General features: G+C 41.0%; 8 protein-coding genes and 1 pseudogene across 15 annotated transcripts; 5 read left to right on the top strand and 4 right to left on the bottom strand.

The window, feature by feature from the left end:
• Positions 1 to 3,445: 3,445 nt before the first annotated feature.
• Positions 3,446 to 3,854, bottom strand: LOC143522379 (pterin-4-alpha-carbinolamine dehydratase-like; annotated as a pseudogene).
• An 18,667-nt stretch (positions 3,855 to 22,521) lies between these two features.
• On the top strand, positions 22,522 to 39,129 carry LOC143522380 (uncharacterized). Its single transcript, XM_077016113.1, has 33 exons — positions 22,522 to 22,711; positions 23,484 to 23,579; positions 23,758 to 23,853; positions 24,037 to 24,132; positions 24,335 to 24,430; positions 25,473 to 25,568; positions 25,752 to 25,847; positions 26,050 to 26,145; positions 27,188 to 27,283; positions 27,467 to 27,562; positions 27,765 to 27,860; positions 28,903 to 28,998; positions 29,182 to 29,277; positions 29,480 to 29,575; positions 30,618 to 30,713; positions 30,897 to 30,992; positions 31,195 to 31,290; positions 32,333 to 32,428; positions 32,612 to 32,707; positions 32,910 to 33,005; positions 34,048 to 34,143; positions 34,327 to 34,422; positions 34,625 to 34,720; positions 35,763 to 35,858; positions 36,475 to 36,605; positions 36,913 to 37,095; positions 37,339 to 37,430; positions 37,545 to 37,607; positions 37,716 to 37,854; positions 37,965 to 38,153; positions 38,313 to 38,441; positions 38,610 to 38,811; positions 38,893 to 39,129. The coding sequence occupies exons 1-32, from the start codon at positions 22,522 to 22,524 to the stop codon at positions 38,766 to 38,768; spliced, it is 3,483 nt and encodes a 1,160-aa protein (XP_076872228.1). The 3' UTR covers positions 38,769 to 38,811; positions 38,893 to 39,129.
• A 7,832-nt stretch (positions 39,130 to 46,961) lies between these two features.
• Positions 46,962 to 50,437, top strand: LOC143523452 (activator of 90 kDa heat shock protein ATPase homolog 1-like). Its single transcript, XM_077017915.1, has 9 exons — positions 46,962 to 47,350; positions 48,049 to 48,239; positions 48,380 to 48,462; positions 48,555 to 48,672; positions 48,754 to 48,842; positions 49,018 to 49,143; positions 49,532 to 49,633; positions 49,719 to 49,770; positions 50,228 to 50,437. The coding sequence occupies exons 1-9, from the start codon at positions 47,271 to 47,273 to the stop codon at positions 50,395 to 50,397; spliced, it is 1,011 nt and encodes a 336-aa protein (XP_076874030.1). The 5' UTR covers positions 46,962 to 47,270; the 3' UTR covers positions 50,398 to 50,437.
• A 15,788-nt stretch (positions 50,438 to 66,225) lies between these two features.
• znf512 (zinc finger protein 512) lies at positions 66,226 to 78,740 on the top strand. Of its 4 annotated transcripts, XM_077017918.1 has the most exons (17): positions 66,237 to 66,684; positions 67,042 to 67,085; positions 67,285 to 67,340; positions 67,782 to 67,831; positions 68,101 to 68,285; positions 68,551 to 68,634; positions 68,985 to 69,056; positions 69,234 to 69,347; positions 69,611 to 69,735; positions 70,045 to 70,131; positions 70,300 to 70,395; positions 71,191 to 71,358; positions 72,050 to 72,244; positions 72,446 to 72,547; positions 72,653 to 72,715; positions 73,757 to 73,855; positions 74,029 to 78,740. In XM_077017918.1, exons 3-17 carry the CDS (start codon positions 67,299 to 67,301, stop codon positions 74,452 to 74,454), a joined length of 1,908 nt encoding a protein of 635 aa, XP_076874033.1. In that variant the 5' UTR covers positions 66,237 to 66,684; positions 67,042 to 67,085; positions 67,285 to 67,298; the 3' UTR covers positions 74,455 to 78,740. The 4 variants fall into 4 exon arrangements, with proteins under 4 accessions (XP_076874034.1, XP_076874033.1, XP_076874031.1 ...); XM_077017916.1 differs by having other exon boundaries at positions 66,237 to 67,085; XM_077017919.1 differs by lacking the exons at positions 73,757 to 73,855; positions 74,029 to 78,740 and adding an exon at positions 73,004 to 73,179 and having other exon boundaries at positions 66,226 to 67,085; positions 72,653 to 72,716.
• On the bottom strand, positions 76,920 to 78,838 carry LOC143523454 (zona pellucida sperm-binding protein 3-like). The gene is made up of 8 exons (XM_077017920.1): positions 78,244 to 78,838; positions 78,053 to 78,171; positions 77,859 to 77,962; positions 77,603 to 77,780; positions 77,410 to 77,518; positions 77,255 to 77,340; positions 77,093 to 77,181; positions 76,920 to 77,019 (listed from the first exon to the last, which is right to left on the bottom strand). The coding sequence occupies exons 1-8, from the start codon at positions 78,808 to 78,810 to the stop codon at positions 76,964 to 76,966; spliced, it is 1,308 nt and encodes a 435-aa protein (XP_076874035.1). The 5' UTR covers positions 78,811 to 78,838; the 3' UTR covers positions 76,920 to 76,963.
• A 760-nt stretch (positions 78,839 to 79,598) lies between these two features.
• actr10 (actin related protein 10) lies at positions 79,599 to 85,762 on the bottom strand. Its single transcript, XM_077017921.1, has 13 exons — positions 85,571 to 85,762; positions 85,145 to 85,217; positions 84,962 to 85,044; positions 84,714 to 84,822; positions 84,413 to 84,520; positions 82,088 to 82,155; positions 81,888 to 81,967; positions 81,601 to 81,636; positions 81,426 to 81,505; positions 81,132 to 81,205; positions 80,777 to 80,858; positions 80,356 to 80,557; positions 79,599 to 80,270 (listed from the first exon to the last, which is right to left on the bottom strand). Exons 1-13 carry the CDS (start codon positions 85,645 to 85,647, stop codon positions 80,089 to 80,091), a joined length of 1,254 nt encoding a protein of 417 aa, XP_076874036.1. The 5' UTR covers positions 85,648 to 85,762; the 3' UTR covers positions 79,599 to 80,088.
• A 586-nt stretch (positions 85,763 to 86,348) lies between these two features.
• On the top strand, positions 86,349 to 95,162 carry armh4 (armadillo like helical domain containing 4). 5 transcript variants are annotated; one of them, XM_077017922.1, is made up of 8 exons: positions 86,349 to 86,500; positions 87,198 to 88,353; positions 89,105 to 89,482; positions 89,891 to 90,025; positions 90,109 to 90,267; positions 93,790 to 93,821; positions 93,897 to 94,031; positions 94,140 to 95,162. In XM_077017922.1, exons 2-8 carry the CDS (start codon positions 87,285 to 87,287, stop codon positions 94,209 to 94,211), a joined length of 1,980 nt encoding a protein of 659 aa, XP_076874037.1. In that variant the 5' UTR covers positions 86,349 to 86,500; positions 87,198 to 87,284; the 3' UTR covers positions 94,212 to 95,162. The 5 variants fall into 5 exon arrangements, with proteins under 5 accessions (XP_076874037.1, XP_076874038.1, XP_076874039.1 ...); XM_077017923.1 differs by having other exon boundaries at positions 94,143 to 95,162; XM_077017924.1 differs by having other exon boundaries at positions 90,109 to 90,180.
• A 68-nt stretch (positions 95,163 to 95,230) lies between these two features.
• On the bottom strand, positions 95,231 to 101,242 carry LOC143523457 (N-alpha-acetyltransferase 30-like). Its single transcript, XM_077017927.1, has 4 exons — positions 100,477 to 101,242; positions 99,268 to 99,391; positions 99,015 to 99,070; positions 95,231 to 98,550 (listed from the first exon to the last, which is right to left on the bottom strand). Exons 1-4 carry the CDS (start codon positions 101,035 to 101,037, stop codon positions 98,413 to 98,415), a joined length of 879 nt encoding a protein of 292 aa, XP_076874042.1. The 5' UTR covers positions 101,038 to 101,242; the 3' UTR covers positions 95,231 to 98,412.
• Positions 101,243 to 118,303: 17,061 nt separating this feature from the next.
• On the top strand, positions 118,304 to 121,120 carry LOC143522551 (homeobox protein OTX2-like). The gene is made up of 3 exons (XM_077016251.1): positions 118,304 to 118,979; positions 119,430 to 119,581; positions 119,922 to 121,120. Exons 1-3 carry the CDS (start codon positions 118,883 to 118,885, stop codon positions 120,540 to 120,542), a joined length of 870 nt encoding a protein of 289 aa, XP_076872366.1. The 5' UTR covers positions 118,304 to 118,882; the 3' UTR covers positions 120,543 to 121,120.
• The last annotated feature ends 5,180 nt before the right edge of the window (positions 121,121 to 126,300 follow it).

Genomic DNA, 126,300 nt, shown 5'->3' on the forward strand with positions numbered 1-126,300 from the left:
ACCGGTGCATGGTCACTGATAGTGATAGGGTGAATACAAGTGTCTGTGACATCTGTCATAATGGAATTGCTAACTAAGAAGTTGTCTAAACGAGAATGTGAGTGGTGTACTGCCGAAAAGAAAGAGTAGTCCCGGAGAGTGGGGTGTTGTGAACAGTGTTGCCATAGTTACTTTGAAACAGTAATCCGACTACTGACTACTGACTACTTCTTTAAAAAGTAACTCAGTTAAGTTACTGACTACTTGCTTTTAAAAGTAACTAAGTTAGATTACTTTTAGTTACTTTCAGCAGAGGCTGATCCCCCGCCCCTATAACATGAAAATGACTACCAGTTCTGCCAATACTCACTTTATTGACATGTATTTTAACCGGAACATCAAAAATGACACTGGCATTTGTAAACTTTTTCTTGAAATAGGCTTACATGTTTTTTAAATAAATAAATAAGACAGTCTTTCTGTTCAACTCCGCCCACTTACAGGGTTGCCAACTGTCACGCATTGAGACACACGCATTTGACTGTCTTCACACGCTTACGCCACACTTCCGATATCTCACGCCGAAAAAAAAATCCAGTTTATTTACCTCTGATCCACATCTATGATTCAATGAGTTACTAGTTCGATCTGGCGCCAACCACCGGCGATCGATCGATCGCGATATAATACTGAATTTAGTCAATTTTACACCCCGCCCGGTAACAATTTACGTTCGCCGCCAAGCCCCGGTTTTTTTTTTTTTTTTTTCAGTTTTGACGTTGTGTTTTTGAAAGTAGACAGCACTCTGTCGCCAGGACAGAGTGTACAACGGACCTTAATGTTGTCTTCCTTAGCCGAAATAAAATCAAAATAATGCCTGTATTTCCAGCTGCTAAAGGCGAACCTCTCCTTCCATCTGACTTTGGCGCCGCAGAGCAGAGATGACGTAACCGCGTAAGAAACGTGTAGCCAAAAAATAAGAATGAATAAATATAACCTACGTTCCCCCGAAATGCAGAAATAGTAACGCACGATGTTTTAGATAAGTAACTTTAATCTGACTACTAGTTTTTAAATAGTAGTTGCGTTAGACTACTCGTTACTGAAAAAAGTAGTCCGACTACAGGCATCACTGGTTGTGAACGCCACGCATCAGAGAACCCAAAATCGTTCATATATTGTTTTAGGGTGTCTATAGACTGCCAGTTCCTTTGACTCACTGCTGTACTGAGCTTGTCGATATCTGGATCAAGTACCAAGTTGAAGTCTCCTCCTGTTATTAGTTTGGTGTCAGAGTGATCAGAGAGTGCAGTGAAAATATTGTGGAAAAAGGAGGGGTCGTCAACATTCGGCCCATATATGTTAGCAAAACATAAACGCATATTTAGAATGGATGGGTTGAGTATTATGTATCTACCATCTGGATCAGTTATATTGTTGCTAATGGAAAAGCTTATCCTTTTATTAATTAATATGGCCACCCCCCTTTGTTTTGAGTTGTAACAGGCTGAGTACAAGTGTGGGAACTGAGGAGAGGTCAGTGTGTATGTAGGTGTTTTAGACATATGTGTTTCCTGTAGAAAGACAATATCTGCTTGTAAGTCGTTTAGCCGATTAAAAATTTTCAATCTCTTTTCCCTCGAACCAGTTCCACGTACATTCCATGTGACGAACTTCAGTGAACTAATGTTAAAACTACTTGTTTGAGTGTTGGATGGTTGCTAAAGGTGTGTGTGTTGCACTTCTGTGTAGTATGCCTGTGTTGAATGTTTCGTGTATGTGTCTGCGTCTGCGCTACATGCCTATGTGTCTGTGCCTGCATGAATCGGTCATGTGTGTGTATCTCCTGTGTGTTAGTGTGAGAATGTGCTATATGTCTACGTGTGTGTCTGTTTTGCCTACCTGCCTGCATGTGCGTGTGTGTGTGCATACAATACATTGCAGTCTTGAAAGTGGGTGAACAAATCGCTGGGTGAGTGTAGAAAGAGAAAAAGAGAGGGGAAGGGAAAAGGAGACGTACACTGAAAGTGCATATACAACAAAAAAACAACTAGGACTAATGACGGAAAACATACAGTACGGTGCTAATTAGACCGGCATTAGTTATTTAAATTAAACATGTCTTGTTGTTCTAGGCGAAAAGTAATGTGTAGTAAGGAGTTGGTGTCGGTGTTGATACATTTCACCTGTTTAGAACAGCCATGGTGTTGTGTTGGTGTCGCGGTAGAGTTGACCGTTTACGTAGAGTTTATCCACTGATATTACAGCCCGGGATCCTGCCTGGATGAAACTCTTGCGGATGGGAAACAAGACCTTGCGTCGCTCCAGGATTTCTTTGGGGAACTGATCGTTAATACTGAAGTTGGTTCCCTTCAGCTCCCGGCCGCGGCTCTTCAGCAGTTCCTTTTGTTTGAAATGTTCAAATTTTGCCACGATCGGTCTGGGTCTCCGCACATCTGGCCGTTTCCCCCCCAGGCGGTGAACGCGGTGAAAGCTGATGGTTTTGACGGTTGCCTCTGAGACTTTTAGGTGAGTCTGTATGAATGTTTTCACCGTAGTCTCGGGGTCTTCGTCCGCCTTCTCCGGGATACCTGCAAATATAAGATTGTCTCTCATACTGCGGGACTGAAGATCAATGACAGTTTCCTTTATTTTTTTGTTTTCTTCAGAGAGTCGGGTCATTCCCTCGGTGAGCGATTTCACCGACTCTCTGAGAACCGTATTTTCATCCGCGAGTGCTTCCACTTGCTGCTGGCTAAATTCCACCGACTCACGCAACGCCTGAAACTCTTGGTGGAGAATTTCCACCAGCGCCAGGCGCGCGTCAAACCTGGACAGTTTGGTGTTGATGGACTCCAGGATGTCCGCCGTGTTGCAGGTGTGTGGGGAAGCCGCTCCCGGGGAAGCTTCGGCACGGCTCCTCTTGGTCGATGGCGTCTTGTCTGGTTTGCTCATGATAATTCTATCGTAGCAGTTGTCAATATACGTAAATATATTGTCCAAATCTTTGCGGTGCTCCAGAGTTGTTGCGTCCGTTGATACCTATGTAAAAGAGAAACAAAGAAAAACCAACAAAAAACAAACACAGAGATTATTATGCTATATTTTTAGGTTGTCTTAAATTATGTTAGCGGGTAATAAAAAATATTGTTAATTTTGTTTAGCAGCGGCCTGCCGCCATGTTCCAAAGCTTCCGCCTTCTGCCGGTTTGCTGCCTGACGTGTCACTCCGTCATTTCCTCCTCACTGGGTTCAATATTGGTGCATTTAAAGCAGAATGTTTTCCTGACACTGTCCATGACAGAAATTATGGTTATAGACATTATTCAATTTTCAATGTATTACAAATATGGACTCTGCATCTCAAGAAAAGTCTGATTGTTTGTCTGTGAAGTTTGGTCCACTTCCAGTCAAGGCAATTTATTGGCAGGTCGATTTATCACAAGAGGGAAACAGAAGAGTTTCCTTCAGAAAATGGAGTCCTGGTCAATGAAAGTAGCAATTGTGATATCACGCTGGGAAAGGCCTCCACAATCATGTGTGCTTGGAGTGATCTGAACCTGGTGGAAAGAAAGACCATAACAGAATATATACTATTCAACTACTCAACTGTTGATACGCTATTCAACTACTCTCTCCATTACATATCAGATGCCAAAAATAAACACCGACATGCAAAATTTTGTTTCCAAGGACTCATGTACCTTATTGTGAACATTGAATCACTCAGGATGATGGTCCATCTTCTCTGCCTGTAGTGCCACTCTTGACATGAACCCGAAGGCCTAAGACACAATATGATGCATCATTTCCTATAGACATTCATGGGAGACGTTTCACAAGAACAATGCATGCAGTGATCCTCACCTGGTTAAAGTCTTTAAGATCTAAGATGTGCAGTATGAGACTTAGCTTTTATTGTATGGGATTTGGATGTTACATCATGGGGTATATATTTATAAAGTTTACTGTAGGCTCAGTCATTGTGAATATTGTGAATATCAATACATTCTGTGAACAGATACAAAGCACTTTGTAAGTTGCTCTGGATAAGAGCATCTACTAAATTCCCCAAATATAAATGTAAATGTCTTGATTCTAGATAATGCAGTGTATATAATACATGAACAGCATTGTGGTGCCATATAAGCTTTTATTTATGATTTTATGAATTCTGTTATGTTCTGATAAATGTAACTAAAACAGATCTGTCAGATATTTAGCAGCCTTGACTGAATCTACCATTCATGCTTCCCCCACCTTGTCCCTGTTCTCCAGTCTTAAGAAACCAATGGAGCATCAAATAAATGATTTAATGGAAACTGACAAGTACAGAATATACAAACTCAGCCAGCTCAACTTGTAATGAATGATTTTACTATGAAACTAAAGCACAGTTACTCTGCATGAACTATATATCAAATATCATTCTGTCCTTGAAGTTATCAGTGATGTGTTATGAAGACAATGAATCAATAAATCAGTTTTCTTTTATTGATGCACCAATTTTAGAACTCGCTGCAGCAGTGACATGGTGTGCATCCATTTACTCCGTCTATTAATCATACATCTTTATGGAATATATTGGGTTTAGATGTATAGCAGATTAAATAAAAATGCAATTTAAAATACATTTTTCTCCAAGATGAGACATTCCTAGGCAAAGCACAATTATATGTGTCACGTATGGCCTCGCCCCCTCCCTTGGCTGTCACTCCGGGTTCCCTTGTGTCTGTGTCCCGTGCCTGTTGATCCCGCCCCACTCGTTTATCTCGTGATTCCCTTGTTTATTGCCACGCCCCCGTGTCATTGTTATCACCTGTTCCTTGTTTCAGTTCTATGTATTTAAGTCCCGTCATTCCCCAGTCTAGTCATCCGTGGTTTTGTTTGTCTAATCGGTCGGTTTGTGTTGTTAGCCTGTTGAAGTCCTGTTCGTTGTTATCCCCGTTTAAAGCTCTGTGTTTTTCGTCTTCCGTTGTTCCTGCCCAGTTCGTGAGTCCTCCTGGTTTCTGTTTGTCATGCCTGTTGTTCGTTCCTGTTCGGACTGCTTGCACGTTATGAGCCCTGCCTGCTTATTCAACTCTGGTTTTGGTATTCCCTGTATTAAATCTCACTCATCTCAGCATTTGTGTCCGTCTCCTCGCTCCGTGGCGCGAGCCACGTTACAATATGCCAGAAATGTTCACCACACACATAAACTTTGGTCCGAGTAAGCTCTTAGCAAACAATCTGAAAATGTCATTCTGCAAAGTCTATGTGACGCGCGGCGGAGCAGGGAAGGATGAGACACGAATCCTCCTTTTCATTGACGTCACTTTTAATCGTAACAAAGATTCCGCAATATAGCGCATGAGTAACATATACTTTAACACAGAACGTGTAAACATTAGACAACAACGAGCACAGGACACTGCGCGAGCGCACAATAGACAAACCACATTAGCCCCACGTGAATACGAGATGATTCACAGGTGAGACAGATTATCACACGACATAGCCATAACCACGGAGATCCACAGACGCAGACAAAGCACGTGGACAACATATACACACGCCCAAAAGGGAGGGGCCAGGGTCCTCAACGTGACAGACGCCCCCTCCAAGGGCACTACCCGTCCCTGGGTGCCAACAGGACCGAGTGCCCCGAACCCACGACGATGGGCGGATCCGACGCGCTCAGTCCTGCGACTGGGAGGTGACTGCCCTTGGCGAAGCGTCCGTCACGAATCGCCTAGCACACCCTCCCTGGGAAGACCGGGGAAAAAACGTTAGACACATTAAACGGAATGGACATGAATACACACACGGGTACATTAACACATAGAGGAACGAGAGGGAAAAGGGGGTTTGGTAAACAAACGGGAAGACTTACAAACACTGGCACACACAAACATGAAACAGGGGCCCAGCTACGCACCAGGAGGAGAGCTAGGAGGGGAGAGAGACCAGGAGCTGCAGGCGCTCCAGGGGACGTTCCTCCTCCAGCCTTCGCTGCGGACCCTCCGCTGGGTGCAGCACGACTGGCGGACATGCCAGGTGCAGCGCGGCTGGTGTGCGCGCCTTGTGGGCCGCAAGGGAGCTCTTCCTCTGTGTCCATCTCCTCCTCTGCCCCCTGGCCCCACTCCATAGACTGCTCCGGGCTGCCACCCCGGGAGCAGTCCATTGCGCTTTCGCCGAAGTGGTCGGAGGGTGGACACCTCACCGAACCCCCTGGGAGAGGGTGGGAGAGGGACCTACGGGCGGAGGGAGGTAGTCCTCTTCCTCCAACTCCTCCTCCTCTTCTTCACCGTAGTTGTCGGTGGACGCGTAGCTCACCGATGGGAGGAAGACCTCCCCCTCCTCGCCACCGTAGTTGTCGGTGGAGGCGTCACATACCGAGGGGGGGTAGGCTTCCTCCACCTCACCACTGTAGTTAACGAATTTTAATTTCGCTCACCCTGCCCGTCACAGGTAGTTTGTAGCACATGCTGGGGTAAGTTGTAACAATTTAAGAAGGCCTCTCAGGAGGCCTCCCAGGTGCTTGTCCAGTCTCTTGTCATTTCAAGGGTCGACTACTGCAACTCTCTCCTGGCTGGTCTTCCTCTGCAGGCCATCAGGCGCTTGCAACTGATCCAGAATGCAGCAGCAAGGCTTGTCTTCAATCCACCCAAGTTCACTCATGTCACTCCACTGCTGCGCTCCCTTCACTGGCTTCCCGTGGCTGCTCGCATACAGTTTAAAATTCTGATGCTTGCCTACAAAGCAAAAAATGGACCAGCTCCTTCATACCTTATGGCAATGGTCAAGAGTCGATCCGCACCTCGAGCCCTTCGCGCTTCAAGTACGGCTCGGCTTGACCCGCCATCCCTCAAGATTCATGGAAGACACGCGACAAGATGCTTCTCTGTCCTGGCTCCCAGATGGTGGAACGAACTTCCACTGGCTATCCGAACAGCGAACTCTCTCACGGTTTTCAAACGCAGACTGAAGACCCATCTCTTTGTAAAGCACTCTGTATAAGCACTAATCTACTGAAGTATTGGTATAAATCGTAATTGCACTTTATCTCTGGGAACACTTGCTAATGTAGTCTTGTAGGTATTTCTGTCTTGCTAGGTATTGCTCTGTGTCTAATCTTATATTTTGTTGTCCTCTTTCTAGGTATCAGCACTGGCAACTGTTTATGGCAGTGCTTGAGCTTGAGTAGTTTGGACTTAAACCTGTTTATACTAGATAGAGATGCATATTCTGACTAAACACTTAGCACTTTTGTAAGTCGCTCTGGATAAGAGCATCTGCTAAATGCCGTAAATGTAAATGTATTTTCTTTTAATAAAATACCATCCCATTCATGTTTCAGTAGGCTAGATGAATCAGGCATCTGGATGAATTTGATAATACATTAAAAGCAAAACTACTTGGGTTTGAGAGAATAGCACTGAATAAAACAAGTAAATCCTGACATAATTGTGTCTGTCAACAAGAAATGTCTAATAAAATTACACCAGTAAGGCTAAACATGCGTTTTACCCCAATGCGGTCAGCCGTTTCAGTGTGAATACAGTGTACGGAGCTGCCAGATTAAATTCCTGGTCCAAGGAAGATGATCCAAAAGAAACTCTAAAAGGATTCCCACAGGCATTCAGAAGGACTTAGCACAGTTTCATACTCTTACAAATACTTTCAATCATTAAAAAAAAATTCTGAATTTGCTATTTACACACATTATATAATTATTACTCAGAAGGTAAAGCAGAAATCCTGCTACAGAACAAAATCACCCTCCATAACAAAACATTTTCATTTTTTTACAATTATTCACTGTAACGCTCGGGGCGCGGCGAAGGATGAGGCACGGAATCCTTTGCTTCTCGAACGTCACTTTTATTTACACACTGTCACGGTGAGGCGGCCCCTTACCGGTCGCCTCCGTCCACAGCGGCTGTTGTTGTTGTTGTTTTGTGAGGTCGTGTGCGTCCCTCAGGTGGGCGGAGCCCGTGATCCGTCTCACCTGAGGGTCGTTTGTTTGACTATATATGTCTTGTCTTTGTACCAGTTGACCGCTGGTCATTATATCCTTAATTTGGATCTATTGCACGGGTTTTGGTTTACACACTTTCTATTAAACCATCCTTTTTCCCTGAGACTTGGCGTGATCACTTCCTTTTTAGTTGCTCACCCCACCCGTCACACACACACAAAAGTGCAGGTAGAACACGTATACATATAAACATGTACACTTAAACAAAGACCAGCACGGGACATTGCGCAAATACACATTAAATAGACGAACCACATAAGCCCCAAGTGTTGACGAGACGAGCCACAGGTGAGACCAATATACACTTGGACACAACCGCACCCACAGAGATCCACAGACGCAGACGACTTGACGCGCCCAAAAGGGAGGAGTCAGGGGCTGTAACGTGACATTCACTCTTAAATAAATGCAATAAATTATTAAATTTTTGGTCAACAGACCGAAGGGGAAAAAAAAGCAGACAAAAAATAAATATACAAATATATATTTATATAGTCACAACAAACAAAAGATCAAGCTTACACAGCTTAAAAGCTATACACTTTGATACACAGCTCTCAGCACTTCAAAAATAGACCACTTGGAAATTGCTGATGGGTGATTTATATAAGTCTCTGGTTTATTGTTGTTTACCACCTCTTATCTCAAAGCATGTTCTCAAAAACTGAGTGTAAACTTCATTATGGGTCAGATTTCTCTGTAGGTCTGCCTGTCTGGTGGGGGAGGATGTTTGTGAGCCTGAGTTACAGGGACATGGGAGAGTCAGTTTGACGTTTATGTTGAACATTTTAAAAGACGGGCGCTAAATAATGCCACTTCACCACCACTGCCTTCCACCAACCCACCTCTGACTTCAGTTAATTTTAAATTTCAAGATGTCTCGACAGCACAGCCCAGGTTGCAGTCCTGAGCAGGGAAGACGTTCCGCTCTGGGCAGCTTGAGATTCTTACGCAAACTAACACTGATTGGTTTAAGAAGAGAATGAAGCCCTTGGGGGGGGGGCTTGTGGGGGGAGGGGCTCGATACTGACACACACAAATGAGCACGCACACACAGACACATGCCAGCTGTTGTGAAACCATTAATGTTGCCTTTTCCACATGCAAGAGTCACCACGTGACAGGAGCTTCAGGCTTTGACCCCTACCCCCCCCTTCCTCTCCCTTCTGCACATTATCCCTCCCCCCACACCAGCCCAGCGCCCCTTTAGGCCCAACATCATATACTACAGGACGCCTTCTTAGACGTACTCAAACAATATAGAACAAACAAACAAAAACAATTCAACCCCGACCAAGGTATTTTTGTGCAAGCCCAACCAACACCATACCTCAACATGATATACATATTTTAGTTTGCTTAAATACGAAAGACGGCGGTCTCAGCTGGACCACCTGAAAGGTCAGAATAATGTGCATTCATCTTACAGTGTGTGTGTGTCATGCTAGTCGTTTTTCTTTTAAAAATTAGTTTTACTGTATAAAAATAAATTTAAAAATTGTGTTAAAAAAAGGGAAATATTTTAATATCCCCTTGAAAACATTGGGATGGCTATCTGAGAGAAAAAGGTGGAGAGTGGTTTAAGAGTGCACGAGGATCTCCATGATGTGGTCCAGGTCGTTGAGGTCAGAGAGGCAGAGCTGCAGGGGACCGCTGGGCATGCAGCTGGAGCAGTTCTTCAGGCCGTCGTCTCCCAGCCCAGATGCTGCACTACCGCCTCTCGGCGCAGGCACTGCCAGAGCAGTGATGTCAGTCAGTAGGTAGCCCATTGTTCAGGGAACTTTGGAGGATGGGCCCGTTTGTTGTTTTTTGGGGTAGGTAGCCCCTTGTTCAAGAGAACTTTGGAGGACGTTTGTTGTTTTTCTTGGGGTAGGTAGTCTACTGTTCTGGGAACTGTAGAGGACGCCCCCGTGTGTTTTGTTAAATTACTGTGTGTGGTTGGTGAAATTACAGCTGTGTGTGTGTGAATCTGCAGTGTTGGGCTGATTTCCATGGATTATATGGTTTTATATTGAATAAAGGCCTATATAAATTGGTGGTTGAGCATATGTGGCATAATAAACATTATGAGCCTTACTTTGGGGCACTTTTTGATCTGGTAAAATATATGAGCTCCAGAGAAGGAGGACTTAGAACCTGTTAAATCATATGAGCCTTAGGAAAGAGGTGATTTATAAATTAGGGCAACACTCATGACCCTCGGTTTGAGGACTTAGAATAACAAATAAATAAATATAAGCCTCTTTCCAGGGACTTCGATAAAAGCTATGAGCCTCCAATGAGAAGATATGTTTGAACACCTGAGTAAATTATATGAGCCCCCAAGAAGGACGTTCATTATTTGAAAGACAGAGCAGGGAGGATCATTTGTGTACACAAGCATAAGAGAAACATTTTATAAGAGGTTATAGAGTGAAATTAAATAAAGATTCTCCATGCATGAAATTACAACTTAATTTAAGACATTCTGTGGACATGATATAAGTGTTGGAAGAAAAACTCGCTCAGGCTGCTTGGAGTGTTGAGATATTAACTTTGGGTCTATTTGTTCTTGGAGTGTGTGCGCTGGTGTATTAAAGGACTTGCAAGTACGACGATAAAGTAATAAGGTTTACTGAATTAAATTTAAGCAAAAAGTGAATTGGAAGTGAATTTGAAAAATTGGAGTTGTATTATGGATAATATTAAGGGTCTAGAGGATTATTTGGTTGGTATTATGAAGAAGCGGGCTGTGCCGAAAGTGAGACCGAAGACGGTGGTGTATGTAAAAAGGTGTTTTGAGAGAATGCGTTCCGAAGGGTTGTGGCCAGACCCAGACGATCGCGGCATGTGCCAAGTTGATTGGGAGCATATCGAGAAGCATTGGGTCACACAAGTCAATAAAGAAAAAAGAAAATTAGAGGCTGGAGTTCTAACAAAGCAAAAGAGCAAAAACCAGCTGGAGGAAGCGGAAACTTATTTGTCATACATGATAAAATTTAGAAAGATTTGTCAAAAGATTAATGATAAAGAACAAGTTGAAATCAAAAAGGCAGACACCCCTGTGCCCCCTCACTATGTAGAAAAAGTGTGCAATCCCAGTGCTCCTCGGTATCCACGTGTAGCGCGTAGCGTCCAGAATCAGTGAGAGAGCGTGAATGTGAAGTAGACAAGTAGACAAGGGAGACAAGTAATAATGGAGGTTGTTAAAGATGTGGCTATGGATAAAATGATGGGAAGACTGGCGAGGCTTGAAGAATGTGTGCACAAGGGAGCTAGAGAAACTGAGTTAAATAATGCATTGCAAAGAATTGAACGGCAAATGGCTGAGAGTATGGGTCTGAGTGGCCCCACACGGCTAGAACAGATGTTGGATCCTGAGAAAGTGGTCTGTGACATGGAGAAAGCAAGGCAAGAAGGCAAGAAGAAGCTAAGTTGAAGAAGGATAGAGAAAGCCATATAGAAAAGCATGCTGTAAGAGATGAGAGGGAGAATAGAGGTGTGTCCGAGTACAGACAAGCAAAAATTCCTCCAGATGAGAAGGAGGTGGGTGATGAATATCAAACCCTGTCCGACTCGGAGCAATGGGTAAGAGAGCCCGCCCACAACGACAGGCAAGGTATGGTCACGCAGTCCAAAGCTAAGGGTAGGTTGACCATTGGAGGTCATTAACCTCCGGTAGCAGTACCAGAGAGTAGCCAGGCAAACACATACGCACCGTGGACACACAGAGATTTGCATACTATGATAGATAAATTACCCAATCCCAAGAAAGGCATTCAGTATTTCCTGTCTAAATTTGAACAGTACACAGCTGGGGATATGTTGGGTTTGGGAGATATAAAGACATTGTTTAAAGCTATGGGAGTTTTGAATATACTGTCTACAGCCAAAAAGGCGACTGGGACAGAGCATATGGCCGATGAGACCCCGTTTGACTTGATGAGACTCCAAATTGTGCGTAAGTTAAAGCGAAACTTAATGTTTTCCTGAAAGACTGTGGGAGAGCAGAAGTGAAGAGACCACAGTGGCCTTGAAAAGAACAGCACATGAGCTCCCTCAGTGCAAGATGGAAGGTAAGCAGTTTTTAGATAAACAGGCAGGCAATTAGAGAGGAGCAGGTGGGTTTCGATGGAGAGCAGCGAAGGTGGGGGAGTCACCAAAACCTAGAGAGAAAGAGCATGAAAGGGAGGACATCGCCCAGCACGGGGACTTTTTGCTCAGACACTGATGGATTCCACTTGGGTCAGGTAGACTTCTAGGCAACTAGCACCAGTGCACTGGAGAGTTTGTACCACGTATACTTTGGCTATTTTGTACTCGCTTTCATTTTATATAAATTGATCTGAATATTACTTTTGGTGTCAAACTTTGCTTGGGTCACTCAGTCAAAACCAATCGGTTAATCGGGGCAGTGTTGGGGCCCATCTGGGTCAGGAGAAAAAAATCCCAACAGTATGCAAGTCCAATCTCTGCCATGTTACTCTAAATCACTACTAAAAACTGCTATCGAACATACGCAACACACGACAAGCACACAGCGGGAATCGCTACTCACACAATACACCTGCTCCTCCCCCTACATCAGAGTGAACAGTGGAAGTGCACAGTAAAAAGTGAATTGTTGGAACAACTTTAAAAAATTACTTCAATTGGTAACACGCAAATGAATTAAGTTTCTTCAAATCAAGTTAACATGTTAGATGAACATATTTTTTTAAAGTTAGATGAGCTTAACAATCTAAGTATTTTCAAATGAACAATTTGCATTAATACGAATTAATTTTAAGGCAAGTCAACTTAACTTTTCCCAGTTTTCCAATTCAATTATTAGCGTTACTGAAAAGTCAAATACCGGTCCTTCACAACTCAACAGTACAGTTTCAGGAAAGGTAAGCTTTGTAATTACCCTAATGTGTTATTTTAGTTTGTTAAATCTAATTGTAATTAGCTCCAAACAATTACAATTTTAGGTTAGCTGAAAGAAATAAAATGTAATGTAACTAATAACATAACATTAAAGCATACTATGCACTTAAAATGTATCATTCGGATCATTTTATTTTAAACAAATATGTCCAAACTGCATAACAGTCATACAACATTGTGACTTGGGAGAAAGACGCTGCAGACAAGTCCATTCACCCACAGAACGGAGGTTTTATTCTTCACTTTCAATAAAACCAGCACCCACAGGCACAATCCATACAACTTGAGACCTAAATTAGCTTGGCCTTGCACATGAAACACATGGGGAGGTCATGAAGACGGCAACGTTACACATACATGGAGGGGGAACTAAGATAATGCACATGTACATTAAAAAATGGACCGGGGTGACTTAACTAATAACACACAATTAATAATCATTAATAACACTATACAGACATAAACACCAGAGGTGGGACCAAGTCAGTGTTTTGCAAGTCTCAAGTAAGTCCAAGTCTTTATACCTCAAGTACCGAGTCAAGTCTCAAGCAAAGACACTCAAGTCAAGTCAAGTCTCGAGTCAAGACAGGCAATAATCAAGTCAAGTCCCAAGTCTGAAACTTGGAATTTCAAGTCCTTTCGAGTCTTTTTTTTTTTTTTTTTACCAATGTTGCAGGTATATTTTAAATGTAAATAATAGACATGCGTTCTTTTTTAAATCTGTATTCTCCTCAAATCTTGATAAAACATGTGCAACTGAAAACACGAAGTATTAAAAAAAATTAAAATTACACCTCTTTATTGCACAGTTCAATTTGTTAAACTTAGCTGCAAAAAAATATTCATACTTTAAACTACAATTTTCCAGAAATAAATATTCTGTGAAAAAGTCATAAGTAGAACTCCATGTTCAAATAAAAAGTGCTGATATTTTCACAGTACAATACAAAGAACCATAACAGCATTTTCCCTCTCTTCTCTTATCTGGTTTCTTGGAGAACATGTGTGAGTGACACAAGACAAACAAATATAAGAACTGAACAATTAACAGGAATCTGCAACTTTAGACATTTCAGTAAACTATTCTGCATTGCATTTGCTGGCCAAAAGTCTGTATGTCATTTGTGCACGATGAATGATGTCCCCATAGCTGAAAACTCGCTCCACTTTTGTCAATATATTTTTTTCTCGACGTAGATGTCTTCAAATACACAATCCATGCTGAGATAGAACTGGATATTATGATGGTGACAGAGAGAGGCTCTCTTCCCCGAGTTCAGATACAGAACCCAGGGTTGCCAACTCTCACGCATTGAGCGTGAGACACACGCATTTGACCGTCTTCATACGCTCTCACGCCACACATCCGAATATCTCACGCCGGGAAAAAAATCTAGTTTATTTACCTCTGATCCACATCTATGATTCAACGAGTTACTAGTTCGCTCTGGCACCAACCACTGGCGATCGATTGATCGCGATATAATACTTAATTTGTGTCCATTTTACACCCCGCCCGGTAAAAATTTACGTTCGCCAACCCCCCTTTTGATTGGTTGTGCTGCAGCCCATGCACACACACACGTACAGAGTGTGGAAAAGCAGAGGACTGGTCTGCGTCAGAAGGACGGAAATGAAATTAATGGGGCGCACTTTATAAATATTAATATGCGTTTTAAAATTTAGATTTGGGGTAAAAAAAATCAAGTCTTTGCAAGTAAACAGGTTCAAGTCCAATTCAAGTCCCAAGTTATTGGTGTAAAAGTCCAAGTCAAGTCTAAGTCTCTGAATATTTTTTCAAGTCAAGTCAAAAGTCTTAATATTAATGACTCGAGTCTGACTCGAGTCCAAGTCATGTGACTCGAGTCCCCACCTCTGATAAACACCACATAATATGCACAACAGGGCCGGAGCCGCAAGGGCTCATGGGTAATGACGTCACCCTCTGGCACCCCCCCATTGGCCCGACGCTACACAGACGCACAAAAGAAACTTAATTGACATGCTTTTACTGAACTGAGAATCGCTGGTTGTGGTAACATGGTGTCATTTTTAAGTTGATACAATCCACAAAATTAGATTAGCATCACTAAAGCAGGAAACTGAATAAAACTGACTCAAAAAATTACATTACTTGAACTCCTGCTCAAATACACTTTTTACAGTGTGTGCGTGGTCATGGCTGCAGTAAGCATGAGAGAGAGCACGACCGGGTCATAACAACAGCCAGAGCCTCCTTCTCACAGTAGGGAGTGTGGGCGTGTGCTACATATAAATGATCACCCCTCTACATCTAACCCATTCACTTTTTTGGTCAGGACTGCTACATAGCACGTTCCCTAAGATCGTCGTGCAATAAAAGCTTTGCAGAGAGCAAAGCTTCTCCTGTTCTGAAGATCCCCGCAGGGCGAAAACAAACTAGCAAACTAATGCAAAATAAATGAACAAAAACAAAAACGGCGTGCATTTATTCAGTATTACGACAGTAGCTGTACCATCACGCAGTCACTTTGCCTTTTCTTTCTTTCTTTCTTTCTTTCTTTTTTTTGCACACAGAGATCATGGATAGAGGGGGTGTAAATGGAAGAGGCCGTCCACGGCTGTGTGCACTTGTTGTAGCGTGGGTGGCTCAGCTTCCTCCATCCATCCATCATGCTGTTGCGTGCAGGAAGACATCCCTCACAGCTCTGGACGCAGACTGCTCCTTTTTACTGCGGGGAGTAGAGGAAGCGGCGGGAGCCCGGAGGAGCCCGTCCTTTGTGTTGCGCACAGAGACGGATCCGTTTCAACCGCGAATGCGCTTCGGGACGGTGCTAAAAAGACTGAGTCTGAGCCTTTTTGGCTGTAGATGATGCAGATTTAAAAGTAGAACTCGGGACGTTGCCGTTCACCCCACAGGTCTGATAAACTAGGCCATTTCCATGGCGAGCCACATGATACGAGTCAGGAAAACACATCTGCGCTTCATTGCAATGAAGACTATTGTAAGAGGGCGTTTATTTAAGCAGAATGTTGCTACTAACACTACTTACACTACTAAGTGTAGAGGGCAAAATCTTCTTTTTTGTACTGGCCAGGAGGATGACCTCATATATGACAGAGAATGGATATATAAACACTACTATCCAGAAACGTGGAATCCCAGGCTTCTCAGGATGCCTGGAACATATTGGAGTTCTCAGCCAGATGATCCGTGAAGCTAAAGCCAGTAAAGGCAACTTGACTGTTGTCTGGCTGGATTTGGCCAACGCCTATGGATCACTCCCTCATGCCCTCATCCATGTAGCGTTAGTCCACTATCACATCCCCCAGCACATCAAGGGAATGATCACCAGCTACTTTGGAGGAATCCAGTTACGATTCAAGACAGCCCAATTCACAACGCAGTGGCAAAGTTTGGAAAAAGGAATCGTGACTGGTTGCACAATCTCCCCCATCCTCTTTGTCATGGGAATGAACCTCCTAATAACAGCTGCGGGAACGGAAGCCAGGGGTCCAAAGATGGAATCAGGCATCTGTCAACCCCCAATAAGAGGTTACATGGATGACCTTACAGTGACGACCATGACCCATGTGGAGGCGAGGTGGGAACCCTCCCCACACTAGGCCTTTTTTGCTGTTTAAGCATGGTTTCATAAATGTGTCTCTAAACATACTTAATTATAGCATTTTACCCACAGATCTCATATCAAAATGTTCAGAACAATCTCAGCTCTCTTCCTAATGAGGTTACATTGACTTAGAGTATTGCATAAATAAATAATATGGTCCTAAACCTGAAAATATGAGGCATATTTTCAAAATTCTTTCATATTTTATATGAAACTACCCATTTACTGAAAGAGATCAATAATATTGTTGCTTGAAATATGTTTGCTCAAGTGTTTGCGTCACAAAAATAGTGAAACATGTAATATATATAGTGTAGGGGTTTCACCTACTAATCCTTTAAAGTAGATATAATTTGTTTTACCTTAATTATTAATCAGTCTCATTAATTTAGAATCAGTCTCATTCTAATTATACCAGAACCATAACATTTAGTTATCAACTATGGGTAATTAATGGTTTGGTATCTGAAGGATTTAACTACGAATTCTTTGGAGGTTTTGGCAACAACCACTTTTGAATGACATCAACACAGACAATTTGGTGAAAATAAATGATACATTTATTTAAAACCAACTATTCTAAAACAAACGGCATCAACAAGGATCAGTATATTTACAGTGAAGACTGGATATTTAGTGTGTGTGTGTGTGTGTGTGTAAAAAGGGGAGGAGTGTAATGTGTGCACGCGCTTGTGCGTGTGAGGAGGCGGAGTTGTAATCTCAGTTCTCCTATAGAGAACAAAGCAACTAAAATGGCGCCGACTTTAAACAGTAGAGCAGCGCGACTGTGTTAATGAGCTCAGCTGGTTTATTCCAACGTGGTCAGAACAAAGGGTAATGGAGCTGGCTTAATAACTAAAAATTTACATGGTGTGTCTGAGAATGGGGAAGACTACAAGTTGTCCATTAATCAGATAAATAAAAGATGGTGGCATGCACAGCAAAGATAACTTTGTATGTACAAATCTCGATGAAGATTATGAAATAAAAGTTAAACACATTCAGAATGTATTAACAGAAAACTTGGTTAACTCTGTAGTTCAAGTAACTTTGCCCTTCTATAAACTATGCCCAGCGGTAAGAGTCTCACGTGTTGAGGGTCTTGGGTGGTTTCCTCGTCCTCCCTGAATTCTCCTGGAATTAGGAGGGAATTTCCACCGCTTGATAAAGCGATGTCGTCCAGGTGTGCTGGGAAACGTCCTTCTGGATATGAAGTCCAGGAATGAGAGTCTCGTTCACGGTTTAACTACAGGGAATTGATCGCCTTTGTTTCAGTCCGTGTGGCCGCGTTAGCAAGCTTGATTGAAGTCGTTCGGTGAATCTGTTGTTGCGGTAACGTTGATCGGTTGCTGGTTAGATTACACCGTAACTCGGGCTCGTTAATTAAGTAGTACGACTTTCAGCTGTTTGCTGTTAGTCGTTACAAAGTTCGCGTGTTCTCAAAGAAAAACCGGTGAGAGAGAAATGACGGAGCCTCTCTTTAATAGGTCTAACCTCGGTGTCAGTCAAACCAGAGAGAGAGATATTACGGAGCCTCTCTTTAATAGGTCTAACCTCGGTGTCAGTCAAACCAGAGAGAGAGGGAGATATTACGGAGCCTCTCTTTAATAGGTCTAACCTATGTGTCGGTCAAACCAGAGAGAGAGAGATGAATGGCTGTTCAGGGTATTTAAACACCTGGACTGTAGACACACCCTTACTTCCGTCAAAGCAAGCTTGTTCCATGTGTTGCCAGTGGTACTGCCACCTGCTGGTTTAGCATGGTACCTACAATAGTAAATAGAAATGTGTACACCAAACTACGAACTACAAACTACAGAGCAGACATCAGCTTAGCCAAAACCATATCCACTCATCTAGATTATTCTATACTATACTTTCACATCTACAAAGCAAACATCTAGGCAGACGACAAAAAAGAAATCATAAAAAGAAAATTAAAAATAATTTTAAAAAGAATAAATGATGAATTTTCCACAGAAGCAGCTTCTAGCTAGCTTCCAAAATCGGTCATGTAATGACACTTTAATCTCCCAGTAACAGGAGGAAAGGGTAATCACACCGGGGGCAATAAACCCCCTCCTGTGCAAGCCATAAAAGGATAAGCCATATACGGGCGTGCTTCAACTCGCTCATGTATTGGCTCCTTGCGTCCTGTCTGCTCAAGCATGAATTAACATAACAACTAGTGTTAAAGGGACAGCTTTCAGTTTCCAAAAACTTTTAAACCATGTGTCTGCGATGTTGTATCGGTGAGATATTAATAAAATTAATAGAAATACTTGGATGGCAGCCATCTTTGACGCACCGGTGCGTCAATAAACCACATTGCTCTGGACCACATGGCAACGTGGGCCAGGATGAAGTTTAAGCCAAAGAAATCCAGGAGCATGGTGATCAGGAATGGGAAGGTGACCAGCAGGTTCAAGCTGCATGTGCAAGAGGAAGTGATTCCATCGATAGAGGAGAATCCAATCAAATGCCTCGGAAAGTGGTTTGATGAATCACTGAAGGACAAGAACAGCATCGCCAGCACAGAAAAGCAGATGGAGGAATGGTTGAGAAGGATAGAGAAACCAGGGCTCCTGGGGAAGTTTAAAGCATGGCTCTATCAACACGGACTGTTACCAAGACTCATGTGGCTGCTGACTGTGTATGAAGTCCCAATGACGTGTGTGGAAGGAGTGGAGAGGAAGATCAATAAGTACCTCCGGAAGTGGTTGGGAATCCCTCCAAGCTTCACTTCAGTAAGCCTCTATATAAGATCAGGGCAGCTCCAACTTCCACTGTCATCTGTGGTTGAGGAATACAAAGTGGCAAAGTGCAGAGTCGTAATGACATACAGAGACTCTCAGGATGAACAAGCCAGACATGCTGGCATCACTGCAAGATCAGGATGCAAGTGAGCAGCTGACGCATTTGTTGCACAAGCTGAGAGCGCATTGAAACTTCGTGACGTCATTGGGGTGCCATGCATAGGAAGACAGGGCCAACAGTTCCAACAGTGGAGGAAGGCAGGAACTAGTGACAGAAGAGCCATGATTCAGGAGGAGGTATGGAATCTGGAAGAGGAAAGACGAAGGTCAAGAGCAGTGGAGCTAGCTTCACAACGAGCCTGGACCAAATGTGACCTCCAAGATCACCTGGGCGGACCTGTGGAGACTGGAGCCATTCCTCAGCATTCCTTCCTGCTGTGGTCGGAAGACACAAAAAAGATCATCCTCATTGAACTTACAGTACCATGGGAGGAGGGGTGTGAACAGGCCTCTGAAAGAAAGAGAGCCAAATACCAAGACCTTTTGCATGATTGCAGGGGGAAGGGATGGCAGGCATGGCTTTTCCCAGTGGAGGTCGGCTGTAGAGGATTCCCGGCGCAGTCAGTGTGGAAAATGCTTACAGCCATTGGAATGACAGGGAGGGAGAGAAAGGCAGCAGCTCGCAGAATGGGGGAGGCAACAGAAAGGGTTATGGAGTAGGAGAGAGGAGTTGGGCTGGAAGCCAGGAGGAGGAGATGGGCAGTGACTTGGCCACCACTGCCGGCCCGCCATCGGGAGGGTGTTGTGGATAAGGGTTGAAACTCCCAGTGAACGATGGGTACCACCTGATGACATCAAATCCTCTTGGCCAGGGCTACACTCGCGTAAAGCAAGTGAAGGAGAAGCATCGTCAGATGTATTTGCAATATTATTATTATTTTTTACCTCAATAAAAAATAAATAAATAAAACTAGACATGGATTTCCTGAAAGAAATACTATAGGGCTTGAAAAGGTGTGCCCTAGAGTGTAATGTGTGTAGAGGTTTGCATGTGTTAAGCTGTGTATGGTCATGTATGCTGTGTGTATGAAGGTGTGTAGTGTGTATAGTGTGATGTGCATGAAGGTGTGTATTGTGTGTATGTCAACACCTACTTAGGTATCAGTGGGGAACCGTCAGGGCCCTCTACGCCCTCTCAGAGGGCCTAAAATATTCTTAAAGCATTATATATATAATTATCCAATTTTATTTTATCTACTTACAGTTTGACATTCGACATCTAAACAATTACAAAAATATAAGCAAATAAAATATTCAACCGTGTCTATTCAATCTGTGTTGGAAGGTGAGGGGTTAAGTGGAAGCCTGTGAGCCTGTATCTCCCCCTATCAGGACTGTGATGCCCACTGTTCGTTTACAGAGGGCCTGGCAGTTATAATTCAGCACAATACCAGTTTCAAATGACAGCAAAATTGACCAATCATATCTTCTCTCTTAGTGGGCGGGCTTAACTGTATGATAATTTCCACCCGCTGTGGTGACGCTAGCTGTCGTTAGCACCACCGCTAGCTAGTTTTGATTCATCCCTTTGACGTCCTCGTGCGCGTTGTTTACATATTCCGATTCCGAGAACCACGGAGCTGTGAACCTTATTTTGTTTGGAAACTTATTTTGCTTAAGACGTTATCTAGTACAGATATTATTGTTTATTGTGTTTTTAAAGCTGTACTGTCGTCTCAGTTTTTCTTTATTGCAGTTTATTAAGAAAGGAAAAAAAAAAAATTTCGGGGGGGGGGGGGGGGGTAGCGGGCCCAGGTTTAAAGGTCACGGTTCGCTACTGTTAGGTATGCATGTGTCAGTGTGGTGTGGTGTGGTGTGAGTGTGAGAGATGCATGTATTCTTGTGTGTGTGTGTGTGTGTGTGTGTGTGTGTGGTGTTTGTGAGTGTTGTATGTATGTGTGTGTGTCTGTGTGGAGTGGATATGAGAGAGATGTATGTAGGTGTCTGTGTGGTGTGTGTGGAGTGAGAATGAGATAGATGTGTGTGTTTGTGTGGAGTGTGTGTGAGAGAGATGTATGTGTGTGGAGTGTGTGTCTGTGGTATATATGTGCGTCTGCTTGGTGTATATGTGTGTTTGTGTGTGGAGTAGGTATGAGAGATGTATGTGTGTGTCTGTGTGGTGTATATGTGTGTATGTGGAGTGGATATGAGGGAGATGTGTGTGTCTGTGTGGTGTATATGTGTGTGACTGTGGAGTGGGTATGAGAGAGATGTGTGTGTCTGTGTGGTGTATATGTGTGTATGTGGAGTGGATATGAGGGAGATGTGTGTGTCTGTGTGGTGTATATGTGTGTGACTGTGGAGTGGGTATTAGAGAGATGTGTGTGTCTGTGTGGTGTATATGTGTGTGACTGTGGAGTGGGTATGAGAGAGATGTGTGTGTCTGTGTGGTGTATATGTGTGTGACTGTGGAGTGGGTATGAGAGAGATGTGTGTGTCTGTGTGGTATATGTGTGTGTGACTGTGTGGAGTGGGTATGAGAGAGATGTGTGTATCTGTGTGGTGTATGTGTGTGTAACTGTGTGGAGTGGGTATGAGAGAGATGTATGTTTGTGCACGTGCGTGTGTGGGGGGAGGGTGGAGAGACATTCAAAAATAACTGTCACTCTATCTCGTTTCTCTGAGTGGAGAAGCCTTGTTTAATGTGATTTGCACCCTCTGAACAAACGGTTGTAATTCGGGACATATTTAACGTATCGCTTAACCGAAGAGATTGTATGAGAGAAGACCCCTTGCTGATGATTTTGGTGTAATTGTGTGTGGTTTAACCCAATACTGTCTGAATTATGACAAGTTAAACACAGAGGCAAATTGTGAAAAAGCCTATTCTGATTTTGAGAAATTAACATGGGAGCTAATGGAGCAGTTTTCTGTGCCTAGGGCCAAACAAATGCTCATAACTCTAAAAGTAATTGATCAAATGAGTATATATCTGGGCGTGCCAGAAAGGACAAGTTTCTCTACCATTTAAAATTTAAATGGAGCTTTTAGGTGAAGGTTTAAGGATTTTACAGCAGTTTATCCAGGAGATTTTTGATCATTTTTTATGACAGCACACAATTTTCAAGCCCTATAATATTCACATAATTCCACATGACGTCATAATACCTGCTCTGTCGTCATAACAACGTCATAACAAATGAGGGTCATTGCATGTACAGTATAATTCCATATCAGTCTGTATAAAGATGTCGAAGTGGAAGTATATTAAAATGTGGTGTTGCTGGTGCTGGTGCTGCGGAGGCATCCAAGATGATTCTGATGACACAGACACAGAGAAGGAATCCAGAAGAGTTAAAAAGAAAGAAAGAATTAACAAAAAAAAAAGAAAAAACAACATAGAACCAAAACAGGAGACAGACAACACCCATGGCCTGAGTGAGTAAATGAGCATCGGCGCAGATGGAAATTCTGAAGTGAGGGGGACCAAGCTGTACAATATATACGTTTATGCTTGTAGATGCTAGATTTCGGATGGGGTCAATATAAATCTGGAGGGGACATGTCCCCCCCGTCCCCAGTGCCATCTGCGCCCCTGTAAATGAGTACAATGGCGACAACTTATTTGGGGGCATATATTGGGGCTTAATTAAGGTTTTGTTCTTTTAACACAGCTGAATTTGGTGTTTATTGGTTAAACCAATAAGTGAAAAATAGAAAAATAAACTGAAAATTTGACAGGTTCATTTTTATGAAGTCAGTGATGTTGCTATGGCAACATACCAACAAACCCAGGTCCTCAAATAGTGGTCATCTCAATATAAATCCAATAGCCTAATAATGATTCAATTACATTTGTGTCTTTCTGCTTGGCTTTGTATATTTATTGATTAGAAAAAGTCTTTGAAGGGATTTTTTATGGTCTGTGTATAGTTATTTTGGCTTTAGTGGTGTTAAATTTTCAACATGTTCAATACCGAGTAACAGAAAATACACAGATCAAATGAAAAACACTCCTCTGTTATTACCATGCAACATTTACCATGCTTATAGACATGCTTATATTAACACAGTTCAGCTGAAAAACGTTCACCTGTTATTACAATGTAATATGTAATTAGGACTTGAATAAATGGAAAAAATCTTTTGTCTTTTGTTACTTTCATGTAATATTTAATTATGGCTTCTTTAAAAAAAATAATTTTTGCAGTAGCAACTTTGAATAAAAGTGCTCTGGATGAGGCCTGTGAGGGGCACCTCCACTGTCTCCTTGATGACATTAAGGACTATTGTATCCGACCTCCAGGTGAGCAAGACATTTTCATAAAAACCCCTTTCTGATAACTCATTTGCAAATTTGATGACATCAAGCTGTTCAATAGCTTTTAATATCAATGCAAGACATGCTTATATTAACACAGTTCAGCTGAAAAACATTCACCTGTTATTACAATGTAATATGTTGAAAAAATCTTTTGTCACAGAAACACCTGTGAATAAAAGTGCTCTGGACGATGCCTGTCAGGAGCTTCCCCATGTTCTCCCGGACGAGACTGAGGACACTGACAACCCGTCTCTAGGTGACCAAGACACATTCATACTGAATCTCAAGCTGATAACATGTTGTAATTTGCTGATATCAACATGTTCAATAGCTATTCTTATCAGACAAGCACACATTAACACAATTCAGATGAAAAATATTCACCTGTTACTTTCATGTAATATTTAATTATGGCTTCTTGAAAAAATCGTTTTTGCAGAGGAACCTTTGAATAACAGTGTTCTGGTTGAGGCCTGTGAGGAGCACCTCCACGTTCCCCATGATGAGATTGAGGACTCTTGTAGCCAACCTCCAGGTGAGCAAGACATTTTCATTAAAAAATCCTTTCTGATAACTCATTTGCTAATTTGATGACATCAAGCTGTTCAATAGCTTTTAATATCAATACAAGACATGCTTATATTAACACAGTTCAGCTGTTCAACTGTTCAAACGTTCAACTGTTATTATCGTATAATACTTAATTAATGTATGTTGAAAAAAACTTGTTTTTCCAGAAGCACTTGTGAATAAAAGTGCTCTGGGTGAGGCCTGTCAGGAGCTCCCCCATGTTGTCCCGGACAAGACTGAGGACTCTGACAACCCATCTCTAGGTGACCAAGAGACAATCATACAGAATCTCAAGCTGCTAATATAATTCATAATTTGCTGACATCAACATGTTCAATAGCTATTCATATCAGACAAGCGCACATTAACACAATTCAGATGAAAAACATTCACCTGTTATTACAATGTAATCAGAGGTGTCAAGTAACGAAGTACAAATACTTCGTTACCTTACTTAAGTAGAAATTTTGGTTATTTATACTTTACTGGAGTAATTATTTTTCAGCTGACTTTTTACTTCTACTCTTTACATTTTTACACCATTATCTGTACTTTCTACTCCTTACATTTAAAAATAGCCTCGTTACTATTTCATTTCGATTTGTTTTCATTCCGGCATGTCATCGCTTAAAAAAAACCCTATCCTAATCACGCCATCCGGATCGAGCGAATTTGATTGTGGTTGGATGAGAAGTATAAACATATAATATTCCGACACCCTATTGGTTTGTACGTGATCCATCACACCTGCACACGTCACGTCACACTCCAGCGAGGACGTAGCAGATGTACGTAGCTTAGTATAAAGATGTCCGTGGCAGACTCAATAGAATTTGAGCGAAGTGTCCCAACTAAGCACCAGCGAGGAGGTTGGTAGCCAGGATGACCAACCAACCCTTGTACTCAAGTACATTCATTTTCAATGGGCATATGTGCCCATTTTTCAACATTAACATTTTAATATAACATAAAAGAACTGCTCCTAAGCTGGTTCTTCGGGAAAGTTGGCCACTGACAGCAAATGTTAGCCAGTTAACAACTCTGTGGGCTAGTGCACTATAGACCCCAGTGGTGCGACCTAAGCTTTTGTCCTTAATGGCTTTTTTTCCTTACATTACTTTTACTTTTATACTTTAAGTAGTTTTGAAAGCAGTACTTTAACACTTTTACTTGAGTAAAAAGCTTGAGTTGATATTTCCACTTCTACAGAAGTACTTTTAAACCCTAGTATCTATACTTCTACTTGAGTAATGAATGTGAATACTTTTGACACCTCTGAATGTAATATGTAATCTTTTGTCACAGAAACACCTGTGAGTAAAAATGCTCTGGGTGAGGCCTGTCAGGAGCTCCACCATGTTCTCCCGGACGAGACTGAGGACACTGACAACCCGTCTCTAGGTGACCAAGACACATTCATACTGAATCTCAAGCTGATAACATGTTGTAATTTGCTGATATCAACATGTTCAATAGCTATTCTTATCAGACAAGCACACATTAACACAATTCAGATGAAAAATATTCACCTGTTACTTTCATGTAATATTTAATTATGGCTTCTTGAAAAAATCGTTTTTGCAGAGGAACCTTTGAATAACAGTGTTCTGGTTGAGGCCTGTGAGGAGCACCTCCACGTTCCCCATGATGAGATTGAGGACTCTTGTAGCCAACCTCCAGGTGAGCAAGACATTTTCATTAAAAAATCCTTTCTGATAACTCATTTGCTAATTTGATGACATCAAGCTGTTCAATAGCTTTTAATATCAATACAAGACATGCTTATATTAACACAGTTCAGCTGTTCAACTGTTCAAACGTTCAACTGTTATTATCGTATAATACTTAATTAATGTATGTTGAAAAAAACTTGTTTTTCCAGAAGCACTTGTGAATAAAAGTGCTCTGGGTGAGGCCTGTCAGGAGCTCCCCCATGTTGTCCCGGACAAGACTGAGGACTCTGACAACCCATCTCTAGGTGACCAAGAGACAATCATACAGAATCTCAAGCTGCTAATATAATTCATAATTTGCTGACATCAACATGTTCAATAGCTATTCATATCAGACAAGCGCACATTAACACAATTCAGATGAAAAACATTCACCTGTTATTACAATGTAATCAGAGGTGTCAAGTAACGAAGTACAAATACTTCGTTACCTTACTTAAGTAGAAATTTTGGTTATTTATACTTTACTGGAGTAATTATTTTTCAGCTGACTTTTTACTTCTACTCTTTACATTTTTACACCATTATCTGTACTTTCTACTCCTTACATTTAAAAATAGCCTCGTTACTATTTCATTTCGATTTGTTTTCATTCCGGCATGTCATCGCTTAAAAAAAACCCTATCCTAATCACGCCATCCGGATCGAGCGAATTTGATTGTGGTTGGATGAGAAGTATAAACATATAATATTCCGACACCCTATTGGTTTGTACGTGATCCATCACACCTGCACACGTCACGTCACACTCCAGCGAGGACGTAGCAGATGTACGTAGCTTAGTATAAAGATGTCCGTGGCAGACTCAATAGAATTTGAGCGAAGTGTCCCAACTAAGCACCAGCGAGGAGGTTGGTAGCCAGGATGACCAACCAACCCTTGTACTCAAGTACATTCATTTTCAATGGGCATATGTGCCCATTTTTCAACATTAACATTTTAATATAACATAAAAGAACTGCTCCTAAGCTGGTTCTTCGGGAAAGTTGGCCACTGACAGCAAATGTTAGCCAGTTAACAACTCTGTGGGCTAGTGCACTATAGACCCCAGTGGTGCGACCTAAGCTTTTGTCCTTAATGGCTTTTTTTCCTTACATTACTTTTACTTTTATACTTTAAGTAGTTTTGAAAGCAGTACTTTAACACTTTTACTTGAGTAAAAAGCTTGAGTTGATATTTCCACTTCTACAGAAGTACTTTTAAACCCTAGTATCTATACTTCTACTTGAGTAATGAATGTGAATACTTTTGACACCTCTGAATGTAATATGTAATCTTTTGTCACAGAAACACCTGTGAGTAAAAATGCTCTGGGTGAGGCCTGTCAGGAGCTCCACCATGTTCTCCCGGACGAGACTGAGGACACTGACAACCCGTCTCTAGGTGACCAAGACACATTCATACTGAATCTCAAGCTGATAACATGTTGTAATTTGCTGATATCAACATGTTCAATAGCTATTCTTATCAGACAAGCACACATTAACACAATTCAGATGAAAAATATTCACCTGTTACTTTCATGTAATATTTAATTATGGCTTCTTGAAAAAATCGTTTTTGCAGAGGAACCTTTGAATAACAGTGTTCTGGTTGAGGCCTGTGAGGAGCACCTCCACGTTCCCCATGATGAGATTGAGGACTCTTGTAGCCAACCTCCAGGTGAGCAAGACATTTTCATTAAAAAATCCTTTCTGATAACTCATTTGCTAATTTGATGACATCAAGCTGTTCAATAGCTTTTAATATCAATACAAGACATGCTTATATTAACACAGTTCAGCTGTTCAACTGTTCAAACGTTCAACTGTTATTATCGTATAATACTTAATTAATGTATGTTGAAAAAAACTTGTTTTTCCAGAAGCACTTGTGAATAAAAGTGCTCTGGGTGAGGCCTGTCAGGAGCTCCCCCATGTTGTCCCGGACAAGACTGAGGACTCTGACAACCCATCTCTAGGTGACCAAGAGACAATCATACAGAATCTCAAGCTGCTAATATAATTCATAATTTGCTGACATCAACATGTTCAATAGCTATTCATATCAGACAAGCGCACATTAACACAATTCAGATGAAAAACATTCACCTGTTATTACAATGTAATCAGAGGTGTCAAGTAACGAAGTACAAATACTTCGTTACCTTACTTAAGTAGAAATTTTGGTTATTTATACTTTACTGGAGTAATTATTTTTCAGCTGACTTTTTACTTCTACTCTTTACATTTTTACACCATTATCTGTACTTTCTACTCCTTACATTTAAAAATAGCCTCGTTACTATTTCATTTCGATTTGTTTTCATTCCGGCATGTCATAGCTGAAAAAAAACCCTATCCTAATCACGCCATCCGGATCGAGCGAATTTGATTGTGGTTGGATGAGAAGTATAAACATATAATATTCCGACACCCTATTGGTTTGTACGTGATCCATCACACCTGCACACGTCACGTCACACTCCAGCGAGGACGTAGCAGATGTACGTAGCTTAGTATAAAGATGTCCGTGGCAGACTCAATAGAATTTGAGCGAAGTGTCCCAACTAAGCACCAGCGAGGAGGTTGGTAGCCAGGATGACCAACCAACCCTTGTACTCAAGTACATTCATTTTCAATGGGCATATGTGCCCATTTTTCAACATTAACATTTTAATATAACATAAAAGAACTGCTCCTAAGCTGGTTCTTCGGGAAAGTTGGCCACTGACAGCAAATGTTAGCCAGTTAACAACTCTGTGGGCTAGTGCACTATAGACCCCAGTGGTGCGACCTAAGCTTTTGTCCTTAATGGCTTTTTTTCCTTACATTACTTTTACTTTTATACTTTAAGTAGTTTTGAAAGCAGTACTTTAACACTTTTACTTGAGTAAAAAGCTTGAGTTGATATTTCCACTTCTACAGAAGTACTTTTAAACCCTAGTATCTATACTTCTACTTGAGTAATGAATGTGAATACTTTTGACACCTCTGAATGTAATATGTAATCTTTTGTCACAGAAACACCTGTGAGTAAAAATGCTCTGGGTGAGGCCTGTCAGGAGCTCCACCATGTTCTCCCGGACGAGACTGAGGACACTGACAACCCGTCTCTAGGTGACCAAGACACATTCATACTGAATCTCAAGCTGATAACATGTTGTAATTTGCTGATATCAACATGTTCAATAGCTATTCTTATCAGACAAGCACACATTAACACAATTCAGATGAAAAATATTCACCTGTTACTTTCATGTAATATTTAATTATGGCTTCTTGAAAAAATCGTTTTTGCAGAGGAACCTTTGAATAACAGTGTTCTGGTTGAGGCCTGTGAGGAGCACCTCCACGTTCCCCATGATGAGATTGAGGACTCTTGTAGCCAACCTCCAGGTGAGCAAGACATTTTCATTAAAAAATCCTTTCTGATAACTCATTTGCTAATTTGATGACATCAAGCTGTTCAATAGCTTTTAATATCAATACAAGACATGCTTATATTAACACAGTTCAGCTGTTCAACTGTTCAAACGTTCAACTGTTATTATCGTATAATACTTAATTAATGTATGTTGAAAAAAACTTGTTTTTCCAGAAGCACTTGTGAATAAAAGTGCTCTGGGTGAGGCCTGTCAGGAGCTCCCCCATGTTGTCCCGGACAAGACTGAGGACTCTGACAACCCATCTCTAGGTGACCAAGAGACAATCATACAGAATCTCAAGCTGCTAATATATTTCATAATTTGCTGACATCAACATGTTCAATAGCTATTCATATCAGACAAGCGCACATTAACACAATTCAGATGAAAAACATTCACCTGTTATTACAATGTAATCAGAGGTGTCAAGTAACGAAGTACAAATACTTCGTTACCTTACTTAAGTAGAAATTTTGGTTATTTATACTTTACTGGAGTAATTATTTTTCAGCTGACTTTTTACTTCTACTCTTTACATTTTTACACCATTATCTGTACTTTCTACTCCTTACATTTAAAAATAGCCTCGTTACTATTTCATTTCGATTTGTTTTCATTCCGGCATGTCATCGCTGAAAAAAAACCCTATCCTAATCACGCCATCCGGATCGAGCGAATTTGATTGTGGTTGGATGAGAAGTATAAACATATAATATTCCGACACCCTATTGGTTTGTACGTGATCCATCACACCTGCACACGTCACGTCACACTCCAGCGAGGACGTAGCAGATGTACGTAGCTTAGTATAAAGATGTCCGTGGCAGACTCAATAGAATTTGAGCGAAGTGTCCCAACTAAGCACCAGCGAGGAGGTTGGTAGCCAGGATGACCAACCAACCCTTGTACTCAAGTACATTCATTTTCAATGGGCATATGTGCCCATTTTTCAACATTAACATTTTAATATAACATAAAAGAACTGCTCCTAAGCTGGTTCTTCGGGAAAGTTGGCCACTGACAGCAAATGTTAGCCAGTTAACAACTCTGTGGGCTAGTGCACTATAGACCCCAGTGGTGCGACCTAAGCTTTTGTCCTTAATGGCTTTTTTTCCTTACATTACTTTTACTTTTATACTTTAAGTAGTTTTGAAAGCAGTACTTTAACACTTTTACTTGAGTAAAAAGCTTGAGTTGATATTTCCACTTCTACAGAAGTACTTTTAAACCCTAGTATCTATACTTCTACTTGAGTAATGAATGTGAATACTTTTGACACCTCTGAATGTAATATGTAATCTTTTGTCACAGAAACACCTGTGAGTAAAAATGCTCTGGGTGAGGCCTGTCAGGAGCTCCACCATGTTCTCCCGGACGAGACTGAGGACACTGACAACCCGTCTCTAGGTGACCAAGACACATTCATACTGAATCTCAAGCTGATAACATGTTGTAATTTGCTGATATCAACATGTTCAATAGCTATTCTTATCAGACAAGCACACATTAACACAATTCAGATGAAAAATATTCACCTGTTACTTTCATGTAATATTTAATTATGGCTTCTTGAAAAAATCGTTTTTGCAGAGGAACCTTTGAATAACAGTGTTCTGGTTGAGGCCTGTGAGGAGCACCTCCACGTTCCCCATGATGAGATTGAGGACTCTTGTAGCCAACCTCCAGGTGAGCAAGACATTTTCATTAAAAAATCCTTTCTGATAACTCATTTGCTAATTTGATGACATCAAGCTGTTCAATAGCTTTTAATATCAATACAAGACATGCTTATATTAACACAGTTCAGCTGTTCAACTGTTCAAACGTTCAACTGTTATTATCGTATAATACTTAATTAATGTATGTTGAAAAAAACTTGTTTTTCCAGAAGCACTTGTGAATAAAAGTGCTCTGGGTGAGGCCTGTCAGGAGCTCCCCCATGTTGTCCCGGACAAGACTGAGGACTCTGACAACCCATCTCTAGGTGACCAAGAGACAATCATACAGAATCTCAAGCTGCTAATATATTTCATAATTTGCTGACATCAACATGTTCAATAGCTATTCATATCAGACAAGCGCACATTAACACAATTCAGATGAAAAACATTCACCTGTTATTACAATGTAATCAGAGGTGTCAAGTAACGAAGTACAAATACTTCGTTACCTTACTTAAGTAGAAATTTTGGTTATTTATACTTTACTGGAGTAATTATTTTTCAGCTGACTTTTTACTTCTACTCTTTACATTTTTACACCATTATCTGTACTTTCTACTCCTTACATTTAAAAATAGCCTCGTTACTATTTCATTTCGATTTGTTTTCATTCCGGCATGTCATCGCTGAAAAAAAACCCTATCCTAATCACGCCATCCGGATCGAGCGAATTTGATTGTGGTTGGATGAGAAGTATAAACATATAATATTCCGACACCCTATTGGTTTGTACGTGATCCATCACACCTGCACACGTCACGTCACACTCCAGCGAGGACGTAGCAGATGTACGTAGCTTAGTATAAAGATGTCCGTGGCAGACTCAATAGAATTTGAGCGAAGTGTCCCAACTAAGCACCAGCGAGGAGGTTGGTAGCCAGGATGACCAACCAACCCTTGTACTCAAGTACATTCATTTTCAATGGGCATATGTGCCCATTTTTCAACATTAACATTTTAATATAACATAAAAGAACTGCTCCTAAGCTGGTTCTTCGGGAAAGTTGGCCACTGACAGCAAATGTTAGCCAGTTAACAACTCTGTGGGCTAGTGCACTATAGACCCCAGTGGTGCGACCTAAGCTTTTGTCCTTAATGGCTTTTTTTCCTTACATTACTTTTACTTTTATACTTTAAGTAGTTTTGAAAGCAGTACTTTAACACTTTTACTTGAGTAAAAAGCTTGAGTTGATATTTCCACTTCTACAGAAGTACTTTTAAACCCTAGTATCTATACTTCTACTTGAGTAATGAATGTGAATACTTTTGACACCTCTGAATGTAATATGTAATCTTTTGTCACAGAAACACCTGTGAGTAAAAATGCTCTGGGTGAGGCCTGTCAGGAGCTCCACCATGTTCTCCCGGACGAGACTGAGGACACTGACAACCCGTCTCTAGGTGACCAAGACACATTCATACTGAATCTCAAGCTGATAACATGTTGTAATTTGCTGATATCAACATGTTCAATAGCTATTCTTATCAGACAAGCACACATTAACACAATTCAGATGAAAAATATTCACCTGTTACTTTCATGTAATATTTAATTATGGCTTCTTGAAAAAATCGTTTTTGCAGAGGAACCTTTGAATAACAGTGTTCTGGTTGAGGCCTGTGAGGAGCACCTCCACGTTCCCCATGATGAGATTGAGGACTCTTGTAGCCAACCTCCAGGTGAGCAAGACATTTTCATTAAAAAATCCTTTCTGATAACTCATTTGCTAATTTGATGACATCAAGCTGTTCAATAGCTTTTAATATCAATACAAGACATGCTTATATTAACACAGTTCAGCTGTTCAACTGTTCAAACGTTCAACTGTTATTATCGTATAATACTTAATTAATGTATGTTGAAAAAAACTTGTTTTTCCAGAAGCACTTGTGAATAAAAGTGCTCTGGGTGAGGCCTGTCAGGAGCTCCCCCATGTTGTCCCGGACAAGACTGAGGACTCTGACAACCCATCTCTAGGTGACCAAGAGACAATCATACAGAATCTCAAGCTGCTAATATAATTCATAATTTGCTGACATCAACATGTTCAATAGCTATTCATATCAGACAAGCGCACATTAACACAATTCAGATGAAAAACATTCACCTGTTATTACAATGTAATCAGAGGTGTCAAGTAACGAAGTACAAATACTTCGTTACCTTACTTAAGTAGAAATTTTGGTTATTTATACTTTACTGGAGTAATTATTTTTCAGCTGACTTTTTACTTCTACTCTTTACATTTTTACACCATTATCTGTACTTTCTACTCCTTACATTTAAAAATAGCCTCGTTACTATTTCATTTCGATTTGTTTTCATTCCGGCATGTCATCGCTTAAAAAAAACCCTATCCTAATCACGCCATCCGGATCGAGCGAATTTGATTGTGGTTGGATGAGAAGTATAAACATATAATATTCCGACACCCTATTGGTTTGTACGTGATCCATCACACCTGCACACGTCACGTCCCACTCCAGCGAGGACGTAGCAGATGTACGTAGCTTAGTATAAAGATGTCCGTGGCAGACTCAATAGAATTTGAGCGAAGTGTCCCAACTAAGCACCAGCGAGGAGGTTGGTAGCCAGGATGACCAACCAACCCTTGTACTCAAGTACATTCATTTTCAATGGGCATATGTGCCCATTTTTCAACATTAACATTTTAATATAACATAAAAGAACTGCTCCTAAGCTGGTTCTTCGGGAAAGTTGGCCACTGACAGCAAATGTTAGCCAGTTAACAACTCTGTGGGCTAGTGCACTATAGACCCCAGTGGTGCGACCTAAGCTTTTGTCCTTAATGGCTTTTTTTCCTTACATTACTTTTACTTTTATACTTTAAGTAGTTTTGAAAGCAGTACTTTAACACTTTTACTTGAGTAAAAAGCTTGAGTTGATATTTCCACTTCTACAGAAGTACTTTTAAACCCTAGTATCTATACTTCTACTTGAGTAATGAATGTGAATACTTTTGACACCTCTGAATGTAATATGTAATCTTTTGTCACAGAAACACCTGTGAGTAAAAATGCTCTGGGTGAGGCCTGTCAGGAGCTCCACCATGTTCTCCCGGACGAGACTGAGGACACTGACAACCCGTCTCTAGGTGACCAAGACACATTCATACTGAATCTCAAGCTGATAACATGTTGTAATTTGCTGATATCAACATGTTCAATAGCTATTCTTATCAGACAAGCACACATTAACACAATTCAGATGAAAAATATTCACCTGTTACTTTCATGTAATATTTAATTATGGCTTCTTGAAAAAATCGTTTTTGCAGAGGAACCTTTGAATAACAGTGTTCTGGTTGAGGCCTGTGAGGAGCACCTCCACGTTCCCCATGATGAGATTGAGGACTCTTGTAGCCAACCTCCAGGTGAGCAAGACATTTTCATTAAAAAATCCTTTCTGATAACTCATTTGCTAATTTGATGACATCAAGCTGTTCAATAGCTTTTAATATCAATACAAGACATGCTTATATTAACACAGTTCAGCTGTTCAACTGTTCAAACGTTCAACTGTTATTATCGTATAATACTTAATTAATGTATGTTGAAAAAAACTTGTTTTTCCAGAAGCACTTGTGAATAAAAGTGCTCTGGGTGAGGCCTGTCAGGAGCTCCCCCATGTTGTCCCGGACAAGACTGAGGACTCTGACAACCCATCTCTAGGTGACCAAGAGACAATCATACAGAATCTCAAGCTGCTAATATATTTCATAATTTGCTGACATCAACATGTTCAATAGCTATTCATATCAGACAAGCGCACATTAACACAATTCAGATGAAAAACATTCACCTGTTATTACAATGTAATCAGAGGTGTCAAGTAACGAAGTACAAATACTTCGTTACCTTACTTAAGTAGAAATTTTGGTTATTTATACTTTACTGGAGTAATTATTTTTCAGCTGACTTTTTACTTCTACTCTTTACATTTTTACACCATTATCTGTACTTTCTACTCCTTACATTTAAAAATAGCCTCGTTACTATTTCATTTCGATTTGTTTTCATTCCGGCATGTCATCGCTTAAAAAAAACCCTATCCTAATCACGCCATCCGGATCGAGCGAATTTGATTGTGGTTGGATGAGAAGTATAAACATATAATATTCCGACACCCTATTGGTTTGTACGTGATCCATCACACCTGCACACGTCACGTCACACTCCTGCGAGGACGTAGCAGATGTACGTAGCTTAGTATAAAGATGTCCGTGGCAGACTCAATAGAATTTGAGCGAAGTGTCCCAACTAAGCACCAGCGAGGAGGTTGGTAGCCAGGATGACCAACCAACCCTTGTACTCAAGTACATTCATTTTCAATGGGCATATGTGCCCATTTTTCAACATTAACATTTTAATATAACATAAAAGAACTGCTCCTAAGCTGGTTCTTCGGGAAAGTTGGCCACTGACAGCAAATGTTAGCCAGTTAACAACTCTGTGGGCTAGTGCACTTTAGACCCCAGTGGTGCGACCTAAGCTTTTGTCCTTAATGGCTTTTTTTCCTTACATTACTTTTACTTTTATACTTTAAGTAGTTTTGAAAGCAGTACTTTAACACTTTTACTTGAGTAAAAAGCTTGAGTTGATATTTCCACTTCTACAGAAGTACTTTTAAACCCTAGTATCTATACTTCTACTTGAGTAATGAATGTGAATACTTTTGACACCTCTGAATGTAATATGTAATCTTTTGTCACAGAAACACCTGTGAGTAAAAATGCTCTGGGTGAGGCCTGTCAGGAGCTCCACCATGTTCTCCCGGACAAGACTGAGGACACTGACAACCCGTCTCTAGGTGACCAAGACACATTCATACTGCATCTCAAGCTGATAACATGTTGTAATATTCTGATATCAACATGTTCAATAGTTATTTTCATATAACTCAACTCAACTTTATTTATAGAGCACTTTAAGGACAGCAGCCAAAACTAAGTGCTGTATAAGAATAGAACATTAGACATAAAACAGATAATAACAAAAAATGGATAAAACAATATTAACTAAAGCGGTAAAAGGAATCAATAGAACAAATCAAAGAATTAAACTAAAACACTAAAAACAAAAAATATACAGTCTCATGCTGTCTTAAAAGTCAATGAATAAAAGTGGGTTTTAAGACTTGTTTTAAAATTGGGCAGTGAAGGGGCTTGTCTAACATGCAGTGGTAGGTTGTTCCATAATCTAGGAGCAGCGATGGAGAAAGCTCTATCCCCTCTGAGCTTACGCTTTGACCACGGCCCCTCCGGGGCAGCTGATCAGCTGACCTGAGGCACCGAGCGGTGGTGTGGGGATGGAGCAGCTCGGCATAATATAAGCTTACATTAACACAATTAAGATAATAAACATTCATTAATAGTGACTGTAATGAATATAGTGGCAGCGGTGATTTAAATGACACATCTTTTTAGACGCGTCTCCATATGGTCATCTGTGTGAGGCTTCGAGTTCTCGCCCCCCGTCCTGGTTCAGCCACCAGACACGCATCACTCTCGAGCAATTCACCCTCCGCTATCTACTGGGCAAGGGAGGCTATGGCAAGGTAGAGTCTTCCCCTTCACGCGGCTCCCGCGTCCTCCACACACACACTGACTCTGTGTCTCTCTTCACTTCCCCTGACTATTCACTTATCATTTTTACATGTCTGTCCTTTTGCCCTTCTATTGTTAAATACTAACTCCCCAGAAATAGACCAAACAAGCACCATTCCATCAAATCTTCATTTTTCATGGATGTGTGTGTGTGTGTGTGTGTGTGTGTGTGTGTGTGTGTGTGTGTGTGTGTGTGTGTATGTGTGTTTCATTCACTCTGGTCTGTTTGTCTGTTTCTCTCCCTTGGTCCCTGCTCAGGTTTTTCTGGCTGAACTTAAGGGCAGTGAGGCTTGCTTTGCTGTGAAAGCCATGAAGAAAATTAAGCAAAACAAGGTGCTGAAGGATGATGATCTAGAGTTCATCATGGTGGAGAAGCGGGTGCTAGCTCTGGCCTGGGAAAATCCCTTTCTTACACACCTTTACGCCACCTTTCAGACCAAGGTAGCAAAGAACAAATGAAAGGATATATTATACATTTCCTCCACCTCTCAGTCAACAGTAATGGGATGTCCAACAGGACTCTTTTGTATAGGCAGTAATTAACCACACCAGGCATTTTTACTGTAAAAACTTTTTTACTGTAACTTATACTTCATGGAATCACTGTGGTATTTAAATGGTTGTTGAGTCAGTAATTCCGCTTGTACTCATACCAAAGTGTTTATGGCATTATCTGCGTGTTAGGAGCACTTGTTCTTTGTGATGGAGTATCTGAGCGGAGGTAACCTGATGTTCCACATGAAGATGAAAGGATGCTTTGACCTCGATAGAGCCACGTGAGGCAACACACACACACACAATGTTTTTTTGTATGCCTTATATAAATATAAACGTAGGTGTGTGTAATTATAGTCTGGTCTGAAGGCTCCTGGTTTGTTTCTTCCTTCCAGATTCTATGCAGCCGAAATTGTGTGCGGACTGCAGTTCCTTCATGGAAAAGGCATCATCCACAGGTTACACACACAAACAAAGCTAAATGGACATTCTGTACTTTCAACTTTACTGTTCTTGTCTACTAAACCACATTTATGCCACATTTTTGTATTTCTCTCCTGCATTAGGGATCTCAAGTTGAGGAATGTGATGCTAGATCGAGAAGGTCATATAAAGTTAGCTGATTTTGGCTTGTGTAAAGAGAATGTTTTTGGAGACAATCTTGCCACAACCATCTGTGGGACACTATACTACATGGCCCCTGAGGTATGAGATGGCATCAAATGAATTTAACATTGAATGTTCTCACCTGTAGCAATGTCAATGTAATTCAGTATGCCCTGAATGTGAATGTGTGTGTGTGTGTGTGTGTGTAGATGCTTCAGGGTAGGCGGTATTCATTTTCAGTAGACTGGTGGTCCTTTGGTGTGCTCGTATATGCCATGCTGATTGGTAAGCCTCCATTCCATGGTGATGATAATGAAAAGATTGTTGAGTCCATCCTTACGAAAACACCTCAATTCCCTCAAGAGATCACCGTGGATACCAGAAACATGCTAGTGCGAGTAAGCATGCGCAAAACCACACCTGATGACACATTAATAATAGTAATAATAATAATAAAAATACTTCACAACCAAGACATGAACAGAGTTCTGCTATTTTACAGAGATATTTCTATTATGAATAATATTCTTGCTTTTGGTTTTCTTCCATGAACAAAGCTGTTTGAGCGAGTCCCTTATATTAGACTGGGTGTTATTGGTAATATCCGAGGTCAGCCATTCTTCAAGAACATTAACTGGTCTGCTCTGGAGAGGAGAGCAATCGAACCTCCTTTCAAGCCAAAAGTGGTATGAGCTTTCTTTCCATCTCTTTCCATTTCTTACAGTCCTCTCTCATTCCTGTTTTTTTTTTTACTTTTCATACTGTATGCTCATAGAGCAAATTGCAAAAATACAGATACTGAAACGCAGCCTCTGTTCATCATGTGATTTGCTTCCATTCTCCTCCAACCACAGACATCACCCAAGGACTGTAGCAACTTTGACATAAAGTATTTATGTGAGAGGCCCCTCCTGTCCCAGAGTGAGAAATATTTGGTTGACTCCATGGACCAGAGTGCCTTTGCTGGCTTTTCATTCATCAACCAGCACATGGAGCATCTCCTGCGGAAGTGATGGACAACCTGCTCCACCTCAATCTGACCATTTCAATGTCACGGTACGGCGGCCCCCATATGTCAGACAAAATGATTATAATGTTTATAATGTAACATAACCTTTTTATGTTTCTTCTTTGCAGTGCGGTGTGGATATCATGAACCAGAAGGTGCGTGGGTATACGGCCCGCTCAGGAACACGCAGGTGGCCTGTTGCAGTGTTCTACAACATGCTAGACTTGGCAGCGATGAATGCACATGTTTTGTATACGACATGCACGAGGTCCATGGAGAGCAGAAGAGACTTTTTACATGCGCACTTGGCTGTATTTCAAATGAGATTTCTATTTTTGTAATAAAAATAATGTTGTTCTGCATCACACATTTGTTTTACCCTGTCATTGCTAAGGCAAGAATATCTTTATTGTTGTTATTACTGGGTGGGGTGTTTGTGTGTATAAAAAAAAAAAAAAGCGGTTCTATTACCGTCGTTATTTCTGTAAATCGCGCATATACTCAAACTCTAGCACGATGTGCAAGTATGTTACATATAAAAAATATAGGTACACAGATTGACTGGTATCTTACAAGTTTGTAGTGGATTCAAAATGCATATTTGTTTACTCTGCAGCACGATTCTGTGAATTTGTTATCGCACTACACGTACCGCAAACGCATTGTTTATTCTTTAGTGTAAGCATAAAAAACGTATGAAACACATACAAAATCACATAACACGTATGCTTACTACAAATGGATTGTTTATTCTTCTTGAAGCTGTGATATACAGATGAACTGGCCAGGCTGAATTTCCTTGGAAATGGAGCGGTGGTCGGCGCTTGAAACACTCAAAATGGGGTGGTCATTGTCTGGTTTGCCTTGTGAAAATCGCACAACATGTATGCCTACTACATAGTGCGATGAAGTAAGCATAAAATGCGAATGAAACATAAAACTGGCTAGTCTGTGTCTGGTGTGCCTTGAGAAAATCGCACAGCACGTACGCCTAATACAAAAACAACGCGAGGATTTATTTCAGTTAGAATGTTTAGCGCGATTCAAACCAAAGGATTCATTCCTAATCAGCATATGAATAATTATCTTCGTGCTATAAAGAAAGATAAATTGTAACTTTTGAATTGCTTCTTGAAGCTGTGATATACAGATGAACTGGCCAGGCTGAATTTCCTTGGAAAGGAGAGCGGGGGTTGGCGCTTCAAACGCGCACCATGTCTTTAGCAAGACAAAGGGCACTAATCTCTTCACAGCGGGGAAGTGGGCTACTCGGTGGCTGATTTTCCTCGCGACTTTTTTTGTAGCGTTGGCCTTCCCAGTTAAGAAGCCATGGCAACAGGTGAGATGGATCATTGCTGATTGCGTCGATGTAGTCTAGGGCTGACTCGGGTGCCCCTTGTGGAGGTAGATGGTGTGGCATCCGAGCCAGCCCTGACATTCTGGCATGTAAACACTTGTAATCTAAAAATTGCAAGTTGATTAGTTGTGCTTTTTTTCTACAGAGCTTTGCTTATTATGTGAGATACTATACAATCACTTTATTAGGTACACCTATTCAACTGTTAACACAAATATCTAAACAGACAATCACATCTCCATACATTTACGCATGTAAACATGGTCAGCACGACCTGCTGAAGTTCAAACTGTGACGCGCGGGCAGGGTGAAGGATGAGACACGGAATCCCTCTTTTTCCAACTGATGTCACTTTTAATAGTCACGTATATATTGCGCAATAGTGCACGATAAACATACAGTTTCAAACAACGTGCAGACTTTAGACAATGACGAGCACAGGACACTGCGCGAGCGCACATTAAATACACAAACCACATGAGCCCCACGTGATTACAAGACGAGTCACAGGTGAGACAGATTATCACAAGACATAACCACAACCACGAAGATCCACAGACGCAGACGATGACACGTGGACTACGTAAACACACGCCCAAAAGGGAGGGGCCGGGGTCCTCAACGTGACACCTACATTTAAGGCAAGATACCAAAATTTGCATAATTATCCCTCGCTGGTATATCAACACTGTCTAGTATTGCCTCCTGTTGCCTGAAAAAAAGAACTAAGATGCATTTTTAACGGCTCTTTAAAAGAAACTGAGCTAAAAGATCTGGTTTGCTTTAAAGAGCCATCATTCCCATCACTACAACATAAACAATTAACAAACAACTCATTTGTTAGATTTCCACAAATCTTCAGGATAACATAACTGAGTGGCAGATTCTCAACAGTCACCCAAAAGAGTTGTCTTTAGATGCCTGAAACCAGAGGCACATGGTACTGTCGAGTGGCATTAGCCATGTTAAGTGCCATGATTATGTGGCTTTTGCCACAATTTTGTGGCACATTTCGCTACGGGCCACTTCCGGGTGGTGCAGAAGCCACTTCCTGCTGCCACATACCCTGAACCCTTACAGAGTGAAGGGTCCACGACCTTTGAACTTCATAACAAAAGGCTGATGTGCTGAGAAATTTATATACACAGTTCATATTATGTGAATGTATTTAGAGAGGTATCATCTGACTTGCTAGCTTAATATAGTATAAAAATGCATTTATAGCTAATTTAGCTAATTACATAACAAAATTAGCAAACTGTAGACTTTACTATGGACTGCACGTTTTGTTATATTCTCATTGCTCACTACATTATTGAACATGTCAAATGAAAACAATGCCTTATTTAAACACATAGGTTACCAACTTATCACTTAACATGGTCTCCGGTAAGTGTCAGGAGAGCTGTTGCTTTCAGCTTGAGTCAGCTTTAAAATCTCAAACTGTATTGAGCCCAATTTTCAAACGATTGGATGTCACTTCATGTATTGGATGTCACTTCAACCCCAGAAAGCAATGTGAGCCATCTTGAGATCGTCTTGAGACACCTTCGGACTATCAGGATTAAGGATATGTCATTACCAGTGGCAAGGCATTTTTCTAATGGACATTGTATTAATCTGTCTCAATTGTCAGTCGTTAATAAAATTAACTGATATAACTATGTGTGTGCAACGCTGTTACTGAATCCCATTTACCTCAGTGAAATGTCAATGTCACATGATAAACACCATCTATACCCTCTACCGGCCAATTAACCAAGCATTAAGCATTTACAGTATTGACAATCAGGGGCGGATCTACGGGTGGGCCTGGGTAGGCCAGGCCCACCCTGATTGGCAGCTGGGCCCGCATAATCACAAACTCAGAATACAGTTTTCTGTATGAAAATTAATGAAAATAAACTATAATTGATTTTTATGTATTTATTTAAACATTTGTTCAGTTTCACAACAGCTTAACATAATATAACATTTCTGGAAAAGCCATTACGTTGTTGCGTTTCACGTCAATACCTTATTGCCTTCGAATTCCCTCTCAATTGAGGCAAACATGATGATGACCCTGTGTTGTGCATAAAAACGTGTGTAATTTCCAGTGTTGGGAACGTTACTTTAAAAAAGTAATTAGTTATAGTTACTCACTACTTGTTCAAAAAAGTAACTGAGTTAGTAACTGAATTACTCTATAATAAAAGTAACTCGTTACCAGGGAAAGTAACTATTTGCGTTACAGTTAAAAAAAGGTTATATGCCAATTAATTAAGTTTTTTTTAAGCAGTTTTCACAGTCAGTTGAAATGAGTAGATCAGAAAATTGTTTAACTTTTGATATTTATTGCACATCCACAGACCAGTGCAGGATAAAATCCTTTAAAATCCCAAATCTTTGGGGGAAAAAAAAGCAAAAGTAAACAGTTACACTATATAAAGTGCATTTACATCTATGAAATTAAATTAAATTCTCTCAACCTGAGAAAACTGGTTTGTTTACAACAGAAGTAAACTTAACAATAAAACCTCTATTCTTAATTAAATAAATCAAATACCCAGTCTGGTAGACATTCAGGAACTTCAAGTATTTTCTTAAATAATGTTTATATCACCTTGAAAGTTCTAGTTTTCTTCGGCTTGCACCTGACGCCATTTCGGCCTCTTCTCCGTTTGTGTCGTGTCACTCGCGTGCTTCGGCGCGCGTGTAAAAACACTGGCTCTGATTGGCTACCACAACGCTGCCTTAGCCAATCGCTTACTGACTTGTTAAGTTAAACAGGTGTTACACCGAGAACTGTGACCTATCGGGATCTGTTACTCCTCACTAGCCTGGGCAGCGGTCCACTCGGATTAGTATATCAATATATAGTAACGCACCGCTTTTAATGACCAGTAACGTAAACGGCGTTGTAACGACAGGAAAAGTAACTAATTATATTATCCCGTTACTGACAAAATGACGACGTTACCTAACGCCGTTATTTTTAACGGCGTTATTCGCAACACTGGTAATTTCATTGTGCTGCTATGGCTAAACAAATTTCGCTTAGTCGTTTTTTTTTTTTTAAAGGAGTAGTGAAGTCAGGCAGGGAAATGGTCCAGATAGGCCTACAAAAGAGTCAAAGGAAGGTCCACCCCGAGAGGAGACAGCTAGTACGGCGGAGACAGCTACAGCTCATGCTAACCTGGCTAGCCTGCATTTGCGCCCTTCGGAGCCCTGTGCACCTGCGGACCTGTCTGCTTTAGAGGAAGCACCTAATCAACCAAAACTCACGATGTTCCCAGGCTCCGTAATCAACGGCAAACTGCGCACCTTCAACAGTAACTGGTACGGAAAATTTAAGTGGCTTGAATACAGCCCATCAGTGGACTCTGTTTTTTGTAAACCATGCAGACATTTTCCAGATCCCCACATTGAAAAAACCTTTGTCAGAGATGGCTACAAAAATTGGAAACGTATTGGGCAGGCTTGTGAAAAGCATCAGTCTAGCAAGCAACACGCATCTTCACTGATTAAAATGCAGTTCTACATTCACAGTCACGCACCGCAAGGCAGTGGTACTGTGTTGAACAGACTTCATGGTGATTTGGTTTCACTGATCGAGCGCAATCGCCAACATGTGAAAGTTGTGCTGGATGTTATTTTACTATGTGCAAAAATTGAAGTTTCGCTAAGAGGGCACCGAGAGACAGAAGATGCAAGCAACAGGGGGAATTTCTGGCAACTGTTCGAGCATACGGCCAAATATGCTCCCGAAATCAAAGCAAGACTTGATGAACTGCCACGGAATGCAACCCTTATGAGCCATAACATACAGGATGATCTGCTCGAGGCAGCCAAGACTCTACTTCTTCAGAAGATAAAGACTGAACTGCATGAACAGTCTTGGGCCACCTACTATGCTATACTTGGCGACGAGTTTAAGGATACATCGAAACGCGAGCTAGTGGCTGTCTGTGTCAGATTCGTTCATGATGGGGCAATCAAAGAGCGAACAGTTGGATTCGTTGAAACTGCAGATATGTCAGCTCACGGAATATCACTAAAGATCCTAGAAGTGCTTGAGCCCCTCGCATTAGACTCTCAGCTATGCATTGGATTCTGTTTTGACGGCGCATCAGTCATGTCTGGGCACCGAGGAGGGGTGCAGGCCGTTCTGAAAGAGACATTTCCTAAAGCTGTATATGTTCACTGCAATTCTCATCGACTAAATTTGGTGCTCAGTGCTGCGTCAGAAGTTTCCGGACACGTTTCCACCTTTTTCAGCGTGGTCAATCAAATACAAAGCTTTTTCAATGGGACCCAAAGACATGCTCGATTTCTCCAACTGCAACAGGAGATGCACCCAAACCGCCCATGTAAGGAGTTGGAACGAGCGTGTGAGACGAGATGGAGTTCAAGATCCGGATCTGTTCACAAGGTGTTGGAGCTGCTGGACGTGTTACTAGAGGCACTTGCTGAATATTCCGAAACGAGTGGCACAACAAAGATGGATGCTGACCAGCTGTTGCAACAAATGCAAACAAAAAAGTTTGTTTTCCTGCTCATTGCATTCTGTAAGCTTTTTCAGAGCAGCGATTTTGCTACAAAGGGGTTGCAGAGTCCATCACTGTGCGTATCCGACAGCATTTCTTTGGTCGAAACATTGAAAGCCACTTTTGCCACTTTCCGTAACGATTCAAATGATGACTTCAACAAGGTGCTTAGACTGACAGATGAGCTGATGGAAAAGCATGAAAGCTCGTAAGCGTAAGCTGCCTGCAAGGTACCAGCAATCAGTCATAGCCACGACTTTAGGCAAATCCACATCTGTCAAGAATGACAGTGATCTAAGGGCACTCTGGAATTGTGTACTGGACAGTCAGATAACTGAATTGAACAGTCGATTTCATAATGATGCGTACGGAATAATGCATGCCGCAGCATCCCTGTTCCCCGGAGCTACCACATTTGGTCAGAAAGAACTGTTACAAGCTCCGTGCAATTTGTATGGGATATCAGTCAGTGATGCAGAATTTACTTGTTTTACCCGATACGTCAAAGGAAAGGCGGAGAAAGAGAACTTCCCCTCACTGAATGAACTACTGGATGCATGCCCTGCCGACATTTTCCCCGGCATGAACGGCCTGTTGAGGTCCATAATTACGCTGCCCATCACATCCTGCAGCATTGAAAGACTTTTCTCCGCAACTAACAGGATCAAGACAAGGCTCAGGTCGTCAATGCTGACTGGACATTTGAAAAACCTAACGCTACTGACGTTTGAACGAGAGCTCACAGACTCACTGGATTACGACGAAATCATCACCATATTCAATTCCAAACCAAGACGACTCTGCCTATAGGGAGGCTACAGGTACGCCTATTTGTCATTCTGCTTCTGAATTTAAACTGACAGGACAGAGAGACAGGACAGCAGACACCAGAAGGAGCACATGAAGGACAGGGGTGGTGTTGCATCACAGATTGTGTGTGTGTATGTGTGTGTGTGTGTGTGTGTGTGTGTGTGTGTGTATGTGTGTGTGTGTGTGTGTGTGTGTGTGAGCAAGTCCGTGTGAGCTTGTGTTTTTGGTGATGGCATTTTGATTCAGCTTTGCTGCAGGATGGCACCTAGCGCACGAGTCATTTAAAATGACCAGACTTGGAGTTAAATAATTTTGTGAATTGATGTGTATGTGAATTTATCATAGTCATGTATTTAGTTGTGTTGTTGTGGTTGCCTTTTATAATTGGCCGCACGGTATAGGCCTATGTTACAGGCTGTTTAATCAAATCAACTAAATTTTATCAATTGTAATCAAATAGGCCTAAATAAACAGAATGATCGTGCTGTCTCTCAGTGTACATAACGAGTAATAAATATGCTGTATTTTTCAACTGAACTCCTCTGTGGGCAGTGTATTATTATTAGTAGTAGTAGTAGTAGTATTGTTGATGTTTCCGTTATTATTATAATAATTTTTTGGCTATAGTGTCTGTTACTACTATAGTGTGTGGGTGTTGGGGGGCGTGGGGTGCTTGCCCACCCCAATTACACTTTGGCCCGTCCAAAAACTGCCGGCTAGATCCGTCACTGTTGACAACTCAACTGTATTATCAAGATTATATCTAAAAATGATGTTAACTTCATCATTTAACCAGCATAATATGTACTAAACTTAGAATCCTTAGATTATCCTTTGTGAGATAGTGGTCACTAGTTGGGTGTCTAAGTCTCCTCATAGTGGGACGACCTGGAACCGCTGTAGCCAGATGTCAGCCAGAGGACATACTTATGACATACCTGAACCACTTCAATAGGCTACTCTTAAACGTAAGGAGCAGTAGCACTACTCAGTGGACTTCTTAGGTTTCAGAGTTCTCCACTATGCATTCAGCAAACTTTTTTGCTGGATGTATATGTGATCATATTCTTTTGGTCACTACCTATTATTTTGTGACCAGAGTTGAGGATGAGTTTCTTTCTAGCAATAAACTCGTTTAACCACCAGAAACAGATTCAGAGATAGCAATACTGTTGACCCCATCCGTGAACAAAATCTTGAGATACTCTAAATTCTTCCACAAATGGCAAGTTTAAATTTAATTAAATAAATGTAATTAGACCTCATACTTAGAGGCTATGATCTGTATCACAGCCACTTTTTGACATTTTGTTGTTATGCACGGATTCTCTCTCAAGACGAATATTCTGGTAAAGAATTAGTTAATAGTTTTGTGCGCGTGTGTATATACGCTTCAGGCTGGCTAATCAGTGCATTTGTCTTATAATTACTGCAGCAGCGACGTGGACAACAGAAAAAAGTAAGTGGCGAATCGCTGTAACCTTCAATTTACTGAAGAAGTCTTTCCACACAGTTCCGGTTCTAGTACTTTCCAGACGCCAGAGCTCAAAGACCCCGTGCAGAGACACATACAGCGACTATCTTTCCTCAACCGGCGGTTGTCTGTCAAGTGCCTATAATAAAAAGTATTTATTTGTATTTTGGGAGATACAATTGCAATTTTCAAAAGTTGGATTTGTTAGGACTTTTGTAGAGCTACGTTACGTGAGCTGTCCTGTTATTCTGAGTAGTTTGTAGAAACTATTATAAGCGACACACACCGCTGTTTGTGGGAGACAGCTCGCCTGCTGTGGTAGTGCGCACCTCCGCCATGGCGAAGTGGGGAGAGGGGGACCCTCGCTGGATAGTGGAGCAGAGGGCAGACGCCACCAACGTTAATAACTGGCACTGGTAGGTTTAAATATCTGTCCGTTTGGACGAACGTCATTAGCGCTGGCTGAAGAGGTAGCGAAATATCTACGATAATAAATGGACTCTTCTTAATGGACCCAAAGTCCCAGCTAAGCAAAATGTTAGTTAGCTGCTTAGCTAACCGGGATATGCTTGTTTAATTAAGGTATCTAACTGTACAGGACAGACAGCTAGCTGCTTATCTATGAGGGGACGTCAGATGTCAAGGCTGTCTGCAGTCGTGAAGTACAGGAAAATACTTTGCGTTGAAGTTGATAATCGCACTCAATACCAATTTGTATTTTCATATATAAAATAAAAGGTAACTAGTCTGCTACTTATATAGATTTAAGAGGCAATGAGGTGTTGCAGTATTAAATGTTATTTATATATGGACATAAAACGTGACGAAGTAGGATAGTAATTTGTTTCACTATCCTATTTTTCCTTTTTACCCATTTTAGTTAGAGACCTCTAGAATGCTCCCTGTTCTTGAAAGGGTAATGGCTATTTATAGAAACTGTCATGGGGAGACAGAAGTAGCAGATGGCCAGACAGACTCCCATTTCATATGAGGATCAAACTTTGCAACCCAGGAAATTGTTCTGAGTTCTGGTCATCTCTGTACATACTGTACATGACTGTAGCCCCTCTCTCTTTATTATTCAAATATATTATTCTTGCATTTTATATTACAGGACTGAGCGTGATGTTACAAGCTGGTCACAGGACATACTGAATGAGCTTCTTCTCAGGGTTCGTGTAGAGGGTGAAGATGGCATTTGTGAAATCACTGATGTCAGCAAGATTGAGGGAGAGGCTTCAATTAACAATCGCAAAGGGAAACTCATCTTCTTCTACGAGTGGACCATTAACGCCTCATGGACTGGTGATGTTTTTACAATGTGCATTTTTCACATTAATGAAGTTAGTTTTTATACATGTATTTTGTATATATGTATTTGTAGTGCAGCTTCATTTTGTATCTTTTCACATCACCCTCATCGTTGTTGTTGCTGTTTACTTCAGGAACCTCAAAAAATGGCCTTAAGTATAAAGGAAACGTAGAGGTACTAAACCTCTCAGATGAAAATGATATGGATGATCTGGATGTGAGTATCTACTCATAGGACATTCATATGATGAGACAATTTCAGCTGCAGCCACATTAAATCTTCTTTACTTGTTTATGGTGTATACACAGATATCCATTTCAGCATGTAAAGATCAGCCACCAACTCCTTTAACTGCCCTCATGAAGAAGGAGGGAGAGAAGGAAGTCAAACTTGCGCTAGCAGGCTACGTCTCTCACCTGAAAAAAGGTGAAGCTGCTCAGGCTAATCCCCAATAAGCATTTCACATTATTTTTGGCCCTTGGTTTTTAATGCCATCCTTTATTATAGAATTCTCCCAGGGCATGATCCTGCCAACATCAGATGATGTTAAGAAACAACAGCAGACACAGATAAAGGGCAAACTGAATCAAACTCAGGTACAGTCTGATTAATTTGTCAGAACATTCCACAATATGTCCATTTGGCATTAAAGTTACAGGATTAGTAGCATTGTAACATTGGATAAAATGTATTTTCCAGTACTGGCAAGAAATCAAAACTAGCTTGATATGAGGGATATATTTATATGTTTATCCTTTCATCTGTGCATAGGTTGGCACCACTACTTCAACTAATGCTCTCAGTTCTGGAGTAAAAATCCCAACGGTCCAGTTCAGTTTGAAAGACACCTTTTTGACCTCACCAGATGAGCTTTACAGAATCTTCCTCAACCAAGAGGTTAGGGTCAGTCTTTAAACTGTACAGAATGCATGTACGTGTATGAACCTCAACGTTCTAACAAGGTTGACAGTTCACAAGGTTGGAAGGTTTGTGACCATTTTTGCAGTAACATTAGAACATCTAGAAACAAGTTCCTGTCAAACTGTATTGAATCGCTTTGATACTAAATGTAATATTCTTAAAATACTTTAAAAGAATGCTTTTCACAACTTTTCTTAAAATTCATATAATAATATTTTTACTTCTTACAAGCCAGTTCTGTGGTTCATACTTTTTGTATAAGAAAATAATTATGAACATTCATAAATTTATTTAAAAAAAATGTAAATCACAACCTTGAATTGTGTGTTAGTTTTCATCTGTTGTTTTTCTTTCGATGGTTTAGATGGTCCAGGCATTTACACATCTTGCAGCCGTTGTAGAGGGGGACAGAGGAGGCAAATTCAGGCTGCTGGAAGGGAATGTACACGGAGAGTTTGTTGAACTGGTGAGGACGAGACTCCTCTAGCACTTCATCTACAGCACTAGCTTTAGCACTAGACAACCTACTGACACAACCTGTGCATTTCTAGATCCCAGACCAAATGATTCAAATGAAGTGGCGTTTTTCAGCCTGGCCTGCAGGTAGGACATGTGATTTTATGTCCAGGAGCACGTTTATAAGGTCCAACCATGTTTTAAATACATTCTGTAAAATCCTTTACTGTCCATGCATGATGTGAGTGGTCTGCCATCCACAAATATCCAGCCAGCAGAGGTTTTGTGATGAAAGAATAGAGGATGGCTCTGTGAGATATGTAGCTCTTTGTTTCCAAGTAACAGAGTCATAATCAGATTTTTAGCTGGCTTGTCATTTGTATGCTATATGTATTGAAACCACACTAATCCAATGCATTTGCCTAAATAATAACAACTCTAGCATTCCATTCAATAATTAAATTTCATGACCTACCACTCCAACAACTTTCTTTACTTAAAAACGGTATAAACGGTAATAATACCTAGTGGTATATATAACACATGGATTTTGCAAATGTGGCAAAACTATTTATTTATTTAAACAAATGTCATTCTTTTCCAGGGCACCACTCCATAGTAACTTTGAACTTTATTGATCGAGGTGGTGAAACAGAACTGACTATGACAGCTGCCGGTGTTCCCAGCAATGAAGAGGATAGGATGAAGGAGGGTTGGCAGAGATATTACTTTGATGCTGTTAAACAGACATTTGGTTATGGAGTTCGAATCTGAAAATAATAATAATAATAATAAAACTTACATAGACATCTCAGCTGTTATACAGTTTGTCTGTATGAACTGTAAGTATGTGTTTTTTCCATTTGGAACTGGAATCTTAAAGCAGTTCATTGCTGGATGTTGGTCCACATATGTACCTTCTCCCAGAGTGGAATGTATACCTATTTATTACAGTGGACATGGTGAAAGTATGATATGAAGAACCTGCACAAACAGTAGCATCCCAAAGTCTGAGTCTACCGAGAACTTTTTGTGTGAAAATTAATACAAGATCTTGCTCATTGTTATTGATTTTTTTTGTTTTGTTTTTTAATCGTTGTAAGCAAGCTGTATCAATGACTGGCACTGAATCATTATGGCTATGGTTGTTACTGTTATTGCTGCGTTTTTCTGTTGAAAAAATATCTAGCTTATTGTTCATTCAAAGAGGCACAGTGAAGCAGCTCAGTACCATTCTCCTGAGTCCTAGACGTTAGACAAATTGTTCTTAGTAGTGGAGGCGCATGCTTGAAATCTTCTCCAGATTAACAAAAATATTTGTCTTTGCATTTGTTCTTGGCATACATTGACGTGTCACTTTAATTCTGCACACAAGTGTGTGTTGTCCACCTGGGAGTGCCTCACAATTGTGGTGCACAGTGCCAAAGCATCTGAAAAGTACAATGTTTTTATAATGCACTCTTGAATAAATTACTCAGGAAGTTAGGAATTATGAACTTAAACCATGTCTCATGAGAATACTTTAAAATGTGAATGTATTTCAAAAACAAACAAATATATCTAAAGAAATCCTGAGGTCATTTCTAAATGTATCTTTTATCTGGAAACTTCATAGTATATAGATTGCTTTGCAAGGGGCATTTTATTCACTTCTGGCACGAATTTGGCGATTCACCTTTTAAATACTTTATCCAGTTTTTGATTATCTTTGTGATTTCATAAAAATGCCTGTAGAAGGTAAATTTACTTATAAAAAAAACAGGGTATACGTTAAATACCTATTATGCAATCCTTTTCAAAAAAGATTAGGGGTGACCTGCAATAGTCACTGATTCGACTATAGTCGACTATACCCCCTAGTCGACTATGAATGTCATAGTCGAATGTACCATTCTAACTGCATGGGGGTGCCCAAGGACGCTGCTACGCATTAGTTGTTACATTAAATGTCTTTGTTTTCGTTATATGTAGCCTTTTGTCAAATAAAGTCATCCTAATTTCTGTTAATAAATATTTGTAAATGATTGTGTGCGCATTAACAATAGGCATCTTCCTTACTACACATTAATAAATCACACCCTGCAGTTGCACAATCCAAACGAGCGCTGAACACGCTACAGGATCAGCGTCCGCCGAGATTATAATGTACTAAAAAAACTTCAAAAGTATTTTGAAAAAGATAAAGATGAATCAAATAAAGTAAAGTGCAAGTTATGTCATCAACGTCTTTTATTTCGCACGACAACAACCAACATGGCATAGGCCTACCATTTAAAACGCATAATGCGAAAAAAACAGTTTAGCCGTTTGTTGTCTCGTCGCGGTGCCTCTCGGCAAGTAATCCTATAAACATTTTTTGTTGTTGTTTGCTTTTTACTTGAACCTTTATAATTTGTTTGCTGTTGTGTGGAAATGTTTCTTTTTTAGGGATGTATTCAACTAAGGATTTTCATAGTCGAATCTGATTCGTCAGATTTTCCCTTTAGTCGACTAATAGTCGAATCAGGGTTTTTTTTTAAGAGCACCTTAAACAGGATCCCTTTCTCATTCAGGACTTTTTTCCACTTCAAAGTATAAACCTAAAAAACTCAGATAAATGAATAAACATGGTAGGTTGGCTTTATTCAGCTTTTATTTATTACTTATTTATTTTTTAATGAAACGTTAGAGAACATTAACCGTCAGTGTGCAGTGCGCATATCGAACTGTCAGACAGGCACTGTGCAAAATGTCAATAATATTTTAAATAAAATATGCCTGCCTGAAAATATATATAAAACATTTTCACACAACAGCAAACAAATTATAAGGAAAGGTTCAAGTAACGGGGTTTAAAAGCAAACAACAACAAAAAAATTTTATAGGATTACTTGCCGAGACGCACCGCGACGAGACGACAAACGGCTGAACTGTTTTTTTCACCTTATGCGATTTAAATGGTATGCCATGTTGGTTGTTGTCGTGCGAAATAAAAGACGTTGATGACATAACTTGCACTTTACTTTTTTTTATTCATCTTTATCAAAATACTTTTGAAGTTTTTTTAGTAGATAATCTCGGCGGATGCTGATCCTGTAGCGTGTTCAGCTCCGCTCGTTTGGATTGTGCAACTGCAGGGTGTGATTTATTAATGTGTAGTAAGGAAGATGCCTATTGTTAATGCGCACAAATCATTAAAAAATATTTATTAACAGAAATTAGGATGATTTTATTTGACAAAAGGCTGCATATAACGAAAACAAAGACATTTAATGTAACAACTAATGCGTAGCAGCGTCCTTGGGCACCCCCATGCAGTTAGAATGGTACATTCGACTATGACATTCATAGTCGACTAGGGGGTATAGTCGACTATAGTCGAATCAGCGACTATTGCAGGTCACCCCTAATAAATTTAATCTTGTTTTTTTCCCCATCACCTGACTCTCTGTCCACAGAGTAGGCTACAGTACTTTAATTTTCTGCATGACACCAAGCTTTGGATTATCAGTCAAGCAACCACTGAATATATGGGAGATTAATTGTCATATCAATCATATATTCTCTGAAAGAAGGGATTTGAGTGCCATCCTGTAACTTCTCTCCAACAACAACCCACCTCAAAGGCAAAATAATCATATTCATCGCCATGGTAAATGTCAATAGTAAAATTGTTCAACCTGCCATTATGCCCATTTGAAAATATGTCACTTTTTGGCGAAATTCGCCGTTTTGAAGTTGAAAAGGGTGACCTACGTGAATCGTGTAGCATTTACGGATATGGCTCCATCCATTGACAAGACAGGTGTCAATTTTTTCAGCGCAACATTATCGTGAGAGAAGAGCGTGTCACCGTTTTGCTACATTCACAAACATACAAACGTAGTAGTACTATGTAGTAGTACTAGTAGTCTACTAGTTACTCGCTCCTCCTGGAACGTCCGCTAGCGTCCCGGCGGGTCTAAAGTGAGAAGTAAACTAATACGCACTCTGCATTCCAATGGACTACTCTTCTTACTCGCACCTCTCCAAGTTAAAATCTTTTTTTAAATCTCTGAATCTGCCCACATCGCATCGATTGTAGCCTACTTACTTTTCTCACCTGTCCAGACCTCGCTTCGCTGGAACACAAACATTCTATTCACTGCTCTTGCTGAGCGACTAACTAGTAGCGATGTGTGTGAATGTAGCAGTTACTTCTGGTCATTACACAGTGAAAAGAGTGATGAACCACTTGCACTAATGCAAACATTAACCTTGCAGAATGAGTGTGTTAGGGGAGGAGGACGCAGCAGCTGTTAAAAAGCTGGATGCAGCTGTAAATTGCAACTGGAAGTGGTCCTGGTTGAAGCTGGAGGGAAGGGTTGCAGTAAAGGGTCAAGAGGTGTCCTTTAAAATCGGCGACTTCTTCAAAAAAATTGATAGGGAGGGTTTGGCCAGATGTGTCCTCTGCACAAAGGACATCAATTACGGAAAGAAAGGCAGCCATGCTTTGATTTCACATGTAAAAACCGAGCTTCACAAGAAGAAAATGGAAATCATTGCATCAACTCAGAGTGTCGCCAGCACTTTCTGTCAGGCATCGACAAGCCAGAGTCAGGCAAGCCAGGGCCTAGAGAGTGTAAGGCAGCAGTTCAAGGGGAAGATAGCGGTACCTACTGTAAGCTGCATTGCAAATGCAGAGGTAGGTGTAGGTCTTTTAGATAGCACAGGCAGAAAAGACACAGTACACCACTTTATTTATTCAATTTAACATTATTGTTGTTATTATTCACAAGCCTACGCCATCTTTGTAGTCATTGCACACTATGTGTTTTAGGCAATGGTCCTTGGAACACTGGCAGAGCATTCCATGCCTTTTTCAATGGCTCCTGTCATTGTTCAGCTTGCACAGACCCTGTCCTTGGATAAAACAGCTCTGCAGGGAATAAAGCTGTCGCGAACAGCTGCATCCTACAAAATGATACATGGCTTGAGTTTGTACTTACCTACTATTGAAATGTTTTAATTTGTATCTTGGTGAAATATACATATGTTATACTGTTCCTGATAAAATTACTATATTTGCCAAATTAACTGTGGTGGGATTTATTTTTAATCAATTATATTTTGCATGTAATGTGACATCTGTCCAGCTTTGCTAGGGCAGACAGAGAGGACCTTTGCAAATATGAGGAGATTTCCCTTGAATATGAATATGAATATTGACGAGAGCACCTCCAACAACAACAAAAATGTTGGTTTCACATCATGATACTGCCATCAAAGTGTCCATATGGTTATGCTTTAGTGAGTGCCCTTCAAAATACTGTGTGGCAAAAAATAAAACCTTTGTATGTTAAAGGTCCTCTCCATGCTGGTGTGCTATTACCACGATGACTTGCGGAAGGTGATGGTGGAGCATTTGGGGTCCCTGGGGATGCTGCTTCATAAGAGAAGGTCCTCTGTAATTTCTTTGTCAAAAACAACATCCCATGGCAAAACCTGGTTAGTCTATTGATGGATTTCTGTGCTGTGATGAGGGGCAGCAAGACCGGCCTTGAGACCAGGATTCATCAACATTGCCCTAACCTATTGGATGTTGACGGAGACTCCTGTCACCACATACTCAATGCTGCCAAGAAATTTTCAGAGGGCTTTGATGGGTATTTGGAGAGGCTATTCAGTGACCTCCAGGCTGACCACCAGTGGAGTCCAGACCAGGTAAACAAAATGCAAACACTTTTGAGACTTCAGTGTCAGGGCTGGCCCCAGGGCGGCTCCTCCAGTCGCAACTAGGAGGAGCCCGCGAGTCAGACCACAGGCTAATCAGCGGTGATGGCATGCACCTGTCATCCTGTGTTTATAAGGACGACAGGACGACCGCTGAGTTGTCTGCTTCAGAGCTAAATAGCAAACTAGGTATGTGATGGTCATAGTCAGCTTAATTATCCGCCATGACAAAGTTAAAACATTGGAACCTACCTCAGCGTATGTTTAGTTTCTCATCAACAACGCTTTAAACATCTTATTAGAAAAGACGTTTAGTTAGTTTACCCTCGGTTCGCTATATATAATGGTCATGTCACGTATGGCCTCGCCCCCTCCCTTGGCTGTCACTCCGGGTTCCCTTGTGTCTGTGTCCCATGCCTGTTCATCCCGCCCCGCTCGTTTGTCTCGTGATTCCCTTGTTGATTACCACGCCCCCGTGTCATTGTCTTCACCTGCTCGTAGTTTAGTTCCCATGTATATAAGCCCCTGAGTCTCCCTTGTCCTTTGTCTGGTATTTTGATTGTTTATTCATTGTACTTGGCCATTGCGTGTTCCTGTTTCTGATCCTTTGTCTGTTCCTGTGCCCCCTGGTTTTGAAATGCCTGTTTATGCGTGTTTTTCGGACTGCCCTCCCGTTATGGACCCAGACTGGTTAAGCGACGACGATTATGGTATGCCCTCGAATAAATCGCGCTCTTCTCAGCATTTGTGTCCGTCTCCTCGCTCCGTGGCGCGAGCCTCGTTACAGGTCATATAACGGTGTGTTAGAATTCTAAATCTACAAAACCGTTAGGAGTCCTGCTTAGATTTAATCTGATTCCTTTCGCGAGACGCATAATTTCAGGGCTCGTGGGAACATAAACTCGAACGACAATTACAAAACACGTCGAGCACTGCGACCATGAAGCCTTGATTGTCGTTTTGTCGTGATTTGCAGCAAGGGGAAACCTTTTTTAACGCCGTCGTCTGGTAACCCCGCTGAACATCGTTTTTCTATTACCTGGTGTCACGTAGGGCTACGCCCCCCCCTCTCCTAGCTGTCACTCCAATGTCTGTTCCTCGTGTTTTCTGTTATTCCATGCCCCTAACCCCGCCTTGCTTGTTTGTTGCCCCGGTCTCTGTCTGTTCACCACGCCCGTGTCTTGATCCTTGTCAGCTGTGTCTTGTCTAGTCCTGTGTATATTAGTCCCTGTGTCTCCCATGTCTGAATCGGTCTTTTTGTTCCAACCTGTTCGTTGTCTTTGCGCCTGTTCGTAAGTTCGCTCTTTTGTGTTTCCCGTATTCTGTGAGTTTTGCCTGTTCTTCTCTAGTTTACCTGCCTTGTCGTTTCCCTTGTTCGTATCATGCCTTTGTACATTTCGTGTATGGACTGCCCTCCCAATATGACCTGCGCCAGTTATTACGACTCTGATTATGGAATTTCCTTGAATAAATCTCGCTCTCCTCAGAGTGTGTGTCCGCCTCCCTGTTCTGCCCAGCGCAGAACGTTACACCTGGCCTTAGAATCTTGTACCAGTAAGTGCGAGTAAATGTCGCAATTGTGAGTAAATGTCAGATACCAGATGTCAGATTTATACATCTTTTACATTGTTCCAAAATGTATTATCAGGTTAACAGTTCTGAATACTGGATTAACAGTATTTATCTCCACTCCCTTTTCTCTGCTCTACATTTTACTGACCTCAGACAGGAGTTAATGACCTACAGACACTTGCTGATCGACTTGTTCAGAATGTGCTTCCCTGTCAAAGAGATTCTCCATAATCACAATGAATGTAAAAAGTATCCTTGGGAAAGAGCAAATGTTATCTATTCTGTACTCATACAGCCCTTTCGACCACCCGAGGCCCATTTCTTGACAAGAGGACCATTCTGGTAGTTGGAGAGAAGACATGCCACAGTAATAAATTGATTGATACTTCCTGTGATGGAGAGTGGTATTACAGTGTCAAATAGTTTGTTTTCTTTAATTCGTCTAATCATCCTCTCCACATGTACCCTTAGACGTGCAATATGCTGGGTCTCTCTCACATCATCTTCCAGCATCTGTGTTCTCTTGTGCAGGAAAGCAGGCCTGTGTACTTTACAAGGAACCAGGTCATCAACAAGGAATCCCTTGTCTACCATAATGGCCATGTGAGGTGTCAGTAGAGATGTGATGCCTGACTGCCTGAAGATTTCCTTGTCACTGATAGACCCCTGGTAAAGTGCTGATACAAATGTCACAGCTCCATGTGGTGCCATCCCCAACATACCTTTGAAAGAGCTGTGGGACTTGTATGTTGAAAATACTTCACTTTGCAGCAGTAAAGATGATGGAGTCTGGCAGCGAAGCTCTGTGCAGTCAATCACTACCTGTGTGTCTGCGTACCTTGAGAACTCCTTGGGTAGGTGAGCCTTGATGACTTCGGGTGGCATCCAGATACACACGGATCCCAGCAGGGTGTAAAGGAAGTTGACCCAGGCTCGCAGTGGTGCGGTGAATTAAAAAATCTGTGCCCAAGACCCCTCTGTTTTAGGCCAACCGACAAGTACATCAGAAAGAGGAACAGCTCATCAATTGATGTTAGCTTCTGGATTGGGCAAAAACAAAGAAAACATACACAAATTATATTTTTAAAAGATTAAAATATCATACAGTCCGGTCACATTATGAACACCCCTTGTAACTATACTCTGTGGATGTTTTCAGTTAATTAGGTTATATAGGATCAGATCATATAGCACTTTGTAGTTATAAAATAATCAGACTGTAATCTGTCTCTTTCTCTGTATACTTTATTAACCAGATTTTACCCTGTTCTTCGATAAATAGCAGCTATTGTTTGGGTGAGCATTGCCAGCACTGTCGTGACCATGATGTGGTAGTGGTGTGTTAATGTGGCTTTGTCCATATACTTTCCACTTTACTAGGCATACCTACCATGTGGGTCCACCTTGAAGGTGTAAAGTCAGAGACAATAACTGATCCGTCTAGATATTCATCAGTGTTCACAGAGCACTGCACACATTATACCTTTGGCTGTAAATTATTGGTAAGTTCAATCCTGGTCCTGTAGACACCTTGTCCTTTACATTTTAGTGTCTTCGCTGCTCCCAGCACACTTTTCAAGTTGCAAGGGGTGTTAAAGCAGTGAAAGCACTCAAATGTTCAGGGAATGCACAGGACCAGGTTTGGAGAAACACTGGGTTAGTGGACTTTTTTTTAGCAAGCAGTAAATCTGATTTAAATTTAAATTTGTACATTTGATCAAGCTTTATCTGATCCAATCCTGAATAATAGCTGCTCTGTAGTGTTTAAATAGGGTCAATAAAGTATAGAAAAAGGTACAGACTACAGTCTGATACTGTAGAACAGGGGTGCTGGATCCTGGTCCTGGAGATCTATCACCCTAAAGAGTTGGTGGATCTCCAGGAGCAAGATTGAATAACCCTGCTGTAGAACTACAAAGTTCACCTATATGATCAGTGCAACTGATAACATCCACAAAGACTTGATTTACAAGGAAGTGGTCATAATATTCTGACTGGCATGTATAGATTACACATTAAATATGAGAAAGAAAAAAAAAACAGTTGTACTTACAGTGTTGTTACAGTGTACTGTTGTTAGCTAGTGGAAAGAATAAGAATCAGGGGATTAAGTTACTTGAGAAAGTGGGTAAAAAAGAAGACAAGGAGCGAAAACGGAAGAAATCAGCGGCAACATTGTCCCAAAACATTGGTGACTTGTTCAAAAAAAGCCCAAAATCTGTAAGCTGCTGAGTGCAGGGCTTCTATTTCTTTACAACTCCCCTGCGTTAACAGTGCCGGGGCTCGGCTTAGCCCAATAGTATATTGTAGGCAGTGATGGCTAAGTTACCTTGAGAAAGTAATCCAATTACTGATTACTGATTACTCCTTTTAAAAGTAACTTAGTTACGTTACATATTACTTGATTTTAAAAGTAACTACGTTAGATTACAAGTTACTTTAGTAGTTACATTCAGCAGCAAAATCAATTTTTCCAATACTCACTTTATTGGAAGTGCATTTTAACAGTAACAATGTATTGAAGCATGTTCGGTAACCAAGGCAGAAACTGCTTAATCCAAAAATCCAGAGGAGGAAAACTTTATTGATAACGCAACCCTGGCGCGCGCAGGCTCCGCCCCCCCAGTGTCACTTAAAGGGCAAGACTCGCCGTGAGGAGTAGGAGTCGCTACAGTATCTCCTGACATTACGTTTGTGTAGCTGCGCGGTATTATTTGTAAATTTATTTGTAAACGCAATACAAGCGAACTGTTCAGTCAGACAGCTTGTGAAACGAAATACCATTACGATTTCAAGCATTTTAAAGTAGGCGACGTTAGTCAAAATTCCAGCACTTTTCAAACGTGGAACACAGTGCAAAATTAAAATTCGTCAGGTAAATGTTCCTTCCTCTGTTTTTGAGGGGTGTTTCTTTACACTACCACATATTGTTACGGGAGGACACTGCAAAAAAAATGACGTGTAAAACGTGCTCGCGCTCTCACAGGGTCGCGCGCAGCGTGCGGAGTCGAGCGCTAGGGTCAGACGCAAAAGTAGAACTGAGCCAAGAAGAAAGCAAAAATATATATTTTTACTAGGGAAAATAAAAATAGTAACGCACAGTTACGTGGATAAGTAACTTTAATCTGATTACTGGACTGGAAATAGTAGCGCGTTATATTACTCGTTACCGAAAAAAGTGGTAAGATTAGAGTAACGCGTTACTAAGTAACGCGTTACTGACATCACTGATTGTAGGCCTACATGTAATACTATTATTAGTGTTATTATTCAGATAACTCCAAAGTCTGGATTTTAGTTGATTTTTAAGAAATGTAGTGTGACGGGCGGGGGTGAGCAACAAAAAGGAAGCGATCACGCCAAGTCTCAGGGAAAAAGGATGGTTTAATAGAAAGTGTGCAAACCTAAAACCCGTGCAATATCTCCAAATTAAGGATATAATGACCAGCGGTCAACTGGTACAAAGACAAGACATATATTGGCAAACAAACGACCCTCAGGTGAGACGGATCACGGGCTCCGCCCACCTGAGGGACGCACATGACGTCACCAAACAACAACAACAACAGCCGCTGTGGACAGAGGCGGCCGGTAGGGGGCCGCCTCACCGTGACAGACCCCCCCCACCAAGCCGCACTCCCCTCCACTGGGTGTGTGGCACACAGCGGCTGCACACAAAACACGAAGGGGCAGGAAGGCAGGGACAGGCATGGACACCTCCTGAGTCCGGGAGCTAAAACACAAAAACACACATTACTCAGCTCGCCTCCCCGGGCGGGACCCTGGACCGACCGGGCCGTTAACAACACAAAACCACGCCCCAGTCAGTCACAGGGCCCTCACGCCCTAACCGGCCTTCAGCCGGTGAGCCCCACAGGTGTGCGGATGAGGGGCTACGGCTCCTCTCTCGTCCCTCGTGTGTGTGTGTGCGCAGGCTACCTCTCCAAGGTGTGGCTACTTCACCTCCTGGATCTACCTCCTCCCAGAGCTGACCCCTGCCTTCTGCTAGGGGTCACCCCAGCCTCCTGGGGAGCCAACCCCTCCCGGGGCCTCTCCTCGCAAGGTGGACTTCTCCACCCAACCCAGGAGCGCCAGAGACCGAGGCCCAGAGCACCCCCGACGCGGGCTAGGGAACAGCCCCAAGGGCCTCCTGGTCACCCCGGGCAGGAGGGAGGATCTCCCTCCTCAGCAGGAGCTTTTCAGACCGGAGCCCCATGGTCCCCAAACATCCGGGGGCCCCAGCCCTCTAGGGAGGGGCTCTTTATGACCGGGCTCCGGTCACCCCACAACACAAGGGGGCTCCTGCCAGGTGGAGACCCCCACAAGGTCCAGGAACACCGCCAAGGAGAAGCACCTGCACAGAGAACAGCACGCGCACACACACACACAAACGCGCCCTAACCTATTCAGGGCCTCTCTCGGGAGCGACGCCCTCCGTGCCACACCCCATGGCACGGGACCACAGCCGGTCCCCCCCCCAAACACACATTCACGGGGAGGAGCATGCGTGGAATTACACGCAAACAGTTGACAACACGCTAGGACACAACACACACGCAAAGACTAGACAAGCAAACAAAAACGGTGCACAGACAGACAGACGGGACCTACACATGCGCGCTCGACATAAACACACAGTGACGCACGCCGCTCAGAGTCGCAGTCGCTCCCCACATTTAACACAAGACACACGGGGAGCGAGGCGACGGTGACGAGCGGCGACCGCGTCACACACAAAACACGCAACATTAAACATAATGAGCACGCACACTGATCCACACATCCGTCGACATGAACACACGTTTTAACAAACACAAAACATGAAGAGCCTTTCCAGGGAAGACGCCCTGGTCCTCGCCGTGCCACAAACACAGACACGGCGGAGCTCCTCAAACAAGCAAACAAACAACAGACACGAAGAGTTTTCCCAGGGCAGACAGCCCTGGTCCATGCCGTGCCACAAACACAACACAAAAGCACGGCGGAACTCTTCACAAGACACCACGCAGACAAACACTTACCACGAGACATGACCACGAACGAAGGAGAAAGAAAAAGAGACTCGGCGGCTTCCGAAGGGTGGCTGGTCATTCTGTGACGGGCGGGGGTGAGCAACAAAAAGGAAGCGATGACGCCAAGTCTCAGGGAAAAAGGATGGTTTAATAGAAAGTGTGCAAACCTAAAACCCGTGCAATATCTCCAAATTAAGGATATAATGACCAGCGGTCAACTGGTACAAAGACAAGACATATATAGGCAAACAAACGACCCTCAGGTGAGACGGATCACGGGCTCCGCCCACCTGAGGGACGCACATGACGTCACCAAACAACAACAACAACAGCCGCTGTGGACAGAGGCGGCCGGTAGGGGGCCGCCTCACCGTGACATGTAGGTTAAGTGACAAGAACATTCAGTCACTCACTTTGCAATGCTGATGATCATGCTAGGGTGTAATTTACTCTCAACATGCCTGTTGCTCCTAAGGCCATAGTAAATAAAATACAGTATAGAGGTGTAAAAAAGGGGTTAAATATGGTAATGTGTCACGTAGGGCAACGCCCCCTCTCGTAGCTGTCACTCTGGGTTCCCTCATGTCCGTGTTCCCTGCCTGTTTGTCCCGCCCTGCTCGTTTATTTTGATGATTCCTCGTTTGTTACCACGCCCCTGTGTCATTGTCATCACCTGTCCCTAGTTTGTTTCTATGTATATAAGTCCCGACATTCCCCAGTCGTGTCATCCGTGATTTTGTCTATCAGTTGGTTTGTTCATCCCGTCAGTACGTGCATTCGTGAGTTTACGCTGTGTTTCTGTTTTCCGTGTTGTTTTGCCTGCTCCGTGTCTCCCCGTCGTGTTTAAGTTCCCTGTCCCATTATGCCTGTGTACCTCTGTTATTCGGACTGCCCTCCTGTGATCGACCCTGCCTGGCATTCTGACGACGAGTATGGTATTCCCTTTAATAAATCTCGCTCCTCTCAGCGATTGTGTCCGTCTCCTCGCTCCGTTGCTTCTGCAACGTTACATAATCACGGATCTAACGAGGACACAGCGAGAGAGCGAGACTCCGGTGAGTTTAGTCGCTGTAGCGAGTTGTTGGCTGCTTCCGTGCAGTTTAACTCTCATGTGTTACAGCGCGAACGAGCCGGAGACAGGAATACCCCTGGCGCTGTGGGAACAAGGAAGTCTCGTCGCAGACCGAAGAAAGCGCAGTCTCTCACTACTGGCTTTCGCGGCGAGACTCCTTTTGAGCGCTGTGAGTCTGCCCTGCTTGACGAACGCCACAGGGGTGAGCAACCTGTGGTACAAGCAGCGGGCAGACGGAGGGAATGCACAGACGAGCTTTGGCTTAACCCTCGGTCGGCTCTCAATGGCTGCTGCGAGCTCCCGACGCCTCAGAGGAGGCGGAGCCATCGCAGAGAGAGCCACCGAGGGGCGTGTGTGTCTGTGTGTTCTTCCAGGCTCACCCAGGACCCTGAGGAGGAGGACCTACCGCCGCTGATCCCGCCGGCTACACATCGCGACACCCCCAAGTATTTTTTGGGGGGGAGTGCAAGCCACGTCGGCTTGGCGGTCCCGCCCCCCGATGACGTCAGTATGGCGGTCCCGCCCCCGATGACGTCAGTATGGCGGCTCCGCCCCCCGAGGACGTCGGCTTGGTGGCTCCGCCCCCCGAGGACGTCGGCTTGGTGGCTCCGCCCCCCGAGGACGTCGGCTTGGCGTACACGCCCCCCGAGGACGTCGGCTTGGCGTACACGCCCCCCGAGGACGTCGGCTTGGCGTACACGCCCCCCGAGCGCATCTCCTCACCCCAGGTTCCTGTCCCCGCTGCCCGTCGGCAGTCCACGCCGGTTCCTGTCCCCGCGACCCTGGAGGGGTCGTCCACGCCGGTTCCTGTCCCCGCTGCCCGTCGGCAGTCCACGCCGGTTCCTGTCCCCGCGACCCTGGAGAGGTCGTCCACGCCGGTTCCTGTCCCCGCGACCCTGGAGAGGTCGTCCACGCCGGCTCCTGTTCCCGCTGCCCGCCAGCGGACCCTGCCTGTTCCCGCTGCCCGCCAGCGGACCCTGCCTGTTCCCGCTGCCCGCCAGCGGACCCTGCCTGTGCCCGCTGCCCGCCGCCCGGCTCCGCCTGTGCCCGCTGCCCGCCGCCCGGCTCCGCCTGTGCCCGCTGCCCGGCTCCGCCTGTGCCCGCTGCCCGCCGCCCGGCCGCGCCTGTGCCCGCTGCCCGCCGCCCGGCCGCGCCTGTGTCCCCAGAGACTGTGCTGCCCTCTATTGGGCCCGGACATTATGTGCCCTCTGCTCTGCCCTGTACACCTGCCTCTGTACCCGTGTTCCCCTTGCTCCCGTGTTCTGTCCCTGGATTTGTGTTGGTCCCAGTTCCTGTGTGTGTGCCTGTTCGTGTCCTTGTACCCATCCCTGTGTTTGCGTCTGGTCAGTTCCTCCAGGTCCCTGTCCCCGTGTCTGTTCCCCAAGTCACGACCCGCTTTGTGCCCGTGCCTGTCTCTGTGGTCCATGCTGTATTCACCTCAGTGTTTACCTCTGCCCTGTCCCCTGGCCCCGCTCCAGTGTCTGTCCCCGGTCCTGTCCTGTCCAGCCCTGCTCCTGTGCCTCGCCCTGGCCCTATCCGGTCTCCCTGTGTCCCGTGTCATGCCGTGTCCCAGGTCCCTCGTCCTATTTTGTCTGGTCCTGTCCCTCCGGTCTGTCCTGTGTCCGCTGTCCCGGTCCTGTCTGCCCTTGCGTGCCCCGGAGTGGCACGCTTTGAGGGGGGGTTATGTCACGTAGGGCAACGCCCCCTCTCGTAGCTGTCACTCTGGGTTCCCTCATGTCCGTGTTCCCTGCCTGTTTGTCCCGCCCTGCTCGTTTATTTTGATGATTCCTCGTTTGTTACCACGCCCCTGTGTCATTATTGTCATCACCTGTCCCTAGTTTGTTTCTATGTATATAAGTCCCGTCATTCCCCAGTCGTGTCATCCGTGATTTTGTCTATCAGTTGGTTTGTTCATCCCGTCAGTACGTGCATTCGTGAGTTTATGCTGTGTTTCTGTTTTCCGTGTTGTTTTGCCTGCTCCGTGTCTCCCCGTCGTGTTTAAGTTCCCTGTCCCATTATGCCTGTGTACCTCTGTTATTCGGACTGCCCTCCTGTGATCGACCCTGCCTGGCTTTCTGACGACGAGTATGGTATTCCCTTTAATAAATCTCGCTCCTCTCAGCGATTGTGTCCGTCTCCTCGCTCCGTTGCTTCTGCAACGTTACATAATGTTTTTAACTTTAATATTTTGCTGTCAATTTAAATTACAAACAGATGGTTTTGATGCTGTTTGAAAGCTTTACAGAGTACACAAACAACATTGAACTCAACAGTTAAGCGAGTATAAATTATGAGATATTAAAATACTAAAATAAAAAAAAAACTATTTAAAAATGGTCAGTATCTTTTCCACACATGCAATGTCGTGAACAACCTCTGAAATATTAGTGCCAGATTCATGCAAATGCAGTTTTGGAGTTCTACCTTGCCACTAAAAAGGGCTTAACTGTTGAGTTCAATGTTGTTTGTGTACTATGTAGAGCCAGAAAAGAGCTTTCAAACAGCATCAAAACCATCTGTTTGTAATTTAAATTGACATAATCAAGGTTGAATGTGTAGTGCCCTACCCTCTTACTTAAAACATTCTTAGTCAATTTCTCCCTTTATATTAGTGGCAGATTCATGCAAATGCAGTTCTGGGGTTCTACACTGCCACTAAAAGCAACAGAGATACAGAGGAGGGAGAGCAACAACAGACCTAGGTGAGCAACAGAGAGAGACAATGAAGTCCCAGCACAGTTGTAGGAAGATTTGAATAAGACTGAACACTTCAGTTTATGTCATTATTAATTAATGTTTAAGTTTTAATGACCATACTGATAGTGTACCTCATGAAGTAATTCTTATCTATTTATGTCAACAGAGAGATAGGCAATAAAGGACAGCAACATCAGAGACAGACAATGGAGGGCAGCAACAGAGACAATGGAAAAAAGCAACAGACAACTGAGGTGAGCAACAGAGACTGAATGAAGTCACATCACAGATGTAGGAAGTTTGAGTAACACTTACATTTATATAAAATTTATGTTAACAGTGGGGAGCAACAGACGAAAAAATAAGGACAGCAACAGACTCACAACAAACTTATAATGAATAAAGTATGTCTAAATTAAAAGGTTTGAAGTTTGCTCGTGTATTTAGGGGGCATTGGAGTAGAGAGCTAAATGAGCTAAAAAGATCCCCCCCCCCGCCATCACAATGCTGGCTACGGGCCTGAAATGTGACAAATGTCTGTGCACTTGCTGTTAGCGTGTCTATAATATCCAAAGCGCTTCCTAGGAGGGGGCACCGCCCCTTCAGTGTGGGCGGGTCACAGGCGGAAAAAAGGGGCGTTTCGGAGGTGAAGTAATCTCGCGGAGATTATGTTAATCCTGCAGCTACTGTCATGGCTTTTTCAGTAATATTCACTCGGTTATCTTCGGTGTTTCTATCTGTGTAACATGCATGGGTTGGCTGCAGAGCTAGAAGGACAGCTTCGTGCGAGGGAGACGTGTCAAAGTAGCGAGCTGAACATTAAAAAACAAAACTCCCCCGCTCCCTTTAGACGATTATCTGAGGTAAATCGAGACTCCGTTTAACACACGGATACGTTGTGCGTCGGATTAATGGTTGTCTGCTGTCGTTTTCGGGGTTTCGAGGCTGACGGTGATGGTTTGTGCTACACTGAACTGGACTTTAAATACCGGGCTTCGTGGACCTCCGTGTGTGTGTGTAAGTGCAGAGTTGTGAATAGGCTGCATATAGCTCGCCATCGGGTGCACAAATGATGAATTTGTCGTAGATTTTGTGTTTTGGTATAGGTTTGTGTTTGGGGCTTTATGATACTGAAAACGATTTATGGCGTGTAGCGTAGCACAAACAGCAACAGCATCTTTGTTACTGGATGCACTACGACGACTGCGGCGATTGTAAATGAGTTTAGTATTGGAGAGGCTCTAAATGCGACGTTCGTGTATTTAAGCAGCGGCTATATTGCATGATCAGACTTTTATTCTGCGTAAACCAGGAGTGAGTTAGTTCAGGTTTCACATCTAAGGTAGCCAACATGTCTGCAATGTATGTGCCTAGCAAGAGGAAAACATCAAGGCCACGACTGAAGCTCCAGACGCCAGGTAGGCCGAACTAAATCTGCCACATCTCTGCAACTTTTGTAAATTGAATTTTCGTTATGTCTGTGGCCGATAAATCTAAACGTAGCCAGTCATCCATTATAAAACAACGGCATTGGGGTATTTTACTTGTTGAAACTACATACTGGGAATAATAGCAAAAGTTATTTTAAAATGTGTCACTTTATTGATATCTCATCAGAAGTCTTAAAAACTATGAAGAGGGAAGTTGGAGCAGGTGTGAAGGTTTCATCTGTGGTAAGAACCCAAACCCTAACCTCTCCATCTGTAGTAAGAACCCTAACCTCTCCATCTGTGGTGAGAACCCTAACCCTAACCTCTCCATCTGTGGTAAGAACCCTAACCCTAACCTCTCCATCTGTGGTAAGAACCCTAACCCTAACCTCTCCATCTGTGGTAAGAACCCTAACCCTAACCTCTCCATTTGTGGTAAGAACCCTAACCTCCCCATCTGTGGTAAGAACCATAACCTCTCTATCTGTGGTAAGATTCCTAATGCTAACCTCTCCATTTGTGGTAAGAACCCTAACCCAAAACTCCTCATCTGTGGTAAGAACCATAACTAAAACCTCTTCAACCCAAATGAGGTGCAGAATATGTTAAATTAGTGTTTTATAATTGTGTATTCTTCAAATTTGTAAAATATGTGTTCTGTAATTGTGTATTCTTCTGTCTTAGAATGAGGAGGCAAGCTACCAAAAGACAAAGAAATCATATGGCAGGAAGAAGTGAGTGAAAATACTTGATAATTTTATAACATTTGGCAAATTATTAGTGTTCTTTATCTAATTTTACTGTATATTTGCATACGTACATACATACATACCAAAAGCTGACAGTTAAAGTAATTACAGATTTGTTCTTCTGTGTAATAACTGTATTAGACTATTATACCATTATTAAATTCACACTCCCTCAAAACCATTTGCTTTACTCAATATGACCAAATGTACAGTCAATGTTACCATTTATGTTTTTCTCTACTGTATTCTTTCAGGTATCATGACTTGCAGCCTGTCTTCTTGGGGCCTGCAGAAGGTTCAACGGGTGGATCTGGCACTTCAGTAGTCCAGTCCAACTTAACGAATGGCTCTGAAAGGCAGGTCTCAGCTACAGGGCATGTCACCGTTAGTGGAATAGAAGAAAACGTTGGCCCCAGTATAGCTATCATAAGGGATCCAGGTGAGTAACACATTTACTGCAAATTTACTGCAAATGTGGAGTGTGTTTTGGTAGAAGGACTCCAGCACAAAGTCAATTGCAAATGTATCTCTTCTTATAAATCCATAAGATTTCTGTTTTCACATTCTGCCATGTTCCTACACAGAGGTGGAGACCTAATTTTAAACACGTGTCATACATTTAACTACACGGTAATTGAATGAATACATGGGTACATATGAAGATAAATTCAGACTACAATATGTTCACTTTCCACCATATGCAGACTTGGACACGAAGAAGAAGCGAAAAACAGAGGATGAAAGCCAGACCTCACTGAATAAATATATTGAGGAGGTGAAACAGACAGGTATGTTTTCATAATCCCACTGACCAGCACTGATCACTGTCTAGCGCCCTGTTTGGATTGGATTCGTTTATCAACAGAGCATATGTAATATATTTTTTGTGATAATTATCTTAAGGGGAACAAGTTTCCTGTATGATATTGTTTTTCTGGTTTTCGTTCTCCTGATACCACTCTCCCAGGTAGCACTTGGACAAAAATGTTCCACCCAGACAAGTAAATGATTCAAAAACAAACATTTTTAACTGCAGAATTTAGAAAGCATTTAATATCTGGGAAAATGGCTGGGAAGACACTACAATGCAAAATTTTATGTGTAGCTGCAGTCACATCTTTTTCATTGTCAACATGAGGTGACATCTGCATGGAAAATCACAGATGTGTATCTGGATGGGACTTCAGTGATCAGATGACAGCTCAGTTTGGTGAGAACAGGCAATTTGGTCTGAAGACACTGACATGCCTGATCCAGAGAGTAGCACCTGTAAAACCAGGAAATTACCTCAGGACCCTTTGTAAATTTCATCCTGTCCGAAAATAGCTTTGTACTGCTGAAAATTGTTTCATTCATATAAATTCACGGGTGGTGTCCTTTCCCGCAGTACCTGTCATAGTTCCTGTGGCCCAGTACACCCAGAAGAGTCCAGCTGGTAACAGTGCTGTGACACAGCAAGAGTTCTCCTACATGAAGAAAGAGGTGCCCTCATATCCTCCAGGTAAAAGACAATAGTTATATTTCTTTTACTCTGGGTTTTCTTACAGATATTTAATATATGCTGACACCCTAGTTACCCTAACCCAAATGAGATGTAGAACAGAATAACCCTTACCCTCAAGCAAAATAATCCTAACCCTCAAGCAGAATAACCCTAACCCTCAAGCAGAATAACCCTAACCACCCTAGAACAGAATAACACCAACAACTCTAACCCCCCTCGAGCAGAATAACTGTAACCCTTTGTTTGATATATTTTGGTAGGAAGTCAGGAGGAGAGGTGGCAGCTGCAGATTCTATCGAAGGGCCGAGTCAACTGCCCCAAATGCAAAAGTGTAGGGAGGAAAACAGTGGAGGGCCTGAAGAAACACATGGCAACCTGCACACTGGTAAAGGCACCAGCAGTACTGAATGCACATGCACCAGCAGTACTGAACGTACATGCACCAGCAGTACTGAACGCACATGCACCAGCAGTACTGAACGCACATGCACCAGCAGTACTGAACGCACATGCACCAGCAGTACTGAACGCACATGCACCAGCAGTACTGAACGCACATGCACCAGCAGTACTGAACGCACATGCACCAGCAATACTGAATGTACTACATGCACCAGCAGAACTAAATGCACATGCTGTAAATGAACAGATGGTTCCCAGGGCAAAATATCTCATTGCTTATTTGTTCTTACAGCACCCCATTACATGTCAACAATGTGGGAAACAACTAAAGACCTCAACCGGCATGAAGTACCACCTAATGGCTGACCACAGTAAACTGGTGTGTTTTTCGGCTGAATTTTGAATTGTAATTATTTGAGAAATGGGAATTATGTTTCTAGTTCAAGAACATTTGACTGCAGTGAACAATGTAAAGAAAGTGATGATTATGAAATGGTTATGACATAGGACAAAATATTTTAATGGGAGAAGTGGTATTGCATTGTAGCCCATACCAGGTGGCAATGAACTGGATGACCAGGAAGTGAAAGAGAAGTTAAGAAAAGTGTTGAAGAGGATGGGAAGATTAAAATGCTCTAAAGAGGTATGTGTGAAAGCCCTGTATGCTAGCGTTAGAGGTATGTGTGAAAGCCCTGTGTGCTAGTGTTCGAGGTATGTGTGAAGGCCCTGTGTGCTAACATTTGAGGTATATGTGAAAGCCCTGTGTGCTAGTGTTAGAGGTATGTGTGAAGGCCCTGTGTGCTAACATTTGAGGTATATGTGAAAGCCCTGTGTGCTAGTGTTAGAGGTATGTGTGAAGGCCCTGTGTGCTAACGTTTGAGGTATATGTGAAAGCCCTGTGTGCTAACGTTTGAGGTATGTGTGAAAGCCCTGTGTGCTAGCGTTAGAGGTATGTGTGAAAGCCCTGTGTGCTAACGTTTGAGGTATGTGTGAAGGCCCTGTGTGCTAGCGTTAGAGGTATGTGTGAAGGCCCTGTGGGCTAGCGTTAGAGGTATGTGTGAAGGCCCTGGTTGCTAAAGTTAGAGGTATGTGTGAAAGCCCTGTGTGCTAGTGTTAGAGGTATGTGTGAAGGCCCTGTGTGCTAGTGTTAGAGGTATGTGTGAAGGCCCTGTGTGCTAACGTTAGAGGTATGTGTGAAGGCCCTGTGTGCTAACGTTAGAAGTATCTGTGAAGGCCCTGTGTGCTAGTGTTAGAGGTATGTGTGAAATGTACAACAATTCTCGGAAAAATATTTACTATGATATTATGATGGTCAGATATATGATGGTCAAACATATGATGGTCAAACATGATGGTCAGACATGGTTTCAGTTCTAAAGGTTCCGCTGCATTGACTCTGTTTCTCATTCTGTTTGTATGTGGGTGTTTCTTTTCTCAGGGCTGCACTGGCAGCTTTACCAGTATAATGGGTTATGTGTACCACATGAAGAAATGTGGCAAAGAGGAGTCAGAGTTGGCCAAACTCTTAATGAACTGCAAACACTGTGGAAAGGCCTATCGCTCCCGTGCTGGTCTGGAGTACCACCTCAAGTCTGAGCACGGCCCGGTACGAGCTACATTTAAAACTACATTACACATACAATCATAACCACACCACAGTTGTTCTGGGAACAGGTAGACAGTGTTTTGAAAGCTCTGAATTGTATTGCTATGGATTATAGCAAAATGCTCAATCTCATTTTATTATCTCACTTTGCAGTGTGCCTGGGGAAACGATGCAGGCTCACTTAATGTCTTAATAATCTACTGTAGATAAAAACAGTTCCATTTTTTAGAAGCCAAATCAAAAGTGTGTGCCACCAGCGGACGGCTAGTAGTGAGTAAAGTAACTTGGCATCATCCTGGTTTGGCATCCCTAGAGTGGTGATTCTAATCCTGTCTATTTTCTCTTTGGAGGAATTTCTAGTCTTCCTTCAATAGTAACCCAGGCCCAATAATTACTACTTCCTGGTTGATAGTGGGCTCTTGGTTTTTTTATTCCTTAAGGTGCTCATCTGCTTTGCATTTTTGGATTCTAATATCAGTTGGTACTTCACCCAGTTTGGTCTCCTGTAATCTGAGATCTTGCTATCGGTTGACCTCAGGTTGAGCCTCCTTGTTACAATCCACACTACAGCCTATTCCAATTAAGCAAATTAATGTAAGCATCACTTTCAATACTGTCCACTGTTGTAATTTACAAAAACAAGCCTAAAACAATGACAGAGTTTTAAAGCTCGGACTCCTGTTTTCTGCAGGTGCTCCCGGAGGCTGAGGAAGAGGAGGGCAGTGTTCAGAGGGAGCCCAAAACAGAGCATGCGTCTGGCGCCAGGGTCAAACGTACGTCTGCTCAGGTGGCCATCTTCCACCTACGAGAGATAGCCAGCCAAGAGTTGCTGAAGGAGTGGCCTAAGAGGAAGGTGCAACGAGACCTGGTTCCCGATGACAGGAAGGTACAACATGACATTAAAGTATCAATATTATTATCTATAGCATGATGTCACAATAGGAATCATGGTTCTCTTGTGTGGTAGCCTTAAAAATTTGCCCAAAATATCTTAAATATACGTTAATTTAATTTTAAAATCCTCTTACGTTGAATTAGGTTGAATTAGTTAAAATATTGTCTTACATCATTGATTGTCTGTTGGCAGCTGCGATATTCCCGTCCTGGGTTACCCGCATTCAGCCAAGAAGTCTTGCGAAAGTGGAAGAATGAGGTTAAACTACAAAGAAACGTGCAGTGTCCCAACAAGGTTTGACCATTTGAGTCTTTTTTTCATATCTCAATTCATAAGGCTTGAATTAATGCTTGAATCAATGTTTCGGTATCTATACTCTTTTTTTGCCATTATGTTTAGGGTTGTGGCTGCTACTACACAAGTGTATCAGGTCTAAAGGCACACCTGGGGCTCTGCACTTTGGTAAGGAATGGCTTTAAATATATATATATATATATATATATATACTTATAAGCTTATGGCTTTATATATACAGACACATACACACGCACGCACACTCACTCACTCACCGGCCACTTTATTTGGTACACCTGTCCAACTGCTCAATAATACAAATGTCAACTCAATGCATTTAGGCATGTAGATATGGCCAAGACCATCTGCTGCAGTTGAAACTGACCATCAGAATGGGAAAGAAAGGTGATTTAAGTGACAGGCTGGTCTGAATATTTCAGAAACTGCTGATCTACTGGGATTTTCACACACAACCATCTCTAGGGTTTACAGAGAATGGTCCAGAAAATAGAAAGTATCCAGAGAGCGGCAGTTCTGTGGGTGCAAATGCCTTATTGATGCTAGAGGTCAGAGGAGAATGGCCAGACTGGTTCGAGCTGATAGAACAGCAACAGTAACTCAAATAACTACCGACTGTAACTGTCGTTACAACCGAGGCATGCAGAAGAGCATCTCTGAACGCACAACACGTTGAACTTTGAGGCGGATGGGCTACAGCAGCAGAAGACCACACTGGGTGCCACTCCTGTCAGCTAAGAACAGGAAACTGAGGCTACAATTCGCACAGGCTCACAAAATTTGGACAATAGAAAATTCGAAAAATATTGCCTGGTCTGATGAGTCTTGATTTCTGCTGCGACATTCAGATGGTAGGGTCAGAATTTGGCGTCAACAATATGAAAGCATGGATCCATCCTGCCTTGTATCAACAGTTCAGGCTGGTGGTGGTGGTGCAACAGTGTGGGGGATATTTTCCTGGCACACTTTGCTGAGTCTCTCTGTCTGAGACTCTCAGTGTGAGACTCTCAGAAACACTCTGTCTGATACTCTCTGTCTGAGACTGTCCATAACTGCTCCTCACTTCAGATCCTGTTTAAAACTTTCCTCTTATTATTATTATTACAAGCAGGGTGGCTCTGCAGTTTGTCTCCATTGTTAACTCTGACTATGATGTGAATGTTATACACCTGAATGTTTTTTTCTTTGCAGGGGGATTTTCAAGCTGGGAAGTATAAATGTCTGATATGTAAGAAAGAATTCAACTCAGAAAGTGGAGTAAAATACCACATCAACTCTGTTCATTCACAGGTAAATGATCCTGTTATTATTGGAGAATTTAATTATTATCTTGAATGTTGCGGTGCATTTCTGAACCAATTATTTGATAACATTTTGGTGAAAAATGTTTTGATTTTTGACATAGTGAAGTTGTATGTCTTTGTTAACGTTATACATTAAATTACAACTTTTCTTATGGCCAGGACTGGTTTGTGGTCACCTCCAAGACCTCCACCTCCAGCAAGCTCAAAACCAAGCTCAAAGACCCTAGTCCAGGGCTTTCAGCTCCACCCACACCAAACCCATCACTGCGCTTTCCCCAAAGACCCTGCACATGGCAGGATTCGCAAGCCCCAGCTTGTGAGGCCATATTAAGAGTAACAGCAGACCCCAAAACACGACAGCAAGCAAGAAAGAAAGCAACACAGAGCAGGAAAGACAAGGAGACCAGACAGGGGAAGTGCTATGAGTTCAGTGGCAGCGATAGCCATAGCAGTTCCTGTGGGTCTGGCAGCTCTAGCAGCGAATCAGAAGCGGAGGACGTGGAGGCCCCCAGACATGATGCTTGGGCTCTGAACAGGCCCGTCACTCCCTCACTCTCACCTAAGCGCTCTAGGAACATCCTGTGAGCAGTACCTCTCTGTCACACGTCTCTCTGAAGTTCAAAATGTTCAGAATTAGTTTGTGTGTGTGTGTCTAGACTTTTAAATTACTTAAGATGGGATGTAGCCTTTAAGTACTACAGGCAGTGCCTGATATGTTAAATGTGTTATTTCACATATGAAATATGGTTTGTGGGCACGATTGACATTATAGATGTGGTTTGCTTCTTTTTGTAGGGGGGAGTGAGGAGTGTCTTACAGGTTTACAGTTACTTCCATGTTTTACAGCTCAGTACTGAGCGGTCTTATTACATCATTGCCCCTAAGCATTGTATTATATGAACAAATCAGTGTTTTTTAATTATGGATGACTTAGTTTCCCTATTATGAATCTAATAACACTGCATGAAACACATTGACCCTGAACATGTGGTTAGAAATAGTTGTTCTCACTGTACAAGGTCATGTCTTGCACTGGAGTGTGTAAAAGGGGCATATTTGAGGGACTTGTCAGGGGTATTTGTACGCATGCACTAATGCATCAAATGTCGATGTAAATAGAATGATCACTTGTTGAAGGACTTACCATCCAAGAAAAAAAATTTTGCAGACTAGTTAACAAAATGAGCATTATTCTCACTAACTAGAACAAAAGCAGAGCATCATGGTTTCTTGCTGTTGTGCAACCTTTTCTGTTTTATGCCTTACATCATATATAATTGTCTAAACGGTTTTCATATTGTCTTTTGAAGCTGCTGCGTCATGCGTGTTGTGTTTTAGGACCTTTTCAGATGAGAGGAAGGTGTGGGAGGAGCTACATTGTGGTCATCGGTTTTTGTTTCAATGATATTTCCATGCTGTGTTCACTTTGAAAGGTGCTGTTGCAGCATGTTTACTAGTTTAGAATGTGCTTTGAGAGGACTAGTGAAATGTTAAATCATTTAGTACTATTGAACTTTCCATTCAGATCTACGGCTTTAGTATTTAATCTTGATTCCAAAGCAAATGTCACATTTGATATTTTTCCCCCCTTAATGTTAGACATTAAATTTTGGCAAATATTTTGAAGTATTTTATTTCATTAACCAAACTTAATGTATAGCATTTACAAATGTAAAACCTGAGAAACAAGCTGAAACTAACTACAGATGGTGTTCTACTACTACTCCACAAGTCATGACACTTGTGAAAATTCGGTTAAGTCTATAGAAGTGTAGGAGTAATACCCATGTGGCATGAGTTGTTTTACAGCCCTGATAAAATGGCTCGTGGGCCAGGGCTGCAACATAAGTTGATACATGGAGACATCAAGGTTGACAGCTTTAGCTCCTACAAAATCATTTGAAAAAAACAAATTTTGTATATCACTCCACACCACTCAAACTAAATTTCCTTACAAAAGAAAAACAATACAATTCACTTCCTATCTCCCTACAAACAGGCGAAAGGCAAACAAAAGCAACCCACCCTTACAGCACCAACCAACCTTATCACTTGTATACAATTTACAGTCTCCTAGTGATTGAGACATTTTCCTGAATTCTGTTGTATTCAGGAGCGTGGAGGTTTGAGATCAGAGAGCTTTCAATGTTTCTACTTAAAGGCCTAATGAGGTTCAAAACATTTGTGCAAGATCAGATTGAACATGATTCCATTTACTAAAATACATTTTCCCCAATGTTTGAGGTTTTTGTGCCACAGGAGGCAGCTGTGCCCTTATGGGAACACATACCAATGGAGTTTGATGCAACTTGCATGCTGGCAAACTACAGCATTTGGATTCAGCTTTATGGGCTGCTAGCAAACACTGCCCGCTAGAAATGTTTATGCACCAATTCTCTTATGGTTGTCCCATACCATTTTCACGATTTACTTTTTGAATTTGTGACCCCTGGAATGCACCACACGTACTAGACTGGCATGTGGGTGATACAGGACACCCAAATTACACCACTAATTTTCTGATAGTTATCCTTCACCACATGCACTTATTCTAGAGTCCCATATGCACAATCAGGTCATATCCGATACCCCATTGTAGACTTGAAATTTGTGTTTTTTTTTTTTTCTTTTCACTCTTAAAATAGTTTGCTTCAGTTAACAGCAGCTTGTATGCAAAACAGGAGTGCTGACTAAATACAAAACTACAATTTACCCAGGGAGAGGGGAAAGTAAACTGATCAGAAAATGGTCAAAAGGAACTAAAGTATAGATTAACCTACAGGGCAGTGGTAGCTACAGCCGTTTGAGTGGCAGGTACTTCACTGGAAGGTTCTTTAATGACCGCTGCAGTCACCATGGATCCGGAGGTCCATTAATATCTCAAGAGGGTCCTAGCGCCATCCTCATTTTGATCTTTCCAAAGCACATTTAACTGTAGCAAAATGTTACGGCTTTAAAGGTAGTCCAAGTTAACAAATCCTGGCTTCCCTTCCTCCATCTTAGTGGAATCTATACCAGCCAGAACCACAAAGTCGATGAAGACAGCAGAGTTAAATCAAAATGGACTTTATTTAAAATAAAGATTAAGAGTCCCTTATTTTTCCAGGACAACAATAGGGCCAATAGTGGCTTCTGCTTCCCACTGCAAACCTGCAATTAAAATAGTTGACATGACATCCACAGCTGGGTGGGCAGATGACAGAATTGGAAGTATAAACCATACCTTGTACTTTTGCGAGGTGTCTACCATGCCTGTATTCACATTTTGTGTTGCAGCAGTTGCACACCTGGTCGTGATCTGCAGGGATCCAGCTAGATAGGAGGAGTAGAATAAGCGCTACATTTCTACAAGTCACACTTTGTCTCCTAGCTTGTGACCAAATACCTATTGGCAGTGAAGGAACAAGCCTTGTGTTCTACATCTGTGGGGGATGATACTGGAGTTGCCTTCAGCATACATGTGATGTAGACCTGCACACAAGGCCGCATTAGAGTAGAATTCAGAGAGACCTGTATAATGTCCGACAACAGCCAACATACAGAACCAGTGTCTTCTTGGAACTGGAATGCCTCCAAGTTAAACTGTAGTTCACCATCATGTCGTCTAGGCAAGAAGCTGGAGTTGGCGATCTTTCCATCATTAAAGCACCTGATTGGGAAGGAGAACACTTTCAATACTTTCATTATCCATTTTGCTTTAGAATTATGAAACCCCATGAAGGCACTTCCCTACCCATGATTTTCAATGAAGGAATATCTAGGATCTGCTTTTGTGTTGGGACTTGCTGACGCCACACAGTTGTCCACAAACACACGAAGTGGTACATGGTGGAACTGGGTCACAGATGCCTCAATATTCATGACCTGACCCAAGTAGTACACATTGGAAGGCCTCTCGAACCTCCAATCATCTGCAAAAGATGGAAAACGAGTCACTTTACCTACCTGCACAGGACATTCAACCTAGACCAAAATATATATATACAAACCAGTCATGAGTCTCAAAGAGAAGACCAGGAAATCCTTTGCCACTTCAGTAGATGCGTATGGCATCCAAGTTGGTTGCAGGGCATTGCTGCTCACATTGTGTTTCCTACAAATTGATGGAAACAATCAATACATTTTTAAAAGACGATGTATTGATTAGAGGATGAAATGGCCAAAAGATAAACAGAAAACTCACCTAACGTAGTGGCATTCAATACCAACAGCAGCACCACGTGTACGAACAATAGGCAGCCCAGATATGGTGTGTGGTTTGTAGACAAGGCTAAATGTATAGACTAGCACATCCTCGGTCAACTACAACAAGAACAATGAGGTAAACCAACACGCCAGTTTACATTTACCTACATCATTGAAAACGAGTCTTACCTGCGTCCTACTGTTACAGCCCTGCAGTGCTGAGTGAAAGACCAGCACTCCTGCAGCAGCATCCTCTGCCGTGGCTGCACAGCCACCTAAAGTAATAGAAGACGGGTCGACCCATTGTCCAGTACCGAAGAAATCTCGCTTCACTTCTACCTGTACCGTGTTGTCTCCACATTTAACCGCTATGCTCTTGGCCGCTCTCGGCTGTTCCTGCAACTCTAGCTGCATTGACTGATGCGTTGGCTGTCTTTGTGCTGCAGGAAAGGTCCAGGGTAATTTTGTATCATTATCCTTAACCTTCAGGCTTGGCTGGACAAGAACAGGTTTATGAGTTTCAGCTGCAACATCTGGTAGTGGTATTGGTTCCGGCGTTGGATGGAGATGTGGATGTGCCAGTTGAGAAGATCCCCGGGGACGGTACATAGGGTAATGAACAGGTTTTAAGAAGTCCTTAAGCTGATGATTTGGCATTAGCGCATGAGGCCAAAATCCTGCTGGGGCTTGTGCCTCACAAAAATAACTGACCACAGCCAGCACCAGAAACCTAAGAGCATCTTGCTTAAACGCCATTGCTACGATCACCACAAAACAAGCATATTGGCAGTGGGGAACTGGCATTCTCTTATACAGATGACTAACTCCTCCCCTCTCGTTATGATATTGAATTCTGGACCTGTTCTATTGGGAATGATCAAACAGCAGATTTATACAGCTCAGTAATTATCTCAAAATTTAGAGAGTACATGCATATACTATTATGGTTGCATTATAAAACTTAAGTTATTTAAATACTTTTTTTGGACTTAATCTCATGCTTTAGCCTAAGATGATTAAAGTTGCCAAAAGCTGCAAGTTAAAATAAATTACCTCTGATGAAGGAATGAGTTTCTAGTTGAGGTTAATTTGGTTAATTAGACAACAAACCCATAAGTCATCCAAGGAACAGATAAGTGCATGGTAGCCTAGAATCTCTAGTGTTTAACCCAGTTATAATTATAATGTCAAAGTTCTGATGTACAGAAACATATTGCTAAATGAAGACATATGTTGCATTGTTTTTAGAGTAATGGATAAGAATCACATTTTGTGTCTTGGTTTTTGTAATATTCATATCTTTGGATACATTGAAATAAGGAATGGTTTGTAACTTCCAAGGAATGTAATATTCCTCTCTACTAGTTAAAATCTTAGTTTTCTTAGCAACTATACATATTACATTTGTAGCTTTTGTATGACAAACATACAACACTGCTACTCACATAAAGCATTTAATAAAAATCTTCACATTATTTTTGTTTAAAACATTTCCCACATTAAATTCTTTGAAATACTTAAAAGTACATACAGGAAAGCCAATGACTTTTTTGGTAGGATCTTTAATTCTACATGTAAATAAATAAGCAAGCAACTTTTTAAAAACTTGAAGCAATGCAATTTCTAAAGCACTGAAAACACACATACAATGGGAAATTTACAGAATGGAAAGAGGTTTTATTCTCAAATATTTACTGTATTAGTGTTGCTGCAGTGGTGTGGAGCAGCTGTGTATGCTAAGTAGTTCAAACTGTATATACAGATATTTTTTCACTTCATCATGCCATTTGAATACAATCAACAACATACATGAAACACTGTTGTGAAGTTATTGGGTTTGCTGTATTTGCAATTGCCCATTGGTGGTTTTTAAATTGCTATTGATCTTGGGTAAAGGTACTCACAAAAATCACAAATACAATGACCATATGCAACCATTTTTGAGAGTCAAAATCTCAACACGGTAGCCCAGATGCATAGGCTTTGAAGCTGTAACTAAGACAATGTCTCAAAGAATGAGATGTCACTTGTGGCTTATTTCTCAGTGGAGAAGGCTCTCTTCATGAGAGGTGGGGGTGTTCGTCCAGTGTCATACACTGGCTCAGGTGGGGGGCTGCTAAGACAACACCAGTCAGGAATGCGGCCTGTCTGATTGTAGTAGTCTCTGGACACAGACCGGCTTCCCAAGATATCCTGCAATGCTCCAAAAATAGCCCCTGCACAGACAGACAGAGAAAACCTTTAAAAACTGAAATAACAAATATGCTTAGAAATCTTAGAAGAGGGACTTTTCTCTCTGACCTCCCAGCCAAGCGGTGCAGTTGGGCTTTGCTGGTGGACTGTGGATTCGGAAAGTCTTGGTGGCTAGAGCGTCACAGTATTTGGGCTTCTCTACCAGCAAGCGAATCTCAGCCAGAAGACGATGAAGAAAGCCAGGCAGCATCGCTGTGCCACCGATTACCACCAAATTCTCAGACAGTACCTTTCGTGTGTCAATGGGGCACTGATGGAGAACAGGGATGTCAACATAAGAATATAACAGTTATGATTCCCATGGCCATGTGACCTTTACTAATATACAACACCATGGGTTAAAAGAGGATAAAGTAGTTGCAATTTCAAAATAAGTACTAATCTCTAGCCTATAAAATGGTAATATTATTAATGGAGACAGTACTTTACTAAAACACCATTCACCGTTTGGTATGTTGGTCATTTTTACCTTAACCAGAGTGTCAAGCACTAAGGTAGCAATAGACTTTTCTTCATTGTCCTGTTCAAACAGCATCTCAGCAACTGAGTCTCTGTAAAACAGGTAATTGAATTTTATCATGAGATTGCTACACAGAATGATACATCTGTCAATATAAATCCAGGGGAAAATTAACCCTTAAATCAGTTTTTTTATACCTTAAAATTTTAAACTTTTAAATGATACCTATTTAAAAGGACACATTTTTAAAATACATAAATGCACATTCACAAACACAGAAGGCAGAAGACATTGAGAAATCTTGATTTAAAATAAACATGGAGAGGTGAAATAAACACCTTCTAAAAGGTGATGACAAGTTTACCTTATTGACCCCTTTATATGCAGAATCTTCTCTCCATCCAAGGGATAATCAGCATCTGGTGGAGGAGGAGGTCTCTGGGACATGAAGAAACAGACATTGCATTTACCTTAAAATCAAATGTGAGCATTCAGCACTGACCATTTGCTATTAAAACACTCAGCGTATATTTACTTCAGGCAAAAAAAAAAAAAAACCCTATGGATCAACATTTCCTGTTACCATGCTAAAACAGTCATGATGAATACATAAAAACTTATGCGACTGATGACATGAAGATTAACTATATTTACAAACCCCTGCAGTTCCATCCAAGTTAAATTTGGATTCCTGAATTTTCAGGCCTCTCTGCAAGTCACTGACAAAGCATGTCCTAACTAAAGAAAAATAAATGGAAAAACCATTTAGATCAATTATTGTTAAAATCACAGTATGCATTTGTGTATTTTTGACTAATCTTGTTAGCGCTTACCTTTAATATCCTCTACAATCTCCTCTGGAATGGATCCTGAAGAAAAAAGGGAAAAAATAACAAGACAGATTAGAATAACAAGACTGTGAATATTGCACAATAGAGATTTATCCTTACCCTACAAACCTGCACTAGAGAGGTCTGCATGGTGACTAGAACTCCTAACAATACTTTTTAAGTGCTACCATGAAAACTAAGGATAAATAAGTCCTACCATGGCAATATTCTATTTCTCATATATGGGGCCATATATTATTTGGTGCCTTGTGACAACCACAGACACTTACCAATGACAGTGGGTAAACTATGGCCAGTGCCCGAGTCTGTATCAACCGTGCACTGTTCTTTCAGCAGACTGTCCAATTCCCTGTACAGCAGAGAGGGATAATGATGTAAGACCATTTGAATATTTTTTATAACTATTGCCTGACATGGCAATACTGCATCTTAAAATAGGTCCGTTTATGCTTTCACCCCTGCTACTTACTTCTGAATGGCTTTTCCACCCAGTGGCAAAGCCTCCCAAGCAGACAGGATTGGGATACCCTCATAAACCTAGCAATCTATTAAGGCAAAATCATTTGAGCATTACATAATTAGAGCAATTATCATTATGATGCTTTATTGAAATAGCTACTTTCTGTCACACAACATATGCAAAAAAAAAAAAAAAAAAAAAAAAAAAAAAGAAAATCTATAAACAACTGATAATCTATCCACATAACTATCCTTATGATTTCTTATTATGGATACAGTGCTATGCAAAAATATTACTTTGCAAAGTAATTGATTCATTTAAATCGCGGTGTTCCGAAACACTGTTTCGAAGTCCGTATCGAAAAGGGAAAGTCACGTGACTGTTCCAAAAGCAGGGTTTGTTCGATACGTTTCGAATCTTTTCGCGCGTTTTAGTCCGCACTTACTTTCAAACAGCTGGTCTGAGATCAGAATGTTTATTTATTAAACATTACAAGTAATCAGTAAAGTGTTACACAAGCATTTCCCTACCTTGCAATGTAAAATTAATTATGTCAGCTATATCAATCCACTGACTAATAGTGTATCATAATGAAAAATACATGTTAATGACATCATTAAAACAACCCTGTTCTCTGCAAAATGATTTGTTTTCATGATTAAAATTTATTTAGGGACACAATATGCTATGGGGGAATATTTCAGGTCATGTTTCATTTAAAAAACACATTATTTCTGTTAAGAAAACATTGTGGATTTAGGCCCTGGTTGCCCACTAGATGTCACTGTGGCGTGTGATGATTCGAAAGTTTCACAAGATCGAATCATTTTCCGAATCAATTGGTTCATTTGATTCGATCTCACAAAAGCCCCACTTTTGACATCACTAGTATTCACCCTGCGGGCAGTGAAGCCTCTAAAAAGTTTTGGTGCAACCAATTACCTTCCGAAGTCACATGCTTAGTGAAATGAAATTCCACCTGTGTTCAAAGTGTCACATGATCTGTCAGTATATACAGACCTTTTCTAAAAGGCCCCAGATGCTGCAATACCATTATGTAAGAGGCACTATTAACCAAACAACACCAAGAAGACCAAGCAGCTCTCTAAACAAGTCAGGAACACAGTTCCTGAGAAGTCAGAGTTGGGTTGTAAAAATCTCTGATGATGCACCATCAAATCCATTATCAAATGGAAAGAAATGATACAACAACAAATTTGCTAAGAGAAGGCCACCCACCAAAACTCTCAGACCAGACAAGGAGGGCATTAATCAGAGAGGCAGCACAGAGTCCAAAGGTAACCCTGAAGGAGCTGCAGAGTTCCCAAACAGACTGGCATATCTATCCATACGACCACAATAAGCTGCTGGGCTTTTTAGAAGAGTGGCCAGAAAAACAGCTTTACTTGCAGACAAAAATAGGATGGCTTATTTTGAGTTTGCCAAAAGGCCTGTGGGAGACTCGCCAAATGTATGGGGGAAGGTGCTCTGGTCAGATGAGACCAAACTTGAATCGCCAAAGAAAATGTTACGTCTGGTGCCAAACCAATATCTCGTAACTCCAACACCATCCCCATAGTGAAGCGTGGTGGCAGCATCATGCTGTGGGGATGTTTTTCAGCAGCAGGGACTGGGAAACTGAGTCTGAGTTGAGGGTAAGATAGATGGTACTAAATACAGGGATATTCTTGAGCAAATCTTGTTTTGGTTTGTATATGATTTGAGAATGGGATGGAGGTTCACATTCCAACAAGACAATGACTTCAAAGCATGCTGCACTTGAGACTGTGGTCAGACTTGAAGATTGCTGTTCACCAGCAGAAACCATCTAACTTGAAGGAGCAGCTTTGCCTTGAGGAATGATCAACAATCCCAGTGGCAAGCTCAAAGGAACTTATCCAAAGTGACCTGCAGCTGTAATTGCCACAAAAATGTGGCTCTACAGAGTACTCACTTTAGGTGTGTGTATAGTTTTGCATGTTGAAGTCTTAAGTTTTGCTTCACAATAAATAAAATCACATGTTCAAAATTGTAGGCATGTTCAGTAAACTAAACTCTTACAAAATGCCATTTTAATTCCAGGTAGTGATGCTAGTAAATCACAAATGACAGGGGAGGGGGGGTAAATAATTCTGCAGGGAACCGTATAAAGTATTTGAGCAGGAGCAGCATCGGCAGTAGACCCAAGTTACTGCAACAGTAAAAACTAATCTGAACTTAACTGCTTAATTGACCCCTATAAACTGAAGTGTTTACAAATATTTTTGGGGTGGCTTTCCTTATGGACTTGTGCACAGGTAGTTCACTGGCATAGTAGGCATGCAAAAAGGATACTGGCAGCACCAATGTTTCTGTGTATCCACAATCCATCACAAGTGCTGAGTTGATGCCTAAAGTCATGATGGACATTAGGTGACTGGGTGCAAACAGGACTGATGGAACCTGCAAATGTAAAAAAAATATATTAATTAAAATCTCAGAATGTCAGCCTATACTTCAACAAGGAGCAGAAATGTATGCTCTCGTTCAGCCCTCATATGAAAAGTGAATGTACAGCAACAATGGGAGCTAACACAAATCCATTCTGAAACCCTGCAAAATAACTTGGTGAGCTCCAGAGAACAAAAACCGTTACCTCAAAGTGTTTAAAAAAGACCTTGGATAGCATTTCTCTGAAGTGTGAAGGGCAGAGGATAGATTCAATTATAACCACTCTTCTATCACGCGGGTTCACAAGCAAGTGCCTGTGGGTACACAGAGTCCAGAAGGAAAACAGGAAGAGTTTCAAGAAAACAAAATCACAGCTTCAGCAGAACAAGTGTATATTTATACAACACATTTAGTGTGACAAGGTGCAGGATTTACAGATAGTTTATCTCATACCTGAAGTACAATGTGTGAATGAACTCCTTCAGGTTGTTGTACAGCTCCTCTGTATTTATATTGTACTGCACGACTTTAATGGGCTGAAATAATGCAAATCATATGAACTGAGTAAATCAGTCGATGAGACTTTTAGACGTGCCCTGATCAGTGGCCTCACAGTACATTTAATATCCAACTTACGTGTTGGAGTCCAGGGCGCTGGATCTCACTAGGGATGATAAATCTGGGACCAGTCTCACCTGCAAATCCACATCTGTGTATTTGAAACAAGGGTTACAAAACTGCAAATTCATGCTTGAAAGAAATACAAACTAGTTGATGCTTTATTTTTCATGCAGTCTTGGCAGTTGCACATTTCAATTCATGAAATTACGGAATGCGGACGTCAAAACGTAGATTTTACGTGAGGACATAGCTAATGTTAAGTGTTTCAACTATTTATTCTTATAAATTACACAAAGCACATCATAATGGTACATTATTGTCTTAGTTAACTCTGGAGCTACACCTGTGTTATAGCAGGCTAACTGTGATTAGCAATTTAGTGGGTTAGCACTAAAGTGTTAGCAATTTAGCTAGCTAGCTAGTCAATTAACGATAACTCACTTTGTGTATGCTGCTCCTAAGTCAATAACCACCGCTGTTTTCTCTCCTCCGCTCCCTAATACTTCAAATAAGGGCATTTTAAATGAAGACAATGATGTTTCACGACCAAAGCAATACAGAATGGAGAAATCTAGCCAGCCAGCCAGCTAGACACTAACGGCGCCGCTACCAGGGTGGGACGACGTTGTTGACATCGCAACACTGACATTTGCCTGTTTAAAAAATAAGAAATAAATGAATGTTAAATAAATGTTTGTTGATTTCTCTGCATATTTAAAATAATTAATTCTGTATATATTTTTATCAATTTCTAAATGTATACAACAACGTCTTTACGAAAGTAAGCACGTCAAACAGGCAATATGCAAGACAGCACAGCCAGTTATTCGTGCTGATTTGAGAACAGTTGTACTCTTATATTACTCGTGGTAGGATTTTAGTAGAAGTTGGTCTGAGTTAAAATCTTTTTGACAAACTTTTACTCTTTTCAAGGCTGTCTGGTGGTGTTTATCAGGACTTGTGATTCAGTGACGAAACAAAACAGAATTTACTCATATCTGTCACTAAATATTGATATAGAAAACTATGGGGGGGGGGGGGGAGCATGAATACATTCCTGCTTGTTAGGTGCCCGTACACATAATAAATAATGTAAATGCACCCTGACAGCAAATGTAGCGGGAACACCCCACAAAAACAAAATTAAAAGCCCAATTGATCACAGTGTGTATGTAACGAACTTTTTGGCAGCGTTCCGTTTTCCTCATATGGAACTCTGACGCGCATCATGCACGCGCTTTGGCTTCCAGCGCGCACCATGTCAGTCCCGTTTACGCTGCGAATGCCACATTTGATACTATTGCAGCGATTGGGTGGAATGGGCTACTGCTGAAATCATTTTGATTGGTTTATTTCACATCAACTCGGCAGGTAAGGATTGTAGGGTCTTAACAAAATTGCAATTAAACGCTTTGCAGAATAACCAGTGAAAAAATATTCGTCGTCTATGTGGGTATTTGTTTACAAATATGTCACTCAAATAGCTTAGTCAATGATTTGACATTTCCAGTTGAGCTTGACGTAGCATATCATCTTCTACATGAACACACTTATCATGAAATATCTATGTTTAATATGACGAACGAATAAAAAGGATGAGCTATACCCCAGTCATTATACTGAGTGACAAAGCATTAAAACGCGAGTGGTGCGTTTCCTGAATCTTTGGTCTCCGTGGTCTAACAGACTTTTAATATCTAACTGTAATTTATACATTTCACTATATTATTGTTTTATAATTCAGTTAACGCACATCCTGTGTATAGTAAGGATGCTTGTATTGTAGAACGAACATAGGGCTATTTTTAGGGTTTGCGAGTGGAGGCGTGAACCATGTGCTGTTTCAGGATCTGCAGGAGATTTGTCTTCGTGCAGACAAAAAAGAAAGAAAATGCCTGCTTATCCAAATGATGTGCAAAATGCATGGAAAAAATGACTGCAGTATTGTAAAATGATTTTTTAATGATGATTTGTGTCTTGCTTTGTGAGTATATATATTTTATTTTATATATTTGTAGCCCTGAATGAAGTCCAAAACAGATTAATTTTTTGCCTCCATTTTTCCAAGGCGTTTTCTGACATTTGATGTGGCCAGCTCTCTCCATTCTAAGGAGGTTCAGTCCCCCAGAATCCATGCTCAACTCTCAGTTAAGCTATGCTGCATTGTGAAACTTTCAAAGTTCTCTTGTTGGCTGAGATCTGTCTCTATACATGGGGCGCCCCCTTAGGGAGCACCTCCTTGCCACAGGCAAGGCACAGTGACAGAACAGAACAAGGATCCAGACAGACCACTGGACATCTTGCAGGCCTACATAATGGCAAGCTGTGTATGATTTCGCAAATGCAACTGCATTCATCTCTCCGACTACCGGAATGGCAGGAACCAGGAAGAATCGCAGAGGTCTTACCCAGTGCAAAACACCAAGAGGAGGATGCAGTGACGGAAGTAGCAGTCAGACAGAGTAGACATGTGGACCAAGTTCATGCAAGGGCTCAGCCGTATGCACAATACCAGGATGCTTCTGCTGAGTCGATTGATGAAAGCTCACCTGAGGACAAGAACATGAGCCTTTCATCTGCAACTCCTTCTGAATCCACAGCTGCTGTGGACCATTCATTGGAACCTGGAGATGTAAATCCAATGAGAAAATTGGTTCGTTTGGTCAGTACTTCCACATCTGTAGCCGGTCAGATCAACCTACAGAAATATACCGGACAGTCTGAAAAGCCATCTAAACAGCTTCTTGGTGTCAATACTGACAGACCTGCACAGACACAAGTTGAGCTGGGGCGCAGTGACAATCTGAGGCCAGGGAGCTTGTTTCACAGCAATGTTGAGGAAAATAACACTCTTCCAGTGAGCTTTCAGCCTCTGACCACTGCACCTTCTCAGGAACAGGAAGAACTGATGGTAAATATCAAGGAGAACATATCTGCCAAGCTAAATCCAAAGCACTGGATAGGAGTCTCGACAGAACCCCAATTCTTTAATCAGTCTCCCTTGGCCATTGGTCCTGTCATTACTTCTCTAACAACATCAGGCTCTTCCAATGGACAGACTAGAGGGGCTACAGGATACAATGAGAGAGTAGCAGAAGACAGTCTCTTTACAGCCTCAGAGGTCCAGGATAAAGCACGTCGATTCTTGCAGCCAGACCTGACCCACATCTCCAGACTGGCGGATCTCCAAGACACCTGGACTGAGTCAGGCCATTTGCAACGAGGTGAGCAATTCCAATTACTTTATATTATAAATGCATGTGAAATATTTTGGTCTCTGGGCCCTTTTTTCCATTTTTTATTTATATTTCATTTTTATTTATTAAATGTAGTGCATTTTCTTTTTACATCCTCATATGCTGAATCAAATGCTAACAGTCATGCACGATTATTAACTTCAGTATTTGCAGTAGTTATATGCATTATATTTTCTTCTGAGTTCATAAGTTTATGCAAAGTGTTTGTGAGGGTTCAATATGGAAAAAGCTGGAATGAAAGAGGTGCAAAGCGTGATAAAGATAGACTTTCAATGTGCACTGAAGGCAGGTGGTTATACTTGCTCTACTTTGAACCACTTGTGGGAGGATGGAGGCCTAATTACTTTCTATTTTTGAGTCAGTACTAGAATTAAGTGAGAGTCAATGCGTAAAGATGGGTATAAGTTCTTTAAGCATGCTTCTGTCAGATCTAAAGCCTTATGTACTTTGACAGGTGATTACTCTCTGCTGTAACAAAACCAGTCATTTTCTTATGGAAACAAACAACCCGTGAAACCTGAATTGCTCCGATTTATTCTTGATTGCCTTGTATTTGTGTATCCTTAATGATTAGTTATCATTACGGAATTAGGAATCACCAGAAAATTCACCAGTTATCTTCAGATGGATGACACAACATATGACACAAACCAGTTCTAAACTGTCTATAATAAGCATACAATATTTTCTCCTTTTTATATGACCTCTGTTGATACAGTGGAAGAAGCAAGCATCTTGCCCTTGTCACAGGAGGTGGGCCCAGAGGCAACCATGTCTTCTGAGGACCTGCCTTTGATATTTGCGCCATTCGATGATGTCACCCCCCCCAGGAGCTCCGCACTGGCATTTGAGCTGACTGTCGCCATGGCACCAGTGACAGGGATGCGTGGAGAGGGAGAGCTTGAGCAAGCAGTGTCCATGAATGCGGACCACACTCCATCTGATGCCTCTCTCCTGGGACCGTCTGATTGGCCATCGCCATGGCAGATGTCTGGTGCAGAGAATTCGGATGCTCTTATAACATCTCAAATGCCGATCAACAAACCTTTCTCTGAAGAAGACCCGGAGCATAGTGACAAGACAGAGAACCTACAGAGTAAGACTGTATAAAATGCTTTGGTATCTAGTATGTACAGTTAATGCTGGTCATAATTACATAACATGTCCTCATGTCATCACTTAATTTTATTCTTAAATCTAGTTTGAACTGAGTCATTGTGAATGTTTGTTAAACATCTATAACCAGTGCATACAGCAGTGGAGTGAGTATAAACATCATAGGCAGTTTTATTAAACAGCACATCACCCAGTACCTTTGCAGTCAGAGACAACACACCTCAGCTTCAGAAAATCCAAAAAGATGTAGACAGTTCGCCCCCTGCTGCACTACTGATTCTGACATCTGAGACCTGCTTCAGTGGGCTCAGGCTAAACCCAAAGTAGAAGGAAAATAGATAGAAATGCAAAAGGTGTTCACAAAAATAACTGGTTCTTCCTGGTACAGATGTCATCCCGACTACTATGGGATCACTTCCATTGTCATCTTCACACGCCTTCACTCAGCAAATTACAGACACTGAACCAACTCACTTACCAGAATTAAAACCAAATTCACAACTAGAAGAACTACAGTCTGAAGGTTTGTTTTTACAGCATAACTACACTTTCACAAAAAATATAAATAATTAAGCAGTTTATTTATTTTTCATCTTTGTGTTATAGAGGATGAGGACAAAGAGGATGAAGATGTAGAGGACTCTGAGGAAGAGGAAGAGGAGATTGGGGAGGACCTAAGTGAGGCCCCTGCCCACACTCCTACACGCTCTTCTTACAGCCTTATCCCCCCGCCCCCAATCTGGGGGCATCAGAACCAAGGCCTTAGTGAGTCAGAAAGTTACCTTACGAAAAGTGAATAGATTTATAAGTTCAGTGGGCAAAGCATTAGTGTCTAGAATCAGAGCAAATGAAAATGAAATTGAGGAATGAAATGTATTTTCTTATAACTGACCTGGCTACAGTACACTGTAAAAAATGTCTGTTGATTTTACGGTAATAAACTATAAAATAGCAACAGTAAAAGATCGTAAAGTAGAAAACAGTATATTACTGTAACAGATGCAATAGTTTACTTTAAAAAAATAAACAGTATAAAAATTAATTTTTACAGTCATAATATGTAGAAAACACACATTTTAAATGTTAATTTCAATATTTTAGGTAAAATATATTGGAAAATTCCGTAATGTAGTAAACAAGGAATTACCCTAAAAATAAAAAAAAAATTCAGTCTAAATTACAGATTTTGCTGATGAGTAATTTTACAGTGAAAACCATTCATCAATCAGCAAAATCGCACGTTGATTTCTACAGAAAGAAAATGCTAAAAACATGGCCAGTGCTGAAAGGTAAAGCATGTTGAAATATAGGACAATGTACTGCCATTTTAGAAATTGTCTTTGTAAATATGGGTCAAATATTTATACATATAAGGAATACCGTATTTTCTGGACCATAAGCTGCACTTAAAAGTTTTCGATATTCAAGTCTTGCGCTATCATTGCTGCCTTCAGTCGAATGGTGACTGTAGAGACGTTTCTCCCGCTGTTCTTTACTCAATTATGTTTTACGTAATGTTCTCTGGTTAGTTTATCGCTGCCAGCGTACACATTACGTATCTGTGTCAGGGACAGATTTTTAAATTCAGTGCACATACAAGGCGCACTGCTGATTTTTGAGAAAATGTAAGGCTTTTCTGCTTAAAGTCTGGAAAAGTGTGTAGCGTCGGTCCACTGGGGGCGGCGCTACTTCCCATGAGCCCCCGCGGCTCCGTTATTGATACGCGTTATGTGTAAGTGTTATGACATGCTGTTGTTGATTATGTATTTGATTATATGTTTTGTTAGTTTAAGTCTCCCTGTATTAGTTTATGTAGTTGTACAGTGTCTGAGTCTACCTACCGTGTTTGTGTAATGTTACAGTGCTAATGACCTGCCCTCATGTTTCACGTATTGTTTTTAATACGTGTGATCACGGCTTCATGCATGATTACGCTGCCAAGGCAAAATAAAAGTTCCTTGTTGTCTTAAAATGTGGCAACAACTGGGCAGCCCGAGTGATGGCGGCCTGCCAGTAATTTACTGTGAAGTTGGACTTCACAATCAAATACTGTAAAATAATAATGGTTGTAATGTGTTCATCATAGAGATAGACATTTTTTACGGTAAAGTTCTGGCAACCACAGCTGCCAGTCTTTTACCGTAAATTTAACAGATTTTTTTTTTACAATGTAGGTTGTTTTCATGTTAATTTTAGGGAAAAACATTGTTTTTTTATTCAGTTAAAACATTATCTTTTACAGTAAAATATTGACTCCAGCACCAGTTTTAACCGTAAAAACAACAATGACTTTGCCTTCCAACCGTTAAAGAAAAAAATGTTATACCCGTAATTTTATGGTGGTGTTCTGGCAACCTCAGCTGCCAGCGTTTTACCGTAAAATCTACGTTTTTTTTTTTACAGTGTAGCTCGTGAGGCAAGTACACTGTAAAAAAAAAAACGTAGATTTTACGGTAAAACGCTGGCAGCTGAGGTTGCCAGAACACCACCATAAAATTACGGGTATAACATTTTTTTCTTTAACGGTTGGAAGGCAAAGTCATTGTTGTTTTTACGGTTAAAACTGGTGCTGGAGTCAATATTTTACTGTAAAAGATAATGTTTTAACTGAATAAAAAAACAATGTTTTTCCCTAAAATTAACATGAAAACAACCTACATTGTAAAAAAAAAATCTGTTAAATTTACGGTAAAAGACTGGCAGCTGTGGTTGCCAGAACTTTACCGTAAAAAATGTCTATCTCTATGATGAACACATTACAACCATTATTATTTTACAGTATTTGATTGTGAAGTCCAACTTCACAGTAAATTACTGGCAGGCCGCCATCACTCGGGCTGCCCAGTTGTTGCCACATTTTAAGACAACAAGGAACTTTTATTTTGCCTTGGCAGCGTAATCATGCATGAAGCCGTGATCACACGTATTAAAAACAATACGTGAAACATGAGGGCAGGTCATTAGCACTGTAACATTACACAAACACGGTAGGTAGACTCAGACACTGTACAACTACATAAACTAATACAGGGAGACTTAAACTAACAAAACATATAATCAAATACATAATCAACAACAGCATGTCATAACACTTACACATAACGCGTATCAATAACGGAGCCGCGGGGGCTCATGGGAAGTAGCGCCGCCCCCAGTGGACCGACGCTACACACTTTTCCAGACTTTAAGCAGAAAAGCCTTACATTTTCTCAAAAATCAGCAGTTCGCCTTGTATGTGCACTGAATTTAAAAATCTGTCCCTGACACAGATACGTAATGTGTACGCTGGCAGCGATAAACTAACCAGAGAACATTACGTAAAACATAATTGAGTAAAGAACAGCGGGAGAAACGTCTCTACAGTCACCATTCGACTGAAGGCAGCAATGATAGCGCAAGACTTGAATATCGAAAACTTTTAAGTGCAGCTTATGGTCCAGAAAATACGGTATTCCTTATATGTATAAATATTTGACCCATATTTACAAAGACAATTTCTAAAATGGCAGTACATTGTCCTATATTTCAACATGCTTTACCTTTCAGCACTGGCCATGTTTTTAGCATTTTCTTTCTGTAGAAATCAACGTGCGATTTTGCTGATTGATGAATGGTTTTCACTGTAAAATTACTCATCAGCAAAATCTGTAATTTAGACTGAATTTTTTTTTTATTTTTAGGGTAATTCCTTGTTTACTACATTACGGAATTTTCCAATATATTTTACCTAAAATATTGAAATTAACATTTAAAATGTGTGTTTTCTACATATTATGACTGTAAAAATTAATTTTTATACTGTTTATTTTTTTTAAGTAAACTATTGCATCTGTTACAGTAATATACTGTTTTCTACTTTACGATCTTTTACTGTTGCTATTTTATAGTTTATTACCGTAAAATCAACAGACATTTTTTACAGTGTAGGAAATAAATCTCTCCCAGAGGGATAATGTCTGTGTCCTCAGAGCTACAGGCACAAGCACAGTATGGTTGTTGTAGATATTTGTGTTGTCTACAAGTACACTCTGCTATACTTGTAGATGCATATGGATTTTCATTAAAACATTAATGAACATAAAAAAATTCTGGTATCATGGTAGTGCATTTACATAAAACGTATAATAAATTCATGTTAGTGTTGAATTGTTTGTAGACATCGGAGTCAAAGAGTGCTTATATTGTGATACCTGTTTCCATTAGTTTAACACACACTTTTGAACATCTAAACAGGAATGTTCATCTTTAAATTACATATTCATGTTTATGTCCTTTGTATTCTTGCAGTGCGCAGCTGGGTTGAACTTATAAGAGAAAAGGTAAATACCCACTCAAGACGTTTTGTGATCTTGAGTGGAGAGCAACCTGAACGACTGCTCTTCTCTTTGCTGCAGGCTGGCTATGTCTCCGGTATGCTGGCACCTGTTGGCATCGGTATAGCTGGCGCACTACTTATTGTTGGTGCGCTTTACGGCATCAGGATGATCCATCGCAAAAGACGCAACAGCTTCAAACACCAGAGGAGAAAGGTAAACGCATACCTACACCCTTCCGTATGGTTGATTGGTCATTTGTTAATTAGCCCGCAAGCTTGAGCTCAGTTGTGCCATTTCACCATGTGTATTCATGTGCTGCAGCAGCCAAGAGAAGTGAGGAATGGACCAGACCAAGCAATGCTATTGGCTGACAGCTCAGAGGATGAACTCTGAACCCACCCAAAGTCAGACGTCAGAAACACATCCATCCCCATGTTTGGCATAAATTAAAAGGATGGTAGATCCATCCACATTCAAGACTCGCATTCAAGGCTTACAGGTATTGCCCATTTAGACACAAATTTAGCCATTTCATGTTCTCATCCACAACCAAAACAGCACATATGAATTTAGTAAGCAAACAGCCGATTCTAAGATTGTGTTGCACCAACAGCCTGGCTGTATACAAAGACACATACACCTTATGATATTTAATGTATGAACCTCACTCTGCAATATGGAGGTTGACATGGATTAATGTCTCAATAAATAAAGTATATTCTTGGATTTCTGTATATTAAATTTTTTCAGTTTGTAAATTCTGAAAGCAGGAGTGAATTTAGTATAAAAATCTGAGTCAGTGGAGCATTTTTGTGGGAAAGTCAAAACACCTACAATTATATTTTCAAAATGCACCAAATGTCATCGTTCATGATGTGGAGGACAAGCGCTTCTTCGTATGTCAAAATACCGACGTCTGGGTTCATGTTACTGTAAGCTTTGAACCATATTGACGTACCCATGGCTGAGTTCATGTTAATGTAAGTTTTGGATCATCAACCACCCATGTTTATTTAAGCTTTATGCTTTAAACAAACAAACATTCAAAGGCGACATTGTAAACTGATGAAAAAATAAATCTCCTTACACTTGAATATCTGAAAGTTAGCTATAGTAAGCACATGCTCCATTAATGCCTTGCATGATCCACTCTGAAAAGTACATGGACCATATTTGCTGTATTACTATAATGGTTATTACCTATTAAATAACATTAAAAATGCATTTTGTGACAGTCTGCCAACATACCTTCTGTAGTTATAATTACATTGTGTGTGTGTATATATATGTACTGTTGTATGAAGATCGGTTATCAATCAGGAATCAATAAACGTATTACTAATTTGTAGTGATTTCTTAGACATTCTTTTTCAAACATTTCGGTAAAGACGCAGAAAACAAATCACACCGCATCAGTGAAAAAATCAAATAATTTATTTCTCTTTTTTCTACCGATGTTAAATAAAAGATTTTGTGACATTTGTAGCTTTAAATCAAATGCAAACCTGGCTAAAGAAGCATAATAAAAATTACATGCAAAACATCTCCCTGAACCCCTCACAAAACAAAATACAGAATTAAAAACCACAGTTCTGCATCCATAATCAACCATCTGCATTAATAATCAAACGCTCTCTCCTCTAGCACAGCTCAAATTGCTCTGATGACCCAAATCTGGGGTACATATGGGCATACTGTCAAGTACCCCATACTCTGCGATAATACTGCCTTATCAAACTCTTAAGTTAGGAGAAGGACAATTTCAGGATTTAGGTACAAGATTTTCTTCACTTGTCAAAAGAAAACGAAGAGCACCAAAGAATCCATGTAAGTCCCGTTTGCTATGAAATCATCAGGTTTAAAATTCAAATGTTCATGATAAAAACACTTATTTGACAATAATAATGAAAGGGCCATTAAATGTAGTTTTGGCCTTTGTGTCTTTTTTTGTTCAGAGACTTAAAAGTCAATACTGATGTCCTTCTTGATGATGGACAGTCCCAGTTCAGTATCAATAGTTTGTGTTCTCCGAGATCGGGCACTCTGGACTGAATTCCCCTGAGGGTGGCATCAAAATGGCTGGACGGCAGACAGGTGAGCTTTTATATCGAAATGATAGAATGATCACAGAGAAAATCCAGTTTCCTTCTCAACTAAAGGTGAATTAAAATGAGCTGAACCAAATAGACATCAAAACCACACACAAATATGCTCAATATTCATTCTCTCCTAACCTACTACTCCTGACACCTGCACAGTGATTCAGCCTTAGCTTCTCTCCATGTAGTAGCACTGTATATGTGTTTTGAATGCAGATTTGATTACTTCTACAAGCACACACTGAATTGTCTGTTGCCATCTACAGGAAAGATCCAGGAGGCAAACTTTAAAAAAAACAACAACAAAAAAAAAACCACAATCATTACAATCACACAGACATGCACATAGGTACACACACCAGCAGCATGTTGAATCAAAGTGCAATATTCCATCTTTCCATATACTCTAGAATAATAAACAGCAGAATAAATGTATAATTTATTTGCTAAAATGAAATGCATTGAGCCACACTGCCTCTCCTTTAACTAATTAGGGCTAAGGTTCTGGACATGGTCGTGGAAACAAACATTATTTCTTTAGTGAAATGGTTGACACTTCCTCCCCCCTGTACCCTTCATCAAATGTAACCTTGCTGCTGGTACTTCATTACGCATGTGAAAATTAAAATGCCATTAAAATAACAGCTCGTAAAAATGTTTTTCTCACCTAAAATCACTGTGGGTATGGCTTTTTATTCTGAAGGAGTAGGCACCAAAAGATGCAGCTTACTGTACTGTTTAGAGGGTCAGGATCACAGCCAGCAAAAGAGAACATGCCGACTGACTTCAGGAATATAGAGAATTGTGAATCAAATCTAACTTCAGCTAATTGTTATCCATTAACTCATGTTGATGGATATCTGAATGCTAAATGGGTGTATGAAAGCATTACTCTGACTCTGTATACGAATTTGATTACTTACACACCTCAGAAAATGCACTGCTATATGAAGTGTATTAAGTGTATTAACTGTGCCTTTTATGGTACCCAGGGTGACTAGCCTTTCTCCATTTTTGCCTTTAATAATTTATTCATGTATTTATATAGAGTTAGAACTGAGCTCTTGCTCACTGATGCAATAAGCAACTATGATCACAGCACTGCTCAGCAGAGATTTTTTTTATGGGAAATTTTCAGATTAGTCTGAATCACACAAGGATGGGAACATTTTTTTATACACAAGTACATATTCCCCCTCAAGTAATAACTTCTAAGTAAACGTCATTTTTCAGCACTTGTTCCATTACTGCTTATTGCTGGCATTAGACTTACGTACTGGGCAAGACGTGGAGGCCACTGCTCTTCATACTGGTGGTTCTATCATGCCCCTCATCCCAGACTGAAACTGTCTATGGCTACTGCATATAAAAAAAGGGGAAACATATCAGAAAATACATCCTAATGACACTGGAAGAAACAGCTCATGTTTTTTGTTTTGTTTTTTTTTATGTGTGGTAACAAGCCGAATAAAATACAGGGAGGTGCAACTTTATTCTGCCAACGTCTGACTATACAAGACTGTCCATGTCTGAAACATAAGGACATTCTTCATTGGCATTGAAAAAAGGAACATAAGATCCCTTTGCTCTTCTTACACAATTAGAATTTCTCCCCAGCCCGATGTAAACCATCCAGAATTTTGCAAGCTTTTACTTTCTACCACTGTTTTACATATTCAGCCTGGCATCAACCCCAACAGCAAATCTTTGAAGTGTAAGGTCAGAGAATTTGTCAGGTTCAAGAGCTCAGAACTTCGTTAGTGTATCTTCTAGGATTTTTGTACCCTCTATCAACTTAACTGTCCCTGTAACTGTCCTCAGGACATGGTGAATTGTCTGCTTAAGACATGGCTGGAGAACTGTATCCTAGTTGGAGTAAACCGATAAGTGAAGTAAAAGTTTCCGAGACGGAGGGTGATTCAGCAGGCCGTACCCTCCCACTAACACACATCAGCTTCATCAATGTGCACATTACCACCACACAGTGAATACACAACTCACAGCAAACCCTCACAGCAAGCAAGCTCACATCCATGTCAGCAGACTACATGAAGAACAAACCTCCACTCAGCATTCAAGCCCCTAAGCCATCGTATAAGCACAGACATAAAAATTGTCTTATCACAAGCCTCAATTTAAACACAAACACTTCCCCAACATCATGAGCCCAGTCCTTTCCTGGGTCACTATTTCAGTTGCTGTTCAGTTCAGCTTATTGTCATCTGCTGGACCTTTCCCATTCTGTTAAATTAATGAAACCCATTCATTCGTACTGGGCCACACAACTCTCGGAGCATAGGAGAAGCCTTCTACAATTGTGTTTTAAACACCTTTTTCTTTTAACAATGTGCCCGTCTCTCAGAGATATACACAGTTCCTCAGTTTGCTTGACCGGCAAAGACAAATGTGGCCTGGAGTATCTGTGCCTGATGGGTACAGAGGTCTGCGGTCGACTGCGCGTGTTGAAGGAAAACAAGGTCTGACAGGGACGGAGCTTAACGTAGCCACAGCTTCAGCCGCAAAGCGTCCACTCCGTTGAGATAATATCTGAAGAGCCGTTTGTCCCTCACAAAACCCAAGTTCTCGTACAGCTTCAGGGCAGATTTGTTTGTGATCTCTGTCTCCAGCACCACCTTGTACACACAAAGAAATAAAGATGATGGAAATGGTTGGAAAGACAATTCTAAAGTAGAAAAAGTAGCATCTTGATTAGAAAGTATAGACCCAATGCAAGAACGTTTTTTAATGGGCATCGTGTATAAACACAACATCATAGCATCCTTAGTGGATCAAACAATTGGCTACATCAAAGTGGAGTCAAATACTACACTGAAGGCAAATGAGTAATTTCAGTGTACTTGCATTAAGATAAAACTGATCAGTTAATTAAATAAAATTAACTCGTAAATAAAGTCTTTTGGGGGGGAAGGGCAGTTGAACATTATTTTTAACACAGATCTGGACCACATTTATACATAAAAGAAAATTCCGAATGCAATGAGTGAATTGCTGGCATGAGCACCGAGTGGTTCTTGCATGAGGCCCAATCAGTTCAATCAATGAGTAACAAGCAAAACGAGAAAAGGCATTAAGTCACCTCATCACAGTCTCCTTCCACCATAGCATAGATGGCCTTCTTTACAAGGTTAGTACCTAAAATGTGGTAGCAAAAAAGTGCATCAAAACAGCAATTTCCCAAGAGTAGATCCGTACTGACTCATGCAGGAGGGGTTTCCCACCTCACCAAACATTCCCTGGTTGTTATAAAAGGATCATTTAACAGTGGACAAGATGAGAACCAGATTCAGGTGTTCCCAAAGTTTAATAACTCAAAACATTGCGACACTCACCAATGCTTTTCCGACGGTGTTTGGAGTCCACAGCAAGCATGGCGATGTACCCACGTCGAAACATCTTCTTGTGCATGTCTAGCTTACACACAATAGCCCCCACACACTCCTCCTCTACCATCGCCTGTGATTCACAACACCCACAGAAATGAATGCTCAAAATCAAAATGGCAACAATTAATTATAAATCTTCTTGTAAATGATGGTCACAACTCCATATTTTTAAAGATCATGACGGAAAAAGGAAATTCACATTACAGCCATATAACATACTTCATACTCATGCAAAAATGACAATAGAGAACACACTCTGGCTCTTTTCACCAAACAAATTTAATAACTCATCTTTTTTTTATTATTAAATATTGGTCTCACCTGTTCGCATAGGTAAGTGACATGAATATACCATAGCACATCCTCCATTTTCTTTCTTGGCTATAGCCATTAATTAGTGTTTTGTTATTAAACAACAGCAACAACAGTTTACGTTATTTCAGCATTTTTTTATGTTTCAGTAATTAACCTTCTAAATTATAAAACAAAATGTTGACGGGTCTGATAATTCAGTAATGCCTTTTAAAATATTTGAATTACTAGTTGTGCATGTCCCTCAGTTCACTGTCCCAGAGACATAGTCCTATAAAATATTACACCGCTCAGGACAAAAGGATGATGAACTGCTTTACAAAATGCATTTGGAAAAGGTTTCAATTTATGGAGCGAACCTCCCCAAAACTCTCAAGACAAATGCTAAAAGATTGCTGCTTTTCAATTTGTGATTAACCTTGAGAGAACAATATCCATTCATTACAGCATGATGGTGGAAGACAAACCTGATTTAATCAAATGTTAGCTCCAGTGTTGCAGGGTTAAAATAGTTGCGAGTGCCCCAACAATAACTGTAAACATACCGTGATTATATATAGTGTATCTAATTCAGGGTCAGCAGAGATGCCAGCACCATGCTGACCAACTCAGCTTTCAACTGCCATTCTTGGGAGTCCTCCAGCATACCTGTTAGGCCTAGATCTAATGCCAGTGTGGCAGCAAGACAAATACACATCCTCCTGGACGGAACCAGACAGGGCATTCCAGGTATACAGACCATAATAATGGTCCAAAACGTTCAAGAACATTTCAGATTACGATAACACTAAAGCCCAATGACCAGAGCTTTGAACCAGGTGGCAGACGTATCCGACTACGTACCAGAAAGCAGAGCCTTGGCCAGTTGTGGATAAAGTACCGGTACGTATATATGGAGTAAGGCTCGGACAGATCCTTGGTTATGAGTCTCATGATGCCTGGCATTTGAAGTTCGGACTCGTAACGCACATATTTAATCTCTTCACTTGGCTCCGCGTCTCGGAGCACCGAGTGGTTCAAGCCCAGTCTGGCCAGCTGCTCCAGGGGTACGTCGGCCCCCGTCGATCCGTTTTTCGCGGCTCCTGCGCGTTTGTCACAGCGGTCCACGGCCAGTCGGAGTTCCTCCAAGCTGCGGTCGTCGTACTTCCCGAAACAACTCGACCCGTTTACCTGCCGCTCTAACGTGGGGCAGTGGGGGTGTATATCCGAGAACAAGCGCCTCTCTCGCTCCCGTTTACATTCACCGGCCTCGTTTTCTTGCCCGACACTCGATATAATAGAGTCCGTCTTTATCACGAGCTTGTCCCCTTCCCCAGGTACAGCGCACCCATCCCCGGGGAAGGGAATAACCGAGACCGGGGATGCTGCCAATGCGCCGCTAGGCCCAGTCGGCACTGCAGCCATTCCAACTCATTCAGATAAGAGCTACGAGGTATAAAAACAACGAAAGCCGGTTTATCCAAGTGAGGAGTCTTTAAACGAGCCAACTCGTCTAATAAGATGGGCGCTTTCCCACGTTATAACGCGACATAATTTGGACTTCGGGTGAAGCCCCTGTTCGCTCCCCGCACCGCGTCTTTTCGTGCCCCTCACTGCCGGAAAGTTTTACCAATGTAGACGCCATTGTTGCTGCAAAGGAGTTTTTACGACAGTGTGTCCTCGTAGCCATACTGCCGAGAGAGAGAGAGAGGGGGGGTAGTTAAGACTATAACTTATTTTATTTATAGTTTTCTATTTTATGTCCATATAAAATATTTTATATCCATATATTTTTGGTGAGATGCACTTATGTCGTAAAACATAAGCAACAGAAAATGTTTACTTTGCAAACTACTAAATGCATAAGTACCGTTTTGTTGATTGCATTCTTTACTGAGGTTTGTCCTTCTTCCAGGAGGATTGGTGTAAAAATCTAATTGAGCTTGTATTTGTAAAACAACTGTCTAATGAACAACAGATTTAGCTTATCTGCTTCTTTAATTTATGCCCAGGACTGACATCCTTCTTAACTCAATGTGTGGTTTAGTGTCCCCTGCTGAGTGTGAGGGGAGGTCATTAGTGGTGGGTGATATCAGGGGAGGCAAGTCTAGCCTAAATTGAACACACATATAGCCTACACAACTGTAGGTGTGTATGTGTGAGTGTGTCAATATACGACCATTATAGGAGGCACACAGAGCAAAACACTATATATGGTGTCATATCAAAAAAAGGTTATGAATGTTGACAACACCACTCTATTCAGCATGCAAAATACATAAGACTGCAGTACTTCTAAAGAAGGAAAAGGGGGCAGTGTTGTTTCACTAATGTTTTTCTATTTCCCCATGGAGAGTAGAAATCTACACCTCTTTGCTGTGTGTGATTATATTCATATAAGCCACATCTCTTCACCTACATTTTTCAGATGAAGAATAAATCAGAAAATAAAAACGAAGTCTATCATTTTCAGTTTTTGAGGGCCTAATAAAAGTACTTCTCCCATAATGTGGTAAATATGGAGAGATAATTTTCTGCAGTGGCTATATTTCATAATGTTTCACTCCTTAGACCTGTTTGGCATGTGCTAAAGAGAATAATTTGGAATGGCCTATAAGACAAGTTTGTTTGTTTATTTATGACCTGTTATCATCTTTCTGAGTTTTTATGAGAATTTATGAAAACACTATCAATTAAAATGTAATAAGTTTGTATATTTCTCTCCTCATTCTACATTATGATAAATAAACATTTATAAGATCCATGTCGCTATGTGTGAAGTGAGTTGGAATATAAATTCATCTCAACAATATGAATCTATATCAGATCTCTTTGTCAGTTAACAATAATCTTGTTATCCCCCTGTTATCTTCTGCGGAAGTTCTGCGTATTTAAAACTTGTCCCTGTGTGTTCACACAAATGAACTATTTCCTAGACTAGCCTAGTTCCCAGATTAACCCTAGTTTTGTACTAAATTGTGGTGCTAGTGGTATATCAATATTTGACATTTTTTAAAATCCAAGTTTAAACTTAATCTTGTCCTGGAAAACTCCATTACATTTTCCGTCTTCTAATTTGAATATCTGAATGGGGTTTAAGGAACTGCAAAAAAATAAACCTTAAGCAACTTTGTGATTATCATTAACCTCCTATTTTTACTATAAATGTATCATGGCAAAAGAATGAGACTTTGATAGAAGGAGATCAAAGGCAACCTTAATCGTTTAGAGGGAGAACTCCTCTAGGCCTTAACAAGTCACATTTGTTTCTGAAACTGATGGGTATATGTGTATGGGTTATGTAATTGTGGTGTGAGAATATGGAAGTCAACATATTAATTGTGTCCTGTGACATCCTATGCTTTTCTTACTTAATAATGTTGTAGAATGATGATTACTTTCATCTAGCCTTTTCGTGTGTACCAGTGAAAAGGTGTGTGGACCTCTGAGATCTGCGCAATGCATTTTGTACACTAAGGGTGCACACACACACACACACACACACACACACACACACACACACACACACACACACACACGCATGCACTTATTCTTGTGTGTAACCCACCCTTTGAAAGCTAAGCCTTCGGGCTGAGAACTCTCTGATGAGCTGGAATCAGACATGCACAATCAGTTCCCCTCTTTTAATCTCCTTTGGAGGCCTATCTATTTGAGCAGCCTCTCCTTAATTACTTTCTCTCTGACTTAGCAGGCTGTGACTGGGCATGGAGAAGTGCACTAGCGTGGCATTGGGTTGTCTGGAAACCCCCTCCCTCTCCTCCTCTCAGTCATGGTTCTTCACCATTTCTCCCTCCATGGTCAAAATAACAATTTTGTATGAATGACTCCAAATGTTACATCATAACAGTTATGGATATAGTCAGACTTTGAAGCCCCCTGCCGAATGCTACCTATAATCGAAATGCTAAATTATATTAAAATTATATAAAACATATTAAATTGCACATGGAATATTGATGTTTTTTTTTCATAACGTCCCAAATCTAAGGACACACGCTAGGAATGTGGATTCATAGCCTATATTTCCCCATATGGAAAACTAAATCTATCTGTCATGGGCTGTGTATGTAAGTGATACATAAAGCAATGTATCTCAGTTAAATGTAAATGAGCTCATAGTGACTTCTAAAATGTAAGCTACAGAAAAGGAACAGGTCTAAGATGCCAAGTGGATTAGCAGTACTGGAAACAATACTTCTCTTCCTGGACTTTTTTGCACATTTTGTCTGTGGCCTCTGGAACTTCAGCCAGCAGTACCAGATTTTGTCATACTGGAAACTGCTATAGACCTTACTCACTGTAATCTTGTTCTCTCTTTCTTTCTTTCTTTGTACACATTTTCACAGACTAAAGCCAGAAACTCAAAATATTTCAGGTGGATAAACATTGTTGAAAAATAGACTTGTATATGATTGTTGGTTATTGGTATTAAAATGAATGCTGCGTTGTTCTAACTATATGGTTGCCATCGTTTATTTGCTTCTAATTATCGAAATGAGCCCTCGCCTGTATAACTATGTCTTCTGTGTTTCCTGTTGTCATATTCCATTCCACCTCTCCTCCATCTCTATTTGTGTTTGTCCATTTCACGCTGAGCAGCACAAAGCAGGTCCTGGAGAGGAGAGGACTTTAATTAGTTTCTGTTAAGTTAATTAAGAGGGAAAAGTTTGGGGTTGAGGTCTGAACAAAAGCGGGTGCAGCCAGTCGCAGGTGTTCTAGAATGTCTGCCAGATTCCACTGGCTAGATTAAGATGGCTCCACCAGAGCCTCTCTGCAGAAATCTGCTGGAGAGGGAATGGAGCTCTTACAGAAAACCCTCTCCTTTAAAAAGAGGTGGACTTGTGTCCCCACTTCCTGCCATGGTTATATAGGCTTGCATACAGAGTGAATGTTAGTGGCCAACTCTATAATATCATATAACTGGGAAAGTTGCTAAACAGTTATAAACAGTTACTGGATATAGTAAAAGTAGATTATACCAGTCCTCTGTATAGTGCATGCCATTGTATCCATCTGTCACTTTGCTGATTAGTCCAAAGGATGACAATGTGGAGACAACATACTTTACCTTGTTCATGGGTGACTGGGACCTCCCATATCTCAGACACTGTTTTTGCAAGAAATGAGGCAACCAGCTGAGCCTCATTTTGATTCTTAAATGCTGACAGTGACCCCCACTCTCTGGTGAATATGTCATCTGATCAATCACATGCTCATACCTCACACAGAGTTCTGAGGGAGCAACCACTCATCATGTGATCTTACTTTTCCCTCCATTGTCTGCAGTGCAAGTGAGTTTCGAGTGTAGAATGAATAGTATTTTTTTTACACTTAAGTCAATTTGAGTGACTTAACACTGATGTGAATGCATTTATTTATTTATAATTTTGGTTTTATGTGACAGAAGAACACACACGCTCTCCAAGAGCTGCTTGGAGAGAAAAGGCGAACTTTCTGACTACGAAAAATGAAAATTTTTGAAAAAGGTTTGAAATAAAAGTAAACCTAAGGATTTAAAAGCACTTTTGGGACACCCCCCCCCCCCCATTTAAAGAGTAGTGAGGAGAATGTGAGGAGATCTAGGTTTACAAAGAGAATCCAAGGGCTTGGATGAAAGCCCCAAGACTGAGGAGTGTGGAAAAATAAAGAGATGCGAGCAGGAGAGATAGAAGGAGAGAAGGAAGATGAGAACGGGATGAGATGGAGATGAGAAAAGAAGCGACTCTACCCTGGCAGCCCTGGCACGCTCTGGACCCCTTACTGTCTTATCGTCCTGGGGCCTTTTTGACGGGCGCCAAGACAGCAGGGAGGAGAGACAATCGGGCAACAGCACAGCAGCAAGCTTAGGGCGTAGAGGGAAAGAGGGTGGGGTGGGGGTGGGGGTGGGGGTGGGGGGGAAGGGGGGGGGGGGTTGAGGAGTCATAGGAGAGAGGGTCCATAGGGATGAAACCAAAGTATAGAGAGCATTGGAAAGAAGGAGGATAAGAATGATTACAGGACAGGGAGGGCTAAAGTAAAAAGGAAAATTAGGAAAGGCGGGATAGACATAACAGATGCGGGGGGACTAAAGGGGGAGACGCATAGAAAAGAGGTTGAAATGGTGGTGTGATACAAGTGAGGGTGAGGAGCTGAGCGATAAGAGAGGAGGAGGAGAAGGGTGGAGGTGTGAATCGGTGGGGGTTGGAGAAGGGTGAGAAGGAAAGTGCAAGATGGGGTTGGGATTGGGGGGGGGGGTGTTAGGGAGCAGAATACCTTGCTTTGCACTCTTTATCATAGCCACAGATCATGTTGTTTGCACACTCATCCAAATCAACCATCTGCTTGAGTTAGATAAGCCTTTTCCAAGCCTGGCCATTGAGCACACACATGGAGATAGGAGGCAAAAGTGAGCAGTTTCAATGAAGCCAAACAAAAATAAAGACCTCTGAAGAGCAGGTTAGATTAATGTTTTATGCTGTTTGATGATCAGCAAGTGGGGTTTTTATGGTTACTATCACAAAGTTTGTGCTAGCACAACCCAATCTCCAACATATCACAAGATAATAATTTACAGTAGCTGCTGCATCTCAAAACCCATGATGTTGAGTATCTCACTCGGTTTGCAAAAGAAGATTGCTTTGGCATTAGTTCCTACAATTATATGTGTAATTAGTCTAATACAATGCAAATGAGCGGAGGAAGCCTACCACAAACTATCATAAAAATCCTACATAGGCCTATTGAAAAAACAAAAATATTTCCGTTTATTAAGTTTGTTTAAAAGCACATAAGTTAACAATTTAATGTTCAGCTTTTATTTTCATTGCTCAGTACAAGCATATGACAGCGGTACAGTCTTCTGTGTATCAGCTATTGACAGCACTCCTGAATTGAGAAGGTTAAGGCCTCCCTCAAGAGACACCATGGTAGAACCAGGACTTCCACTTCAGAGCCCAAGCCCCCCCCCCCCCCCCCACTAGCCCACCACTGTCCCAGGGTGACACTTTTTCAGGAGTTGGGTGTAACTCTGTAGTTGGTTTTCCATCCACCAAGTTTTGGTGAATTATGAGAAAAGCAAAAAAAAAAATCCAAAATAACTCACCCAAATAACGCAAAAGTGTTTTACGGTAAAGCCGAAATGTGAAAAGTTTTTTTTCTAATAAATTATGACGTATCGTATATGTTTCGCTTATTTCGATGTCGCAGCAGCCAACGTCACCTAAAGTATCTTCGCATAACTGTAGTGGATGAAAACGCGATTGTATTCTCATTTCTTCTTCAGAAATTTCGAAAATGCGCACATTCGCAAAACATTTGCAACATATTGTTCACTTCATTTATCATCAATGTACAACACTGTTCGAGTGGTATAAGATGGCAAACCATACTTTAAACATGTTAGAATTGAGAGGTAAAAATAATATCTGCCCTACACCAATTGCCCACCCCTTACATCACTTTTAAAGGCTCTGCATTAATAATTCTAAAAGTGCACGTGTGTGTGGATGAAAGAACACCAACCATAATCTATATTTCTCTTGTGTAACTCAAAAAAATAAACCACAGTCAAATGTTAAATTATGGTGCTGCACTTCATTTGTAGACTTCACCTGTAGAGCCAGAACTGGCTTTTTCCTGTTTATTACCACAAATATTTAAATAACTTGAGTTATCAAATTAGTGATAAAATTATTCTGCTATAGGTATTTTAGACATCCAATAGAAAGCCTATACTGTTGATATGTATGTAATTACAAAATTATATTTGATAATTGTTTGATGGAAGAAATCTTGAAAAGCAGCTGAAAAGTAGTTCTGATTTTTTTTTAAGTAGCTAACCCACTCCCTCATCCTCATGAAGATATTGAATGAAATTATAATGTTATCCATTTCAGTCAAAAATAGACTATATTCACATATAAGATCATTTATGAAGCTGTAGTAAAGTCTGCATTTGGAAGTAATATGCTGTTTAGCTGACTAAATTGTTTTCTACGCTCTCATTTAAAATATGGATGCCAAGCAGCAGCTGATACTGTAAAGCAGAGGCATGTAGTGTGTGTGACAGGTTGATTTTGTATGTGTGTCTTTATACACAGTAAACAAGTTTCTATGTATGCTTCTCTTTTAAAAGCATTTTTTACCTTTCAGATTATCTGTTCTTGGAGTGAGATCTCCAGGTTATGTGTAGCAGATACTGGGCTTGCATTGCGGCCCATTAGGGCCTAGTGTGAAGCTAGAGGTTGGGGGATTGGGGGGATTAGAGAAGGCCAGTTGGATCATTTTACAGCCGCCGGACCCTGGCCACCCCCTAGCCTTCTGAACAATGAGGATTAAACCCCTCTTGTTCCTAAACTCTGAAAACTGCAGGGCAACAAAGACTGTATTCCTTCCATCCCTCTTACTGCAGGAAAGGCCGAATCCCAGATAATTTCCTCCCCATTGCAAAGGGAGATGAACATGTATACACGGATGATAAAATGTAAAACAAATGACTTGCAAATTTACATACCATAGTTGCATGCTATTAATTAATCTATCCTAAGGTTTAAGTAATTTCAGAGACTGATGCTGCCCCCAGGCAAGGTCAATCAATTACCAACATTCCAAAGTCTTCGGCTATAAAGCTATAAAGCTTTTCCAAATGAGATTAGTAAAGTTGGGTTTTTGAGGGTTAGTGACATGGATTTAGGAGACAAGACATTTCCACATAGACTGATGTAGTCAAATATATTTGTCATTGGGGGCTTAAACAGGTCATTTGTAATTAGTCAATCTCAAACATTTGTTTTAGACCATATTAGGAACATATAAACAAGCACTGTTCAAGGCCCTTTCCACCTCTTCATGTTCGCAAGTGTGCTGTTGGATGGCACTTGCTCTTTTTTCCTTCTTGTACATTTTGTAAACACTTTGTAATGACATAGTTATTACACACAATTAATGAGATAAATTAACATGAAATAATCAACACAAGAGAAAACTCTATATTTAACCATTTGATGGATAAGGGCAAAATTACTGCTGTGAAGCTCACGTGCATGAAATCTGTGGTGAGCATCAAGTGACAAAGTAAAGTTTTTGTACATATATACATATAGAGTGTTGTTCTTTGCCATGCAAAAATTTTAAAAAGTACAGAACAGGGAAAGAGGACAAAAAAAAGACAAAGACAGTGAAAAAAGATGAGGTGTGGGTGGGGGTGTGAAAGGTGGATTTGGGGACCCCATGACCGGCCTGGCCCCAGCTGAATATTCCAGCTTAAAGACTAGCAGCAGTAGGGCGGAGTGGGGCAGGAGAGAGAGGGATGGAGCCGATAAAAGGCCCTCTATTCGGAGGAACGGAGTGAAAAAGAAAAAAAAAAGCAGAAAGGGTTTGCATCGCCTCTCCTGATGGCCTGTCAAAGCCAATCAGTGTTTAGGGCCTTTGGAACATTGCTCGTATCACAGGCCGCTTCTAACAATGGTGTCCGGCAATGGCCGCCACACTCTTCAAATCCAATTTGGATCGTCAAGGACAGGTCCACTGAGAGGGGCGGGTGGGGGTGTGAGGCCGGGGTTTCATCCAAACTATTCAACATTCATGTGGGAATGGATGGTAAGATGGCATGAAATGAGGGGAGGGCTCCTTGTTCCACCTTTCGGTCCCACCCTCTCTTTTTTTTTGCCAACAAGTCCAGCCTATTTGGGATTTCTTTAAGGTTAAAACTGTGGAGAACATACATTTTGGGTTTTTGGTTGCGGACCTTCTGGTTGACAGGTGATCCACAGCCATTGAGTATCTGATTCAAAATGGCCCAAATCATTTTTTTTAAACCAGGGGTGACAGTGCATTGAGCCTTAAAGAAATGTGAGGTGGAAGTCTTGAGGTTCAGAGAGGCACCTTCTCCCCTAGAGAGACGAGGTCCTGAAAAGACAGGACCTCCCTAAGTCACATTGTCAAACAAATCCTCTATGAAGAAAGGAAAGCTGCCCCGTGTTTATTCCTTTTAGTCTAGTTAAGCTAGTAGTTCTGTGGCCACTTTTGGAAGCTTGTGGTTTTTCCACTGGACCTGGTAAATCCCTCTCTGCTTTTGCACTGGCTGAAGCTATGGGAGCCATCTTTCCCACACGCTTCCCACTCCACTCCCAATCTCAATCCCCCTCAAGCCAGTGTTTACCCGTCAGCCCAAACAATGAGCAACTCTTGGCAATTAAACTGCATTTTTAGGAGGGGATCCGTGGCGCAGTGGTCTAATGGCATTACTGTTGGGACGATTCATCCACTGAATAGTCAACAGGATTTTGCTTCTCATGGGGAGAAATACTACTTTACCAAGTTACCAGTATTACAGGGCTTTACCAAAGCTTAGGATTCAGGGTTCACAGATTACTGCCCCCCCTAAAGGTAGCAGAAGAACAGGAGGAATTCTGGGCTTGGGCTGCTGGACTGGCTCCACCACAACCTCCATCAACACATCCTCCACCACTCATCACTAACTTGTATGTCATCTGTGCTTGTACATGACTTTTGACTGTATTAAACCTGCTGACTTTTGACTGACCTTAAACCACCACTGGGTGGGGGAAGTGAGGAGTGACACATAAACTGACCAATATGACTGAATTGGTTATTCAACCGCCTATTATTCAGAAGAACATCACAAAAAATGGATCAATCGAAGTCAGAACCATTCACCTAGACACACATCGTGAAACCAGACTGCCTGGGTGGAATAATACAGCAAGCCTATATGTGCACTGTGTGGGCTTATAAAAGAAAACATAAAAGTCCAGAATATTGTACCATTATAAAACAGTATAACTTCCTTCTGCTCTCAGAACTCAAAAACGAATGCCCTAATTTTAACCACAGCCCTGAAGTCAGCAAAATATAATTATTTAAGACATTATAATATTTCACAGAAGAATTGTTTTATAGGGAAATTCCACTAGGTTTAGCCCAGTGAGTCACATCAGAGTTACAAACTTGTCAAGAATAGCGATGCAGTGTGCTTCTACATCAGTGGTCACTCCTGCCTCACTTTGTAGCATACAGCACATGCTGACCCCTGACCCCAGCAAAGCTGAGCTTGACTGGGTGCTTGGAGAGCCAAAGACACAGCCAACTCCATTACCTCACAATGAGAGGCTAATTACTCCATTAGTACTCCACAGAAGCATAGCTGTAGACAGCTTGTCCCTGCTTTCCCTACCAGCCATTTTAATTACCAGTCTGTTCCCTGTCTCTCTTCCAATATCCTTTTTGTGTTTTATGCACAATCCTTATGATTCTGGATAGAGGGTCTTGTCACTAATTAACTGCTGTAAAAAGTAAGACCGTGACTTCAATGACCTAACTTTATGAGATTATTTTTCCCTATGCTGAGCAGTTCTTCTTCTCTGTCTCACTTTCAGTCTGTCTCTCTCTCTCTCTTTGTGTATGTGTGTCTTTCTTCAGATGTTCTTGAGACAAATTAATTAACTGACACATACTGTAATGAAGACTGGGATTCAAAGAAAACTCCATCCTATTTACTCAGTTTAATAATCTCAACATAGGATCTGTTGGACAAAACACAAAATATATTGTCATGACACTTTAAACAGTGTGGTGTAAAGTGAATGTCACTTTTATTTTGACATTCCTGTTTTATTACTGATACACAAACGGGTACAACACAGCACAAGAACATAGTCCTAAATAGCTGCTATTCATATCACAGAGATAAAAGGTCTAATGTGTGTAAATATATAGGTAAATAATTAAAATATCTTGATAAATGGTCAGCATTTGCATATTTAATGGTACATGGTAAATGTTTGCTTTGACTCAGTTGAATCTGCTCACATATTTTTAACTTTTCCATCTGTATATTCATCCCAACATAACCTCCTATTAAATCTCAACCATTTTATCAATCCATTCTTTAGTAATACTTTATATGCTTTTCCAGCTATACAGTATTATTGTTGTGGCTGTCATTTTACCTTTATTCAAGTAAATTCTTCTGTCCTCAGGGAGGTATCTCTAAGGTTGTAATGTAGCATATTTGAACTATTTTTAGAGATTTGTAACAAAAGTTATAGACGTTTCTCCAAGTGATCTGAAGAAAAAGAATTTTCACCTTGTCACATTAAGAGCACAAAGCATAACTAACTATGCCCAGTCTATAAAATGTAGATGGTGGGCAAAACATTTTCCTTTAACCTCTCTAATACCTCTACCTACACTTCACTGAACTCTTAGGCATTGGGTAATTTTGGGGAATATTACAACAAAGATCTTTCTGCCTTGCTGTCTGAGGTTCCCATGTGTCACTGTTTAGCTGATCAGATGTTCTACACAATATACATATTCTGTGGGCTTCATGCAACTCATTAAAACATACAATAACTACAGTGCCTTATTTGTAAGTATTTCAGATGCAGAACTTTCCTCTGTCTTCACAAAACATCAATTCTCTTTTATGCTATACTTCACTAACAACGTGTACTCCATTGTGTAAACCATTGTTTCTATGCATTTTTATTTGTTCATATTTCAGGATTGTGCCAACGGGATGACTAGGGTTCCTGCAAATGTAATTGTCATGGGTGGTGATCACGCAGAATGAGAGAAGCAGACACCCAAGTCTCAGGGAAAAAATGGGCTTTAATAACAAAAAGGTGCTCTAACATAAAACACTTGATGGTCAAAAATAAGAAATAATAACCAGCGATGGGCTGGTGTAAACATATGACATCAACAGACAAATGACCCTCAGGTGGAGAACACATCATGTTATATACTTTAAAAGATACCACTACCCATTTTGCCTTCATCATCGCATAGATGAAAAGTGCTAGAAATGGTCCTAATAGATTTTGGTCCTTATAGACATGATAATATCATGTAGTTGCTGAAGATATGTTAGCTGCACATCCATGATTCAAATTGCCCATTCCACCACAACGTAAAGGTGCTCTGGTGGATTGAGATCTGGTGACTGTGAATCTCATTTGAGTTTAGTCAACTCATAATTTTCAAGAAACCATTGAAAAAATGTGAGACAGTTTGGGCTTTATGACATGGTGTGTTATCCTGCAGAAGGTAACCATCAGAAGATGGGTACACTGTGGTTCTAATGGGATGGGCATGGTCAGCAACAATACTCAGGTAGGCTGTGGCAATTAAATTATACTCAATTGGGATTAATGGGCCTAAATGGGCCAAGTCAATATCCTCCACAACATTAAACCACCACCAGCATCAACCGTTGATAGGATGGACCAAACCTTTCATATTGTTTATACGAAATTCTGACCTAATCATCCAAATATTGCAGCAGAAACTGACTCTTCTGACCAATCTTCAATTGTTCATCATTGGTGAGCCTCTGTGAATCACGCAGGGTTAGCGTTAGCTGACAGCAGTTGTACCCTGTGTAGTTTTCTACTACTGTAGCCCATATGCTTCAAGGCTCAATGTGTTATGTGCGCAGAGAAGCTCTTCTGTTACTGTTGCCTTTCTATTAGCTCAAACATGTCTGGACACTCTGAGCTCTGGCATTTTCAAACAGAGCACTTATATATGCATAAAAACATTACCATTTTATCAGTTTATATCTGGGTGTTCCACAGCATCTTAGCTTAGTTGTTCACTAGCGGAGGAGTGTCCCACTTTGACCTTGGAAATTCCAGTCTATTTGGCAGAGATGTTTCTGTATATTATGCCACTTGGTTATGACGTTCCATGTATGCTCATGCTAGCATCTTGCACCTCGCTGTTTTGTGCTGGATAGTCGGCATCTTTGCACAGCCTTTATCTGGGGTCCTGCCTGGCGTGATAGGTCCCAGACTCTATTGATCTTGTATTGAGAGCTTGTTCCTGTGCTGCCATGATTAGTGTCTCTGCTGTGATTAGTGTCTGTGCCTCTTTTCCAGCCAACAGTAGGATTTCTCCATATGAGCTACTCGCATTATTTGCCAGTGGTACATGCCGTGCAGGAGTTCATCCACCCATGATGGCACCTGCTCCTCCTCATTCCTCTCCACCCTGGGTTTCTGCTGTCTGAGGTATCTAAGCACCTTTGTCTCACACACACACACACACACACACACACACACACACACACACACACACACACACACACACACAGACACACACATATGTACATATATATATATATATATATATATATATATATATATATATATATATATATATATATATATATATATATATATATAAGTAATGTATATATGGTAGGTAAATTTTCTTTGTGTCTCATGTCTCTGTTTTACGAAGTGTTGGTGTAAATAATAAATATTAATTTTCATTTTTCAGATGAAATGCAGCAACAGATTTGGAAATTCATTCTGTATTCACTTGTTAATAATTTATTAATCCCTTTGGGAATTGTAGTACATGAGGAATATTTCTGTTACATTTATAGTCTTTAATAATTAAGATATTCTTGGGAGTTGATATAAATGGTGAAAGAACACCATTGATATATGGTGTTCAAAGCAAAATGATATATATTTGTTCTCTAAAAACTTTTTATACTTCACTACAAATTTAAAGAGAGAGAGAGAAAGAGGGAGAGAGAGAGAGAGAGAGAGAGAGAGAGAGAGAGAGAGAGAGAGAGAGAGTGTGTTTTCACAAAGCAGGACATTTCAGACATACATATATGTGTGTGTGTGTGTGTGTGTGTGTGTGTGTGTGTGTAAATCAAATCATATTATTCATTTGAATAATATCTGATATTTCCATTTACTTTATAAAGAAGGATGATCACTCATAACAAAATATTCAATACTGAACTTATTTTTTCACATTATGTAATATTTACACGTTACATATTTAGCATTCATTTGGATAATTTAGTACAGTATTCAGCAGTAGGGATTTTGCTGTCAAAATTAAATGTAAATTTAAATGCATATTGCTGGCATGATCCTACTAGGGTTGACTTTTGCAGTGAAGTTTTTATGGTTCCGCTTTAAGTCTTGTACAGGGTATTGTGATGATGTCTCCCTGTATCCGTTTTGTGTGTGTGTGTGTGTGTGTGTGTGTGTGTGTGTGTGTGTGTGTGTGTGTGTGTGTGTGTGTGTGTGTGTGTGTGTGAGACTTACTGGTGGATTTAGGACAAGGGGGTGCAGGTCGGCTGTTCAAAGACTGGCTTTTTGCATTGTTGGTCTGGAGGGGATTAGGGCAGTAGAATGGACCTTCTAATTAAAAAGGATAAGGAGGTAGAAAACTAGTGAGAGGCACATGGGAGAAGTAGAGGAGAGAAAGAAAAAGAGAGAAGGAACAGTCTGAAAGAGGAAAGAAGAAAGAGAAACTGTTGTTTAGTGTCATTTCTTTAGCCAGACAGCTATTCAGACCAGATTAACTTTACACTCCACTATCACTCCATCTATCCTTTACACTCCACTGTCTCACTCCATCTATCCTTTACACTCTACTATCACTCCACCTATCCTTTACACTCCCCTCTCTCTCCATCTATCCTTTACACTCCACTGGCTCACTCCATCTATCCTTTACACTCCACTGTCTCACTCCATCTATCCTTTACACTCCACTATCACTCCATCTATCCTTTACACTCCAGTCTCACTCCACCTACACTTTACACTCCACTGTCTCTCTCAATCTATTCTTTACATTCCACTGTCTCACTATCTATACTTTTCACTGCCTTTGCTGTTGTATTTCTGCCTTTTTTCACATATTATATGATGATGATTAATGTTGTTGTTTCATTGTTCTTTGACATGACACATTGTGTAAACACATCAAACAAATGTAAAAAAACATATATGTGCATTAGTATTTTATTCTGTATGTGAGGTATTTACTCCTCCCATCTACAGGTATTCAGGTGGACCTAATCAATTCCAGACTCACCCTCTTTTGCAAATGATCTTTCCCAGAAACATGCCAAGTAAATCTGTGGGCAACGGATAATCAAAAAGTAACATTTTACATCAACAACACACTTTGAAGGAGGTTCAAACAAAATACAAGCAACAATGTTAAAAATGGAAGCAATTGTGTAATATATTTAAAATGAAACTCAATGATATGGGGTTACTTGCTGCTTATTTTCAAGCCACAGAATATATAAGGGTCTCACCTTCTTCAGGCAACTATATGGAACACAGTTCCTTTCCAATGGATTCCCAGGAGCAAAATAATCACCTAAATTTATATCAATCTCACCTGAAAACTTTGACTTGTCATTCAAATTGTAGTAAAAAAAAAGCTCTGACTGTTGATATAAGAGTTCTGAGAAGGTTTTAAACAAGACTTACACATCTGTGTCTCTGGAGTTCCAATTGCTTAACTGACATTTTATACCTTGGCAGTCTGCTTATTCTTTTAAAAGTCTTTATAATTTCTAATTATAAAATTATAACAATAAAATAAACACTCTTTTTTATTTCATGAACTTAATTTAGCAGCAAAAAACTTCCCTATCACATTTCTGGATCATTTATTTGTCACTTTTTTATCTTAATTTAGATAACTTTAATTATATGTACATCCAGAGGTCAAAATGTGAGTAAACCAAAGTGCCATCATTAGATCATATTTCTATTTGCTTAATTCAAAGTATCATTATGAAACAATGCCTTTAAATTGTGTTTTAATGAGTGCAAATAAACACTATAAAAAGTACCTCGCACAAGATGTTAAAAAAAGAACATCAGAAATAAGAGCAATACATGCTAGGACCCTTAAAAAAACCCTTCAAAAACTTTTAAAATTCTTCCTGTGGTCCTTCAACGACTTTTCAATGAGAGCAGAGTTGACAGATTCCTTGTAGATGTGGTTGCGATCACAATGTCTGAAACATTTCATTCTAAATATTTCATTTAAAACATTTAATTCTAAACATTCTAAACATTTCATTCTAAACATTCTAAACATTTAATTCTACACATTCTATACATTGAATGAAATGTTTATAAATCATATTTAATGTTCTTAATATCAGATTTGTCATCCTAACAGTGGGAGAAACCCACCAGATAAGGAAGGCAGGTTTGGCCCTTTTAGAACAACTGGGTTCACTGCTCCCTGTGCTATTTAGAGATGAATTATGTATCAAATAGAAGATGAAAGAACACAGCATGGGCCAAGCCACATTCACTTGACAGAGATGAAACTCAGACATTTGTGTTTAATCCGTAAAATGACACTGAGCAAATTAGCTGTTGATTTATGCAGCCACGTTCAACATCAACCTCTAAAGACAGCTACCGTGTGCCATGATTGATGTGAATATACTTACTGTTAACTGTGGTCTATTTTACAGCAAAACTAGTTATAAAAATATCCTAATATTTCTGCAACAATTGACAGGTTCTTCAACAATTACTGGATATATTTAATATATTTTCAGGCTACTTTAGAGAGCCAAGCAAATTTTGTTGGAATTAGACCTTTAGAGTTGGAACTATATTGTTCTTAATAAATTAAATGTTATAGCTCAGGGTCAGAAAACTTCAATTTTGTCTTATGCAAGCATATGTTCACATACTAACACATACATTAGTCTACAACAATGATTGTCAATAACTCTGTGCCAAATGGGTTTGAATTAACCAAAACCTGATGTGCCTTGTGTTGGGTGTGGTCTATACTTACTTTTTCTCAGATCATGAGGTAACATAATTAGTCACTTAAATACTGATGATGAATATAATGCTTTCTATAGACCAAGCATTTCACTCACTACTTTAACTCACATCATTACTAGATTTTATTAATTGCTATTTAAAAATTATTTCTATGTTGCTAAGAAAAGTATTTTCCATCAGTTCGTAAAAAAAGGACATCGCAGGACAATTAAAGTCTATGTAGTGATATAAATGGGCATTGTTAATAACAATAACAGCATTAATAATAAAAATCATCATCATAATCATCACCATCATCATCATCATCATCATCATCATTATTATTATTATACTAATTTTAATACATATAATGAAATTCAGGGTGCGGTTTCGGTAAGTCTGCAAGGGGTTGCCTAAACAATACAAGCTTTTGTTTTATTTTCGTGACGCAGAAAATTAATCAAGTCGAAAGCGTAGCAGACTCGAGGGTAGCGTCCTGTAATCAGGGCAACGCGTGCCGTCCGGATTATCTCCTTAATTTCTTTAAAAAAAGTACAATAATTAATTCTTGTACAGGGTAATTATTATTGAGCGGATGTAGAGCAACTGGTAGACGAGTTGTCTGGAGTTTCAAGTAACAGATTGAGCGGTGTGGCCGTTAAATAGACTATACCCTTATAAAATAAGTTGAATTTTAGAGGGGGGAACCTCTTTAAAAATATACAATGGAGCAATTCCTCCTATTCCTCGTTAACGATTTTTCTACAGTTTTTTAATATTAATAAACACAAAAATATAAACACTATAAGTGGGAACGATCATTGAATACTCATTTAAACTTGCATTTTAAAAGGATAGAAGAAGCATTTTCTGTCTTTCTTTAATCATCACCTTCTCTGAGTGATTATAAGAAGTGGGGGAGTTTAAGTGGATATTTGATACGTTCTTAACAGAGAAGATGGTTTGTTTGTTTAGTTTAAGTTTGAATAATCTTTGCTAATCAACACTTTTAGAAATCCCCACGTCGAAAATCTAATTACCGGGTGCAATTAATTAAGTGGGAATTGCTCAGGGAGTGTCGACTGGAATTACAATCTTCGAAGTTCCCCGCAAGTTTCTTGTTATTTACCAAGCTGCTGTTCGCATTTTAATGACGGCCAATTCAAATGTACAAGTGCCGAGGTCTCAAACAAAGAGCAAAGCCCGAGTTTAAGCTGTGCAGTTCCATAGCCGCGATATAGAGAGCACGGACTTCGCAGCTTTGTCTCGTTGTTTATCGCCAAAGGGGCTTTTGTTATCAGCATTATTTATCTGGTCAACAGTAGCCTTTGTCTTTGCAAATGGCCCCCAGTCAGGCTGTCTACTTTGGAAACAATTAGCTCGTCCTGAAACCCACGGCCACTATGTAAATGCTGCGCCTTGTTGCGTCTCAACGTGTGTGCCTTTCAGCGACCGTGTTTTTGTTCTCCAAGAAGGCGTGTTGCAATTATGGGATGTTTAGTGGTACCGCCCCCTTCAACTACTTACGGTGTCAGCGCCGAGCTGCCGTTGTGCTTCTCGTGCCCTGTGCGTGCGAGCGATAGGCTGAGAGAGCAGAAAAAAGCGCTCGCGGACTATAAACGGCGCGCGCGTTCGGGTGTAGTAGGTGAAGCGTCTCCACTCGCCCAGGTGTGAGCATGATGTCTTATCTGAAACAAGCGCCCTACACGGTCAACGGACTCGGTCTGTCTACTTCGGGGATGGACTTGCTTCACTCCTCTGTTGGATATCCAGGTAAAATTTGTTTCTATGTGTTTATCTTCGTGACTATAGTCACATGACACTCGTCTTAAAGTAGAACAAGTCTGGTAAGATACAGATTTGCTGATATCTAAGTTGTTATTTTTGGCGCTTTGCAAAAACAAAAAAAAAAGTAAACATAACAGACAGACCAGGGACACACACACACACACACACACAAACACACATACATATATATATATATATATATATATATATATATATATATATATATATATATATATATATATATATATATATATATATATATACACCCCAAGAGTATCTTAATTATTAGAGAATAAGTGTAACAGACATACTGCTGTTGTACAACAACTCCCAAAGGCGTGTAAATTATTAACGAGTGAGTACAGAACACACATTTCCATGTATTTTACTGCATTTTTATTCATCTGAAATTTTTAAATGAATGTATATTTACAGCAACACCTCGTAAACAGAGACGTGAACGGACTACCTTCACTCGAGCTCAGCTTGACGTTCTTGAGGCCTTGTTCGCAAAGACGCGCTACCCGGACATCTTCATGCGCGAGGAAGTAGCCTTGAAAATCAACCTACCAGAGTCTCGTGTACAGGTGAGCAAGTGATGAGCAGAAGGAAAGCAATTTACCTTGTTCATGCTTTATTAGCTAAGTGTGAAATATTACCTTCGACATGAAATCTAGCACGCACGTTTTGAGATGGGCTTGTTGTGCACAATTATGTAAAATATACTTGCTAAAAAAATCCATTCCTAAATAAAATGTCACCAAACTTTGTAGAAAGTTTATAGGAAGATGTCTCGATAGATTTGTTCATAGAAAACAAGACAGCAAAAATTAATACATAAAGCGCCCCAGAATTTACAACTGATGTTTATTAAATAAATATATATATATATATAACTAAATTATGTTTTTATTTGACTTATAACAGGTGTGGTTCAAAAACCGAAGAGCGAAGTGTCGCCAACAGCAACAGCAAACACAGAACGGGACGCAGAACAAAATTCGGCCTGTGAAGAAGAAGAGTTCTCCGGTCAGAGAAGCCACCTCCGAGGGGAGTGCGAGTGCCCCCTTTACCTCCACCTCAAGCGCCACAATGCCGGCTATCTCCACCAGCACCGCCCCTGCGTCGATCTGGAGTCCGGCCTCTATTTCCCCACTGTCAGACCCACTCTCTACCTCCTCCTCCTCCTGTATGCAACGGTCTTACCCCATTACCTACACACAGGCGTCGGGATATAGCCAGAACTACACTGGCACGTCGTCTTACTTTAGTGGAATGGACTGTGGGTCTTACCTCGGACCTGTGCATCACCAGTTGGCCGGCCACGGATCCACTCTGAGCTCGGTCAACACAAGTGTGGTCGGTAATCATTTGGGCCCTCCATCCTCCATTACAAGCCCAGGCTACGGTTCATCCAGCCTCGGATACAGCGCGCCGCCAGACTGCTTAGACTACAAGGACCAAAGCGCCTCTTGGAAGCTCAACTTCAGCGCCGACTGTTTGGATTACAAAGATCAGACGTCGTCGTGGAAGTTTCAGGTTTTGTAATATTTCTAGAATGGCGAGCAACAGCGTTAGGTCCGTAGGAGATATTGTGTGCCAGCATACAAGAATCCGGGCAGCAATAAAGCTGCTAGTATAAAAGACTGGCAAAGCAATGCAAAAGACTATTTAGAGTTTTCTTATTTATTGAAAATAATATTTTTCATTAATTGATGAACTCGCAAACCAAGAGGAAATCCGCCGTTAGGACCCAACAGTTCAGCATTAAGTCTCTTAGATGTTCTTGGCAGGATAAGAGATCTTTGCATTGCAGGTTGTGTGAGTGTGCGCAGATCTCCGCAGAAGCGAATTCGTTTGTGAAATGCACTACTCTATTTATCACATGCGTTTAAGGACTTGTTTTTGTACGTTTGTTTGCTTTAAGAGACAATCAGTGTATGCGTGTTTGTGCGGAAATATCTTTTTCGTTATTTTGTCTTAATTATGTATATCTTTTTAAACTGCTGTCTGTTGTAGGCTGCCGGAGTCTGTCAATGAAGGCTGTAAATTTGATCGTTTTTATGTTGTAATTAATAACGGTAACTTATTCTTGGGTCTGTAAATAGTTTCCCCCGAATGTTAGACATATATTAAAACATTCTCAATTTGAAGGAAAATGTAGTCCCCGCGACTACATCATTTTGATTTATTTTCTGAAAATCTGCTTAATTGCGTAATACAAAAAAATACTACTGTCAAAAACAACTAACAAAGCCAAGCTAGTTAAATCTAAAATTCATTTAAATATGTCTGACCTGTCGACTAAACGACATACTGTTTAAAAATACTGATCCAGATTCAGTGTTCATTAAAAGTAGGCGGACAAAGAAATCAGATAGATATTTTATATAATTGCTAAAAGATTTGGCCAACATTTCAGCACTAGGCCATCACACTTCTCTAACTTCCCGAGTCTGAAGTATGTCTACTTTAATTGAGCCAGCAATTATTCGTCATGCTGTTAAGATAATCTTGTCTTAGGCTAATCATTGATGCTTTCATAATGATTGTCACAAGGTTTAAAAAATTGTAAAAGAAAAATTGACACTATTGGTATGCATAATTTTACTAGGTCAGACTTAAAACTCAGTTTTTATGGAGGAAAGGTTCTAGAAAACATAGATGTTTGGTTATTTGCCAATAATCAATTCAAATGAATTTAATTTGCTTTAATCCAATATCGACCTCTTTAAACACTCGTTACATCAAGTGTCAGATGGGGGTATGAGAACGCAATAATCCCCAAAGAGAATATAATCCAAGAATCTCACTGGGGAGATTCTTTGCGTCCGAATGGCAGTTCACGCGGATCCAGCGAAGTTCTTTTGTTTGCGCTTTTGAGTAAAAAACAAAAACAACCGCAAAACTGTCAGGTGCGTAGAGGTAATGTATAACAATGTGTGAAGGAAACGGAACAGTCCCTATTCTGACGATGACTACTGCAGTTATAGCAATACTGTGCACACATAATCGCTTTCTATTAAACAAGTAAATATGACCGGAATCGTCATTACTTAAATTAATATTTATACAGTCGGTGTACTATCGTCTCTGTCTAGACGTTTTTGGTAACTTAAATGGATGTCAACGGAAAAAAACTATTAACCAACGTACTTGTCCATTCAGTGGTACTGGAGTATGGCATTATTTTACGTTTAACTAATATTGGAAATTACATCTCATTTACATCTCATTTTGTTACCACGTATTTTCAGTATGGGCATTTAAAAATATGTATTTATTTAAAGCCAGTACCCCAAAGCGTTTAATCGTTAGCATGGAGCATCTCTTCCACCGCAAGCAACACATGATTATTAAGTTTAACATGGAACAATATTTGTTCAGTGTTATCTTTTAACTAACATTGGTTAATCCTATTATTTATAACTAATTAAGTGATAATTTATATATTAGCTCAAATGATAATGATAACCAAAATGAATGCGATTATTATCACAGTATAATATATATTAGATAAAAATATCATATATTTTTCCTATGATATTAGAATGTATTGTTATCATCATCATTATCATCACTGATTATTATCATAATTTTTTTGTTTTTCAAAGGGTTCCACGTGGCCCCTTGTTTTTATAGAAATAGCAGGTATAGATTTAGGATGATCAGAATCGTCCATATGCATATGTTTTGAGGAATATGTTAATATTCCTATATATACGAGGTAGATCATAGTGGTGGACGGCTATAGTGACACAGCATGTACGGAGCCTAGCTAAAGCATAGGTTACTCAGGCACTGCTGCCATGGTCAATGATCTAATACTTATACTTATACAGTAGGCCTATATGGCAAAAAACCGGAAACAGCCAAGGATATGCCCTCGTCAGCGTGTCCAGAATACGACTTCCTTTGAGCTCTAACAACGTCAGCTGACGCCCCCTCGGGCGTTCCGAGCGTGACCATGAAACGTCAAAAACGTATCAAAATGTTTTAGAAATAAATGAACATTTACGAGCAGTTACGATCAATGGAATCTGTTGGGATGCGACGCATTTCAAAAACGTGAAACGGCTGCAAATAGCCTGATAGCAAAGAAGCAAAATAAATACTATTTATGGTTGCAAGACACGAGACATTTTAAATGTTAATACTCAATATAAAGATTTAAACATTACTATGCTATTGGTTTTCATATACTTTGCCAATATTGCAATCGTGAACTTAAAGTTATCTTGTCAGTAAAATTGATTACAATAGGCGATTGAATATTTATTTTTTGTCTTACAGTTCAGTGCTATGACTGCTTGATAAATATACAGACATATATGATGAAAATAGCATGAAAAATCAGTAATAACGCAACAACAGTGCATTTCAGTCTTGCAGTAATCCTAATAATGCTTACTGGTATATTTTTACAGTAAACAACAACAATAATAAATGATAACAACAACAGTAATAATAATAACTTTTAAAACCACATAATATGAACCAGGTTCAAAGTACATTTTGCTCAGTGTCTATTTATTTGTAGAACTTATTTTGAACTTATTTAACTTATTGTAATGCTGCATTTTGTTAAAAAATATAGTGAATCCAGTAATTTGATGATTTTAGTTATCCTCACTGATAAGTAAAAACAGGGGTGCAAGTTAGGAAAATAGAAGACTGCAAACTGTAGATTGTCATTTATATTTGAGTGGAAGAGCCTTTGTTAGGTTAATAAAAAAATATTTTGTGTGTGTGCGCTGGGGCAGGGCATGGACATCTTTACAACTGTAATTATTAGATCTAAGCATATGTCCATAACCAGATCAATACTCAAACAATCATGGCCTGGGGGCATTAATAAAAAGAGCTCTCTTTAAATGCAAAATAAGTTAATAGGATCATATGGGCTAATGGGTGAACTTTGTCATGCATAATGTTGTTATGCATTGAAAAGCATTTCACAATTTGGGGTGCTTGGTGAAACCCATTCACCATTACTGACCCTTGCTACAAAACTGTAAAACATTTGAAAAATAACAACCTCTTTTGTTTTTAATAGGGTCACATTATGTATCAGTCGGTACTGAAGGAGAAGAGCAGTAACTTGCCACAAGTTTTATCTGTAACAGCATCTGTTTCACTGAGACATACGTGCTGGAATCGTTTACCTTTAAGGCAGATAACTGGGCCTTATGACCCGTTAGTGGTGGTACTGTGAGACAGCATCTCACTCAAGACACACATCATCCTGCCTGTTCGTCTCTCTAGATGTGCGCGCCATCATTTAAGCGTATCCCCGTTCAAAGTGCTCCCTCCCTTCTCTGTTCCAACTAGCCGGGCCGGGCCCGTGGCCTTAGAGCAGGTACACCTGCACCCCAGTCTGCCTGGCGAGCACCAGTGCCCACTGTGGGCCAGGCCCATGGCCCATTAGCTCATCAGAGTGTGAGGCGTCCCGCTGACCTGGATCACACTCATAGTGAAGAATTCCTGGCAAAGGTATTATTTCCAAAACACCACTAAAGAGTGCGCGACTGCTTTCGAACTTGTGCTTGTCCGGGTGCCGTTCCCCGTTCTTCGTGATGAGTCTTCGTGAGTCCGGGGGCTCGGGGGGGTCACGTGCGGGCACGTAGTGGAGGGTAATTAATGGCGCCCCTGCGCAGCCTCATCAAAACGATCCTGCGTTGTGAACATGCACACACATCCACACATGAGCAGATGGGCAGGTCGTAGAGGAGCGAACGCTACTTCTGCCTTTGTCAGCAGATGCCCATTCCCAACCCTCCCCTTCTCTTCTGGCCCACCTGTTTATGGCTGTGCGTGGCTCTCTCCGCGCATGTCTGGAGGTTAGGCTCATGAATGCTGGCACGCGCAGGTCCGAGGGCCCCTTACGTCGGTGTCGGCGGCGCCCGGTTCCGCCCACGTGAATCCGATTGTGTACACTTTATTAATGGGCTGCGTGCAAAGAGTGGGCGTGCATCTGTGTGCAATGGTCACGGCAGTGCAAACCGCGCGCGTGTGCCTGTGTGTGTTTGTGAGCTGCGTATGGCAGGGTGTGCGAGTGTGTGTGCTGGTTGGCGTTCCCCCCCCCAACAACCACCCCCCCTCCACCTCACCCCCTCTGCACCCTGCTGCGGCCACACGCCTGGCCACCTGTTCTGGGATTAGGGTGCGTGCGGATTACACGCGTCACAATGGAAATACACTACTGAAAATATGCCATGCAGACTAACAAAGGCAGCACTTACAGCCGCCTGCTCAGTGTAACAATTGGGCAGTTTGAGAGAGAATTCTCATGATGCATGCAAACAATAGCAAATGTTTTTGCTGTATTATTACATTCATTATTAGTTACATTTCAGATTTTTATCACAGAGAAAGGCATATGGATACACGGGGAGAAAACACGTTTAGTAAACAGGTGATATTTTACTTATTATGAGTATGGGGTACATAAAAAAACTTAATTAAATTTTAGTAACTTAAGTACCGCAGTAACCATTAAACAGAAAGGAATTTAGTAAATGGCTTGCATTGTCTGTTTGCGTCTGATGTCAGATGCGTGTGTGTGTGTGTGTGTGTGTGTGTGTGTGTGTGTGTGTGTGTGTGTGCTTACTCCGTTGTCTAATTATGACCCATAAGAACCCCATGGCCTACATTCAGAAACAAAAACACTTTTAATGCACGGAAAAGGATGAATGAGCCGCGAGGGGGAGGGGCTGGAGTTTTAAAACAACAATAAAATACAGACAGCACATCATGCAAACTCAAAGAGCAAACAGAGGAAGTGATGACAAATATGTTACGACCCTGTCTAGGCTGGGGGCCATAACACAGAATGGATATGTTAACGGGACCAATGAATAATGAGATGAAAAACGTGAACACCACTAATGATACACTCAGACACACAGAGTAATATTTTCAGATTTCAGCGTCATGTGTGCCCAGTCTCTACATGCTTAATGTGACATAATAAGTAACCTGAAGTGTTTTTTTCCCCAGCTCACAGTCTGTCATGTGACAGTCTCAGCCTTTACTTTATGTTACATTTTCTTTCAGTCTTTTTGGATGTAAATCAAAGAGCAGGATAATAGGACATGTGTAGAGCACGGTAAACCATAAAAGTTGATCCTTGGTGTGTTTTTTGGGTGATGGGGTTCCATGCTGTTCCCCTCTCATTCAGATATGACCTCTTTAGCTCCGAGGGTTACTGAAGCATGAAAGGACTATCACAAGATCAAAGATGGCCGACTATAAAAGCCACTCATTTTGTCTGACCTCAGCTATGTCACAACTTACTGTTGTTTTA

Source organism: Brachyhypopomus gauderio, chromosome 9, assembly GCF_052324685.1.
Source record: "Brachyhypopomus gauderio isolate BG-103 chromosome 9, BGAUD_0.2, whole genome shotgun sequence".
NCBI classification, from domain to species: Eukaryota; Metazoa; Chordata; class Actinopteri; order Gymnotiformes; family Hypopomidae; genus Brachyhypopomus; species Brachyhypopomus gauderio.

Bases quoted from the DNA above. Each gene is read 5' to 3' on its own strand.
- LOC143522380 (XM_077016113.1), top strand. From the start codon at position 22,522: ATGTCGAAGTGGAAGTATATTAAAATGTGGTGTTGCTGGTGCTGGTGC. The intron at 27,284-27,466 runs GTGACCAAGACA...TCGTTTTTGCAG, and splicing joins CACTGACAACCCGTCTCTAG to AGGAACCTTTGAATAACAGT. The intron at 32,708-32,909 runs GTGAGCAAGACA...TTGTTTTTCCAG, and splicing joins CTCTTGTAGCCAACCTCCAG to AAGCACTTGTGAATAAAAGT.
- LOC143523452 (XM_077017915.1), top strand. From the start codon at position 47,271: ATGGCGAAGTGGGGAGAGGGGGACCCTCGCTGGATAGTGGAGCAGAGG. The intron at 47,351-48,048 runs GTAGGTTTAAAT...TTTATATTACAG, and splicing joins AACGTTAATAACTGGCACTG to GACTGAGCGTGATGTTACAA. The intron at 48,673-48,753 runs GTGAAGCTGCTC...CCTTTATTATAG, and splicing joins CGTCTCTCACCTGAAAAAAG to AATTCTCCCAGGGCATGATC.
- znf512 (XM_077017916.1), top strand. From the start codon at position 67,019: ATGTCTGCAATGTATGTGCCTAGCAAGAGGAAAACATCAAGGCCACGA. The intron at 71,359-72,049 runs GTACGAGCTACA...TGTTTTCTGCAG, and splicing joins TCAAGTCTGAGCACGGCCCG to GTGCTCCCGGAGGCTGAGGA. The intron at 72,716-73,756 runs GTAAGGAATGGC...TTTTCTTTGCAG, and splicing joins ACCTGGGGCTCTGCACTTTG to GGGGATTTTCAAGCTGGGAA.
- LOC143523454 (XM_077017920.1), bottom strand. From the start codon at position 78,810: ATGGCGTTTAAGCAAGATGCTCTTAGGTTTCTGGTGCTGGCTGTGGTC. The intron at 77,519-77,602 runs GTAGGGAAGTGC...CTTCCCAATCAG, and splicing joins TCCTTCATTGAAAATCATGG to GTGCTTTAATGATGGAAAGA. The intron at 77,020-77,092 runs GTATGGTTTATA...TTTTAATTGCAG, and splicing joins ACACCTCGCAAAAGTACAAG to GTTTGCAGTGGGAAGCAGAA.
- actr10 (XM_077017921.1), bottom strand. From the start codon at position 85,647: ATGCCCTTATTTGAAGTATTAGGGAGCGGAGGAGAGAAAACAGCGGTG. The intron at 84,823-84,961 runs GTATGAGATAAA...GTGTACCCACAG, and splicing joins ATTCACACATTGTACTTCAG to GCACTTGCTTGTGAACCCGC. The intron at 81,637-81,887 runs GTAAGTGTCTGT...TTTTTTCTTCAG, and splicing joins TAGTTTACCCACTGTCATTG to GATCCATTCCAGAGGAGATT.
- armh4 (XM_077017922.1), top strand. From the start codon at position 87,285: ATGCTGCATTGTGAAACTTTCAAAGTTCTCTTGTTGGCTGAGATCTGT. The intron at 88,354-89,104 runs GTGAGCAATTCC...CTGTTGATACAG, and splicing joins GTCAGGCCATTTGCAACGAG to TGGAAGAAGCAAGCATCTTG. The intron at 90,026-90,108 runs GTTTGTTTTTAC...TTTGTGTTATAG, and splicing joins AGAAGAACTACAGTCTGAAG to AGGATGAGGACAAAGAGGAT.
- LOC143523457 (XM_077017927.1), bottom strand. From the start codon at position 101,037: ATGGCTGCAGTGCCGACTGGGCCTAGCGGCGCATTGGCAGCATCCCCG. The intron at 99,071-99,267 runs GTGAGTGTCGCA...ACCACATTTTAG, and splicing joins ACACCGTCGGAAAAGCATTG to GTACTAACCTTGTAAAGAAG. The intron at 98,551-99,014 runs GTGACTTAATGC...TGTGTGTACAAG, and splicing joins TGGAAGGAGACTGTGATGAG to GTGGTGCTGGAGACAGAGAT.
- LOC143522551 (XM_077016251.1), top strand. From the start codon at position 118,883: ATGATGTCTTATCTGAAACAAGCGCCCTACACGGTCAACGGACTCGGT. The intron at 118,980-119,429 runs GTAAAATTTGTT...GTATATTTACAG, and splicing joins CTCCTCTGTTGGATATCCAG to CAACACCTCGTAAACAGAGA. The intron at 119,582-119,921 runs GTGAGCAAGTGA...GACTTATAACAG, and splicing joins TACCAGAGTCTCGTGTACAG to GTGTGGTTCAAAAACCGAAG.